A 121896-nucleotide genomic window follows, 5' to 3' on the forward strand; every position below is an offset into this window, starting at 1 on the left:
GGTTCTGCCTTGGTTGTTATTGTTGTTCTGTCTGCCACTGCTGCCTGCGAATCGTGATGGTTCTGCCTTGGTTGTTATTGTTGTTCTGCCTGCCACTGCTGCCTGAGAAGCGTTATGGTTCCACCTTGGTTGTTGTTGTTGTGCCTGCCGCCTCTGCCTGCGCATGGTGATTTTCCCCGGATGTTGTTGTTGTTGTTGTTGTGCCTGCTGCCCCTGCCTGCGAATCGTGATGGTTTGGCCTTGGTATTTATTGTTGTTCTGCCTGCCACTGCTGCCTGCGAAGCGTTATGGTTCCACCTTGGTTGTTGTTGTTGTTGTGCCTACCGCCACTTCCTGCGAATCGTGATATTTCTGCCTTGGTTGTTGTTGTTGATGATGTGCCTGCCGCCCCTGCCTGCAAATCGTGATGATTCTGCCTTGGATGTTGTTCTGCCTGCTGCCCCTGCCTGCGAATCGTGATGGTTCCGCCTTTGTTACTGTTGTTTTGCTTGCCGCCCCGTCCTGCGCAGGGGGATGTCCTGCCTTGGTGGGTGTTGTTGTTGTGCATGGCGCCCCTGCCTGTGAAACGTGATGGTTCTGCTTTGGTTGATGTTTATTTTGTGTCTGCCGCCACTGCCTCCGAAGCGTTATGGTTCTGCCTTTGTTGTTGTTGTGCCTGCCGACTCCTGCCTGCGCAGGGTGATGTTCCGCCTTTTTTATTTTAGTTGTTGTGCCTGCCGCCTCTGCCTGCGAATCGTGATGGTTCTGCCTTGGTTGTTGTTCTTGTTGTGCCTGCCGCCCCTGCCTGCGCAGGGTGATGTTCTGCCTTTATTGTTGTTGTTGTTGTGACTGCCGCCCCTGCCTGCGAATCGTGATGGTTTTGCCTTGGTTTTTATTGTTCTTCTGCCTGCCACTGCTGCCTGAGAAGCGTTATGGTTCCACCTTGGTTGTTGTTGATGTTGTTGTTGTGCCTACCGCCACTTCCTGCGAATCGTGATGGTTCTGCCTTGGTTGTTGTTGTTGTTGATGTGCCTGCCGCCCCTGCCTGCAAATCGTGATGATTCTGCCTTGGATGTTGTTCTGCCTGCTGTCCCTGCCTGCGAATCATGATGGTTCTGCCTTGGTTGTTGTTGTTGTTGATGTGCCTGCCGCCCCTGCCTGCAAATCGTGATGATTCTGCCTTGGATGTTGTTCTGCCTGCTGTCCCTGCCTGCGTATCGTGATGTTCCTGCCTTGGTTGATGTTGTAGTTGTGCCTGCCGCACCTGCCTGCGAATCGTGATGGTTCTGCCTTCGTTGTTATTGTTGTTCTGCCTGCCGCTGCTGCCTGCGAAGCGTTATGGTTCCACCTTGGTTGTTGTTGTTGTTGTTGTTGTTGTTGTTGTTGTTGTTGTTGTTGTGCCTGCTGCCCCTGCCTGCGAATCGTGATGGTTCTGCCTTGGTTGTTATTGTTGGTCTGCCTGCCGCTGCTGCCTGCAAAGCGTTATGGTTCCACCTTGGTTGTTGTTGTTGTTCTTGTGCCTACCGCCTCTTCCTGCGAATCGTGATGGTTCTGCCTTGGTTGTTGTTGTTGTTGATGTGCCTGCCGCCCCTGACTGCGCAGGGTGATGTTCCGCCTTGGTTGTTGTTGTGCCCGCCGCCCCTGCCTGCGAATGGCGATGGTTCTCCCTTGGTTGTTATTGTTGTTCTGCCTGCTGCCGCTGCCTGCGAAGCGTTATAGTTCCGCCTTGGTTGTTGTTGTTGTGCCTGCCGACCCCTGCAAGCGCATGGTGATTTTCCCCGGAAGTTGTTGTTGTTGTTGTTGTTGTTGTGCCTGCTGTCCCTGCCTGCGAATCGTGATGGTTCTTCCTTGGTTGTTATTGTTGTTCTGTCTGCCACTGCTGCCTGCGAATCGTGATGGTTCTGCCTTGGTTGTTATTGTTGTTCTGCCTGCCACTGCTGCCTGAGAAGCGTTATGGTTCTGCCTTGGTTGTTGTTGTTGTGCCTGCCGCCTCTGCCTGCGCATGGTGATTTTCCCCGGATGTTGTTGTTGTTGTTGTTGTGCCTGCCGCCCCTGCCTGCAAATCGTGATGATTCTGCCTTGGATGTTGTTCTGCCTGCTGCCCCTGCCTGCGAATTACGATGGTTCTGCCTTGGTTGTTAATGTTGTTCTGCCTGCTGCCGCTGCCTGCGAAGCGTTATAGTTCCGCCTTGGTTGTTGTTGTTGTGCCTGCCGACCCCTGCCTGCACATAGTGATTTTCCCCAGATGTTGTTGTTGTTGTTGTTGTTGTTGTTGTTCCTGCTGCCCCTGCCTGCGAATCGTGATGGTTTTGCCTTGGTTTTTATTGTTGTTCTGCCTGCCACTGCTGCCTGAGAAGCGTTATGGTTCCACCTTGGTTGTTGTTGTTGTTGTGCCTACCGCCACTTCCTGCGAATCGTGATGGTTCTGCCTCGGTTGTTTTTGTTGTTGATGTGCCTGCCGCCCCTGCCTGCAAATCATGATGATTCTGCCTTGGATGGTGTTCTGCCTGCTGTCCCTGCCTGCGAATCGTGATGGTTCCGCCGTGGTTGTTGTTGTGCCTGCCCACCCCTGCCTGCGTATCGTGATGTTCCTGCCTTGGTTGATGTTGTAGTTGTGCCTGGCGCACTTGCCTGCAAATCGTGATGGTTCTGCCTTGGTTGTTATTGTTGCTCTGCCTGCCGCTGCTGCCTGCGAAGCGTTATGGTTCCACCTTGGTTGTTCTTGTTGTGCCTGCCGCCCCTGCCTGCGAATGGCGATGGTTCTCCCTTGGTTGTTATTGTTGTTCTGCCTGCTGCCGCTGCCTGCGAAGCGTTATAGTTCCGCCTTGGTTGTTGTTGTTGTTGTTGTGTCTGCCGCCCCTGGCTGCGCAGGGTGATGTTCCGCCTTGGTTGTTGTTGTTTTTGTGCCTCCCGCCCCTGCCTGCGAATTACGATGGTTCTGCCTTGGTTGTTATTGTTGTTCTGCCTGCTGCCGCTGCCTGCGAAGCGTTATAGTTCCGCCTTGGTTGTTGTTGTTGTGCCTGCCGACCCCTGCCTGTGCATGGTGATTTTCCCCGGATGTTGTTGTTGTTGTTGTTGCTGTTGTTATTGTGCCTGCTGCCCCTGCCTGCGAATCGTGATGGTTCTGCCTTGGTTGTTATTGTTGTTCTGCCTGCCACTGCTGCCTGAGAAGCGTTATGGTTCCAGCTTGGTTGTTGTTGTTGTGCCTACCGCCATGTCCTGCGAATCGTGATGGTTCCGCCGTGGTTGTTGTTGTGCCTGCCCACCCCTACCTGTGTATCGTGATGTTCCTGCCTTGGTTGATGTTGTTGTTGATGTGCCTGCCGCCCCTGCCTGCAAATCGTGATGATTCTGCCTTGGATGTTGTTCTGCCTGCTGCCCCTGCCTGCGAATTACGATGGTTCTGCCTTGGTTGTTAATGTTGTTCTGCCTGCTGCCGCTGCCTGCGAAGCGTTATAGTTCCGCCTTGGTTGTTGTTGTTGTGCCTGCCGACCCCTGCCTGCACATAGTGATTTTCCCCAGATGTTGTTGTTGTTGTTGTTGTTGTTGTTGTTCCTGCTGCCCCTGCCTGCGAATCGTGATGGTTTTGCCTTGGTTTTTATTGTTGTTCTGCCTGCCACTGCTGCCTGAGAAGCGTTATGGTTCCACCTTGGTTGTTGTTGTTGTTGTGCCTACCGCCACTTCCTGCGAATCGTGATGGTTCTGCCTCGGTTGTTTTTGTTGTTGATGTGCCTGCCGCCCCTGCCTGCAAATCATGATGATTCTGCCTTGGATGGTGTTCTGCCTGCTGTCCCTGCCTGCGAATCGTGATGGTTCCGCCGTGGTTGTTGTTGTGCCTGCCCACCCCTGCCTGCGTATCGTGATGTTCCTGCCTTGGTTGATGTTGTAGTTGTGCCTGGCGCACTTGCCTGCAAATCGTGATGGTTCTGCCTTGGTTGTTATTGTTGCTCTGCCTGCCGCTGCTGCCTGCGAAGCGTTATGGTTCCACCTTGGTTGTTCTTGTTGTGCCTGCCGCCCCTGCCTGCGAATGGCGATGGTTCTCCCTTGGTTGTTATTGTTGTTCTGCCTGCTGCCGCTGCCTGCGAAGCGTTATAGTTCCGCCTTGGTTGTTGTTGTTGTTGTTGTGTCTGCCGCCCCTGGCTGCGCAGGGTGATGTTCCGCCTTGGTTGTTGTTGTTTTTGTGCCTCCCGCCCCTGCCTGCGAATTACGATGGTTCTGCCTTGGTTGTTATTGTTGTTCTGCCTGCTGCCGCTGCCTGCGAAGCGTTATAGTTCCGCCTTGGTTGTTGTTCTTGTGCCTGCCGACCCCTGCCTGTGCATGGTGATTTTCCCCGGATGTTGTTGTTGTTGTTGTTGCTGTTGTTATTGTGCCTGCTGCCCCTGCCTGCGAATCGTGATGGTTCTGCCTTGGTTGTTATTGTTGTTCTGCCTGCCACTGCTGCCTGAGAAGCGTTATGGTTCCAGCTTGGTTGTTGTTGTTGTGCCTACCGCCATGTCCTGCGAATCGTGATGGTTCCGCCGTGGTTGTTGTTGTGCCTGCCCACCCCTACCTGTGTATCGTGATGTTCCTGCCTTGGTTGATGTTGTTGTTGATGTGCCTGCCGCCCCTGCCTGCAAATCGTGATGATTCTGCCTTGGATGTTGTTCTGCCTGCTGCCCCTGCCTGCGAATCGTGATGGTTCCGCCTTTGTTGTTGTTGTTTTGCTTGCCGCCCCTTCCTGCGCAGGGGGAAGTTCTGCCTTGGTTGTTGTTGTTGTTGTGCCTGCCGCCACTGCCTCCGAAGCGTTATGGTTCTGCCTTGGATGTTGTTCTACCTGCTGCCCCTGCCTGCGAATCGTGATGGTTCTGCCTTTGTTGTTGTTGTACCTGCCGACTCCTGCCTGCGCAGGGTGATGTTCCGCCTTTTTTGTTTTTGTTGTTGTGCCTGCCGCCTCTGCCTGCGAATCGTGATGATTCTGCCTTGGTTGTTGTTGTGCCTGCCGACTCCTGCCTGCGTAGGGTGATGTTCCGCCTTTTTTGTTTTTGTTGTTGTGCCTGCCGCCTCTGACTGCGAATCGTGATGGTTCTGCCTTGGTTGTTGTTGTTGTTGTGCCTGCCGCCCCTGCCTGCGCAGGGTGATGTTTTGCCTTTATTGTTGTTGTTGTTGTGACTGCCGCCCCTGCCTGTGAATCGTGATGGTTCTGCCTTGGTTGTTATTGTTGTTTTGCCTGCCGCTGCTGCCTGCGAAGCGTTACGGTTCCACCTTGGTTGTTGTTGTTGTTGTGCATGCCGCCCCTGGCTGCGCAGGGTGATGTTCCGTCTTGGTTGTTGTTGTTTTTGTGCCTGCCGCCCCTGCCTGCGAATTACGATGGTTCTGCCTTGGTTGTTATTGTTGTTCTGCCTGCTGCCGCTGCCTGAGAAGCGTTATGGTTCCACCTTGGTTGTTGTTGTTGTTGTTGTTGTGCCTACCGCCTCTTCCTGCGAATCGTGATGGTTCTGCCTTGGTTGTTGTTGTTGTTGATGTGCCTGCCGCCCCTGCCTGCAAATCGTGATGATTCTGCCTTGGATGTTGTTCTGCCTGCTGCCCCTGCCTGCGAATCGTGATGGTTCCGCCTTTGTTGTTGTTGTTTTGCTTGCCGCCCCTTCCTGCGCAGGGGGATGTTCTGCCTTGGTTGTTGTTGTTGTTGTGCATGGCGCCCCTGCCTGTGAATCGTGATGGTTCTGCCTTGGTTGATGTTTATTTTGTCCCTGCCGCCACTGCCTCCGAAGCGTTATGGTTCTGCCTTGGATGTTGTTCTGCCTGCTGGCCCTGCCTGCGAATCGTGATGGTTCTGCCTTTGTTGTTGTTGTGCCTGCCGACTCCTGCCTGCGCAGGGTGATGTTCCGCCTTTTTTGTTTTTGTTGTTGTGTCTGCCGCCTCTGCCTGCGAATCGTGATGGTTCTGCCTTGGTTGTTGTTGTTGTTGTGCCTGCCGCCCCTGCCTGCGCAGGGTGATGTACTGCCTTTATTGTTGTTGTTATTGTGACTGCCGTCCCTGCCTGCGAATCGTGATGGTTCTGCCTTGGTTGTTATTGTTGTTCTGCCTGCCACTGCTGCCTGCGAAGCATTATGGTTCCACCTTGGTGGTTGTTGTTGTTGTTGTGCCTGCGGCCCCTGGCTGCGCAGGGTGATGTTCCGCCTTGGTTGTTGTTGTTTTTGTGCTTGCCGCCCCTGCCTGCGAATCATGATGGTTCTGCCTTGGTTATTATTGTGCCTGCCCACCCCTGCCTGCGTATCGTGATGTTCCTGCCTTGGTTGATGTTGTAGTGGTGCCTGCCGCACCTGCCTGCGAATCGTGATGGTTCTGCCTTGGTTGTTATTGTTGCTCTGCCTGCCGCTGCTGCCTGCGAAGCGTTATGGTTCCACCTTGGTTGTTCTTGTTGTGCCTGCTGTCCCTGCCTGCGAATGGCGATGGTTCTCCCTTGGTTGTTATTGTTGTTCTGCCTGCTGCCGCTGCCTGCGAAGCGTTATAGTTCCGCCTTGGTTGTTGTTGTTGTTGTTGTGTCTGCCGCCCCTGGCTGCGCAGGGTGATGTTCCGCCTTGGTTGTTGTTGTTTTTGTGCCTCCCGCCCCTGCCTGCGAATTACGATGGTTCTGCCTTGGTTGTTATTGTTGTTCTGCCTGCTGCCGCTGCCTGCGAAGCGTTATAGTTCCGCCTTGGTTGTTGTTGTTGTGCCTGCCGACCCCTGCCTGCGCATGGTGATTTTCCGCGGATGTTGTTGTTGTTGTTTTTGTTGTTGTTGTTGTTATTGTGCCTGCTGCCCCTGCCTGCGAATCGTGATGGTTCTGCCTTGGTTGTTATTGTTGTTCGGCCTGCCACTGCTGCCTGAGAAGCGTTATGGTTCCACCTTGGTTGTTGTTGTTGTGCCTACCGCCACGTCCTGCGAATCGTGATGGTTCTGCCTTGGTTGTTGTTGATGTGCCTGCCGCCCCTGCCTGCAAATCGTGATGATTCTGCCTTGGATGTTGTTCTGCCTGCTATCCCTGCCTGCGAATCGTGATGGTTCCGCCGTGGTTGTTGTTGTGCCTGCCCACCACTACCTGCGTATCGTGATGTTCCTGCCTTGGTTGATGTTGTTGTTGATGTGCCTGCCGCCCCTGCCTGCAAATCGTGATGATTCTGCCTTGGATGTTGTTCTGCCTGCTGCCCCTGCCTGCGAATCGTGATGGTTCCGCCTTTGTTGTTGTTGTTTTGCTTGCCGCCCCTTCCTGCGCAGGGGGAAGTTCTGCCTTGGTTGTTGTTGTTGTTGTGCCTGCCGCCACTGCCTCCGAAGCGTTATGGTTCTGCCTTGGATGTTGTTCTGCCTGCTGCCCCTGCCTGCGAATCGTGATGGTTCTGCCTTTGTTGTTGTTGTACCTGCCGACTCCTGCCTGCGCAGGGTGATGTTCCGCCTTTTTTGTTTTTGTTGTTGTGCCTGCCGCCTCTGCCTGCGAATCGTGATGATTCTGCTTTGGTTGTTGTTGTGCCTGCCGACTCCTGCCTGCGTAGGGTGATGTTCCGCCTTTTTTGTTTTTGTTGTTCTGCCTGCCGCCTCTGCCTGCGAATCGTGATGGTTCTGCCTTGGTTGTTGTTGTTGTTGTGCCTGCCGCCCCTGCCTGCGCAGGGTGATGGTTCTGCCTTGGTTATTATTGTGCCTGCCCACCCCTGCCTGCGTATCGTGATGTTCCTGCCTTGGTTGATGTTGTAGTTGTGCCTGCCGCACCTGCCTGCGAATTGTGATGGTTCTGCCTTGGTTGTTATTGTTGTTCTGCCTGCCACTGCTGCCTGTGAAGCGTTATGGTTCCACCTTGGTTGTTGTTGTTGTGCCTGCCGCCCCTGCCTGCGAATGGCGATGGTTCTCCCTTGGTTATTATTGTTGTTCTGCCTGCTGCCGCTGCCTGCGAAGCGTTATAGTTCCGCCTTGGTTGCTGTTGTTGAGCCTGCCGACCCCTGCCTGCGCATGGTGATTTTCCCCGGATGTTGTTGTTGTTGTTGTTGTTGTTGTGCCTGCTGTCCCTGCCTGCGAATCGTGATGGTTCTGCCTTGGTTGTTATTGTTGTTCTGCCTGCCACTGCTGCCTGAGAAGCGATATGGTTCCACCTTGGTTGTGGTTGTTGTTGTGCCTACCGCCACTTCCTGCGAATCGTGATGGTGCTGCCTTGGTTGTTGTTGTTGTTGATGTGGCTGCCGCCCCTGCCTGCAAATCGTGATGGTTCCGCCTTTGTTGTTGTTGTTTTGCTTGCCGCCCCTTCCTGCGCAGGGGGATGTTCTGCCTTGGTTGTTGTTGTTGTTGTGCATGGCGCCCCTGCCTGTGAATCGTGATGGTTCTGCCTTGGTTGATGTTTATTTTGTGCCTGCCGCCACTGCCTCCGAAGCGTTATGGTTCTGCCTTGGATGTTGTTCTGCCTGCTGCCCCTGCCTGCGAATCGTGATGGTTCTGCCTTTGTTGTTGTTGTGCCTGCCGACTCCTGCCTGCGCAGGGTGATGTTCTGCCTTTTTTGTTTTTGTTGTTGTGTCTGCCGCCTCTGCCTGCGAATCGTGATGGTTCTGCCTTGGTTGTTATTGTTGTTCTGCCTGCCCCTGCTGCCTGAGAAGCGTTATGGTTCCACCTTGGTTGTTGTTGTTGTTGTTGTGCCTGCCGCCCCTGGCTGCTCAGGGTGATGTTCCGCCTTGGTTGTTGTTGTTTTTGTGCCTGCCGCCCTTGCTTGCGAATCGTGATGGTTCCGCCTTGGTTGTTGTTGTTGTGCCTGCAGACCCCTGCCTGCGCATAGTGATTTTCCCCAGATGTTGTTGTTGTTGTTCTTGTTGTTGTTGTTGTTGTGCCTGCTGCCCCTGCCTGCGAATCATGATGGTTCTGCCTTGGTTGTTATTGTTGGTCTGCCTGCCGCTGCTGCCTGCAAAGCGTTATGGTTCCACCTTTGTTGTTGTTGTTGTTCTTGTGCCTACCGCCTCTTCCTGCGAATCGTGATGGTTCTGCCTTGGTTGTTGTTGTTGATGATGTGCCTGCCACCCCTGACTGCGCAGGGTGATGTTCCGCCTTGGTTGTTGTTGTTGTTGTGCCTGCCGCCCCTGCCTGCGAATGGCGATTGTTCTGCCTTGGTTGTTATTGTTGTTCTGCCTGCTGCCGCTGCCTGCGAAGCGTTATAGTTCCGCCTTGGTTGTTGTTGTTGTGCCTGCCGACCCCTGCCTGCGCATGGTGATATTCCCCGGATGCTGTTGTTGTTGTTGTTGTTGTTGTTGTTGTTGTTGTTGTTGTTCCTGCTGCCCCTGCCTGCGAATAGTGATGGTTTTGCCTTGGTTTTTATTGTTCTTCTGCCTGCCACTGCTGCCTGAGAAGCGTTATGGTTCCACCTTGGTTGTTGCTGTTGTTGTGCCTACCGCCACTTCCTGTGAATCGTGATGGTGCTGCCTTGGTTGTTGTTGTTGTTGATGTGCCTGCCGCCCCTGCCTGCAAATCGTGATGATTCTGCCTTGGATGTTGTTCTGCCTGCTGTCCCTGCCTGCGAATCGTGATGGTTCCGCCGTGGTGGTTGTTCTGCCTGCCCACCCCTGCCTGCGTATCGTGATGTTCCTGCCTTGGTTGATGTTGTAGTTGTGCCTGCCGCACCTGCCTGCGAATCGTGATGGTTCTGCCTTCGTTGTTATTGTTGTTCTGCCTGCCGCTGCTGCCTGCGAAGCGTTATGGTTCCACCTTGGTTGTTGTTGTTGTTGTTGTGCCTGCCGCCCCTGGCTGCCCAGGGTGATGTTTCGCCCTGGTTGTTGTTGTTTTTGTGCCTGCCGCCCCTCCCTGCGAATTACGATGGTTCTGCCTTGGTTGTTATTGTTGTTCTGCCTGCTGCCGCTGCCTGCGAAGCGTTATAGTTCCGCCTTGGTTGTTGTTGTTGTGCCTGCCGACCCCTGCCTGCGCATAGTGATTTTCCCCAGATGTTGTTGTTGTTGTTGTTGTTGTTGTTGTTGTTGTGCCTGCTGCCCCTGCCTGCGAATCATGATGGTTCTGCCTTGGTTGTTATTGTTGGTCTGCCTGCCGCTGCTGCCTGCAAAGCGTTATGGTTCCACCTTTGTTTTTGTTGTTGTTCTTGTGCCTACCGCCTCTTCCTGCGAATCGTGATGGTGCTGCCTTGGTTGTTGTTGTTGTTGATGTGCCTGCCGCCCCTGACTGCGCAGGGTGATGTTCCGCCTTGGTTGTTGTTGTTGTTGTGCCTGCCGCCCCTGCCTGCGAATGGCGATGGTTCTGTCTTGGTTGTTATTGTTGTTCTGCCTGCTGCCGCTGCCTGCGAAGCGTTATAGTTCCGCCTTGGTTGTTGTTGTTGTGCCTGCCGACCCCTGCCTGCGCATGGTGATATTCCCCGGATGTTGTTGTTGTTGTTGTTGTTGTTGTTCCTGCTGCCCCTGCCTGCGAATCGTGATGGTTTTGCCTTGGTTTTTATTGTTGTTCTGCCTGCCACTGCTGCCTGAGAAGCGTTATGGTTCCACCTTGGTTGTTGTTGTTGTTGTGCCTACCGCCACTTCCTGCGAATCGTGATGGTGCTGCCTTGGTTATTGTTGTTGTTGATGTGCCTGCCGCCCCTGCCTGCAAATCGTGATGATTCGGCCTTGGATGTTGTTCTGCCTGCTGTCCCTGCCTGCGAATCCTGATGGTTCCGCCATGGTTGTTGTTCTGCCTGCCCACCCCTGCCTGCGTTTCGTGATGTTCCTGCCTTGGTTGATGTTGTAGTTGTGCCTGCCGCACCTGCCTGCGAATCGTGATGGTTCTGCCTTGGTTGTTATTGTTGTTCTGCCTGCCGCTGCTGCCTGCGAAGCGTTATGGTTCCACCTTGGTTGTTCTTGTTGTGCCTGCCACCCCTGCCTGCGAATGGCGATGGTTCTCCCTTGGTTGTTATTGTTGTTCTGCCTGCTGCCGCTGCCTGCGAAGCGTTATAGTTCCGCCTTGGTTGTTGTTGCTGTTGTTGTTGTGCCTGCTGGCCCCTGCCTGCGCATGGTGATTTTCCCCGGATGTTGTTGTTGTTGTTGTTGTGCCTGCCGCCCCTGCCTGCAAATCGTGATGATTCTGCCTTGGATGTTGTTCTGCCTGCTGTCCCTGCCTGCGAATCGTAATGGTTCCGCCGTGGTTGTTGTTCTGCCTGCCCACCCCTGCCTGCGTATCGTGATGTTCCTGCCTTGGTTGATGTTGTAGTTGTGCCTGGCGCACCTGCCTGCGAATCGTGATGGTTCTGCCTTGGTTGTTATTGTTGCTTTGCCTGCCGCTGCTGCCTGCGAAGCGTTATGGTTCCACCTTGGTTGTTCTTGTTGTGCCTGCTGTCCCTGCCTGCGAATGGCGATGGTTCTCCCTTGGTTGTTATTGTTGTTCTGCCTGCTGCCGCTGCCTGCGAAGCGTTATAGTTCCGCCTTGGTTGTTGTTGTTGTTGTTGTGTCTGCCGCCCCTGGCTGCGCAGGGTGATGTTCCGCCTTGGTTGTTGTTGTTTTTGTGCCTCCCGCCCCTGCCTGCGAATTACGATGGTTCTGCCTTGGTTGTTATTGTTGTTCTGCCTGCTGCCGCTGCCTGCGAAGCGTTATAGTTCCGCCTTGGTTGTTGTTGTTGTGCCTGCCGACCCCTGCCTGCGCATGGTGATTTTCCCCGGATGTTGTTGTTGTTGTTTTTGTTGTTGTTGTTGTTATTGTGCCTGCTGCCCCTGCCTGCGAATCGTGATGGTTCTGCCTTGGTTTTTATTGTTGTTCTGCCTGCCACTGCTGCCTGAGAAGCGTTATGGTTCCACCTTGGTTGTTGTTGTTGTGCCTACCGCCACGTCCTGCGAATCGTGATGGTTCTGCCTTGGTTGTTGTTGATGTGCCTGCCGCCCCTGCCTGCAAATCGTGATGATTCTGCCTTGGATGTTGTTCTGCCTGCTATCCCTGCCTGCGAATCGTGATGGTTCCGCCGTGGTTGTTGTTGTGCCTGCCCACCACTACCTGCGTATCGTGATGTTCCTGCCTTGGTTGATGTTGTTGTTGATGTGCCTGCCGCCCCTGCCTGCAAATCGTCATGATTCTGCCTTGGATGTTGTTCTGCCTGCTGTCCCGGCCTGCGAATCGTGATGGTTCCGCCGTGGTTGTTGTTGTGCCTGCCCACCCCTGCCTGCGTATCGTGATGTTCCTGCCTTGGTTGATGTTGTTGTTGATGTGCTTGCCGCCCCTGCCTGCAAATCGTGATGATTCTGCCTTGGATGTTGTTCTGCCTGCTGCCCCTGCCTGCGAATCGTGATGGTTCCGCCTTTGTTGTTGTTGTTTTGCTTGCCGCCCCTTCCTGCGCAGGGGGATGTTCTGCCTTGGTTGTTGTTGTTGTTGTGCCTGCCGCCACTGCCTCCGAAGCGTTATGGTTCTGCCTTGGATGTTGTTCTGCCTGCTGCCCCTGCCTGCGAATCGTGATGGTTCTGCCTTTGTTGTTGTTGTACCTGCCGACTCATGCCTGCGCAGGGTGAAGTTCCGTCTTTTTTGTTTTTGTTGTTGTGCCTGCCGCCTCTGCCTGCGAATCGTGATGGTTCTGCCTTGGTTGTTGTTGTTGTTGTGCCTGCCGCCCCTGCCTGCGCAGGGTGATGTTCTGCCTTTATTGTTGTTGTTGTTGTGACTGCCGCCCCTGCCTGCGAATCGTGATGGTTCTGCCTTGGTTGTTATTTTTGTTCTGCCTGCCGCTGCTGCCTGCGAAGCGTTACGGTTCCACCTTGGTTGTTGTTGTTGTTGTTGTTGTTATGCCTGCCGCCACTGGCTGCGCAGGGTGATGTTCCGTCTTGGTTGTTGTTGTTTTTGTGCCTGCCGCCCCTGCCTGCGAATTACGATGGTTCTCCCTTGGTTGTTATTGTTGTTCTGCCTGCTGCCGCTGCCTGAGAAGCGTTATGGTTCCACCTTGGTTGTTGTTGTTGTTGTTGTGCCTACCGCCTCTTCCTGCAAATCGTGATGGTTCTGCCTTGGTTGTTGTTGTTGATGATGTGCCTGCCGCCCCTGCCTGCAAATCGTGATGATTCTGCCTTGGATGTTGTTCTGCCTGCTGTCCCTGCCTACGAATCGTGATGGTTCCGCCGTGGTTGTTGTTGTGCCTGCCCACCCCTGCCTGCGTAACTTGATGCTCCTGCCTTGGTTGATGTTGTAGTTGTGCCTGCCGCACCTGCCTGCGAATCGTGATGATTCTGCCTTGGTTGTTATTCTTGTTCTGCCTGCCGCTGCTGCCTGCGAAGTGTTATGGTTCCACCTTGGTGGTTGTTGTTGTGCCTGCCGCCCCTGGCTGCGCAGGGTGATGTTCCGCCTTGGTTGTTGTTGTTGTTGTGCCTGCCGCCCCTGCCTGCGAATGGCGATGGTTCTGCCTTGGTTGTTGTTGTTGTTGTGCCTACCGCCCCTGCCTGCGAATCGTGATGGTTCTGCCTTGGTTGTTGTTGTAGTTGTGGCTGCCGCTCCTGCCTGCGAATCGTGATGGTTCTGCCTTGGTTGTTATTGTTGTTCTGCCTGCTGCCGCTGCCTGCGAAGCGTTATAGTTCCGCCTTGGTTGTTGTTGTTGTTGTTGTGCCTTCCGACCCCTGCCTGCGCATGGTGATTTTCCCCGGATGTTGTTGTTTTTGTTGTTGTTGTGCCTGCTGCCCCTGCCTGAGAATCGTGATGGTTTTGCCTTGGTTTTTATTGTTCTTCTGCCTGCCACTGCTGCCTGAGAAGCGTTATGGTTCCACATTGGTTGTTGTTGTTGTTAAGCCTACCGCCACTTCCTGTGAATCGTGATGGTGTTGCTTTGGTTGTTGTTGTTGATGATGTGCCTGCTGCCCCTGCCTGCAAATCGTGATGATTCTGCCTTGGATGTTGTTCTGCCTGCTGCCCCTGCCTGCGCATCGTGATGGTTCCGCCTTTGTTGTTGTTGTTTTGCTTACCGCCCCTTCCTGCGCAGGGGGATGTTCTGCCTTGGTTGTTGTTGTTGTTGTGCATGGCGCCCCTGCCTGTGAATCGTGATGGTTCTGCCTTCGTTGATGTTTATTTTTTGCCTGCCGCCACTGCCTCCGAAGCGTTATGGTTCTGCCTTGGATGTTGTTCTGCCTGCTGCCACTGCCTGCGAATCGTGATGGTTCTGCCTTTGTTGTTGTTGTACCTGCCGACTCCTGCCTGCGCAGGGTGATGTTCCGCCTTTTTTGTTTTTGTTGTTGTGTCTGCCGCCTCTGCCTGCGAATCGTGATGGTTCTGCCTTGGTTGTTGTTGTTGTTGTGCCTGCCGCCCCTGCCTGCGCAGGGTGATGTTCTGCCTTTATTGTTGTTGTTGTTGTGACTGCCGTCCCTGCCTGCGAATCGTGATGGTTCTGCCTTGGTTGTTATTGTTGTTCTGCCTGCCACTGCTGCCTGAGAAGCGTTATGGTTCCACCTTGGATGTTGTTGTTGTGCCTGCCACCCCTGGCTGCTCAGGGTGATGTTCCGCCTTGGTTGTTGTTGTTTTTGTGCCTGCCGCCCTTGCCTGCGAATCGTGATGGTTCTGCCTTGGTTGTTATTTTGCCTGCCGCACCTGCCTGCGAATTGTGATGGTTCTCCCTTGGTTGTTATTGTTGTTCTGCCTGCCACTGCTGCCTGAGAAGCGTTATGGTTCCACCTTGGTTGTTGTTGTTGTGCCTACCGCCACTTTCTGCGAATCGTGATGGTTCTGCCTTGGTTGTTGTTGTTGATGATGTGCCTGCCGCCCCTGCCTGCAAATCGTGATGATTCTGCCTTGGATGTTGTTCTGCCTGCTGCCCCTGCCTGCGAATCGTGATGGTTCCGCCTTTGTTGTTGTTGTTTTGCTTGCCGCCCCTTCCTGCGCAGGGGGATGTTCTGCCTTGGTTGTTGTTGTTGTTGTGCATGGCGCCCCTGCCTGTGAATCGTGATGGTTCTGCCTTGGTTGATGTTTATTTTGTGCCTGCCGCCACTGCCTCCGAAGCGTTATAGTTCTGCCTTGGATGTTGTTCTGCCTGCTGCCCCTGCCTGCGAATCGTGATGGTTCTGCCTTGGTTGTTGTTGTGCCTGCCGACTCCTGCCTGCGCAGGGTGATGTTCCGCCTTTGTTGTTGTTGTTGTTGTTGTTGTGCCTGCCGCCTCTGCCTGCGAATCGTGATGGTTCTGCCTTGGTTGTTGTTGTTGTTGTGACTGCCCCCCCCGCCTGCGCAGGGTGATGTTCTGCCTTTATTGTTGTTGTTGTTGTGACTGCCGCCCCTGCCTGAGAATCGTGATGGTTCTGCCTTGGTTGTTATTGTTGTTCTGCCTGCCGCTGTTGCCTGCGAAGCGTTATGGTTCCACCTTGGTTGTTGTTGTTGTTGTTGTGCCTGCCGCCCCTGGCTGCGCAGGGTGATGTTCCGCCTTGGTTGTTGTTGTTTTTGTGCCTGCCGCCCCTGCCTGCGAATTACGATGGTTCTGCCTTGGTTGTTATTGTTGTTCTGCCTGCTGCCGCTGCCTGCAAAGCATTATAGTTCCGCATTGGTTGTTGTTGTTGTGCCTACCGACCCCTGCCTGCGCATGGTGATTTCCCCCGGATGTTGTTGTTGTTCTTGCTGTTGTCGTGCCTGCTGCCCCTGCCTGTGAATCGTGATGGTTCTGCCTTGGTTGTTATTGTTGTTCTGCCTGCCACTGCTGCCTGAGAAGCGTTATGGTTCCACCTTGGTTGTTGTTGTTGTGCCTACCACCACTTCCTGCGAATCGTGATGGTTCTGCCTTGGTTGTTGTTGTTGTTGATGTGCCTCCCGCCCCTGCCTGCAAATCGTGATGATTCTGCCTTGGATGTTATTCTGCCTGCTGTCCCTGCCTGCGAATCGTGATGGTTCCGCCGTGGTTGTTGTTGTGCCTGCCCACCCCTGCCTGCGTATCGTGATGTTCCTGCCTTGGTTGATGTTGTAGTTGTGCCTGCCGCACCTGCCTGCGAATCGTGATGGTTCTGCCTTGGTTGTTATTGTTGTTCTGCCTGCCACTGCTGCCTGCGAAGCGTTATGGTTCCACCTTGGTTGTTGTTGTTGTTGTTGTGCCTGCCGCCCCTAGCTGCGCAGGGTGATGTTCCGCCTTGGTTGTTGTTGTTTTTGTGCCTGCCGCCCCTGCCTGCAAATTACAATGGTTTTGCCTTCGTTGTTATTGTTGTTCTGCCTGCTGCCGCTGCCTGCGAAGCGTTATAGTTCCGCCTTGGTTGTTGTTGTTGTGCCTGCCGACCCCTTCCTGCGCATAGTGATTTTCCCCGGATGTTGTTGTTGTTGTTGTTGTTGTTGTTGTGCCTGCTGCCCCTGCCTGCGAATCGTGATGGTTCTGCCTTGGTTGTTATTGTTGTTCTGCCTGCCGCTGCTGCCTGAGAAGCGTTATGGTTCCACCTTGGTTGTTGTTGTTGTTGTTGTGCCTACCGCCTCTTCCTGCGAATCGTGATGGTTATGCCTTGGTTGTTTTTGTTGTTGATGATGTGCCTGCCGCTCCTGCCTGCAAATCGTCATGATTCTGCCTTGGATGTTGTTCTGCCTGCTGTCCCTGCCTGCGAATCGTGATGGTTCCGCCGTGGTGGTTGTTGTGCCTGCCCACCCCTGCCTGCGTATCGTGATGTTCCTGCCTTGGTTGATGTTGTAGTTGTGCCTGCCGCACCTGCCTGCGAATCGTGATGGTTCTGCCTTGGTTCTTATTCTTGTTCTGCCTGCCGCTGCTACCTGCGAAGCGTTATGGTTCCACCTTGGTTGTTGTTGTTGTGCCTGCTGCCCCTGGCTGCGCAGGGTGATGTTCCTCCTTGGTTGTTGTTGTTGTTGTGCCTGCCGCCCCTGCCTGCGAATGGCGATGGTTCTGCCTTGGTTGTTATTGTTGTTCTGCCTGCTGCCGCTGCCTGCGAAGCGTTATAATTCCGCCTTGGTTGTTGTTGTTGTTGTTGTTGTGCCTGCCGACCCCTGCCTGCGCATGGTGATTTTCCCCGGATGTTGTTGTTGTTGTTGTTGTTGTGCCTGCTGCCCCTGCCTGCGAATCGTGATGGTTTTGCCTTGGTTTTTATTGTTGTTCTCCCTGCCACTGCTGCCTGCGAAGCGTTATGGTTCCACCTTGGTTGTTGTTGTTGTTGTGCCTACCGCCTCTTCCTGCGAATCGTGATGGTTCTGCCTGGGTTGTTGTTGTTGTTGATGTGCCTGCCGCCCCTGCCTGCAAATCGTGATGATTCTGCTTTGGATGTTGTTCTGCCTGCTGTCCCTGCCTGCGAATCGTGATGGTTCCGCCGTGGTTGTTGTTGTGCCTGCCCACCCCTGCATGCGTATCTTGATGCTCCTGCCTTGGTTGATGTTGTAGTTGTGCGTGCCGCACCTGCCTGCGAATCGTGATGGTTCTGCCTTGCTTGTTATTCTTGTTCTGCCTGCCGCTGCTGCCTGCGAAGTGTTATGGTTCCACCTTGGTTGTTGTTGTTGTGCCTGCCGCCCCTGGCTGCGCAGGGTGATGTTCCGCCTTGGTTGTTGTTGTTTTTGTGCCTGCCGCCCCTGCCTGCGAATTACGATGGTTCTGCCTTGGTTGTTATTGTTGTTCTGCCTGCTGCCGCTGCCTGCGAAGCATTATAGTTCCGCCTTGGTTATTGTTGTTGTTGTGCCTGCCGACCCCTGCCTGCGCATGGTGATTTTCCCCGGATGTTGTTGTTGTTGTTGTTGTGCCTGCTGCCCCTGCCTGCGAATCGTGATGGTTTTGCCTTGGTTTTTATTGTTGTTCTGCCTGCCACTGCTGCCTGCGAAGCGTTATGGTTCCACCTTGGTTGTTGTTGTTGTTGTGCCTACCGCCTCTTCCTGCGAATCGTGATGGTTCTGCCTTGGTTGTTGTTGTTGTTGATGTGCCTGCCGCCCCTGCCTGCAAATTGTGATGATTCTGCTTTGGATGTTGTTCTGCCTGCTGTCCCTGCCTGCGAATCGTGATGGTTCCGCCGTGGTTGCTGTTGTGCCTGCCCACCCCTGCCTGCGTATCTTGATGCTCCTGCCTTGGTTGATGTTGTAGTTGTGCCTGCCGCACCTGCCTGCGAATCGTGATGGTTCTGCCTTGGTTGTTATTCTCCTTCTGCCTGCCGCTGCTGCCTGCGAAGTGTTATGGTTCCACCTTGGTTGTTGTTGTTGTGCCTGCCGCCCCTGGCTGCGCAGGGTGATGTTCCGCCTTGGTTGTTGTTGTTTTTGTGCCTGCCGCCCCTGCCTGCGAATTACGATGTTTCTGCCTTGGTTGTTATTGTTGTTCTGCCTGCTGCCGCTGCCTGCGAAGCGTTATAGTTCCGCCTTGGTTGTTGTTGTTGTTGTTGTGCCTGCCGACCCCTGCCTGCGCATGGTGATTTTCCCCGGATGTTGTTGTTGTTGTGCCTGCTGCCCCTGCCTGCGAATCGTGATGGTTTTGCCTTGGTTTTTATTGTTGTTTTGCCTGCCACTGCTGCCTGAGAAGCGTTATGGTTCCACCTTGGATGTTGTTGTTGTTGTGCCTACCGCCTCTTCCTGCGAATCGTGATGGTTCTGCCTTGGTTGTTGTTGTTGTTGATGTGCCTGCCGCTCCTGCCTGCAAATCGTGATGATTCTGCCTTGGATGTTGTTCTGCCTGCTGTCCCTGCCTGCGAATCGTGATGGTTCCGCCGTGGTTGTTGTTGTGCCTGCCCACCCCTGCCTGCGTATCGTGATGTTCCTGCCTTGGTTGATGTTGTAGTTGTGCCTGCCGCACCTGCCTGCGAATCGTGATGGTTCTGCCTTGGTTCTTATTCTTGTTCTGCCTGCCGCTGCTACCTGCGAAGCGTTATAGTTCCACCTTGGTTGTTGTTGTTGTGCCTGCCGCCCCTGGCTGCGCAGGGTGATGTTCCGCCTTGGTTGTTGTTGTTTTTGTGCCTGCCGCCCCTGCCTGCGAATTGCGATGGTTCTGCCTTGGTTGTTATTGTTGTTCTGCCTGCTGCCGCTGCCTGCGAAGCGTTATAATTACGCCTTGGTTGTTGTTGTTGTTGTTGTTGTGCCTGCCGACCCCTGCCTGCGCATGGTGATTTTCCCCGGATGTTGTTGTTGTTGTTGTTGTGCCTGCTGCCCCTGCCTGCGAATCGTGATGGTTTTGCCTTGGTTTTTATTGTTGTTCTGCCTGCCACTGCTGCCTGCGAAGCGTTATGGTTCCACCTTGGTTGTTGTTGTTGTTGTGCCTACCGCCTCTTCCTGCGAATCGTGATGGTTCTGCCTTGGTTGTTGTTGTTGATGATGTGCCTGCCGCTCCTGCCTGCAAATCGTGATGATTCTGCCTTGGATGTTGTTCTGCCTGCTGTCCCTGCCTGCGAATCGTGATGGTTCCGCCGTGGTTGCTGTTGTGCCTGCCCACCCCTGCCTGCGTATCTTGATGCTCCTTCCTTGGTTGATGTTGTAGTTGTGCGTGCCGCACCTGCCTGCGAATCGTGATGGTTCTGTCTTGGTTGTTATTCTTGTTCTGCCTGCCGCTGCTGCCTGCGAAGTGTTATGGTTCCACCTTGGTTGTTGTTGTTGTGCCTGCTGCCCCTGGCTGTGCAGGGTGATGTTCCGCCTTGGTTGTTGTTGTTTTTGTGCCTGCCGCCCCTGCCTGCGAATTACGATGTTTCTGCCTTGGTTTTTATTGTTGTTCTGCCTGCTGCCGCTGCCTGCGAAGCGTTATAGTTCCGCCTTGGTTGTTGTTGTTGTTATTGTGCCTGCCGACCCCTGCCTGCGCATGGTGATTTTCCCCGGATGTTGTTGTTGTTGTTGTTGTGCCTGCTGCCCCTGCCTGCGAATCGTGATGGTTTTGCCTTGGTTTTTATTGTTGTTCTGCCTGCCACTGCTGCCTTCGAAGCGTTATGGTTCCACCTTGGTTGTTGTTGTTGTTGTGCCTACCGCCTCTTCCTGCGAATCGTGATGGTTCTGCCTTGGTTGTTGTTGTTGTTGATGTGCCTGCCGCCCCTGCCTGCAAATCGTGATGATTCTGCTTTGGATGTTGTTCTGCCTGCTGCCCCTGCCTGCGAATCGTGATGGTTCCGCCTTTGTTGTTGTTGTTTTGCTTGCCGCCCCTTCCTGCGCAGGGGGATGTTCTCCCTTGGTTGTTCTTGTTGTTGTGCCTGCCCACCCCTGCCTGCGTATCGTGATGTTCCTGCCTTGGTTGATGTTGTAGTTGTGCCTGCCGCACCTGCCTGCGAATTGTGATGGTTCTCCCTTGGTTGTTATTGTTGTTCTGCCTGCAACTGCTGCCTGCGAAGCGTTATGGTTTCACCTTGGTTGTTGTTGTTGTGCTTGCCGCCCCTGGCTGCGCATGGTGATTTTCCCCGGATGTTGTTGTTGTTGTTGTGCCTGCTGCCCCTGCCTGAGAATCGTGATGGTTTTGCCTTGGTTGTTATTGTTGTTCTGCCTGCCACTGCTGCCTGAGAAGCGTTATGGTTTCACCTTGGTTGTTGTTGTTGTTGTTGTTGTTGTGCCTACCGCCTCTTCCTGCGGATCGTGATGGTTCTGCCTTGGTTGTTGTTATTGATGATGTGCCTGCCGCCCCTGCCTGCAAATCGTGATGATTCTGCCTTGGATGTTGTTCTGCCTGCTGCCCCTGCCTGCGAATCATGATGGTTCCGCCTTGGATGTTGTTCTGCCTGCTGTCCCTGCCTGCGAATCGTGATGGTTCCGCCGTGGTTGTTGTTGTGCCTGCCCACCCCTGCCTGCGTATTGTGATGTTCCTGCCTTGGTTGATGTTGTCGTTGTGCCTACCGCACTTGCCTGCGAATCATGATGGTTCTGCCTTGGTTGTTATTGTTGTTCTGCCTGCCACTGCTGCCTGCGAATCGTGATGGTTCTGCCTTGGTTGTTATTGTTGTTCTGCCTGCCACTGCTGCCTGAGAAGCGTTATGGTTCCACCTTCGTTGTTGTTGTTGTGCCTGCCGCCTCTGCCTGCGCATGGTGATTTTCCCTGGATGTTGTTGTTGTTGTTGTTGTGCCTGCTGCCCCTGCCTGTGAATCGTGATGGTTTTGCCTTGGTTTTTATTGTTGTTCTGCCTGCCACTGCTGCCTGCGAAGCGTTATGGTTCCACCTTGGTTGTTGTTGTTGTTGTGCCTACCTCCACTTCCTGCGAATCGTGATATTTCTGCCTTGGTTGTTGTTGTTGATGATGTGCCTGCCGCCCCTGCCTGCAAATCGTGATGATTCTGCCTTGGATGTTGTTCTGCCTGCTGCCCCTGCCTGCGAATCGTGATGGTTCCGCCTTTGTTGCTGTTGTTTTGCTTGCCGCCCCTTCCTGCGCAGGGGGATGTTCTGCCTTGGTTGTTGTTGTTGTTGTGCATGGCGCCCCTGCCTGCGAATCGTGATGATTCTGCCTTGGATGTTGTTCTGCCTGCTGTCCCTGCCTGCGTATCATGATGTTCCTGCCTTGGTTGATGTTGTAGTTGTGCCTGCCGCACTTGCCTGCGAATCATGATGGTTCTGCCTTGGTTGTTATTGTTGTTCTGCCTGCTGCCGCTGCCTGCGAAGCGTTATAGTTCCGCCTGGGTTGTTGTTGTTGTTGTTGTGCCTGCCGACCCCTGCCTGCGCATGGTGATTTTCCCCGGATGTTGTTGTTGTTGTTGTTTTGCCTGCTGCCCCTGCCTGCGAATCGTGATGGTTCTGCCTTGGTTGTTGTTGTTGTTGATGTGCCTTCCGCCCCTGCCTGCAAATCGTGATGATTCTGCCTTGGATGTTGTTCTGCCTGCTGCCCCTGCCTGCGAATCGTGATGGTTCCGCCTTTGTTGTTGTTGTTTTGCTTGCCACCCCTTCCTGCACAGGGGGATGTTCTGCCTTGGTTGTTGTTGTTGTTGTGCATGGCGCCCCTGCCTGTGAATCGTGATGGTTCTGCCTTGGTTGATGTTTATTTTGTGCCTGCCGCCACTGCCTCCAAAGCGTTATGGTTCTGCCTTGAATGTTGTTCTGCCTGCTGTCCCTGCCTGCGAATCGTGATGGTTCTGCCTTTGTTGTTGTTGTGCCTGCCGACTCCTGCCTGCGCAGGGTGATGTTCCGCCTTTTTTGTTTTTGTTGTTGTGCCTGCCGCCTCTGCCTGCGAATCGTGATGGTTCTGCCTTGGTTGTTGTTGTTGTTGTGCCTGCCGCCCCTGCTTGCGCAGGGTGATGTTCTACCTTTATTGTTGTTGTTGTTGTGACTGCCGCCCCTGCCTGCGAATCGTGATGTGTCTGCCTTGGTTGTTATTGTTGTTCTGCCTGCCGCTGCTGCCTGTGAAGCGTTATGGCTCCGCCTTTGTTGTTGTTGTGCCTGCGAATCATGATGGTTCCACCTTGGTGGTGGTTGTTGTTGTTGTGCCTGCCGACCCCTGCCTGCGAATCGTGATGGTTCTGCCTTGGTTGATGTTGTAGTTGTGCCTACCGCCCCTGCCTGCAAATCGTGATTGTTCTGCCTTCGTTGTTGTTGTTGTTGTGCCTACCGCCCCTGCCTGCGAATCGTGATGGTTCTGCCTTGGTTGTAGTTGTAGTTGTGGCTGCCGCCCCTGCCTGCGAATCGTGATGGTTCTGCCTTGGTTGTTATTGTTGTTCTGCCTGCCACTGCTGCCTGCGAAGCGTTATGGTTCCACCTTGGTTGTTGTTGTTGTGCCTGCCGTGCCTGCCTGCGAATGGCGATGGTTCTCCCTTGGTTGTTATTGTTGTTCTGCCTGCTGCCGCTGCCTGCGAAGCGTTATAGTTCCGCCTTGTTTGTTGTTGTTGTTGTTGTGCCTGCCGACCCCTGCCTGCGCATGGTGATTTTCCCCGGATGTTGTTGTTGTTGTTGTTTTGCCTGCTGCCCCTGCCTGCGAATCGTGATGGTTTTGCCTTGGTTTTTATTGTTGTTCTGCCTGCCAATGCTGCCTGAGAAGCGTTATGGTTCCACCTTGGTGGTTGTTGTTGTTGTGCCTACCTCCACTTCCTGCGAATCGTGATGGTTCTCCCTTGGTTGTTGTTGTTGTTGATGTGCCTGCCGCCCCTGCCTGCAAATCGTGATGATTCTGCCTTGGATGTTGTTCTGCCTGCTGCCCCTGCCTGCGAATCGTGATGGTTCCGCCTTTGTTGCTGTTGTTTTGCTTGCCGCCCCTTCCTGCGCAGGGGGATGTTCTGCCTTGGTTGTTGTTGTTGTTGTGCATGGCGCCCCTGCCTGCGAATCGTGATGATTCTGCCTTGGATGTTGTTCTGCCTGCTGTCCCTGCCTGCGTATCATGATGTTCCTGCCTTGGTTGATGTTGTAGTTGTGCCTGCCGCACTTGCCTGCGAATCGTGATGGTTCTGCCTTGGTTGTTATTGTTGTTCTGCCTGCTGCCGCTGCCTGCGAAGCGTTATAGTTCCGCCTGGGTTGTTGTTGTTGTTGTTGTGCCTGCCGACCCCTGCCTGCGCATGGTGATTTTCCCCGGATGTTGTTGTTGTTGTTGTTTTGCCTGCTGCCCCTGCCTGCGAATCGTGATGGTTCTGCCTTGGTTGTTGTTGTTGTTGATGTGCCTTCCGCCCCTGCCTGCAAATCGTGATGATTCTGCCTTGGATGTTGTTCTGCCTGCTGCCCCTGCCTGCGAATCGTGATGGTTCCGCCTTTGTTGTTGTTGTTTTGCTTGCCACCCCTTCCTGCACAGGGGGATGTTCTGCCTTGGTTGTTGTTGTTGTTGTGCATGGCGCCCCTGCCTGTGAATCGTGATGGTTCTGCCTTGGTTGATGTTTATTTTGTGCCTGCCGCCACTGCCTCCAAAGCGTTATGGTTCTGCCTTGAATGTTGTTCTGCCTGCTGTCCCTGCCTGCGAATCGTGATGGTTCTGCCTTTGTTGTTGTTGTGCCTGCCGACTCCTGCCTGCGCAGGGTGATGTTCCGCCTTTTTTGTTTTTGTTGTTGTGCCTGCCGCCTCTGCCTGCGAATCGTGATGGTTCTGCCTTGGTTGTTGTTGTTGTTGTGCCTGCCGCCCCTGCTTGCGCAGGGTGATGTTCTACCTTTATTGTTGTTGTTGTTGTGACTGCCGCCCCTGCCTGCGAATCGTGATGTGTCTGCCTTGGTTGTTATTGTTGTTTTGCCTGCCGCTGCTGCCTGTGAAGCGTTATGGCTCCGCCTTTGTTGTTGTTGTGCCTGCGAATCATGATGGTTCCACCTTGGTGGTGGTTGTTGTTGTTGTGCCTGCCGACCCCTGCCTGCGAATCGTGATGGTTCTGCCTTGGTTGATGTTGTAGTTGTGCCTACCGCCCCTGCCTGCAAATCGTGATTGTTCTGCCTTCGTTGTTGTTGTTGTTGTGCCTACCGCCCCTGCCTGCGAATCGTGATGGTTCTGCCTTGGTTGTAGTTGTAGTTGTGGCTGCCGCACCTGCCTGCGAATCGTGATGGTTCTGCCTTGGTTGTTATTGTTGTTCTGCCTGCCACTGCTGCCTGCGAAGCGTTATGGTTCCACCTTGGTTGTTGTTGTTGTGCCTGCCGTGCCTGCCTGCGAATGGCGATGGTTCTCCCTTGGTTGTTATTGTTGTTCTGCCTGCTGCCGCTGCCTGCGAAGCGTTATAGTTCCGCCTTGTTTGTTGTTGTTGTTGTTGTGCCTGCCGACCCCTGCCTGCGCATGGTGATTTTCCCCGGATGTTGTTGTTGTTGTTGTTTTGCCTGCTGCCCCTGCCTGCGAATCGTGATGGTTTTGCCTTGGTTTTTATTGTTGTTCTGCCTGCCAATGCTGCCTGAGAAGCGTTATGGTTCCACCTTGGTGGTTGTTGTTGTTGTGCCTACCGCCCCTGCCTGCAAATCGTGATGGTTCTCCCTTGGTTGTTGTTGTTGTTGATGTGACTGCCGCCCCTGCCTGCAAATCGTGATGATTCTGCCTTGGATGTTGTTCTGCCTGCTGCCCCTGCCTGCGAATCGTGATGGTTCCGCCTTTGTTGTTGTTGTTTTGCTTGCCGCCCCTTCCTGCGCAGGGGGATGTTCTCCCTTGGTTGTTATTTTTGTTCTGCCTGCCACTGCTGCCTGCGAAGCGTTATGGTTTCACCTAGATTGTTGTTTTTGTGCTTGCCGCCCCTGGCTGCGCAGGGTGATGTTCCGCCTTGGTTGTTGTTGTTGTTGTGCCCGCCGCCCCTGCCTGCGAATGGCGATGGTTCTCCCTTGGTTGTTATTGTTGTTCTGCCTTCTGCCGCTGCCTACGAAGCGTTATAGTTCCGCCTTGGTTGTTGTTGTTGTGCCTGCCGACCCCTGCCTGCGCATGGTGATTTCCCCCGGATGTTGTTGTTGTTGTTGTTGTTGTTGTGCCTGCTGCCCCTGCCTGAGAATCGTGATGGTTTTGCCTTGGTTGTTATTGTTGTTCTGCCTGCCACTGCTGCCTGAGAAGCGTTATGGTTTCACCTTGGTTGTTGTTGTTGTTGTTGTGCCTACCGCCTCTTCCTGCGGATCGTGATGGTTCTGCCTTGGTTGTTTTTATTGATGATGTGCCTGCCGCCCCTGCCTGCAAATCGTGATGATTCTGCCTTGGATGTTGTTCTGCCTGCTGCCCCTGCCTGCGAATCGTGATTGTTCCGCCTTGGATGTTGTTCTGCCTGCTGTCCCTGCCTGAGAATCGTGATGGTTCCGCCGTGGTTGATGTTGTGCCTGCCCACCCCTGCCTGCGTATTGTGATGTTCCTGCCTTGGTTGTTGTTGTTTTTGTGCCTGCCGCCCCTGCCTGCGAATTGCGATGGTTCTGCCTTGGTTGTTATTGTTGTTCTGCCTGCTGCCGCTGCCTGCGAAGCGTTATAATTACGCCTTGGTTGTTGTTGTTGTTGTTGTTGTGCCTGCCGACCCCTGCCTGCGCATGGTGATTTTCCCCGGATGTTGTTGTTGTTGTTGTTGTGCCTGCTGCCCCTGCCTGCGAATCGTGATGGTTTTGCCTTGGTTTTTATTGTTGTTCTGCCTGCCACTGCTGCCTGCGAAGCGTTATGGTTCCACCTTGGTTGTTGTTGTTGTTGTGCCTACCGCCTCTTCCTGCGAATCGTGATGGTTCTGCCTTGGTTGTTGTTGTTGATGATGTGCCTGCCGCTCCTGCCTGCAAATCGTGATGATTCTGCCTTGGATGTTGTTCTGCCTGCTGTCCCTGCCTGCGAATCGTGATGGTTCCGCCGTGGTTGCTGTTGTGCCTGCCCACCCCTGCCTGCGTATCTTGATGCTCCTTCCTTGGTTGATGTTGTAGTTGTGCGTGCCGCACCTGCCTGCGAATCGTGATGGTTCTGTCTTGGTTGTTATTCTTGTTCTGCCTGCCGCTGCTGCCTGCGAAGTGTTATGGTTCCACCTTGGTTGTTGTTGTTGTGCCTGCTGCCCCTGGCTGTGCAGGGTGATGTTCCGCCTTGGTTGTTGTTGTTTTTGTGCCTGCCGCCCCTGCCTGCGAATTACGATGTTTCTGCCTTGGTTTTTATTGTTGTTCTGCCTGCTGCCGCTGCCTGCGAAGCGTTATAGTTCCGCCTTGGTTGTTGTTGTTGTTATTGTGCCTGCCGACCCCTGCCTGCGCATGGTGATTTTCCCCGGATGTTGTTGTTGTTGTTGTTGTGCCTGCTGCCCCTGCCTGCGAATCGTGATGGTTTTGCCTTGGTTTTTATTGTTGTTCTGCCTGCCACTGCTGCCTTCGAAGCATTATGGTTCCACCTTGGTTGTTGTTGTTGTTGTGCCTACCGCCTCTTCCTGCGAATCGTGATATTTCTGCCTTGGTTGTTGTTGTTGTTGATGTGCCTGCCGCCCCTGCCTGCAAATCGTGATGATTCTGCTTTGGATGTTGTTCTGCCTGCTGCCCCTGCCTGCGAATCGTGATGGTTCCGCCTTTGTTGTTGTTGTTTTGCTTGCCGCCCCTTCCTGCGCAGGGGGATGTTCTCCCTTGGTTGTTCTTGTTGTTGTGCCTGCCCACCCCTGCCTGCGTATCGTGATGTTCCTGCCTTGGTTGATGTTTTAGTTGTGCCTGCCGCACCTGCCTGCGAATTGTGATGGTTCTCCCTTGGTTGTTATTGTTGTTCTGCCTGCAACTGCTGCCTGCGAAGCGTTATGGTTTCACCTTGGTTGTTGTTGTTGTGCTTGCCGCCCCTGGCTGCGCATGGTGATTTTCCCCGGATGTTGTTGTTGTTGTTGTTGTTGTGCCTGCTGCCCCTGCCTGAGAATCGTGATGGTTTTGCCTTGGTTGTTATTGTTGTTCTGCCTGCCACTGCTGCCTGAGAAGCGTTATGGTTTCACCTTGGTTGTTGTTGTTGTTGTTGTGCCTACCGCCTCGTCCTGCGGATCGTGATGGTTCTGCCTTGGTTGTTGTTATTGATGATGTGCCTGCCGCCCCTGCCTGCAAATCGTGATGATTCTGCCTTGGATGTTGTTCTGCCTGCTGCCCCTGCCTGCGAATCGTGATGGTTCCGCCTTGGATGTTGTTCTGCCTGCTGTCCCTGCCTGCGAATCGTGATGGTTCCGCCGTGGTTGTTGTTGTGCCTGCCCACCCCTGCCTGCGTATTGTGATGTTCCTGCCTTGGTTGATGTTGTCGTTGTGCCTGCCGCACTTGCCTGCGAATCATGATGGTTCTGCCTTGGTTGTTATTGTTGTTCTGCCTGCCACTGCTGCCTGCGAATCGTGATGGTTCTGCCTTGGTTGTTATTGTTGTTCTGCCTGCCACTGCTGCCTGAGAAGCGTTATGGTTCCACCTTCGTTGTTGTTGTTGTGCCTGCCGCCTCTGCCTGCGCATGGTGATTTTCCCTGGATGTTGTTGTTGTTGTTGTTGTTGTGCCTGCTGCCCCTGCCTGTGAATCGTGATGGTTTTGCCTTGGTTTTTATTGTTGTTCTGCCTGCCACTGCTGCCTGCGAAGCGTTATGGTTCCACCTTGGTTGTTGTTGTTGTTGTGGCTACCTCCACTTCCTGCAAATCGTGATATTTCTGCCTTGGTTGTTGTTGTTGATGATGTGCCTGCCGCCCCTGCCTGCAAATCGTGATGATTCTGCCTTGGATGTTGTTCTGCCTGCTGCCCCTGCCTGCGAATCGTGATGGTTCCGCCTTTGTTGCTGTTGTTTTGCTTGCCGCCCCTTCCTGCGCAGGGGGATGTTCTGCCTTGGTTGTTGTTGTTGTTGTGCATGGCGCCCCTGCCTGCGAATCGTGATGATTCTGCCTTGGATGTTGTTCTGCCTGCTGTCCCTGCCTGCGTATCATGATGTTCCTGCCTTGGTTGATGTTGTAGTTGTGCCTGCCGCACTTGCCTGCGAATCGTGATGGTTCTGCCTTGGTTGTTATTGTTGTTCTGCCTGCTGCCGCTGCCTGCGAAGCGTTATAGTTCCGCCTGGGTTGTTGTTGTTGTTGTTGTGCCTGCCGACCCCTGCCTGCGCATGGTGATTTTCCCCGGATGTTGTTGTTGTTGTTGTTTTGCCTGCTGCCCCTGCCTGCGAATCGTGATGGTTCTGCCTTGGTTGTTGTTGTTGTTGATGTGCCTTCCGCCCCTGCCTGCAAATCGTGATGATTCTGCCTTGGATGTTGTTCTGCCTGCTGCCCCTGCCTGCGAATCGTGATGGTTCCGCCTTTGTTGTTGTTGTTTTGCTTGCCACCCCTTCCTGCACAGGGGGATGTTCTGCCTTGGTTGTTGTTGTTGTTGTGCATGGCGCCCCTGCCTGTGAATCGTGATGGTTCTGCCTTGGTTGATGTTTATTTTGTGCCTGCCGCCACTGCCTCCAAAGCGTTATGGTTCTGCCTTGAATGTTGTTCTGCCTGCTGTCCCTGCCTGCGAATCGTGATGGTTCTGCCTTTGTTGTTGTTGTGCCTGCCGACTCCTGCCTGCGCAGGGTGATGTTCCGCCTTTTTTGTTTTTGTTGTTGTGCCTGCCGCCTCTGCCTGCGAATCGTGATGGTTCTGCCTTGGTTGTTGTTGTTGTTGTGCCTGCCGCCCCTGCTTGCGCAGGGTGATGTTCTACCTTTATTGTTGTTGTTGTTGTGACTGCCGCCCCTGCCTGCGAATCGTGATGTGTCTGCCTTGGTTGTTATTGTTGTTCTGCCTGCCGCTGCTGCCTGTGAAGCGTTATGGCTCCGCCTTTGTTGTTGTTGTGCCTGCGAATCATGATGGTTCCACCTTGGTGGTGGTTGTTGTTGTTGTGCCTGCCGACCCCTGCCTGCGAATCGTGATGGTTCTGCCTTGGTTGATGTTGTAGTTGTGCCTACCGCCCCTGCCTGCAAATCGTGATTGTTCTGCCTTCGTTGTTGTTGTTGTTGTGCCTACCGCCCCTGCCTGCGAATCGTGATGGTTCTGCCTTGGTTGTAGTTGTAGTTGTGGCTGCCGCACCTGCCTGCGAATCGTGATGGTTCTGCCTTGGTTGTTATTGTTGTTCTGCCTGCCACTGCTGCCTGCGAAGCGTTATGGTTCCACCTTGGTTGTTGTTGTTGTGCCTGCCGTGCCTGCCTGCGAATGGCGATGGTTCTCCCTTGGTTGTTATTGTTGTTCTGCCTGCTGCCGCTGCCTGCGAAGCGTTATAGTTCCGCCTTGTTTGTTGTTGTTGTTGTTGTGCCTGCCGACCCCTGCCTGCGCATGGTGATTTTCCCCGGATGTTGTTGTTGTTGTTGTTTTGCCTGCTGCCCCTGCCTGCGAATCGTGATGGTTTTGCCTTGGTTTTTATTGTTGTTCTGCCTGCCAATGCTGCCTGAGAAGCGTTATGGTTCCACCTTGGTGGTTGTTGTTGTTGTGCCTACCGCCACTTCCTGCGAATCGTGATGGTTCTCCCTTGGTTGTTGTTGTTGTTGATGTGACTGCCGCCCCTGCCTGCAAATCGTGATGATTCTGCCTTGGATGTTGTTCTGCCTGCTGCCCCTGCCTGCGAATCGTGATGGTTCCGCCTTTGTTGTTGTTGTTTTGCTTGCCGCCCCTTCCTGCGCAGGGGGATGTTCTCCCTTGGTTGTTATTTTTGTTCTGCCTGCCACTGCTGCCTGCGAAGCGTTATGGTTTCACCTAGGTTGTTGTTTTTGTGCTTGCCGCCCCTGGCTGCGCAGGGTGATGTTCCGCCTTGGTTGTTGTTGTTGTTGTGCCCGCCGCCCCTGCCTGCGAATGGCGATGGTTCTCCCTTGGTTGTTATTGTTGTTCTGCCTTCTGCCACTGCCTACGAAGCGTTATAGTTCCGCCTTGGTTGTTGTTGTTGTGCCTGCCGACCCCTGCCTGCGCATGGTGATTTCCCCCGGATGTTGTTGTTGTTGTTGTTGTTGTTGTGCCTGCTGCCCCTGCCTGAGAATCGTGATGGTTTTGCCTTGGTTGTTATTGTTGTTCTGCCTGCCACTGCTGCCTGAGAAGCGTTATGGTTTCACCTTGGTTGTTGTTGTTGTTGTTGTGCCTACCGCCTCTTCCTGCGGATCGTGATGGTTCTGCCTTGCTTGTTGTTATTGATGATGTGCCTGCCGCCCCTGCCTGCAAATCGTGATGATTCTGCCTTGGATGTTGTTCTGCCTGCTGCCCCTGCCTGCGAATCGTGATGGTTCCGCCTTGGATGTTGTTCTGCCTGCTGTCCCTGCCTGCGAATCGTGATGGTTCCGCCGTGGTTGATGTTGTGCCTGCCCACCCCTGCCTGCGTATTGTGATGTTCCTGCCTTGGTTGATGTTGTAGTTGTGCCTGCCGCACTTGCCTGCGAATCGTGATGGTTCTGCCTTGGTTGTTATTGTTGTTCTGCCTGCCACTGCTGCCTGCGAATCGTGATGGTTCTGCCTTGGTTGTTATTGTTGTTCTGCCTGCCACTGCTGCCTGAGAAGCGTTATGCTTCCACCTTCGTTGTTGTTGTTGTGCCTGCCGCCTCTGCCTGCGCATGGTGATTTTCCCCGGATGTTGTTGTTGTTGTTGTTGTGCCTGCTGCCCCTGCCTGTGAATCGTGATGGTTTTGCCTTGGTTGTTATTGTTGTTCTGCCTGCCACTGCTGCCTGAGAAGCGTTATGCTTCCACCTTCGTTGTTGTTGTTGTGCCTGCCGCCTCTGCCTGCGCATGGTGATTTTCCCCGGATGTTGTTGTTGTTGTTGTTGTGCCTGCTGCCCCTGCCTGTGAATCGTGATGGTTTTGCCTTGGTTTTTATTGTTGTTCTGCCTGCCAATGCTGCCTGCGAAGCGTCATGGTTCCACCTTGGTTGTTGTTGTTGTTGTGCCTACCTCCACTTCCTGCTAATCGTGATATTTCTGCCTTGGTTGTTGTTGTTGATGATGTGCCTGCCGCCCCTGCCTGCAAATCGTGATGATTCTGCCTTGGATGTTGTTCTGCCTGCTGTCCCTGCCTGCGTATCATGATGTTCCTGCCTTGGTTGATGTTGTAGTTGTGCCTGCCGCACCTGCCTGCGAATCGTGATGGTTCTGCCTTGGTTGTTATTGTTGTTCTGCCTGCTGCCGCTGCCTGCGAAGCGTTATAGTTCCGCCTGGGTTGTTGTTGTTGTTGTTGTGCCTGCCGACCCCTGCCTGCGCATGGTGATTTTCCCCGGATGTTGTTGTTGTTGTTGTTGTTGTTTTGCCTGCTGCCCCTGCCTGCGAATCGTGATGGTTCTGCCTTGGTTGTTGTTGTTGTTGATGTGCCTTCCGCCCCTGCCTGCAAATCGTGATGATTCTGCCTTGGATGTTGTTCTGCCTGCTGCCCCTGCCTGCGAATCGTGATGGTTCCGCCTTTGTTGTTGTTATTTTGCTTGCCACCCCTTCCTGCACAGGGGGATGTTCTGCCTTGGTTGTTGTTGTTGTTGTGCATGGCGCCCCTGCCTGTGAATCGTGATGGTTCTGCCTTGGTTGATGTTTATTTTGTGCCTGCCGCCACTGCCTCCAAAGCGTTATGGTTCTGCCTTGAATGTTGTTCTGCCTGCTGTCCCTGCCTGCGAATCGTGATGGTTCTGCCTTTGTTGTTGTTGTGCCTGCCGACTCCTGCCTGCGCAGGGTGATGTTCCGCCTTTTTTGTTTTTGTTGTTGTGCCTGCCGCCTCTGCCTGCGAATCGTGATGGTTCTGCCTTGGTTGTTGTTGTTGTTGTGCCTGCCGCCCCTGCTTGCGCAGGGTGATGTTCTACCTTTATTGTTGTTGTTGTTGTGACTGCCGCCCCTGCCTGCGAATCGTGATGTGTCTGCCTTGGTTGTTATTGTTGTTCTGCCTGCCGCTGCTGCCTGTGAAGCGTTATGGCTCCGCCTTTGTTGTTGTTGTGCCTGCGAATCATGATGGTTCCACCTTGGTGGTGGTTGTTGTTGTTGTGCCTGCCGACCCCTGCCTGCGAATCGTGATGGTTCTGCCTTGGTTGATGTTGTAGTTGTGCCTACCGCCCCTGCCTGCAAATCGTGATTGTTCTGCCTTCGTTGTTGTTGTTGTTGTGCCTACCGCCCCTGCCTGCGAATCGTGATGGTTCTGCCTTGGTTGTAGTTGTAGTTGTGGCTGCCGCACCTGCCTGCGAATCGTGATGGTTCTGCCTTGGTTGTTATTGTTGTTCTGCCTGCCACTGCTGCCTGCGAAGCGTTATGGTTCCACCTTGGTTGTTGTTGTTGTGCCTGCCGTGCCTGCCTGCGAATGGCGATGGTTCTCCCTTGGTTGTTATTGTTGTTCTGCCTGCTGCCGCTGCCTGCGAAGCGTTATAGTTCCGCCTTGGTTGTTGTTGTTGTGCCTGCCGACCCCTGCCTGCGCATGGTGATTTTCCCCGGATGTTGTTGTTGTTGTTGTTTTGCCTGCTGCCCCTGCCTGCGAATCGTGATGGTTTTGCCTTGGTTTTTATTGTTGTTCTGCCTGCCACTGCTGCCTGAGAAGCGTTATGGTTCCACCTTGGTGGTTGTTGTTGTTGTGCCTACCGCCACTTCCTGCGAATCGTGATGGTGCTGCCTTGGTGGTTGTTGTTGTTGTTGATGTGCCTGCCGCCCCTGCCTGCAAATCATGATGATTCTGCCTTGGATGTTGTTCTGCCTGCTGTCCCTGCCTGCGTATCATGATGTTCCTGCCTTGGTTGATTTTGTAGTTGTGCCTGCCGCACCTGCCTGCGAAGCGTTATGGTTCCACCTTGGTTGTTGTTGTTGTGCCTGCCGCCCTTGCCTGCGAATGGCGATTGTTCTCCCTTGGTTGTTATTGTTGTTCTGCCTGCTGCCGCTGCCTGCGAAGCGTTATAGTTCCGCCTTGGTTGTTGTTGTTGTTGTTGTTGTGCCTGCCGACCCCTGCCTGCGCATGGCCATTTTCCCCGGATGTTGTTGTTTTTGTTGTTGTGCCTGCTGCCCCTGCCTGCGAATCGTGATGGTTCCGCCTTTGTTGTTGTTGTTTTGCTTGCCACCCCTTCCTGCACAGGGGGATGTTCTGCCTTGGTTGTTGTTGTTGTTGTGCATGGCGCCCCTGCCTTTGAATCGTGATGGTTCTGCCTTGGTTGATGTTTATTTTGTGCCTGCCGCCACTGCCTCCGAAGCGTTATGGTTCTGCCTTGGATGTTGTTCTGCCTGCTGTCCCTGCCTGCCTATCGTGATGTTCCTGCCTTGGTTGATGTTGTAGTTGTGTCTGCCGCACCTGCCTGCGAATTGTGATGGTTCTGCCTTGGTTGTTATTGTTGTTCTGCCTGCCACTGCTGCCTGCGAAGCGTTATGGTTCCACCTTGGTTGTTGTTGTTGTGCCTGCCGCCCCTGCCTGCGAATGGCGATGGTTCTGCCTTGGTTGTTATTGTTGTTCTGCCTGCTGCCACTGCAAGCGAAGCGTTATAGTTCCGCCTTGGTTGTTGTTGTTGTTGTTGTGCCTGCCGACCCCTGCCTGCACATGGAGTTTTTCCCCGGATGTTGTTGTTGTTGTGCCTGCTGCCCCTGCCTGCGAATCGTGATGGTGCCTCCTTGGTTTTTATTGTTGTTCTGCCTGCCAGTGCTGCCTGCGAAGCGTTATGGTTCCACCTTGGTTGTTGTTGTTGTTGTGCCTACCGCCACTTCCTGCGAATCGTGATGGTGCTGCCTTGGTTGTTGTTGTTGATGATGTGCCTGCCGCCCCTGCCTGCAAATCGTTATGATTCTGCCTTGGATGTTGTTCTGTCTGCTGTCCCTGCCTGCGAATCGTGATGGTTCCGCCGTGGTTGTTGTTGTGCCTGCCCACCCCTGCCTGCGTATCGTGATGTTCCTGCCTTGGTTGATGTTGTAGTTGTGCCTGCTGCACCTGCCTGCGAATCGTGATGGTTCTGCCTTGGTTGTTATTGTTGTTCTGCCTGCCACTGCTGTCTGCGAAGCGTTATGGTTTCACCTTGGTTGTTGTAGTTGTGCCTGTCGCCCCTGCCTGCGAATGGCGATGGTTCTCCCTTGTTTGTTATTGTTGTTCTGCCTGCTGCCGCTGCCTGCGAAGCGTTATAGTTCCGCCTTGGTTGTTGTTGTTGTTGTTGTTGTGCCTGCCGACCCCTGCCTGCGCCCCTGGCTGCGCACGGTGATGTTCCCCCTTTGTTGTTATTGTTGTTGTGCCTACCGCCCCTGCCTGCGAATCGTGATGGTTCTGCCTTGGTTGTTGTTGTTACTGTTGTGCTGCCGCCCCTGCCTGCAAATCGTGGTGGTTCTGCCTTGGTTGTTGTTGTTGTGCCTGCCGACCGCTGCCTGCACATGATGATTTTCCGCCTTGGTTGTTGTTGTTGTTCTACCTGCTGCTGCTGCCTGCAAATAGTGATGGTGCTGCCACAAATAATTTTTATAGTCGTATCGACAGTAAATGGATTACTAAGCATATGACAATTAAAGCAGAGAATGCCATAATATTACCAAAAACACTCACACATCACAATCCAGTATCATTACCTCTTAAGGGAAAACAGAAGAAGGTGGAGAATGAATGTTTTCCTATTAAAAAACCAAAAAGTAATACAAGGATCCATAAAGGTGATGAAGGAATATTTTGAAAACAATTGGAGGAAAGGGACAGATGTAAAAACAGTGTGGGATGCTGGGAAGGCAGTTGTTAGGACATATTTCATACAACAAAACTCAATAGCATATAAGAATAAATAAAAAAAGAAAAGGGAGCTTTTAGAAGAAATTAAAAGGAAGGAAAAATTTGCCTATGCAAGGAAAAATAAAGGGAGATTAAATCAAGAAATTAAATTATTGAGAGTAGAATACAATAAAATTATAGAACAGTTGGCAGAACAACAAATCAAATTTTGGAAATATAAAAATTTTGAATGGGCAAATAAACCGGGAAGATCCTTGCCAGGCAATTAAAGAAACAAAGAAATGAAAAATTAATAAATAAGATAAAAGTAGAAGAGAGGACAATAGGGGATATTACAGAAATTCAAAAAGAATTTGAAAAATATTATTAAAATTATATCAAAAGATGAAGTGTCAATAGAAGAAATAGAGGAATATATAAAGAAAAATAAATTAATAGAGATAGCAGAAGAAGACCATAAATTATTAAATGAACCAATATCAACCGTAGAAATTAAGGAATCAATTCAAAAATTAAAAATAGGGAAATCCCCAGGTCCAGACGGCATACCAGCAGAATACTATAAAGAAATGTTAAATGAATTAATTGACCCACTAAAAGAAGTAATAGAGGAAGTGGTAGAGAAGGGGAATATTCTAGACTCTTGGACTCAAGCGTATATAACGCTCCTGCCAAAACAAGGTACGGACTTGGAATCTGTCTCAAATTATAGACCCATTTTGTTGTTAAATTCGGATTATAAAATTTATGCAGGATTATTGGCTAACAGGTTGAAAAAAATAATAGGAAAAATAATACATAAAAATCAGGCTGGATTTGTGGAAGGAAGACAAAGGATAATATTAGAAGTATAATAGACATAATGGAATATCTACAAGTAAGAAGAGATAAACAAGCAGCCCTGATTTCAACTGATGAGGAGAAGGCTTTCGATAAAATCTCATGGGAATTTATGAAAAAAACTATTAAAAGAATTGTGTCTAGGTGAAAAATTCCAAAAAGGTATAAATGCAATATATAACCAACAGAAAGCAAAAATTATTATTAATGGAGAGTTTGGAGAAGAAATCAATATCTTTAAAGGTACAAGACAAGGATGCCCCCTATCCCCAATGTTGTTTATAATAGTATTAGAGGTTCTATTAAAGAAAATAAGGCAGGACAACCAAATAAGAGGAATAGTAGTTGGTGAAAAAAGATATAAGTTAAGAGCCTTTGCAGATGATGTTATGATCACAACAGAAAATCCCCTACAATGCACACCTAGAATATTGGAATGTATAAACGAATATGGCAGATTAGCAGGATTCAAATTAAACTGTGGGAAAACCAAAATACTAGTGAAAAATATGGAAGAAAAAGATAAAGTGAAATTACAAGAAATTACAGGATTGGAAATTAAAAAGAAAATAAAGTATCTTGGAATAAATTTAACAACAAATACTATAGATTTAAGTAATGAGAACTATGGGAAAACATGGAATGAAATAAAAAAGGATTTGCTAGTATGGGGAAAATTAAACCTTTCCTTACTAGGGAAAATATCGGGGATAAAGATGAACATATTACCAAGGATGATGTTTTTATTTCAAAGTATCCCAATACTAGGAGGAGATAAATGTTTTAATAATTGGAAAAGACATTTGGCCAAATTCGTGTGGTCAGGAAAGAAACCAAGAATAAAACACAAAATAATGATAGACAAGAGGGAGAGAGGAGGATTTGGCCTCCCTGACATGGAGTTATATCATGATGCGGTGGGTCTGACCTGGCTAAAAGAATGGATCAAATTAGATGACTCAGATGTATTGGACTTAGAGGGAGACGAGACGAGATTTGGATGGCACACCTATCTAATAGATGAAAAAGTCAAAGTACATAAAGGCTTCCTAGGACATATAGTCAGAAAGTCTATATATAAAATATGGGAGAAATATAAAAGACTCCTAGAACCGAAAACACCTTGGTTGGCATCGCCGGCAGAAATTGTCGCAGTGAAAAAATTAAATACCTGTATGAAAGAAAATTGGGCTACCTATAAAATTGTATTGAAGGAAGAAAATGGAGACTTGGAATTAAAGGATTCTACAGAAATTAAAGCTCATATTAGTGACTGGTTCCAATATATTCAAATTAAGTATAGATTAGCGAAAGACAAAAAGTTAGGATTTGAAAAATAAATATCAAAATTCGATAAATAATACAAGAAAAATCAAAAGATATATCTAAGAGTGGGAAACAAAGGATGAATTGGTTAAAGCATCCAAGATTAAATGGGCGCAAGATATTGGGGAAAATACTATGTTTGAACAATGGGAAAAATTGTGGAAAGAAGATATGAAATTCACTATGTGTTATATATTGAAAGAAAATTACCTTAAAATACAACATAGATGGTATTTAACACTGGAAAGAATAGCAAAAATGAATTAAAATTGTAGCAATGTCTGCTCGCGATGCAACACTGGAAATGGTACTATGATACATATATGGTGGAATTGTTTAAACATCAAACAATTTTTGGAAACAATATATAATTAAATGAAAAAAATGTTTAGATATTCATTTAGGAAAACACCAGAAGGTTTTCTATTGGGAATAGTACTAGGAAGTCTAAAGAAAGAAGACAAGACATTATATTTGTACGCAACAGTAGCCGCTAGGCTATTGATTGCGAAAAATTGGAAAAGTGGCATTATACCGACAAAAATAGAGTGGCTTGCCAAATTATTGGAGTACTACAATACATCCAAAACAATGGGAGAAATTGGATCTCAAAAGAGAAGATAGACAGGGATTGGAAGGTGTTTAAAGGATACTTGCAAAACCATATTGAAAAATCAGAACTCCTATTAGAATAAACAAGTTCTGTTTTAAATACTGAAATACTAAATAAGATGGATAACAATGTGTAATGGAAAAAGAAGCATGAAATTAGGTTAAAGGTGTGTGAAAGAAAGTAATAGAAGTGGAAAGAAATTGCAATTGAGTGGATTGGAAGTCTAACACAAAGGTGTGGTGAGGAGTGGTGGATGGTGATGGGAAAAGGAATTATCTGTGGGACTGAATGTAGGTATGTTTGAATATAGTTAAGGATTGTATGAAATGTATGTTTGTATGCTTTTGTGTATTAATGCTGAATTATTTTAACAATAAAAACTTTTCAATTTTTTTTTATTTTTTTTTTAAGGGATGGTTCTGCCTGGCTTTTTGTTGTTGTTGTTGTTGTGCCTGCCGCCCCTGCCTGCGAATCGTGATGGTTCTGCCTTGGTTGTTGTAGCCTATCCATTACCAAAGATAGGAGATTTATTGGTGAAGGTTAGGACTGGGAAAATCTTCACTAAGTTGGCCTTGAGGGGGGCGTATAATCCGATCAGAATCTGAGAGGGAGATGAGTGGAAAACCACCTTTTCCACCCTTCTTGGGTCATATGAGTTCTTAGTCATACCCTATGGCTTACAGGCGGGCACACCCACGTTTCAATCCTTTATACAGCACGTATTGGGGTCACTGCTGTACAAAAACTGTGTGTGTTAGTTGGATGATGTGCTAATTTTCTCAGAAACGGAGGAGGAACATGTGAAGCATGTGAAAGAGGTATTGGAGAGGTTAAAAAGGCGTAAGTTGTATGCCAAGTTAGAGAAATGCCAGATCCATGTGCCAGAAGTGGAATTGTTGGGCTACCGCCTCTCAGCAAGAGGTGTGCACATGGAAAAAGGAAAGGTGAAAAGTGTGCTGGAATGGAAGCCGCCCAAAAGTCAGGAGAGCATGAGGCTCTTAATCTCAGAGTTGTGGGTTCGAGCCCCATATTGGGCAAAAGATTCCTGCCTTGCAGGGGGCTGGACTAGATGACCCTTTTAAAATACGTAAATAATAAACAAATTGATCTTCCTTTCGCAATCTAATTAACCTAATTTCATTGGCTATTGTATTTACTAGTTGTTGCCTAGGAATTCTTACCTATAGTTTGCCTATAAGCAGTGTAAACGGTGCTGAACTAGGCTTGCGGTCTTTAACGTGCGCACCTGGTCTTAACTTAGTTTCATTGGCCATTGGGGATTACTGGTTTTTGAATCTGGTTTCTTTCCAAGTGTGGTCAGTTTAATCAATATTGAACTAGGCTGGCTGGGCTAAAGTGTCCTCTTGTAATAAAGGCTTAATTTTAAAAGGGAAAGACTCAGGCTTGCAGGTCTAAACAGTGCCCGGCCTGCTTGACCAATTTGCACAATTAAAGTTTGGAGTACAAGAGTTACTGTTGCGGCCGATATAATGACTTCCAAGAGAACCCAACAGACGCAATCTTCTGTTCCTCCCCAAGAACTCCCCAATATAAGTGGGTCCTGTGTTCAGGACGGGTCAGGGTAGCCTCCTGCGCCCTGCAACCCACAGGCTTTGTCGCAGTTTTTCTCTGCTTTGAAACCTTTTGCCAACAATTCAGGCCCATGGTCACTGCGTCCTCTTCCCAAATAGTGGGTACTCCTGATTGCATACCCCTTACCTGCGCTCTGGAGGCTTCGCGTTGCTTTCGGTGAAGCCAGGAGAGTCTGGTCTTTGAGGCTGGTGGTGGGGAAAAGCAGCGCTTTCCCCCACCGCCAGCCCCACAAGCTCGGGGGGGGGGGCAGTGGGAAGGCGACACAGCCTTTAAAGAGCGTGCCGCTCTTGGGGGCTTTTCCCCAAGGAGGGAGAAGGGACTGAGTGGCCGAGTCAGTCCCTTCTCCCTCCTGTGGGCTTTTGCAGGAGATGGGGGAATTCCCCAACCTCCCGCAAAAGCCGCATGCTCTTTAAAGGGTGCGCGGCTTTTGCTGGCTTTTCTATGAGGTGGGGGAATTCCTCCACCTCGTAGAAAAGCCCGCAGGAGCCGCGCAGCCTTTAAAGAGCACGCCACTCTTGGGGGCTTTCCCCCAAGGAGGAACAAGGGACTGACTGGCCATTTCAGTCCCTTCTCCCTCCTGGTCGAAAAGCCTGCTGGAGCCGCGTGCAGCTCCGGTGGGCTTTTGCGGGACGTGGGGGAATTCCCCCACCTCCAGCAAAAGCAGGGAGAAGGTCTGGGGGGGGGGTCATATTTTTTCCCCTTGATTTCCCCCTCTTTGAAAACTAGGTGTGCCCTATGGTCAGGTGCGCCCTATAGAGCGAAAAATACAGTATAACCTTTCTGCCACTCAGTATACCCCAGACTTTCCCAGTATTCTACAGGATTCACAACCTCAGCCTTTACTGCGGAAAGGGGCTCCGAAACATCATCGGAGGAAGAGATGCAGGGGCAACAGGAAGTATCAGCGGATGCAGAACAGCACCGGTCACCAAGGATGGGCAAGGGAGAAAGAAGTCTAAGAAGAAGCTTTCGGCCAAGAAGAGCAAGAGAAGTAAGCCTTCTGATTCCGAGGAGAATTCAGAAATGCTTCCCTGCTGCCCACCACCTGCTGGGACCTGAGCAACCAGAATTACTGGATGGAGCACGTGGGTCCCTGTGTGGAAAAGAAGCAGCCAGATCCCTCTAAGTTTGGAAATTTGAAGCTAAGCGAGTCCCTCACCGTGAGGTTTGCTGGGAGTACAACAGGGGTGTGTGCCAGGGGCCACATTGTAAGTATGCGCATGAATGTGAAAAGTGCCTAGGTAACCACTCAGCGACCTCATGTTTTAAAGGTAAACAGCCCTTTCAGGGTGGTAGGGGGCATTTCCACCAAGGGTCTTGAAATGCTCACAGACCCGCCCAAAGAGCAGCCACAAACCGGTATTACTGTGTTTTTCGCTCCACAACAAGCACTTTTTTCCTCCTAGAAAGTAAGGGGAAATGTCTGTGCGTTATGGAGCGAATGCCTACGGATGGCGGGGGGATCTGCTGCAGTCGCGAGCAGAGGATCCATGGTTCCCCTTCCTTCCCTCCTCCGTGGCTTGCTTTGAAACAGCAAAGCGGTAGAGGAGCTGCTTACACAGGTGTAAGCGGCTCCTGTCTGGTTGGCTGCTTTAAAGCGAGTGTTCTCTCTGTCCCTCCCTCCTCCCCGCTCAGCTCGCTAAATAGCAGCAAAGCTTTTCAGCTCGCTAAGCCGGGGAGGAGGGAGAGAAGCAGAGCCTGCTTGTTTTAAAGGAGCAAAGCGGGAGAGGAGGGGAGCCTTCTCCCCTTATCTTCTGCATTATTAGCAGCATCCTTCTCCACCCACCCCATGCTTGTTCCTTCTCCCCTGAAACCCCTCTCCTGCATTATTAGCAGCATCCTTCTCCACACACCCCACGCGTGCTCCTTGTCCCTTGAGTGCTTTTCCTTCCCTCCCCACTTAAAATGTGGTTACAAAGCATGGATCCACATGGATCCTCAGGATTTTTGCACTTGGTCACCCCAAATTCACCATCAGATCACATAGCATGTCCATGGCTACAGCTTGCACCAAAAAAATCACGCACCCACTGTTGCCTGGGGCCGCAGTGGTGCAAAAACGTGGTTACAAAGCACGGATCCACATGGATACTCAGGATTTTTGCATTGGGTCACCCCAAATTCACCATCAGATCACATAGCATGTCCATGGCTACAGCCTGCACCAAAAAAATCACGCACCCACTGTTTCATGGGGCCACAATGGCGAAAAAATGTGGTTTCTAAGCATGAATCCACATGGATCCTCAGGATTTTTGCATTGGGCTACCCCAAACTCACCGTCAGATCACATGTCTGTGGCCAAGCATGAACCACAAAAATCATACATCCACTGTTTCGTTTCGAATATTTTTTTTCTTGTTTTCCTCCTCTAAAAACGATGTGCGTGTTATGGTCAGGTGCGTGTTATAGAGCAAAAAAATCCGGTAATTCAGCCGCAAACCGGTATTAATTTGGCCCATGGTTTTGGCGTTCTCTTCTGTTAAGCTCTCACCTCTTAGATCCCTCCTAACTCAGGGGACCCCCTAAACAAACAAACAAACAAAAACCGGTTAGAGAAATGCTAGCTATTGCAAAAAGAAAATAAACAAAGGAATTCTGGCTGGGAGGGTGGCCGGCCCCTTCAGGGAGCCACCTATAGTGGGTTTACACATTTCACCTTTAGGCATCGTCCCTAAAAGGTAAAGGTAAAGTCCAGGTCCAGTCGTGGCCGACTCTGGGGTTGCAGCGCTCATCTCGCTTTATTGGCCGAGGGAGCCGGATTACAGCTTCCGGGTCATGTAGCCAGCATGACTAAGCCGCTTCTGGCGAACCAGAGCAGCGCACGGAAACGCTGTTTACCTTCCCGCCGGAGCGGTACCTATTTATTTACTTGCACTTTGACGTGCTTTCAAACTGCTAGGTTGGCAGGAGCAGGGACCGAGCAACAGGAGCTCACCCTATTGTGGGGATTCGAACCGCTGACCTTCTGATCGGCAAGTCCTAGGCTCTGTGGTTTAACCCACAGCGCCACCCGCGTTGAATACTTGGTACATTTGAGGGAGCTGGGTCGCGCAGCAAAGACTCTTAAACATCCAGTCAGCTGCAATCTCCTCCTTCTGTAAGGCTATTTACTCCATAGACCCTCGTGCGGATTTCTTAGTGTGAAGGGCACTGGGGGGGCTGGCGCAGGCTGCAGCCTCCCAGCAGTGTTGGTAGAAGGCCCATAACTTATGACATTCTATGCCAAATCCAAATAATCCAAATAATAATAATAATAAAATCGAATAACAAATCCAAATCCTAATAATAACATAAATAATAATAAATATATATATAAATAATAAATAAAAATAAAAATTAAATTAAATTAAAAAATTAAGAAGTATCTGTTCGTCCAAGTACAAGGCCCAGTTATTTTTCCGGCTGCATACTCCATCACCTCCTTTGGCGCTCTACGCGTTGGCGAAGTGGTTTGTGAGGGCCAACAAGATTCCACTGCCCAGGGAAGTTTATTGAGAGACCTGACCTTGTCCAGATCCAATTTAGTCCTGCATGTCCGATGTTCCAAAACTGATCAGCAGGGAAAGGCGGCCCTTACTCGGCTCCAAGCAATTAGTCACAGTGGGCCATGCCCAGTAAAGGACACTAGACATTTCATGTACGTGAGACCGACCGTCTCAGGCCCATTCCTCATAAATTTGGATGGCTCCCGTCTTACACAGCATCAGTTCATGCGTGCTATGCAAAGGGCGACTGCTGCCTGTGGTTTACCCCCAGCTGAATTCGCGGCCAACTCCTTTTGGATTAGGGCCGCCACCACAGCAATGCATTTGGGACTCTCGGCTGAATGGATGAAGGACTTGGGGCGGTGGAAGTCTGATACTTTTAAGGGATACCGTATTTTTCGCTCTATAGGATGCACTTTTCCCCCTCCAAAAATGAAGGGGAAATGTGTGTGCATCCTATGGAGCAAATGCAGGCTTCAGGCAGCTATCCGCAAGCATTCGGAGCCTGGCGGGAACTCCCGCTGCGCTCGGAAGGCTTGCGGATAGCTGCCTGTTCTGGGGGCTGGGGTCGGGGGAAGCCCGAGCTTCCCCCGTCCCCAGCCCCGCAAGCTCCAGGAGCGGCGGCGAGGTTGTGCGCAATCTTGCCGCCGCTCCTGGACCTGTTTTGGGGGCTGGGGTCGGAGGAAGCTCAGGCTTCCCCCTCCCCAGTCCCATGGCTAAAAACGAAGCTGCGCGCAGCCTCTCCCGGCTGGAGAGGTTGCATGCGGCTAAAGAGGAAGCCAAGACAGCCAGTGGGATGGATCCCGCTCGCTGTCTTGGCTTCTTTGCTCTTTGGGGCTGGGGGGGAAATAAAAATGTGTTTCTTTATTCCCCCCCCTAAAAACTAGGTGCGCCCTATGGTCCGGTGCGCCCTTTGGAGCGAAAAATACGGTATATTCATAAGACCTTATGATTGTTCACGCTATACCTGACCTGGCTTTGTTACCTTCTTTTGCTTTCAGGAAACGTAGTGGTGCACAGTTGGATTACAGGCCACAGCATTGTCCAGTGGGCTAGTAACCGTGCCGTCAGCTGTGGCCTGGGGTGCAGGCTGGATCTTCCACTAAAAAAAAGATTCAGTTTCCTGAATCTCATGGAAGGTGGTGCGCTGGGTGGAATTTATGCCTGCAGTGAAAGCCAGAGCCACTTTGGAAGGTCCCCTCATGCTCTGGTAATTCAGCCGGGGGGAAATGACTTGGCCTATCGGAAAGGCGTAGACTTGATGTGGCACAATTAGAATGACTTCAATGAACTGATTGCCTCATTGCCAGATTCAACCCTAATTTGGTCACCACTGCTGGCGAGGCATGTATGGAGGGACTGCCGGTGCCCTATTGCGATAAACAAAGCCAGGAAGCTTTTGGTACATTTGGCGGTGCTTAGAGTGGCAGCCCTGGGGGATTGGGTCATTGACCACCCCAACATCCAGTTCAGCTAAGTGGCCCTCTATCAAGGGGGTGGCGTACATCTTTCCGATGTGGGAAACGATGTGTGGTTGGCTGATATGATGGCTGGGATTAGGGATTGGTTGCAGGTTTGAGGGTATTGGCGGCGAGCTTTTGATCGAGTGGCGGTTAGGCATTGGTAAGGGTATTGTTATGTAGATGGAAGGGGGGAGGAAGCGCCATCACCTCCCCCGCATATTGAAGGGTAGTCCAGTAAAGGATTCCGGAGGGCGTGGCCCTGTCCGAAGCCTATGGAGGTGTGGGCCTAAGGCACGCCCCCAAGCGGTGACCCCGGGGGAGTTCCTAGTTGATGTGCATCAGCAGGACTCCCCCTACTGGTGGTTAACCCTTGCCGGTCTTCAAGCAATCAGGCTGAAGCTGGTTAGACGATAGGACCAATGCCTAAGCCAATACAGCTCAATTCCTGTAATCAATAAAGTTGTGGCCTATTTTTGCCCATTAACCTAAAATACTGGTGTCCTGTGTCTTTATTTCTGAGGGGGAGGCGGGAACTCGCCACGCAACTGCCAACCTTCCCTGGGGTCTGGCTCATTTATGACACGGGGCAATTGTTGAGCTTGTGTGACCTCATGACTCCTCTACTTCATTGTGACATCATGATGATGATGTATCAGTGATGTATCAATGATGGTTTTGGACATGTATTCTGGTCAGGAGGGAAGGTCTTCAAAGAACTTGCAACCCATGTTCAGGGTTCTTACTCTGTGTGGGGACTTGTTGCGCAACAATAAAGATTGTGGTCTACTCACCACTGTTCTATCGCCATCTTGGAAGCGCCCCTCTCGGCTAGGCATTTCTTCTTGTGCCCTGGCAAAGCATTTCTTCCTGTGCCCTGCACTTAGGAAGGCCCCAGCCCTGCAAAGTCCTACTGGCCACAGGGCCTGGCTCCTGCACGCACTCCTGACACCCAGGATTCTTCACCCTAGCCGGGCCTTCTGCGCCCTGGCCAGATCCTCTCTCTTCCTGGCTGCTTCCTTCACTGCTAGTTGGCTGCAAACCTTCTCTGGAGTCTGGCTCATTTATGACACGGGGCAATTGTTGAGCTGAGCTTCTGTAACCTCACGACTCCCCTACCTCATTGTGACATGATGATGATGTATCAGTGATGTATCAATGATGGTTCTGGACATGTTTTCTGGTAGGGAGGGAAGGTCTTCAAAGAACTTGCAACCCATGTTCTGGGTTCTTACTCTCTGTGGGGACTTGTTGCGCATCAATAAAGATTGTGGTCTACTCACCACTGTTCTATCGCCATCTTGGAAGCGCCCCTCTCGGCTAGGCATTTCTTCTTGTGCCCTGGCAAAGCATTTCTTCCTGTGCCCTGCACTTAGGAAGGCCCCAGCCCTGCAAAGTCCTACTGGCCACAGGGCCTGGCTCCTGCACGCACTCCTGACACCCAGGATTCTTCACCCTGGCCGGGCCTTCTGCGCCCTGGCCAGATCCTCTCTCTTCCTGGCTGCTTCCTTCACTGCTAGTTGGCTGCAAACCTTCTCTGGAGTCTGGCTCATTTATGACACGGGGCAATTGTTGAGCTGAGCTTCTGTAACCTCACGACTCCCCTACCTCATTGTGACATGATGATGATGTATCAGTGATGTATCAATGATGGTTCTGGACATGTTTTCTGGTAGGGAGGGAAGGTCTTCAAAGAGCTTGCAACCCATGTTTGGGGTTCTTACTCTGTGTGGGGGCCTGTTGTGCAACAATAAAGATTGTGGTTGTTGTAAACAAAATCTGCCCTTTTTCCCTTATGGGGTATCCAAGAGCCCATATAGAGTCCTTACATAGGTTCCCTATTGGTAGGAGAAAATAACAGAGGCCAACCAGAGAATATTGAGAAGCAAAGCAGCTAGTAAGCTTGATCTTTATTAATCTGTTGCAACAGGGTGCTCCCCTCACACGCAGGAAAGGAGGAGGACCCAGAAAAATAGTGTGCAAGGCCTTATAAAGACTTTTGAAATTGCCACCCTGTAGATCAAGACCACCCCCAGAAACATCATACATACATCACAGAAGGGGTGTAACCTAAGACCACCCCCAGATACATCAAACCTACATCACAGAAAAGTCGGTCTAAAACAGAAATTTGAATGTTGTTTTTCCTGTTTGCCAGGTTATCTGACTGCCTTTCCTGATAGTCTTGTCACCCATTAAAATGCTGATTACTCAATTCGTGAGACAATAGGAAGGCTCCCTGACTCGCCCACCCCCCTCCCTCCTTGCAGGGAGAACATTTGCTCAGTTTGGGAATCAAAATGGTTTCAGGTTGGTCTTCCTGTGCTGATCTATGTAAGTGCTTGGTTGGTACACCTATGAACATTACCATATATCAAGACCTAAAATTCCTATCACAATACCATATACAGTGGTACCTCGGGTTAAGTACTTAATTCGTTCCGGAGGTCCGTACATAACCTGAAACTGTTCTTAACCCTAAGCACCACTTTAGCTAATGGGGCCTCCTGCTGCCGCTGCGCCGCCGGAGTATGATTTCTGTTCTCATCCTGAAGCAAAGTTCTTAACCTGAAGCACTATTTCTGGGTTAGCGGAGTCTGTAACCTGAAGTGTCTATAATCCGGGGTACCACTGTACTTTCTATGGGAAAGCGCACCTTGGTTTTGGAAGAGACTTCTGGAATGGATTAAGTTTGAGAACCAAAGTACCACTGTACTTTAAAAGGTGGGGAGGGGTCATGGTTTGGTGGCAAAGCACACAATTTGCACACAGAATGTCCCCAAGTTTGATATCTGGCATTCAGATAGATGGGACCCTGGGCCAAGCACTTTCTCATAGGCCCCTCCTCTGACACTGGACCCTAGCAGTACCAGATTTCTGCAACGAGCTGCCCTTTTTGTTTCCCGCAATGCCCCCGATGTAGCCTCACTCCTGGGGCATTGTGGGAATTTAAAATGGCGGGTCGCTACGGCTGCCCAGTGCTGTTTGCTGTTTGGTCACTTGTAACCCTACCTGGAGATGCATTGGCTCAAAACAAAGGGCTGAATTAAATAGAAACAGGAGAGGTTGTTTTATATGGAGTCAGATATTGGCCCATTCAGCTCAGGATTGACAACACTGGCTGGCAGCTGCTGCTCTCCAGGATTTCAGACAGGGTGTCTTCCCAGCCCTACACCTGGAGGTGTCAGGGGTTGAACCTGGGCCTTCCGAATCCAAACCAGGTGCTCTAAGCCGCACCCTTACTTTATGCTTTCAAAGATCAAACATGTCTTGGGGATCATTTATTTTATTAATGTTTGGTTACAGTGGGTTGAGCACATTATATTCCGGCCCCCCCTTGAAAATATACCATCTCTTCTTTCTCCTCTTAATAAATTGTGAGGATTCCTCCCCGTTTCGCATCGCCGTTCCGTTTCTCCTCACTTTCTTCCGTCGAGATGCTCAGAAGCCAGTGGGACCTTCAGCACTTGTCAAATCCAGCCTTCACTCCCAGTCATCAGCAGTTTCCCTCAGAAGACTTCTTGGCACCTTGAAGGACAAGCGCCGAAGCCGAAGCTCTCTTTTGATGCCGCCACTTGGCTCGCCGATTCTTAAACCAAACCTGTGCATTTCGTAAAAAGTGCCCCCGCAACAAAGAGAGGAAAAATTGGTCCACAATCCGACACGTGATTTTCCTCTTTAAAAGATGCTGTGGGTTTTATCCAGTGTTAGAGTGAACGGGCACAACTAACCTAGGTTCATTAATTTCAGTGGGCCATAGCAAATGTTAGCACTGCTCAGAGTAGACTCACTGATAATAATAATAATAATAATAATAATAATAATAATAATAATAATTTATTATTTATACCCTGCCCATCTGGCTGAGTTTCCCCAGCCACTCTGGGCGGCTCCCAATCAAGTATTAAAAACAATACAGCGTTAAATATTAAAAACTTCCCTGAACGGGGCTGCCTTTAGATGTCTTTTAAAGATAGGATACCTACTTATTTCCTTCACATCTGAAGGGAGGGTGTTCCACAGGGTGGGCGCCACTACCGAGAAGGCCCTCTGTCTGGTTCCCTGTAACCTTACTTCTCGCAATGAGGGAACCGCCAGAAGGCCCTCGGTGCTGGATCTCAGTGTCCGGGCTGAACACTGGGGGTGGAGACGCTCCTTCAGGCATACAGGACCGAGGCCATTTAGGGCTTTAAAGGTCAGCACCAACACTTTGAATTGTGCTCGGAAACGTACTGGGAGCCAATGCAGATCTCTCAGAACTGGTGTTATGTGGTCCCGGCGGCCACTCCCAGTCACCAGTCTAGCTGCCGCATTCTGGATTAATTGCAGTTTCTGGGTCACCTTCAAAGGTAGCCCCACGTAGAGCGCGTTGCAGTAGTCCAAGCGGGAGATAACTAGAGCATGCACCACTCTGGTGAGACAGTCTGAGGGCAGGTAGGGTCTCAGCCTGCGTACCAGATGGAGCTGGTAGACAGCTGCCCTGGACACAGAATTAACCTGCGCCTCCATGGACAGCTGTGAGTCCAAAATGACTCCCAGGCTGCGCACCTGGTCCTCCAGGGGCACAGTTACCCCATTCAGGACCAGGGAATCCCCCACACCCACCTGCCCGCCCCCTGTCCCCCAAAAACAGTACTTCTGTCTTGTCAGGATTCAACCTCAATCTGTTAGCCGCCATCCACTGAAATTGATGAACCTGGGTTGTATTATAATAATAATAATTTCCACAGCCACTCTGGGCGGCTTCCAACAAAAGATTAAAAATACATTAGTTGTGCCCATTAATTTCAAAGGGCCGTATGCAATGTTAGCCCTGCTCAGAGTAAACCCATTGAAATTAAAAGACATGACTGGCTTAGGTTCATTCATTTCAATGGGCTGTCTCTGGGGCTAGCCTTACCCCGAGTAGACACATTGAAATTAATGGATGTGAGGTCTACTCTGGGCAGGCCTTGCATCGGATGCAACACAATATTACTCAGAGTAGCTGGATACAACCCTATTTGACCCCAAAATGCAAGTTGAAAATGCCCTCCCACCAGATGTCAAGGAAATAAACAACCATCTGACTTTTAGAAGACATCTAAAGGCAGCCCTGTTTAGGGAAGTTTTTAATGTCTGCTGTTTTATCATGTTTTTAATATTCTGTTTGTGGTGGCTGGGGAAACCCAGCCAGATGGGCAGGGTATAAATATGATGATGATGATGATGATGATGATGACATGAGAATATACCAAATAATATGAAATATGTACAAAACGAAGCCAGTAATGGCTATCAGTCATGAAGGCTATATATCAGTGGCTCCCAATTGGTGGTCCGCAAACCCCAGGGGGTCCGCGAAACCCACCCAGGGGATCCGCGGCACCATTCACATAACAAAAACTACCAAAGAGGTATCAAAATTTTCAAAAGTTTGGCTTGGCTTTTGAAAAACAGGGGGTCAGCATTACTTAGCCTATTGGGGACCTCTGCTATAAATTATGATGGATGCAGCAGAATGAGAGGCACAATGAATTTCCAGTCACTGGGGTCAACAGCTGGGCAGATTTATTGCTTTCATGCCCAGCATTTGGGCTTCGCAAAGCCATCTCGTTGTCCACCGTGGGAACAGAATGCTAAACTGGACGGACCTTTCCTTTCTGATGCAGCAAGGTTCTTGCGTTCTTAAAAATGTATCCCCAATTTAAACCAAGTTACCACTTTAGTTACCTCCACTCTCTCTTCCTTCAGGTGAATTCGGTTAGCCAGGTGCTCTCTGGTAATGACATCTGGGTACTGGTTCTGGTGGAAGAGGGCTTCCAGGGCCTGCAGCTGGTCGTCCGTGAAGATGGTGCGGTGGCGGCGGGTCCGGCGCTGAATCTGGTGGAAAGCTTGCAGCTCGCTCTGGCTCCCACGAGGGTTCTTGCACGGCCTGCCAACGGGATGGAAAACCCGCATGGGCCAGGGAAACCTTGCGTCTGCTGAAAGGAAAGTTTGGGATTCAGCAGGTTTGCCTTTTATCAGAGGCGTAGCAAGGGCAGGTGGTACCTGGTGCGAATTTTTTTTTGTCACCCCCCCCCCCCCAGTTAAACCACAGAGCCTAGGACTTGCCGATCAGAAGGTCGGCGGTTCGAATCCCCGCGATGGGGTGAGCTCCCGTTGCTCGGTCCCTGCTCCTGCCAACCTAGCAGTTTGAAAGCATGTCAAAGTGCAAGTAAATAAATAGGTACCACTCCGGCGGGTAGGTAAACGGCGTTTCCGTGTGCTGCTCTGGTTCGCCAGAAGTGGCTTAGTCATGCTGGCTACATGACCCGGAAGCTGTACGCCGGCTCCCTCGGCCAATAAAGCGAGATGAGCGCTGCAACCCCAGAGTCGGCCACGACTGGACCTGGACTTTACCTTTACGTTTACCCTCCATTGAAATTATTAAAAGAAGGAAAAACATGATACTTACAGCTGCAGGTGCTATTTTCTGGTTTATTTACTTAACATTGTGAGCATAAACACTTAACCCCCCCCCCAACTTTGTTCTCACACCCCACCTCTCCTTCTATGTGTTCCAGGGTTTGGGTCCTGACTGAGGGAGCTTTTCCTTCTCTCCTTTTCTCCCCCTTCCTGCCTCCTTCCCTTCCTCCCTCTGCCTGCCTGCCAGCCTCCTCCAGCAGCCCGGGAATGCGGGGCAACGGCGCACCGCCTGCCCACGACTCCCAAGCCTCCCCCGAGCTGTCAAAACGAAGGGGGAAGGGGGGAAGGCCGCCAGCAAAGTGGAGCAGCTCCCCCCTTCTCCCCACAGCTCAGGGTAGGCTTGGGAGTCGCAGGCGGCCAGCGCGCCAAATGTCACCTCCCTCAGCGATGACACCCGGAGCAGTCCGCCTCCAACGCAGCCCCCTTCCTATGCTTCTGCCTTTTTTGGAAAAAGCAAAATGTGTATATATTAATGACCTGGTCCATCGCGTTATGCCAGACAGGGCAGAGGCCCTGTGCTTACCTGGCCTTAATTCCCTCTGGAAGGGGGTGGTTTATTGGCATTTTGCAACACTTGCAAATGGGCAAGTCGAGCAAAGGTAGAGATGCACGGCTTCAAAACTCCCCAAGAGAGAGGTGGAGCCCACCACCCACATTTCAGATCTCTAGGCTGGCGCTTGGGAACCTTTGACTTTCCAAATGTTTTTGGACCGCATCTCCCATCATCCCTGGCTACTGGCCATGCTGGCTGGGGCAGATGTGAACTGGAGTTCATCAATATCTGGAGGACAACCAGTTCCCCATCCCTGCTGGAGTTAGCCAGCACCCTAAAACGTTTACAGAACCCAAATTCTGTTTGATGTATCTTCCCGTACAGCTTAACTGCAGTTTCTCAGTAATACTTTCATCTTCATGGTTCATATTCACCAGTACCATGATGTATGTAATGATCCCAGTTCCTTTTCCACTTCTATATATAGATTTTGACAATCAGTCCTTATTATTTCATCTAAGTGATTCACAACCCATATTCCTAAATATTTTCCATTTTGCTTATGTATCCATGTGGTTTTCCTTGCTTCCATAAGATCTTTTTTTAAAAAAAATATTGTTTGTGATATTTACCCTGAGCCATTCTGATTTATCATCAATTATTTTATAGCCTGATACCTTGCTACACACCCTCGTAACTTCTCTATGAGATTTTTCAGGGGAAGATATTGTCAGTACTACGATATCTGTGTACAGCAATATTTTTGTGTCTATGGGACCACATTGCACCCCTTTTATATCTATATTCTACTTGGTAGCTATTGCCTCAAAAATGAACTGCAGTTTCTCTTCATTAACAGATACTGGGTGCCTCCAGGCTGTTGCTGTTTTCAGGTGGGAGATTTAATCTCATACCAGAAAATGTAGCTTGCTTATTTATAGTTGATTGGGAGGTCTTGCACAACAAACCTACTTTCCCCAAGAGATCAGAGTATATGTGATACGGAAAGTGAGGGAGAAATGCACTGGAAAGTGTGGGATAACAACACAACATCTAACCTCTCTGTAAACAAAGCAGAATGAATGCTTATTAAACAGGCAACATCATCTAGTCTCCCTGCTAACAAATTGGGACGAATGCTCAACAAACAAGTCAAAGGCAGTCTGTACCGAGAGAGCATTTTCCACCCAACTTTCCCCTCTCCCAGTGAATTCTACACATTTTGGACTGATTTTTGCCCATTCTAAAAAAAAAACCAGCTTCTCCCTGGTGGGTTATAAAGTATTGTCGGTTTCACAACCAGCCTTCCTCTGCCCTCCAGTGTGGCTGACAAATCGGTTATTTGTGAGAGGTTTCCAAACTTGTCAGTTTTACCGGAGAGAAGAGGGAAAGGTTAGAATGATTTTATCGGGTTGCAATATCCCCTGGATGTCAGCCTGCAGTGGATCCATGATAACATTTAAAGTAGGGGAAAAGAAAAGTTGTGAATTGCAGGAAAGAGCATTAACTGAAGTAGAGGAGGGGTCTCGACTGACAAAGAGCTCTAAAATGCACAGGCCATTTACACCCCATATGTGTGATGGATAAGCCAGTTTACATTTGTCTCTCCCTTTACCCATGACTCAAAGTTCCCACCTGCACTGTACATATGAAGCACCCTTGCGTGATGACTCCCCCCAAAGAATCCTGGGAGCTGTCGTTTGTGAAGGGTGCTGGGAGTCATCAGCAGGCCCCGATTCCCCTTTACAGAGCTCCAATTCCCAGTGTGGCTTAATGATCAATCCCCTTTCCCAGGGACTCCGGGAGCTGTTATATAAACAAACACACTTCTATCCATTTTACAATGCAGTTCTCCTGAATTTTGAAGGGTTGCTGCGTTCCTGTTTGGGTATAGTTTCGGAAGCTGCACATTGGAGAGGTGAGAATTCAAATGCAAACTGAATGGAATTCCTCCCACACCCTTAGCTGACCCTGTGACCCTCTCCCAAACTTCTCTCCCCCTCCCCTTTATACTACACAGAGTAGGGCAAATGCGTCCCAACAAAGACCAAAGTTCGGCTGACAGCTCCCAGCAGCAGCCAGCCTCAGGCTTTGATCACAAGGAAACAGGGATACTCACTGAGCCAGTTTGCAGCCTCCTGCCAGGAGTAGGGACCGCTGTGAACACAGCAGCAGCAGCCGCAAGGCGCAGCCTCCACCTCTGCCTCTTCCACCTCGTCGTCCTCCTGCTGCAGGGGGCCAGCAGCCATGCCCCCCAGGGAACGCAGCCCCTTGGGTTCACAGTCCAAGATCCCTCGGAAGCAGAACGGGAGGAGGACAGGGGGTCTTCGCTCGGCCGAGCCGGAGAGGATGTTCTCGATGGTGAAGGAGCAGGGTTTCTTGAGGGTCCTCTTCCCAAGGTCTACTATGCCTGAAGGAGCTTCGGCAGCCATCCTGCTCAAGGGACCTCAGCCACGCCGTCCTGCAAGAGAGAGACTTGACTTTTCGGGAATGGAACTGGGAAACTGGTTTTCAAAACAACGACAAAGGGGAAATATGGAGCAGAACTAACGTTTTGGCTTCTTGGAGGGTGTGTGTGTGTGTGTGTGTGTGTGTGTGTGTGTGTCTGGGGGGAGCTCAGCTTCTTATCCAACCTCCTGGACCATTTTTTATTATATATGCTTGCAGACAAACAAGATCACATGCATATATATCCCAGAACCAGCCCCCTGTCTGCTCACCTAAGCGAGCTTGCTTGATAACCAACGGCACCCTAAATATATACGTATATATCTATATAATCCTTCTTGGAAAGGAAACCATAAACCCCCTGCTGGAATAAAATAAATTCTAACTAATCTTGACAGCTTTGTGAAGGGTTAGTGTGGATCTAAGATTTAGCTAATCCTACAGAAATGACTCTGGAAGGAAATCTGATTTCTCTATCTCAAGTGTAGATTTGAGGTGGTTATGAGGTCCATTGTGTCGGAATCCTCCCGTTCAAGTCAGGGGGAGAGAAAAGCTGTTTCTCAGGCCCAGAAATGGCCCAGAAGGATTAAGTCCTTTTTTAAAAAGAGAGAGAGAAAAGCAAATTATCCTTTTCTTTGGCCAAATGAAAGCTTTCCCATCAAAAGGGAACTGTCATATCGCACAATATGGAGCGGGATTGGAAGCGAATGGCAGGACAGAGGGAGAGTTTAGCTTGACGATAGAAAATCGGCACCAGCAGCCAAAACACTTTGCAAGCCAAGGTCTTTTCCCGAAAGCCAGTTTATTTCCCCATCCCGAGAACTAGAAAAGTTGTCAAGTTGTGGGATGTTTTCCCAAAATGATACAGGTTGTCTTTTTAATACATAAATACCCAGGCAGTCCCGGACAGATTTGGACAGTCCTTACATCTAGCCGGGACCGTCTGTGGTTTAGGGGACCATATTAAAACATCACAACTTTTCCTGACTTCCTTGGGATACCTGGGACTTTTAAAATACTTTGCATCCTTCATAATCTGACGGTTCCCTCCATGCAAGAAGTGAGGTTACAGGAAACCAGGCAGAGGGCCTTCTCGGTAGTGGCACCCTCCCATCAGATGTCAAGGAAATGAACCACGATCTGACTTTTAGAAGACATCTGAAGGCAGCCCTGTTTAGGGAAGTCTTTCATGTTTGATGTTTTATTGTGCTTTTAATATTCTATTGGGAGCCGCTCAGAGTGGCTGGGGAAACCCAGCCAGATGGGCAGGGTATAAATAATATATTATTATTATTATTATTATTATTATTATTATTATTATCATCATCATCATCATCATCATCATCACCATCTTAACATCATGCGAAATGTAGAGCTATGCTTATTCCCAGAATCGCTTTTAAGACGTTTAAAAAAAAAATTCCATTTGTGGGTTTGTCACACTGGGCTCCCACTGGGAGGAAGGGTGGGATATATATTGGAAAAACTGAAATAATCAACAAATGGTGGCATGTTGGCTGCCATGTGCATACATCTTCATGTCTTTTTTAGTGTTTGCCGAGCTCTTTTTATCACGCCTTACCCAGAGATGTCTGTTGCAGGGGGAATAAATACAAAAGTGGGGGAGTAAACAATTCAACCATGGCAATTGTTGGAAACTACGGCCCCAGACAACAAACATTCCCTTTGAACAATCATTGATAATCATGAGGGTCGTGTAGGGCTCTGAGCTGACAGATGGAGATCAGCAGACCACTGAGGCATAGCTGTCAACCTTCTTTAAAGGGAAATTCCCTTATTCCGAATAGGATTCGTCAAAAGAAAAGGGAAACGTTGACAGCTATGCACCAAGGCTGTTGGGTATGAGGACCAGGAGAACCTTCTGAGCCTGGTCACCTTCCCTTGAGGAACCAAGCACCTCCCATGAAGTGAGGTAAGGTAGTCACCTCAGGCGGCAAATCTGGCCTCCACCATGCCCACTGGCCCCCTCCTCTACATCTGCCCACTGCTGCCAGGCCCATTCCTGCGTCTGGCTAGTGACGGGTAGCAATGGGTGTGTGTGAAGGAAGTGGCCTGTGACAGGTGAGGTGGAGGAGGTTGTGATGGAGCCAGACATAGAGGAGAGAGGTGGCAGCAGCCACCACACAAGGAGGAGAGAGTTGGTGGCAGGGAAGAGCGGCAAAGCTGCAAAACATCTTGGCCTGGCCCCGGGTTATGGCATGGAGAAGTGCCCGTCTGCAGGCCAGAAAGCTGGCCTTTTAAGGCTTTGAAGTCCTAGAAGAGGTAGTTGGAAGACAGAGGCTTAAAACATGGGTAGGCAAACTAAGGACCAGGGGCCGGATCCGGCCCAATCGCCTTCTAAATCTAGCCCACGGATGGTCCAGGAATCAGCATGTTTTTACATGAGTAGAATTTTATTTAAAATGCATCCCTGGGTTATTTGTGGGGCATAGGAATTCATTCATTCCCCCCCCTCCAAAATATATATATATATAGTCCGGCCCCCCACAAGGTCTGAGGGAGAGTGGACCGGCCCCCAGCTGAAAAAGTTTGCTGACCCCTGGATTAAAAGGTCTCAGTCTTGCACCTCACCTCTGCCAGAGCAACTTGTTTTTTTGGAGCTGTCCATGGTCCTGAAACGTCTATCCAGTCTTGCCTGCCCATCCTTGCTGCTTTCTCTGTGGGACCAGAACAGGACAGTGGGGATAAGGGGCAACAGATGAGATAGGGTTGCCTAAAGGCTACCAGAAAAGCTGGATATTCAACAATAAACCAGTGTGGAGGGACTACAGCTCTCCAGGTATTGCTGGACTACAACTCCCATAATCCCTGGCCATTGATCATCAAGGTCAGGTTGACAGGAGTTGGAGTCCAACTGGTTTGCCACTTATCTCCTTGACATCTGATGGGAGGGCCTTAAAAGAGGATGGGGAAAATTCATGGAGGTGAAGGCTATGGATGGTTATTAGCTACCATGGCTATGCTCTGCCTCCATGGTCGAACACAGTAATGCTTCCAGAGGGGGGCAGTTCCTGGGAGCTACAAAAGGGAAGAGTGCTCTTGTGCTTGGGTCCTGCTTGTGGGTTTCCCACAGGTATCCGGCTGGCCACCGTGAAAACATTGGCCTGATCCAGCAGGCTCTTCTTAAGTTTTTCGTTGGGCCTCGGAATATGCCTGCAAGAAACACCATTCTGGAGAGGCCGTGATGAATTGAATAAATAGGGATGGAGAGGGAGAAAGGACACTTTGTTGAAAAGCAGCCTTATCATATACAGTGGTACCTCGGGTTAAGTACTTAATTCGTTCTGGAGGTCCGTACTTAACCTGAAACTGTTCTTAACCTGAAGCACCACTTTAGCTAATGGGGCTTCCCGCTGCTGCTGCACCGCCGGAGCACGATTTCTGTTCTCATCCTGAAGCAAAGTTCTTAACCTGAAGCACTATTTCTGGGTTAGCGGAGTCTGTAACCTGAAGGGTATGTAACCTGAAGTGTATGTAACCCGAGGTACCACTGTATGGTGGAATTGTTTAAACATCAAACAATTTTGGGAAACAATATATAATGAAATGAAAAAAATGTTCAGATATTCATTTAGGAAAACATCAGAAGGTTTTCTATTGGGAATAGTACCAGGAAGTCTAAAGGGAGAAGACAAGACATTATATTTAATATATTGGAAAAGTGGTATTATACGGACAAAAACAGAGTGGCTTGCCAAATTATTGGAGTATTACAAGATATCCAAAACAATGGGAGAAATTGGAAGGATCTCAAAAGAGAAGATAGACAAGGACTGGAAGGTCTTTAAAGGATACTTGCAAAATCATATTGAAAAATCAGAACTCCTATTAGAATAAACAAGTTCCGTTATAAATACTAAATAAGATGGATAACAATGTGTAACAGAAAAAGAAGTAGAAAATTGGTTTAAGTGTGTGTGAAAGAAAGTAACAGAAGTGGAAAGAAATTGCAATTGAGTAGATTGGAAGTTTAACACAAGGGTGGGGTGAGGGGTGAGGGATGGTGGTGGGAAAAGGGAGTATCTGTGGGATTGAGTGTGGCGCTATGGGTTAAACCACAGAGCCTAGGACTTGACGATCAGAAGGTTGGCGGTTCGAATCCCTGCGACGGGGTGAGCTCCCGTTGCTTGGTCCCTGCTCCTGCCAACCTAGCAGTTCGAAAGCACGTCAAAGTGCAAGGTAAACGGTGGGAAGGTAAACGGCGTTTCTGTGTGCTGCTCTGGTTCGCCAGAAGAGGCTTAGTCATGCTGGCCACATGACCCAGAAGCTGTACGCCGGCTCCCTCGGCCAATAAAGCGAGATGAGTGCCGCAACCCCAGAGTCGGTCACAACTGGACCTAATGGTCCGGGGTCCCTTTACCTTTACGTATGAATATTTTAAAGGATTGTATGAAATGTATGTTTGTATATTCGTAATATGTATGTATTAAAGTTGAATTATTTTAATAATAAAATATTTGTGTTAAAAAATTATTAAAAGAAAAGAAAAGCAGCCTTATCACCCTACAAGTATGAAGCACGGGTTTTTTTTGGGGGGGGGAGCCGGCCCGGTTGGCAGGGGTTGTAGCAGCCGCAGTCATACAACCTGAAGCAGATTGATTCCCCGCTCTGCATGCCTGCGCATACGCACATCACCTGCAACAAAGATTTTCTCCCACACGCACGCCCCCAATCACTAGTTTGCCCTCCCCACCTCCCTAACCATACAGGGTCCTATACACTTAGCCTATTAGTCCTTCTGCTGATTGCTTTCTTTCATTCTCCCCATACCTTTCACTTTGGGCAAAATAGACTGGTAATGCTTCTTTTATCAAAGAATTATGGGATTTAAGACCCAGATTTCACAAAGAGGACTTTTGATAGCAGCCGGTAATCAAAACCCAATCGCCAGGCGCGTCTATGCAACCCCTGGTCCCTGGAAAAGGGCAAATAAGTAAGAGGGGATTTATATTGATGTTGTGTTTACCAAGATAAGATCTCCCGGGTTATTCCATATTAGAAAAAAGAGAGAAAGAGAGGGGGAAATAAAACAAGGGGGGGGGAGAGAGAGAAGGAGAAATGCAGACAAGCTGGAGACAATGTAGAGATATGGATAAAGAGAATAGAAAAGAGGGGCCTTTTATCGTTTTCGTATTGGGGAAAAGAGATTCTAAAACCATTATAAGGATTAGCAAACATAAAAAAAAAGTTAATCTGCTTTAGCTGTTCGTTTGTCAAAAGTGAATTCACAGGGTTGGAAAATCCTTCCTGTGATGAAGCTCAAGTTGCCTCTCCCCCCCCCCCCAAAAAAATTCCATTCTTCAGCAACAGGGTCCTCTGAGCCAGAGGAAAAGAAAAAGACCTGTGTATGTGTGTTTTCACCAGAGGAGTCAATTCAGAATAAAGCAGAGCCTTGACCCTTAAAGAATAATTTGAAGAGCATTCACCTAACCCAGGTTTGGGGGACATTTTCCAGCCTGAGGGCCACACTCCCTTTTAGATAACTTTCCAGGGGCCACACAGAGTGGCTGTGGAAAGCCACTTAGATGGACAGGGAATTATTATTATTATTGAATAGGATGTCCCTATTTCACTCAGAGAAATGTTGGAGGGTATGGCATCCATGCATAGGAGAGGTGCATGAAGGAATCCTGACTTTTAGAAGACATCTGAAGGCACCCCTATTTAGGGAAATATTAATTTTTGATGTTTTATCGTGTTTTTAATACAGTGGTACCTTGGGTTACAAACGCTTCAGGTTACATACACTTCAGGTTACAGACTCCGCTAACCCAGAAATAGTACCTCGGTTTAAGAACTTTGCTTCAGGATGAGAACAGAAATCGTGCAGCAGCGGGAGGCCCCATTAGCTAAAGTGGTGCTTCAGGTTAAGAACAGTTTCAGGTTAAGAACGGACCTCCGGAACGAATTAAGTACTTAACCCGAGGTACCACTGTATTCTGTTGGGAGCCACCCAGAGCGGCTGGGGAAACCCAGCCAGATGTACGGGGTATAAATAATAAAGCATTATTATTATTATTATTATTATTATTATTATTATCCTCCTCCTCCTCTTTGCAGAAGTATGACTACTGGGCGAGGCAAAAGGTGTTCCTGTTAGTGTATAAAGCCCTCACATGTTCACCTTAAATGTTCACTTGCTTGCTTCGATCTGCTGAACTGGCACTATTGCAGGTGCTACATGATGCTCAACCCATGCTTGAAAAAAAGAAATATTTCAGTATGTCACCCTTGACATTGGGCAGGCACCTTTGCCATACGGTAACTCTTTTTCAGCACTTGCTTTAAGAAATGGTCATGTAACCATCAACCCCCTTTTCCCAGGGAACTCTGGGAATTGTAGCTCAGTGAGAGGAAGAGGGGCCTCTTAAGAACTCTCAGCACCCTGAACAAACTACAGTTCCCAGTATTCTTCGGGGGAAGTCATGGCTGTTTAAAGTGGTAGCATCCTGTTTTTAATGAATGGTACTGATGAAAGCCTGTATTAATAGCAGCCAGGTTACTGCCAACCTAGCAGTTCGAAAGCCTGTCAAAGTGCAAGTAGATAAATAGGTACCGCTCCAGCAGGAAGGTAAATGGCGTTTCTGTGCGCTGCTCTGGTTCGCCACAACCCCAGAGTCGGCCACGACTGGACCTAATGGTCAGGGGTCCCTTTACCTTTTATAACAATAGCCAAATGATGGGGGAAACTTAAGAGGACAATCTAATGAATGAATGGTATCAGCAAATATGGTCCATTACTTTAACGGAAAAATTATCTCTGCAAATGAAAGACGGGAAAGGTTTAACAACAACTAAAATTCCATTCCCTGACAGAATGATTCAATTTTATCATTTATGTTGCACAGAAGGAACGTGATCCTCCATCTGCACATGGACTGCTGTGGCAGGATATTATAGGATAACTCCTATTAATAAGAAAGCCTGCGAGGTGCAGTGGTTACACTGTCAGACAAGGACCCCACTTGTTCAAATCCCCACTTGGCCATAAAACTCACTGACTGGCTTTAGGCAAGTCACTGCCTCTCAGACTAAACGAGGATTAAACGAGCAGGGGGAGAACCATGGTGCGCTATCTCCTTGGAGAAAGCACAATGAATAAAATAATAAGACTTGACTAATTAAGCCAAAATATAATATTTTCACGCAATATATTGCACACTTTGGGCTTTCTATGTACGCTCAAAAGAAATGACAGCACTTACAAACCAACAACAACAACAATAATGGAAAGGTAAAAAGGTAAAGGTAAAGGACCCCTGGACAGTTAAGTCCCATCAAAGGCGACTATGGGGTGCGGCGCTCATCTTGCTTTCAGGCCGAGGGAGCCGGCATTTGTCCACATGTGACTAAACCGCATCTGGTGCAACAGAACACCGTGATGGAAACCAGAGCACACGGAAATGCCCTTTACCTTCCCACCGCAGTGGTACCTATTTATCTACTTGCACTGGTGTGTTCCCGAACTGCTAGGTTGGCAGGAGCTGAGATGGAGCAATGGGAGTTCACTCCATCGCGGGGATTCGAACCGCCGACTTTCTGATCGGCAAGCCCAAGAGGCTCAGACCACAGTGCCACCCGCGCCCCAGAATTCATGTATACAATCCCAGCCAGGCAAAACTCTGCCAGGGAACCAGGCAGAGGGCCTTCTCGGTAGTGGCTCCCGCCCTGTGGAACGCCCTCCCATCAGATGTCAAAGAGATAAACAACTACCTGATATTCAGAAGACATCTGAAGGCAGCCCAGTTCAGGGAAGTTTTTAATATGTGACACCTTAGTGTATTTTTGGTTTTTGTGGAATCTGCCCAGAGTGGCTGGGGAAACCCAGCCAGATGGGCAAGGTACAAATAAATTATTATTATTATTATTATTATTATTAGGTGGAAAGCAGAGCTGGAGAGAGATGTGGCCTGCGGAGGGCAGATGTGTCTGGGGAAACTTCCAAGGGCCAGATATAAATACTTGGAGGGCCACATGTGGCCCTCAGGCTGAGCTTCCCTGCCCACAGTGCCACCTGCGTCCATAAGAAAGGAAAGGATTACTTTGAAAATTGAGAAGGGTGGAAATTCTGCTTTGCATGCAGAAGGATCCCGGATCCGGCCCCCGGCCTCCCCAATATATTATTCTCCGCCTGAAACCCTGGGGAGTGGCTGCAGCTTCTGCTGCTGCCAGCCCGTGCAGGCAACACTGAGATAGGTGGACCGTTCGTCTGACGGCAAGGCATCTTTCAACGGTAGGAAGAGCGGCCAGGAGCAGAGCTGCCGTGCGAGCGCTAGATGGCGCTGGGGAGCCCCCGAAGTGGCTCCGCTCTGTGCTGCGCGCTCTATGGCAGAAGCCTCTTCCTGCTTGCTCCATGCTGGAGTTTTTGCAGATGTGCCGAGGGGATTCGTGAGATCAGCCTTGGCTTTTCCCGGTCCCGCGTGGACCATGAGCGCAGAGCAGGAGCTGGAGAGCTGCTTGAGGCATTATAAGGCTCTGGGGCAGGAGGAAGGCGCCAGGAGCACCTGCCAGGCTTTGCTCTTGGTCCTAGAGAAACTCAAGCAGTTTGCAGGGTAAGTAAGGCTGAGGATGCACGTGGCTTTTTGCAGAATATTTGTGTGTCTGTGTCACGTATAAGCTTTTGTTGCTGGAGAACGACCAGTAATAATGATGATTATTGTTGATTTGAACTTTTTAGTTGCTTGTTAAACGAAAAGGTCCCCAACTGACTTGCAACATATTTAAAAGCATAAAAACATGCCATTTATAAAGCTTGCGCGCGCACGCACACACACACACACAGCTGCTAATCATGCTGGTCTTTGATATTTTTCAGAGGTTCTGTGAAGAGATGTAGAGAGAAAAACCTGGAGGAGGCTTTTCAGCAGTTGGTGCAAGTGAGCAAAGGACTGGGGGAACTGAGCCGTGAGGATTTTCTGCCTCTGCTCCGCTGCGTGCTCGCTTGTCAAATGGAGACGGCGGGCTCCAGCGCTTTCCATCGACTTGAGAAGGTGTGCTCATGCGGAAATCGAATTCATTGGCAGCACAACGCATGGATGAATTGCGGAACTCCCTGTCGTGAGAAGTTGCGATGGACTCCACGTTGAACAGCTTTAAAACAAACAGCAGAAGAGTTTGGCCTATCTAATCCTGTTCTCAACAGTAGCCAAGCAGATGCCTGTGGGATCTGAGCATAAGAGCCCTCTCCCCTCCCGTGGTTTCCAGCAACTCGGATTATGATTATTATGATTATTTTAGTCTCTTTATCTTGCCCAGAGCCTAGTAGCCACTGAGAGCCCTCTCCTCCAGGAATTTCCCCAGTCCTTTTTAAAGCCATCCTTCTTGATGTCTGTCGCTGCTTCCAGTGGGAGAGAGTTCCACAGTTTAACTATACGCTGTGTGAAAAAGTCCTTTGTTTTATCTGTCCTGAAACTTCCAGCATTCAGGTGCATTGGATGTCTCCCGAGTTCCTAGTTTAAGAGAAGTAGAAATACTTTTCTTCTGTATACTTTCTCCATGCCGGGCATAATTTTATAAAGTTCTTTTTTTTCATTCAAATAATATTTATTATTTTCAGTAGATAAACATAATAAAGAGAAAAAAAAGATTAACAATAATAAAAACAAACAAAGAAAAAAAGAAAAAAGATACATACAGCATATTACCACTTAATTAATTTAAATTAAGTACCGTCCATCTTCATAAACATAGTATTTGACGTCCTCGAATCTCTTCCATCCGAATTTCTTAGTAATTATATGTAGCAGTTTCCAAGATCAGTGTTTCAAAAGACCATATCACAGTCCTGATCATATTACATAACTTTCCTTATTGTACATTTTCTTATTTATAAATTTAATTCCATTTTAATCCTAGGCCTAATTGTTTCTTTCAAGTGGTTACATATCTTTAATATTACAATATTTATTCAAATAGTCTTTAAATTTCTTCCAGTCTTCTTGATGTTCCTCTTCTTTCTGGTCGCGGATTCTACCGGTGAGATCAGCCAGCTCCATAAACTCTATCATCTTCATCTGCCATAATTTTATAAAGTTCTATCATGTCACCTCTTACTTGCATTTTCTCGAAACTAAAAAGTTCCCCCCAAAACTGAAAAGCCCACTTAATGAAAAGGAATTGTGGCGGGGAAGCTATGGAGGAAATGGCCAAGAAGGGCTAATAGTCGCAGTGGCTATATGCTGTATGCTCCGGGAATAGTGGCAATAAGCCTCTGGATACCAGATATTGTTGTGAAATAGTAGGAGATCCCTGTGGCACTGGTGTCCCACTTCTGGGCTTCCCATAGGCATTGGTTTGGCCACTTTGGAAAACGGGATCCTGGAATAGTTCGACCAAGGGTAGCCAGTAGGGAGCTTGCCAAATGCTGGGCTCCCAACTCCTATCAGCCTCAGCCAGCACTATCAAGGATGATGGGCGTTGTAGTCTGTTGCATTGACTACAATTGAGATAGGCCTTTGATTTGATCTATCGGTACTCTTATGCTCTTAGGTGGTTTGTTGTTGTTTAGTCATTTAGTCGTGTCCGACTCTTCGTGACCACATGGACCAGAGCACGCCAGGCACTTCTGTCTTCCACTGCCTCCCACAGTTTGGTCAAACTCATGCTGCTAAATTCGAGAACACTGTCCAACCATCTCGTCCTCTGCCGTCCCCTTCTCCTTGTGCCCTCCATCTTTCCCAACATCAGGGTCTTTTCCAGGGAGTCTTCTCTTCTCATGAGATGGCCAAAGTATTGGAGCCTCAGCTTCAGGATCTGTCCTTCCAGTGAGCACTCAGGGCTGATTTCCTTCAGAATGGATAGGTTTGATCTTCTTGCGGTCCATGGGACTCTCAAGAGTCTCCTCCAGCACCATAATTCAAAAGCATCAATTCTTCGGTGATCAGCCTTCTTTAATGTACAATCATACCTCGGATTATAGACGTTTCAGGTTGAGTGTTTTTGGGTTGCACACCGCACCGAACCCAGAAGTACCGTAACAGGTTACTTCCGGGTTTCGGTGCTCGCGCATGCGCAGAATTACTAAGTCACATGCGCAGAATCTCAACCCGTGCGTGCGCAGAAGCGACGCTGCGGGTTGCGAACGTGCCTCCCGCACGGATCACATTCGCAACCCGAGCGTCCACTGTATAGGTCGTTTTCTTGCTTTCATCCAGCCATTGGACAGCGGACCCAGCTGTGCCTCTTGCCCTGCTCTCTTAAAATGGCCAACAAAGCGTCTAGGAACCTGGCAACCCTAGTTGATGAAGGGGGAGAGAGGAAGAGATAATGACCCTTGACTTCAAAGAAGCAGAAATGTTCCAAGACATTCCCCTCCCAGAGCTACAATTCCTCTTCCCAGGGAACTCTGGGAATTGTAGTTCTGTGAAGGGAACAGGGTTTTTTTATAGCAACTCCATGCACTCGGAATAAACTACAGCTCCCCTAATTCTTCTCATGGCTGTTTAAAGTGGTATTGTAGTGGGTGTGAATGTGGCTATAGTATGTCCAGCATTGATTCCGTCTTCTCCCTTAGATTGTTGGAAAACTTTCAGAAGGGAACAACAGATCCTTGGTCACAGAGCAGCTGAATAGGTGCATGGCCAGCCTGGCTGAAGATGGGGAGGTGAGAGAAAGTTTTGTTTCACCCTCTTGAAAATATCGCCTTCTTCTGGCATTGTCTACTTCATCATCATCACCATAATTTATTATTTTTACCCCACCCATCTGGCTGGGTTTCCCCAGCCAATGTGGGCAGCTTCCAACAGGATATTAAAAACACATTAAAGCATGAAACATTAAAAACTTCCCTAAACAGGGCTGCCTTCAGATGTCTTCTGAAAGTCAGATAGTTGTTTGTCTCCTTGACAACTGATGGGAGGGCGTTCCACAGGGTGGGTACCACTACCGAGAAGGCCCTCTGCCTGGTGCCCTGTAACCTCGCTTCTTGCAAGGAGGGAACTGCCAGAAGACCCTCAGAGCTGGACCTCAGTGTCCAGGCTGAATGATGGGGGTGGAGACGCTCCTTCAGGTATACTGGACCGAGGCCATTTAGGGCTTTAAAGATCAGTACCAACACTTTGAATTGTGCTTGGAAACGTACTGGGAGCCAATGTAGTTCTTTCAGGACTGGTGTTATATGGTCCTGGCGGCCACTCCCAGTCACCAGTCTAGCTGCCGCATTCTTGATTAGTTGTAGTTTCTGTGTCACCTTCAAAGGTAGCCCCACGTTGAGCGCATTGCAGTAGTCCAAGCGGGAGATAACTAGAGTATGGACAGACTTCACTTGATTAAGGTCACATGGAGAAAAAACAGGTCTGTGACTCTCTGGTCAGCCAAAGAGACTTGAGCCACCACATGCCAGCCAAACAGGAATGCCAGCAAGGGAAGATCAGCCTGGCTTCAACTACAGGCTTCCCCAGCCTGGTGCCCTCAAGATGTTGCAAGACTGCAGCACCCATCAGGCCCAGCTAGCATGACCAATGGTCCAGGATGATGTTCTTCCATCACTTGTTTGGGCGGGGCCATGTTTCCCTAGCAGGATGTCTGCTTTGCATGCAGCTGGTCCAAGTTTGATCCCTGGCATCTCCAGGTAAAGGCTGGGTGAGAATCCTGGAGAGCTTCTTCCCATCAGCGTAGACAATATCTTCTTCTTCTTTGGCGATCACTTGTAGTCAAGTAAGATTGTCTTCCATGAACACGGTCTTAACAGTGAGTCCGTAAGTGACTGTGGAGGCCAATTCTGGATCCACATGTCCTTCTACTGTGAGGACGTAGATTTCCAGGCGGGAGTTGATCATGATGAGGGTTTGCCAAGCATGCCTTCCTCTTAGCACGTTTCTCCCTTGCGTCCTGAGTTCAAGTGTCTTCAAAGCCCATGACTCCCTTGGTAAATGCTGTTCTCCAACTGGAGCGCCCAGGCCAGTGTTTCCCAGTTGTCGGTGTTTATACTACTTTTTTTTTTAGATTTGCCTTAGAAAGTCTTGAAGCCTCTTTTATTGACCTCCAGCATTACGCTTTCCATTGTTAAGTTCGGAATACAGTACTGTAGTTGCTTTGGAAGACGATAATTGGGCATCTGTACAACATGACCATAAGGGACGCGGGTGGCGCTGTGGGTTAAACCACAGAGCCTAGGACTTGCCGGTTAGAAGGTTGGCTGTTCAAATCCCCGTGACGGGGTGAGCTCCCGTTGCTCGGTCCCTGCTCCTGCCCACTTAGCAGTTCAAAAGCACGTCACAGTGCAAGTAGATAAATAGGTACCGCTCCGGTGGGAAGGTAAACGGCGTTTCCGTGCGCTGCTCTGGTTTGCTTAGTCATGCTGGCCACATGACCCGGAAGCTGTACGCTGGCTCCCTCAGCCAATAAAGCAAGATGAGTGGCGCAACCCCAGAGTCGGCCATGACTGGACCTAATGGTCAGGGGTCCCTTTACCTTTACCTTTACCTTACAACATGACCAGTCCTACGAAGCTGATGTTGAAGAACCATTGCTTCAACACTGGTGATCTTTGCTTCTTCCAAGTACGTTGGCATTAGTTCGCCTGTCTTCCCAAGTGACGTGTAAAACTTTTAGACAATATAAAGCTAGGTGAACCAGTGTTCTGACTTGGTGTAAGGCAGCTTCCTATGTTTTTGTGTAACATGCTTGTTTCCTTCTTTCAGGCAATGCCTCCTGGATCGCTTCAGACAGGTTAGTTTCCAAACTCCACCTACCCTGTGCCCACTGCTCTGTTTTTTTGTACCAGAGGGACACAGCCAGCTAGGGCATTTTGTCCCTGAAGTGCTCGATTTGCATGTGCCAGAAGCAATTCAGCAGTCATGCTGGGATGTGGTACAGTCCCCCACTCAGACTCGAGGACTGTACCACATTGTCTTATGTACAGTTTAAATTGGATGAATGAACAGACTAATATAATTCAATGCACATTTATACTTCTCAGTACCAAGCTTCCACAGCATATCTGGTCGGTGTCAGGTTTCGGAGGCTTGGCTTCCTCCCCACTTGGCCGTAAATAAGTAGTACAACGAGAAAGCAGTCTCTTACCAGTAATAGAAGTGTTTAATGAACGCAGCAAAAGAACAAGCGACCCTTCTGAGAGTGCAGGTGCTCCCAATTAAGGTTCCACCCACTTCCCTCTAGTCACTTCCGCCCTCTCGTCTCCTAACCCCCTGATCTCTCAACCATTGAGCCTTTTGAGAATTCACCTTATCTTATCTCCTAGCCTTGGGACTGAGAGGCTGCACATCTTCCGGTGAGAGAGAGTCAGCTAGCTCACTCTCTTCCTGTTATTCTTCTTGCTGTTCACCTCCCAGTTCTGCCCAACTATTGCCTTCTGAACTGTGCCCCTCGGCGAACCATTGTTCCAAATCAACACTACTCCCCTGCTCCTGTGGAGTTTCAGAATCCTGGCCATGATCAGGTGGAGCGAGAGGCTCCCACCGTTCCTCATCAGAGTTGTACTCCTCAGCCTGGTCTCTGACAGTTGGCCACCGTGAGAACAGGATGCCGGACTAGATGGGCCATTGGCCTGCCCCCTCAGGACTCTTGTTACGGTCTTAAAATCAGACGACTAGTTAAAACAATTAGAAAAAGATACACATAAAAGTATAGGTTGTTTTTTTTTACAAAGCCAACAAAAAAAAATTCTCCTGATCTACATTAGCTCAGATTTTCCTCCTCCCCAAATCCTCTCTGTAATATGGGGAGAAATATCCCTTAAACTAAACAATACCAAATTTCCAGAAGATCCTCCCGGGAGATTTCTTAATAAGGGGAGAATCAACCTCTTTCCATTCCCTACACAAGTTATAACGCAGACAAACACAAGCAACAGACTCATTTTGCTCCTGCTGCACACAGACCTAGGTCCTGTTCAATCATCCATTTATCAATGTGGGAGGCAGCACACTGAAATGAGCAAGCATAAATGCTCTCCAATACAGCGGTACCTTAGTTCTCAAACGCCTTGGTACTCAAACGCCTTGGTTCTCAAATGCCGGAAACCCAGAAGTAAGTGTTCCGGTTTTTGAACAGTTTTTGGAAGTCAAACGTCTGATGATGCTGTTGGCTATTGTTTCCGGGGCTCCTGCACCAATCAGAAGCTGCGCCTTGGTTTTCAAACATTTTGGAAGTCAAACGGACTTCCGGAATGGATTAATTTTTGGCACTTTTGTTTTTGCTATTTATTTATTTATTTTTGTTTTTGAGGCTTTTTTGGTTAATTTGTTTTTGTGACTGTGTGGAACCCAGTTCAGCTACTGATTGATTGTGTGACTGTGGAAATGGATAAGAGCCCCCCATCCAAACAATGACTATCATCAGTACAGGTAAGAAAAAAAAATAGTTTTAATTTTTATCATCTACAATACTGTCTTATTTATAGTACAGTACATTGATTATTGCTTTCATTTCATGGATCAATGGTCTTGTTAGAGAGTAAAATTCATTAAAAAAAAAAAAAAATTCTTCCAGTAGCACCTTTAAGACCAACTAAGTTAGTAGAGAAAGTGTTGCATAGTTTTCTTGCATATTCAGTGGGATACGTGGATTGTAGAGGGTTCTTAATTCTAAGACCCTTGGGTATAATGTCCAGGTTCTTGCATTTAGTAAGAAAGAAGATATCAGTCTGTACCTGTGCAAGTTTCTTGGTGAGGTTGATGGACTTCCATTTCATGCGGCTCAATGTGGTGCCTTCCATGGTTCCAGTTACAGATAGGTAGCCGTGTTGGTCTGCCATAGTCAAAATAAAAAAAATTCTTCCAGTAGCACCTTTAAGACCAACTAAGTTAGATAGTCAAAATAAAAAAAATTCTTCCAGTAGCACCTTTAAGACTTAGTTGGTCTTAAAGGTGCTACTGGAAGAATTTTTTTTATTTTGACTAACTAACTTAGTTGGTCTTAAAGGTGCTACTGGAAGAATTTTTTTATTTTGACTATGGCAGACCAACACGGCTACCTATCTGTAAGTAAAATTCATGTTAAATTGCTGTTTGAAGGGTTGTTCTTAAAAGTCTGGAACGGATCAATCCGTTTTGCATTGCTTTCTGTGGGAAAGCGTGCCTTGGTTTTGGAACGCTTGGGTTTTGGAACGGATTAAGTTTGAGAACCAAGGTACCACTTTATCTGGAGACTCCTAGAGCAATCATAACCACAGGAAGCGGCATAATTTTGGCCAATATTTCTTAGGCAGTTGTTAAGTCTTTGCCCCCAGTGCACTCCTTTTTGTAGACTTCCTCTGGGTTAATTTCGCCGGGTTTAATTTCCACCCCATTAACTTCTGCTGGTTGAGCCCCGGCTGAACCGGGGCAAGGGACTTGCACATGCGTATCCCCAGCTGAGCCCCAGCTCAGCTGAGAAGGCTCAAGATCCACCAGACCCAGACTCTTTCATCCCAGCATATCTTGGGCATGCTTGCGCCATTAACGTCTGCAAGTATGAAATTTCTTTAATTCAGGGGGGCACATTTAAATGGATTCTTCTAAACATCCAACCAAGCCATAGCAGTGGTTCCTTATTCTGCAGTGTGCATGTTTGTCGAGGGGAGTGTGCTGGGACGATGCTACTGGAGGATCAACCTGGTGCCTCTCCTGAGATGCGTTGCTGCCACGTTTGATGTGATCATGCAGGACCAGGTAGCCTGGAATGAGGAGTGGCATTACATCACCGTGAAGGTAAGGAATGGGGCTTCTCCCCAGCGCTTTAAGCTGTCATCCTATATGTCAGGGTTCCCCAACCCCAGGGTTTCTCCAGCTTTTGTCGGACTACAAATCCCATCATCCTTGACTGCTGGTCCTGCTAGACAGGGATGATGGGAGTTGTAGTCTGACAACAGCTGGAGAACCAAGTTTGCATTTCTTAGTGCAGAAAGTATTGATCTGATGTGTAGAGATCTTTCCTATTCTAATGAATTCAAGAGGGTTCTGGAAGCTTTCCTGTGTGAAAGAAACAAGTAGAAAGTCTGTGATGTTTGGGTTATTCCTTCAGAGAAGCTGAGTACAGCTGATTTAAACTGGTTCCGTTATCTCTTCTGTCGAGCTCATGCTGTATAATTACAGTGGTACCTCGGGTTAAGTACTTAATTCGTTCCGGAGGTCCGTTCTTAACCTGAAACTGTTCTTAACCTGAAGCACCACTTTAGCTAATAGGGCCTCCTGCTGCCACCGCGCCGCCGGAGCACGATTTCTGTTCTCATCCTGAAGCAAAGTTCTTAACCCGAGGTAATTTTTCTGGGTTAGCGGAGTCTGTAGCCTGAAGTGTATGTAACCTGAAGCATATGTAACCTGAAGCGTATGTAACCCGAGGTACCAGTGTATAGGCCGGAAGGAGCCTCGGTTTCTTTTTCTCTCGCTCTCCCTTCTGGTGTGGTGTTCTGTACATAGTATGCTATAGTGTTAAGGTTTAGACTTATTATAAGTTATTGTAAGTTTAAGTGAAGTCTGCTGCAACTGGATTTCTTATGGACAGTGCCAATCCTGAATGTATTGGATTTGTGACCAGTTATGCTCATTTGCCTTCAGTAGCAATAAAGCTCGGCTGGATGAAATACAATTGCCTCTGGTCTATTGTTTGGGAATCCTGCAACGTTTTAAGTTGTTACTCTGCTAACTATACATTGGAATCTACTCTGGATCAATATTGAGTAGAATTCCACGACAGGTAAACACTGCTATATGCGCTTAATACAGGAACTCAATGGGACTTCCTTCTGGGCAGATGAGTCTAGGATAGAATAGAATAGAATTTTATTATTACGGTCACAGATCATTTCCGGCTCACTTATAATATCAGAGTCTAGGATTTGCCAGTTAATTGACCTCCGGTGCAATCTGGCACACATTTGCTCAAAAGGAAGCAGGAATGAGGTCCATACGTTTACTCAAAAGGAAGTAGCTGTGGGTTCAGTGGAATATGGGGCTAGGAACGTAGGGAACTGGACTTGGTGTAATCTGCACCAAGACTGATGTAGCTGTCTATACCTTGGGCCCCCAGACATTGTTGGACGACAACTCCCATCATCCCCACCCAATGGACAGGGTAGCCCAACAATATCTGGGGACCCCAGGTTGAAAAAATGCCAGTCTACACTCTCTGCCAGCTGCTCTCCAGCTTTTCATACCCTCCCAGCCCAAGTTGGAGATTCTGGGGATTGAACCTGGGACCTTCTGCATGCAAAACAGGTGCTCTGCCACTGAACCACAGCCACAGATCGGTTAGAGAATTATAGCCTTGATCAGCAGAGGTTTAGCAATCAGCCCCTCTTCCCAGGGAACTCTGGGAATTTCCACTCTCTGCGGGGTAATAGGGGCTTTCTAACAAACTTGACCATAAAGAAGGCTGATCGCCGAAGAATGGATGCTTTTGAATTATGGTGCTGGAGGCACCTCTTGAGAGTCCCGTGGACTGCAAGAAGATCAAACCTCTCTATTCTGAAGAAAATCAGCCCTGAGTGCTCATTGGAAGGACAGATCCTGAAGCTGAGGCTCCAATACTTTGGCCACCTCATGAGAAGAGAAGACTCCCTGGAAAAGACCCTGATGTTGGGAAAGATGGAGGGCACAAGGAGAAGGGGACAACAGAGGACGAGATGGTTGGATAGTGTTTTTGAAGCTGCCAGCATGAGTTTGACCAAACTGCGGGAGGCAGTGGAAGACAGAAGTGCCTGGCGTGCTCTGGTCCATGAGGTCACGAAGAGTCGGACATGACTAAACGACTAAACAGCAACAACAAACTCAGCACCCTGAACAAACTCCAGTTGCCAGGATCCTTTGGGGGAAGCAATGGCTGTTGAAAGTGGCATGACACTGCTTTAAACGCATAGTGCATACGAGGACTAATTCTGCTCGCTGTGGCATCTCCTGCTAATTCAGTGTGTTGACATGATGGGGAAAGGTACAGTGAGGGGAAAGGGTATTTGATCCCCTGATAAATTTGCCCGTTTGCCCTCTGACGAAGAAATGACCAGTCCATAATTTTAATGGTAGGTTTATTATAGCTGTGAGATACAGAATAACAAACAGGAAAACCCCCATAAACCCAGAAGTCAGAGATTGATGTGCATTATAATGAGTGAAATAAGTATTTGATCCCCTATCAACCAGCCAGATGTCAGGCTACCTGGTATCTTCACTGTATGTAACGAGCTGAGATTAGAAGCACCTACTGTATGGGAGAGGTCTTACCTGTAATCCCAGCTCGTTACAGTACCTGTACAAAAGACACCTGTCGACAGAAGCAATCAATCCAGCAGATTCCAAAGTAGCCACTATGACCAAGACCAAAGAGCTGTCCAAGGATGTCAGGGACATGACTGTAGACCTGCACAAGGCTGGTCTGGGCTACAAAACTATTGCCAAGCAGCTTGGTGAGAAGGTGACAACAGTTGGTGCAATAATTCGCAATTTTAGCAGGGGATCAAATACTTTCCCCCCTCACTGTATCATGGTTGGAATTCTTACAGCCATGAGCACTCACCCAGGGCCTTGAAGCACCTGACCTCCCACCCTCCTCCATTGACACAATACAGAGTACATCCCTGTCAAAGCATAAAGCGTTCATATGACAGATGACAGCTGTAGCGGACTTGGGCAAGCGAACCAAATGACACATGACAGGGGCAGAAAAACAAAAAAATTATCATAACTGTGATAATCTGTGTTGGAAATGCAAAGAAAAGGAAGCAACTTTTTACCACATGCGGTGGACCTGCCCCAAGGTGAAAGACTTCTGGGAAAAGATTTATAATGAATTGAAAAAAATGTTGAAATATACATTTATAAAGAAACCAGAGGCCTTTCTTCTTGGAATAACAGGTTTGGAATTGCCCAAGAAAGATGTTAAATTATTTTTGTATGCCACAACTGCTGCCCGAATTTTACTAGCTAAAAAGTGGAAAATGCAAGAATTACCAACTGTGGAAGAATGGCAGATGAAGATGATGAATTTTCGGAGCTAGCCGACCTGACTGGAAGAGTCCGTGACCAGAAGGAGGAGGAGTATCAGGAAGAATGGACAAAATTTAATGATTATTTAGTTACATTTGTTAAGTTAAACTAATTGGAAATAGCTTGCAGGTATCAGATTGGCTTAGGAATTTATACAAGTTAAGTGATGTATTAATATGTTTAATCTTGAATTGAAAAGATATAAGGATGTTAAATGATTAGGTTAAGTTTATAAGAACTCTGATTTGGAAAACCATTAAAAAGGATATGCATTGAAATTCAACCGAGGGGAAACGAGGAAGTCACTTATCAATGTTAATAAGTGTACTTTTAATAAGGTTATGATGTTTGTTTGTTTGTTTGTTTATAATTTTGTGAAAATCAATAAAAAAAATTGGGGGGAAAAGAAAGAAAAACAAAAAAATTAAAACTCGGAGAATCTGATTCATTGGGCACCGGGAACTTTTTCCAGCCAGGTTCCCCTGCAAACCTGTGCAGCCACATTGTGAAGGAAGATCCAAGTTGATCCAAGCAGGGCTTGCTGTCGCTTTCAGCAGTGACAGCAAGCCCTGCTCGCCAATGAATATTTAGGAGCACGCTTTCAAGGCTCCTGATTCTGTCTTGGCAGTCACTTATGACATTGCGTGTTGGGTAGGTGGTGGAGGATTTGGTGGGGAAACAGTCTCCCATGCCAAATTAGTGCCTGGGCCAACCCCTTCTAATAAGAAACCTAGCCTGTGATCTTATGCATCCTGTTACCTGGGTTTCAAGCCAAATTGAGTGCAGCAGGGCTGACTTCAGAGTCCAATATGGATTGGATTGAGCAGAAGCAAACGAGCCATCCTGATACGCTTTGTGCTCTCTGTTCCCTCTCTAGGTGTGCCTGCAGCTTTTCAAGTGGATGCCGGAAGAGATTTTGCCCCTTGTGTGGGAAGGAACCCAGAACAGCAAAACCCTTCAAAGGATTTTGAGCTCTCTGCTGCAAAGCATTGTGGGAAAGGTGCCTGTTTATGAACCGGTCTGGCTTTTAGTCCTGTGCGGTCTCCTTTTTAAAAAACCGAAACCAAAATAAAACGTCGTTGTTACCTGCCTTTCACACGCAGGTCGCAGGGTGGGTTAAAGGTAAAGATAAAGGGACCCCTGACCATTAGGTCCAGTCGTGGCAGACTCTGGGGTTGCAGTGTTCATCTCGCTTTATTGGCTGAGGGAGCCGGCGTACAGCTTCCGGGTCATGTGGCCAGCACGACCAAGCCGCTTCTTTCCATGGTTCATTTTGCATAACATAAATCCCTGCATATTTTACATAAAATAAATCATTCAGTATTCCATTATTGCATCCATCAAAACTTATTTACATTGTTGAATTTATCTTACTGCTGCCAACATTTTCAATGGTTATTCTGTGAACCATCCTGAGACCCCTGGGTATAGGGCGGTATATAAATTCAATAAATAAATAAACTAAAATCCCCCTCCCGTATAGTCAGTAAACATTTTCCAATCTTCTTTAAATGTATGTTCTTCTTGTTCTCTTATTCTATATGTTAGGTCCACAAACTGCACATATTCCATCAGTTTAAGTTGCCATTCTTTTTTGGTTGGGCCTCCCTCGTTTTCCATTTTTGGGTTAACAAAACACGGGCCTCAGTAGTAGTGTATATATATAACCTTTTTTGACACCTGGGAATTTCAGTCTGAATTATCCCCAATAAAAAGGACTCTGTTGGTTTTTTTTTTTAGGAAAGTACCTTTAAACATTTTTTTCAGTTCATTATAAATTATTCCCCAATAATTTGCCCTTTTGCAGGTCTACCACATATGAAAGAACCTCATTGCATCTCCAGCACTTATCTGATTCAGTCTTATACATCTTAGCAAGCCTACTTGGAGTTAAATACCATCTACAAAGCATTTTCAAGTAGTTCTCCTTCAAGGAATAACATGCTGTAAACTTCAGATCGCTCTTCCAAAGTTTTCCCCAGAGATTACCATCTATATTATGCCCTATATCTATTGCCAATGTGTCATAGAGGCTTTGACAAGCTCGTCTTTTGTTTCCCAGTCTAATAACATATTGTACATTTTGGATATTGGGACGTGGGTGGTGCTGTAGGTTAAACCACAGAGCCTAGGACTTGCCGATCAGAAGGTCGGCGGTTCGAATCCCCATGACGGGGTGAGCTCCCGTTGCTCGGTCCCTGCTCCTGCCAACCTAGCAGTTTGGAAGCACATCAAAGTGCAAGTAGATCAATAGGTACCACTCCGGCGGGAAGGTAAACGGCGTTTCCATGCGCTGCTCTAGTTTGCCAGAAGTGGCTTAGTCATGCTAGCCACATGACCCAGAAGCTGTACCTTTACCTTTACATTTTAGATAAAAAAGTTTTTCTTTATTTTGTATAAGATCTTTTTCAAATTGTGAGCTTTGGTCCGAGAAACCATTCTTGCTCACGGGGTTTACCTTCGCCATAGGAAACCTGCAAGGACACTTGGCTTCTGGCTGCTACCGCTGTGAGCATGCTGGTCAACACAGCGCCAGAGCCCCAGAGAGGAGCCATGGCCGTCCTGGGTCTCTATCAACTTCTGGACCTCAGTGGTTGCTCCGTTGCGAAGAGACAAGATGCTAAAGCAGCTGGCCACCAAGGTGCGTTCAGACGTCGCTTTCCTTGCTGCACAGATCGCTCTGTGTTTCGACTTATGTCCCTGTGAGCTTGTCTCGATCTGTTTGAATGCAAATGAATCTCCCAAGTGTCCTGTGTCTGCAAATAAAATGTGTTTAGCGCTCATTTCTACATTTGCTTCCAGAAAAGAAGAAATGTTTGCAATGAATGCAGAAAGGAGAAGTAAACGTGCGTCATATTCCACTAAGTGTCAGGGACCGGGAAGAGGAGGAGGAATGGTGGAGACCGCCTCCCCATCCTGACCCTTCCTGGGAGGGGGAAGAGGACGATGGTACAGTGGTACCTCGGGTTACAGATGCTTCAGGTTACAGATGCTTCAGGTTACAGAATCCACTAACCCAGAAATAGTATCTCGGGTTAAGAACTTTGCTTCAGGATGAGAACAGAAATTGTGCAGCGGGAGGCCCCATTAGCTAAAGTGGTACCTCAGGTTAAGAACAGTTTCAGGTTAAGAACGGACCTCCAGAACGAATTAAGTTCTTAACCCGAGGTACCACTGTATAGATCTACAACGGGTTCGAGGGAAGTCACAGCTCAGAGGCAGATGAGGGGAAAAGCTGGGAAATCATGGGAGAGTCAGAACAACACCCGGCTGACACGTCACTAGAAAGCATTCCAGACTCTTCATCTCCCAGAACCCGGCGAGCCTTAAAAGTAGGAGAGCAAAGAGCTCAAAGACAGAGGGCTCATAGCAGCACCTGTAGAGGAGATGAATGAGGCAGTGGGAGAGACGGGGGTGGAGATTCACTCAGGACAATGCCATTATCCAAGAGGTTGGGTTCTATATCCTCTCTGTAATATTGAAATATAAAAGGATGGTAAGAAACTTCCCCTTGTCTTAATACTTTCCCTGGGCAACCAGCCGGAAGCTGCTGACAGCATCCTGACACTCTGTTTCCGGAAGTGCCTTTCACATTGGTTAGTTAGGGGGATGTCAGGGGAACAGAACAGCCTGCCTTGTGAATGTAGCTTTGGTCAAATCACCTTGTTAATGGCACAGGAACCCAGTACAGATAATGCTGGGGGGAGAGACTTTGTGCTGGACACCAGGCAATGGCTTTTTCCACCTTCCTTGCCCCAGCCCTAGAAGCCTTTGCCAGACCATGACTCTAGAAACAGCAGAAGCAGCTGGGAAAAGAGGAGTTAAGGGATATTTTGTGTGTGTGTGTGTGTGTGCCGTATTTTTCACTCTATAAGACACACCAGACCACAAGACGCAACTAGTTTTTGGAAGAGGAAAACAAGAAAAAAAATATTCTGAATCTCAGAAGCCAGAACAGCAAGAGGGATCGCTCCACAGTGAAAGCAGCAATCCCTCTTGCTGTTCTGGCTTTTGTGACAGCTGTGCAGCCTGCATTTGCTCCATAAGATGCACACACATTTCCCCTTACTTTTTAGGAGGAAAAAAGTGAGTCTTATAGAGCAAAAAATATGGTGGGTGGGTGAGTGTATGTGTGTGTGTATGTGTATATATATATATATATATATATATATATATATATATATATATATACACCCACACCCACACACAATATATATATATATATATATATATAGACATATATATACATATAAAATTTTGCTTCTCAGTTTGTATTGTGTTATTTCATGTGCTACGACTTGCTTTTATTTTTATTGATTATAGTTTAGAAAGTAGCGTAATTGTTAAGAGTGCGTTTCTGTTTAATTTGCTGATATTTGATTTTATTGTGTACTATTATATTCTGGTGGATTATTGAATATTACTTTATTTGGTATAAGTCGTTTATTTTAAAGTTATGCTTTTTATTACAACGTTTTTGTCGTGGGTCAGATCGTTCTGAGGTGCGTGACCTTTCTCGGTTCCTTCAGCTTGTAAAACGCCTTGTGTATACAGAAGGGTGGTGTGCAAATTAAAAGTGAAACGAGCTCTGTGAATCTGAGCTAACCTGAGGACAGATTCCTTTGACTGACTCTGGAGAAATTTCTTTCTGTGACCAGGAGAATGCTGGTTTGGCACGCTCCGTGTGCCCCGACCTCCTTGGAGCCCGGATGGACTGGAGAGGGTGGTACTCACCCGGGGCTTGTTAGCCTGTTGCAAGAAGGAGATCCTGAGCTGCCGACTGGATGATACCACGCAAGAGGTAGGCTTGAGGAAAGAACTTCTGCGCTTCCATAAACCCAGAGGCAAAATTTGGTAAGCGTCAGGTGTTCAGGGCAAGGGTGGTCCATCTTGGAAGAGTTAAGGCCAGCAACCTGCACAGTGGCAAGGAAGAGTCTAGGGCAAGGAGGCCAGCGTTTGAATCCCCACTCAGCCATGAAGCTCACAGAGTTGTGGATTAGTCACTGCCTCTTTCTTCTTTTCTATACAGTCATGCCTCTTGTTATGTTAGGTTCAGGTTACGTCTTTTCAGGTTGCGTCCCATGGTGACCCGGAAGTACCGGAAAGGGTTACTTCCGGGTTTTGCCACTTGCGCATGCGCAGACGCTCAAAATGATGTCATGCGCAGAAGCAGCGAATTGTGGCCCGCAGACGTGGGTTGCATTCTGCTCATGTTGCGAACGGGGCTCCCAAACGGATCCTGTTCGCAACCAGAGGTACCACTGTATAATAATTTTAATTAATTTTCAATTACCATCCAATAATAGCCTCATTATAACAATACCAAATTATAATAAAATTAATACCACCAATCATTCAAATACCGAATTGTATAATTTAGGTGGCCTCCTGCGTGCTAGAATTGATGGTTTGATTTTTTTCCTTTTATTTCTGCGTTCTGAAATCTTACTAATTTCAATTACCGTATTTTTTGCTCTATAAGACTCACTTTTTCCCTCCTAAAAAGTAAGGGGAAATGTGTGTGCGTCTTATGGAACGAATGCAGGCTGCGCAGCTATCCCAGAAGCCAGATCCCTCTTGCTGTTCTGGCTTCTGGGATTCAGAATATTCTTTTTCTTGCTTTCCTCCTCCAAAAACTAGGTGCGTCTTATGGTCTGGTGCGTCTTATAGAGCGAAAAATACAGTACGTTCCGTGTAAAATAATGATCCCTTATACAACAACTGGAATGTTAATAACTTCTATTTGTGTTGACACATTAAATGATTTCTAAAGCTACAAGTGAGGCACTCAAACTATATCCTTGTTCTTCCTGTGTGTGGCAATTATTCTGTCCATGATGTTTCTTTCTGTCCTTGTAAAATATTATGTCTATCTTTTCCCAGTTGTTTCTGTTCTCCTTCATGCCTTGGGCGGAGCTGATATCCCATTGCTGTTTCAGAAATTTCTCCATCGCTCCGTCCCGTGCTTCGTTGTTTTGCAACTTTAACAACGGCTGCAAAAATCACTCTGTCCATAAAGAACCTGTTTTCACCATTTTTCCTCTCAGCCTGGGAAGAAGAGTGCTCTGTCACAACCTCTTAGCCTAGCCTACCTCTCAAGGTTGTTGTGAGGATCAAATACCAGAGAGGGAGAACTGTGTGGATGCCACTTTGCAGGAACGGTGTGGGGTGTAAATGTAACAATACAGTGGTACTTCGGGTTACATACGCTTCAGGTTACAGACTCCGCTAACCCAGAAATAGTGCTTCAGGTTAAGAACTTTGCTTCAGGATGAGAACAGAAATCATGCTCCAGCAGTGTGGCGGCAGCACCAGGCCCCATTAGCTAAAGTGGTGCTTCAGGTTAAGAACAGTTTCAGGTTAAGAACGGACCTCCGGAACGAATTAAGTACTTAACCCAAGGTACCACTGTAATTAAGATTTTTTTTAAAAAAAACACAACTGTCTTGTTCTTAAAATGCCCTGTGTTTTTTCTCATTTTGAGGCTTTTTTCGTCCTCCTTCCCTGAGAGAGATGCATGATTTTTGTTGGCTTTTCTTAATCCTGAGCCTGAAAAAATATACAGTGGTACCTCGGGTTACATACGCTTCAGGTTACATATGCTTCAGGTTACAGACCCAGAAATATTACCTCGGTTTAAGAACTTTGCTTCAGGATGAGAACAGAAATTGTGCAGCGGCGGCAGCGGGAGGCCCCATTAGCTAAAGTGGTGCTTCAGGTTAAGAACAGTTTCAGGTTAAGAACGGACCTCCAGAACGAATTAAGTACTTAACCCAAGGTACCACTGTACTGTGATTGCTTCCTCCCGCCCCACACCATTTCCCCCCTATAGAATCGTAGGAGTGTAGAGTTGAGAAGGGACCCATCTCATCCAACCGCCTGCAGTGCAGGAAGTGCAGCTAAATCACAGTCCTAATACCCTCTTCTGCAGGCTTGTCTGTTGCTGGATGTCCTGTTCCCAGCTCTTTTGGTCCTGATGGAGGAGCCAGATTACTACTGCTTCCAAGGTAGGTGGTTTGCCCTGAAGTCCTCCATCCAATTCAGATGGTCTTAGCCAAAGGAGACCCAGTTCTCAACCAGGAAAGAAGCATCTGAGTCTAATAATTATTATTTATTTATTTATACACTGCCCATCTGGCTGGATTTCCCCAGCCACTCTGGGCGGCTCCCAACAGAATATTAAAAACATGCTAAAACGTCAAAACATTAAAAACTTCCCTAAACAGGGCTGTCTTCAGATGTCTTCTAAAAGTCAGATACGTAGTTGTTTATTTCCTTGACATCTGATGGGAGGGCGCCACCACTGAGAAGGCCCTCTGCCTGGTTCCTTGTAACCTCACTTCTCGCAGCGAGGGAACCGCCAGAAGGCCCTTGGAGCTGGATCTCAGTGTCCGGGCTGAGCGATGGGGGCGGAGACGCTCCTTCAGGTATACCGGGCCAAGGCCATTGGAGAACCTGTGACATTGGAGAACCTCTGGACTACAACTCCCATCCTCCACTGGCTATGCCAACTGTGGCTGATGGGAACTGGAGTCGCAGCAACATCCAGAGAGCCACATGTTCCCCAATTCTGCTTTTAAAGCATTGTGTATGCAGAACGATGGAGTGGTAGTCATGAGTGTGATTAGCCTGGACCTCTGTTTACAGTGTTTTCTCTATGGCTTCGACGCGTCCGAGAAAGTCTGGAGGAGATCTGGGAAGGGAAGAGGAGCCGGGTGCTGGCAGACCAGTCTAGACTTCTCGAGAGACTGACCCAGTTCCTCTGGAACAATGCAGAGAGCCCGGTAATGGTACCTTTTTCATTTCACCTGGGCCTTCTTGTATCCTGTCAAAGCTGCACTCGCAGAGGAGGCTTAACGTTAGTTTTTAAGAAACCCAAACACCTATATTCAACAAAAACAACCTTGTGCAACAGCAAGAGCTAAGCAGACCAAAAGTCAAGGGTACCACTTAGATCAGAGGGTATTCAATGAGGGGCCCTCCAGATGTTGTTGGACTGTAGCAGGGTGGATTTGATTTAAATCAAATAGATTTATTTGATTTATTTAAATCATGATTTAAATCACGAGTCAGTAAGACTTGATTTAGATCATTTTTTTCCAGAAAGTCTCATTCTTGCTGGTATAATTTAATATTTAGAACCAGATAAAGGTTTCATTTTTGGAATAATAAATTTTCAGAGTAGTTTTTACAGTTATATCAAAACTACTGATTTGGTTATACTATTAGAAATACATAGACAGATAATTACAAAATTATTGTGAGGTTTAGTAAGTTAACTGTTTATATTTGGACAACTTTTCTGCTGTACTTTATTCGAAGGAGAGAAATAATCATGTCCTTAATAGAATTTTAACATAAAAAAAATCCTTCCAGTAGCACCTTTAAGACCAACTAAGTTAGTTCTTGGTATGAGCAAGTCTTAAAGGTGCTACTGGAAGGATTTTTTTTATTTTGACTATGGCAGACCAACACGGCTACCTATCTGTAACTAGAATTTTAACAGTTAATGTAACTAGAACAATAACATTACAGCATATGTATCCATGTTTGTTAACTGATGTGGTTAAACAATTATTATTTTTTAAAAAAACCTCAGACTGAGTTTTAGCACACATGAAAAACTTAAAACAAATCCTTATTTCCTGATGAATAGCCTTTGGACTATAATGTAACTTAACTAGAAAACTATAGAAAGATTTTTCCTCCAAAAGCATTTTATTTTAAAAATCCAATTTAAATTTTTAAAAATCTGATTTAAAAAACTTATTTAAATTTTAAAAATCTGATTTAAATTTTTAAAAATCTAAGTAAAAAAAAATCCAATTTTTAATTTTTTAAATAAAAAAAAAATCATTGATTTTTATCCACCCTGGACTGCAGCAGGGGATAGCTCAGTCAATAGAGCACAAGACTCTTAATCTCAGACTGTTAGAAAGTTGTGGGTTTGTGCCCCACGTTGGGCAGAAAGATTCCTGCATTGCAGGGGGTTGGACTAGATGACCCTCGTGGTCCCTTCCAACCCTATGATTCTATAATTCGTACATAATAATGTTACTTTCCCACCCCTCCTCTGCCCACACTGTTCAGGTGGAAGGGGTGTCTGATTTCATCCACAGCTCCTTCCAGCTCCTCCTGGAGATCTACAGCTTAGAGTGTGATCGCTTTGAGGACCTGGAGAGACCCCTCTATGGGCACTTCCTCCAGAGAGTCATCCTCATGCCCTGGCAGGCCAGAGCCCGGTATTTTCCTCTCATTTCGGTTCTGCCCTACCTGGGTCCTGAAAAGGTAAGGGGGGGACGACGTTGGTGTGGGCTCAGCCCATAATACTCTGAAAACCGAAAGGGTCAGGTAGCTGGAGATGGAAATTACCCTCTTTGTTAATTTCTTAAAAAAAAAACCCACCAAAACCTTTCTCTTCTTTTTACTGCTTTCGTACGTGCCATAATACGAACCGATTTCACCTGTGTGTTTCTATGCACCAGTGCTGTAACAGATTGTACGGTCATATCTTGGTTTTCAAATGCCTTGGGAGTCTAACATTTCGGCTCCCGAACGATCAAAAACCAGAAGTGATTGTTCCAGGAGCTTCCTGCAGCCAATCAGAAGCTGCCCCTTGGTTTCCAAATGTTTTGGAAGTCGAACGGACTTCTGGAACAGATTCCTTTTGACTTCCGAGGTACCACTGTATTGTTACAACTGTGTTTGCCAAACTTGGGTCCTCCAGCTCTTTTTCGACCACAACTCCCATCACCCCTAGCTGGCAGGACCCGTGATCAGGAACGATGAGAATTGTAGTTCAGAAACAGCTGGAGACCCAAGTTTGGGAAATATTTGAGTTACCGGTAAATCAGTTACCACTTTCAGTGTTTACAGATCCCATTGACTTTAGCAGTGGGGCGTAGCTCCGTGGTAGAACACCTGCTTTGCATGCAGAAGGCCCCAGCATCTCCAGGTAGACCTGGGAGAGACTCCTTGCCTGAAACCCTGGAAAGCTGCTGTCGGTCAGTGCAGTCAATACTAAGCCAGATTGAAGGAATGGGTTTCCCAAACCGAAAAACTGACTGTGCAGGCAGTTTGAAACTGCACCAACATCCCAATTTTTCCTTAGCTAAAATGCTTTAACTCGAGCTCTTGAGCCAAAAACCCAGCTGTATAAACAAGTGCTCAGAGCCCTCTCCTTTATCAGTTTGTGACGGCAAAGATGGCCTTGATTGTACCAGTAGAACAGGGAAGAAACATCTGTGCGTTATCTTATATCCTGACCACAAAGACGCACAGACCTAGTCTGGGAACAGCGCCAGAGGCTGTTCTTGGAGATGGTGACCTCTTGCTCCAAGATAAGAGTAGGAACAGGAAGATCCTTTTTATGGTCAGAAGTACAGGAAGGAATATCCTTTTATGGTCAGAAGTATAGGAAGGAATACCCTTTTATGGTTAAGAGTGCCAGAGCAGGAACATCTGTGATGTCAACCTGCGTGTACAAGCTGACGTGGCTGGATTCCTGGGGAAGGGGGAGAGGGTGCCTGGAGGATATATATACTGCATGAAATTTCTCATTTCTTTGGACTTGCTGTGGACACACCACGCAGGTGCCTTTCTGCTGTTCTGGAGAGCAGAAATAAAGAACTCTTTCTCTGAACCAACCCTCGGTGTCATTTGACTTCCTTCCTCCTGTCTGGGAGCAACGCAGACCCAATTGGTGAACTCCAATAAGGCTACAAGATGGAACAGGGATCTGACAGGATAAGGCAGCTTCTCCTGTTTCTCCTTATTCCAGCCCTTTCTTGTGACTCATGAGGACTAGAATCTTACTTTCTTTTGAGGCGTTCCCAGAGTAAAGGAAGGGTTGAACTCTGATTAATAAGAATACACACAGAGGCTTGAACCAGCAAGACTCTGGGAAGGGTGCGTCTAATAATCTCTGCCTCTACCCCTCGGCCCAGGTCATTTTATTCACAAAAGAACTTTTTACAGAGTGTTCATAAGAACCAATCAGATTTCTTCTGAGCATTTCAGCAGACTCCACGTGGGGACAAAGTTAAACTACCAAAACTAATTAAGCACACATATTTCTGGGGTAAACAAAACAGAACTACAAAGGAGTACATTTGGCAACCCCTGAGGTCATAAACAAGCAATATACATGATAAGAAGGATGGCCAGGAAGACAGCAATCATTATCACCTTCAGGTGAGATCTGTTTCCTGGCCCTAAGATTAACATCCTAAGATTAACATATCAGAAAAGCTACATCAAAGAAACTGCCCACTGTCTTTGATGACCCAGGATGCCTGCCTGGCGAAGACTGGCAGTGTACGTGACTGGTCAAGAAAGAGAAATGGAACAGGGATGCAGAGGTGTGGATTGATCAGGAGTCATATCAAAATAGTTTAAACCCAGTCAACGCAATGCTTTCATTGCTGACACAGATGGCTTACTCTATATTTGTTATAATTCCTCATAGCAATCCCACCTGATCACTACATCTTTTTTTGCCAGCACTGAGCAAGGGCCCGGCTCAGTACAAGGCAACTTCCTGCGTTTCGTGCCGTTTGGTGACCTTCTCTTGTGTTTGTGTAAAGACCCCTGACATCCTGCCGTCTCCTGAATCTTCCTTTTCCGTTCTGCTCAGGTTCTGGATGCATACAAAGATCTCCCGCAGCACCTCTTGAACTGCCTGTCGACCAACCACTTGTGCCCTGCCGCCTCCGATTTGTACAAAACGATCCTCCAGCTGCAGCGCAAAGTTTGGGCCGAGAGGCAGGAGCAGGTCCCAGAGGAAGAGCTGGCTCAGGAGTGGGGCCGCTGCTGGCTTGTGGTCCTCTCCAGCGCCTTGACCTCTCCCTCCCCTTCCCTCCAGAGCAACGCCTCCAACTACCTTCTGGGCTGGACCTTGCGAGTTTTCCCTGCCTCTTACTCTTTGTTGGACGAGAATTTTAGGAGCAGGGAGCCCTCTAAGCTGCGGGCCTGGGTCGCCTTGCTGAATGCCCAGAGGACCATCTCAGGGGCCTTCCCCTCCAATGTGGAGATCCTGGAAAGGCTCCCCTTCTGCCTCTTCTCCAAAGAGGAGAACGTCCGCTTGGCGGCGCTGAGCCTCCTCTGCTCCGCCCCCAGGACCAACCAGGCCTTGTCCGAGATGGAGGCCCGGCTCCTGAAGGAAGCTTTGCCGCTGAGCTTGAACTGCGATTCCTCATCCTTCCGGCAGCTCCTCCAAACCATGGTTAAGAAGGCCCTGGTCAGGCTGAGGGACAGCTCTCTTGCCCTGCTACGGAAGCAGGAATCGGACAAGAAGGGACGCTGTGGCAGGAAGGATCCGGAAACAACTTTGGGGCAAGCCGTGGGTGAGTTGACCCATTCTCCACACAACTATTGTGAGAACAGGATGCCAGACCAAATGGGCCCCCTGCTCATCTCACGTTTTTAAATACAGTGGTACCTCGGGTTACATACGCTTCAGGTTACATATGCTTCAGGTTACAGACTCCGCTAACCCAGAAATAGTGCTTCAGGTTAAGAACTTTGCTTCAGGATGAGAACAGAAATCGTGCTCCAGCGGCGCGGTGGCAGCAGGAGGCCCCATTAGCTAAAGTGGTGCTTCAGGTTAAGAACAGTTTCAGATTAAGAACAGACCTCTGGAACGAATTAAGTACTTAACCCGAGGTACCACTGTACAGGCAACTCCCAACTCGCATGTGGTTGGTGCCGCGAAATCAGTAAACAATTCAGTTCCATCCCAGAAGTGGCGGGATAAAGCTGGAAAGTCCCTGTAGCATGTGAGGAGACCCTCCCTAGAGCCCAAAGAGTCCAGTAATAAAGGCTTAAATGGCTTTTAAAAAAACCACTAACACCCTATGGGCTCCAAAATGGCACATGGGAGCTCTTGCTGCTGTTGCTGCTGCGCTACTCCGCTCCACAGCTGTTGGGCAGGAGGCTGGATTGCAGCTGGCTTGAATGCACTGTTTGTTGCTCTTTCTGGCAATCTGGAGGCAAAGGTACCGTAGAAAAGAAAAAAGAGTATGGAGCATGTTACAAAGGTGGTCTTTGGCTAAGGGGCCGGGCAATTTCTAAAGCAGGCATAGGCAAACCCGGCCTTCCAGATGTTTGGGGACTATAACTCCCATCATCCCTGACCACTGGTCCTGTTAGCTAGGGATGATGGGAGTTGTAGCCCAAAACATCTGGAGGACCAAGTTTGCCTATGCCTGTTCTAAAGTTTTATAAAGTTCTTGGAACGCCTTTGTTCTGAATCCTCAGCTCCTTGCGAAGTGGGGGAGAACTCTGTTGAAACAGGAAAATAAAGCTCTTCCTTGCTTGCCTTCTACTGGTTCCTGCTTCTATCCATTCTTCTCTGACTGATCATGGACTTAGGGGACGCAAGTGTCTCTTGGGGAGTTGGGCTGCAAAAGCAAACCCCAATTTTTTCTACAACAAGAGCAGGTTAAAAAGCAGGCGTTTAGAGGGTTCTCCTCACTTGAAGCTCATTTCGCTCATGTGGAGGGTGGGGCTGGAATGTAACCCCCATGTAAGTGAGGAGTTGTCTGTAAAATAATTGCCACACTCTCCTCTTTTCTTTTCTTTTTTTGCACTTAATTTATTTATTATTAATGTTGCAATACATATATGAAATATTTACATGTTGATACATATACATTATATTCATAAATTCACATTTTCACATTTCATTATGTACCCACACTTATCCATTTCTTATTTCTTGCCCTGTGTCTTCCCTCCACCCATGCATAACTTTCTTGTTATTATTTTGTAACTTTATTATTGAGATTGTAATTTTATATCTTAATAATTAAACATTCAATCTTATATATCTGCTTAGCTTAGCTTAGCTTAGTGAAATCAGTCTATACATATCAATAAATTCTTGTTGGAGCATCTTTTGGTCATGTATTCTTCTACACGTTTCCATTCCTGTTTGGGATTTTGATTAGATTGCATTCTAATTGTTGCCGTCATTTTTGCTAATTCAATCATTTCAAAAATTTTATTTTGCCAATCTTTCAATGTTGGTACAGTGCTACCTCGGGTTAAGTACTTAATTCATTCCGGAGGTCCGTTCTTAACCTGAAACTGTTCATAACCTGAAGCACCACTTTAGCTAATGGGGCCTCCTGCTGCCGCCGCGCCGGAGAACGATTTCTGTTCTCAACCTGAAGCAAAGTTCTTAACCTGAAGCACTATTTCTGGGTTAGCGGAATGTGTAACCTGAAGTGTATGTAACCTGAAGCGTATGTAACCCGAGGTACCACTGTACTTCTTCTGATTTCCAATTTTTTAATTTCCAATTGGAAATTGGATTGCAACCCTCTTTTCTTAGGCTGACCTCTGCCAGAGAAAGGACACCAGTGTTTGTGATGTGGTGCTTTTCTCCTTCGCTTCCTTCTCCTGATGACTTCCAAGCCCTCCTGCATCCCTGCCTGTCAGGGACGGGGCAGAGGAGGAATGTTGGAGACCATCTCCCCATCCTGACCCTTCCAGAGAGGAGGAAGAGGAAGACAGTATAGATTTACAACAGTGGTTTGTGTGAGGTCGCAGCTCAGAGGCAGATGAGGAGGAAAGTTGGGAAATCATGGGAGAGCCGGAACAACACCCGGCTGACACCTTGTCATTAGAAAGCATTCCAGACCCACCATCTCCCAGAACCTGGCGAGCCTTAAAATAGGAGAGCAAAGAGCTCAAAGGCAGAGGGCTCATAGCAGCCCCCGTAGAGGAGATGAATGAGGAAGTGGGAGAGACGGGGATGGAGATTCATTCGGGACAATGCCATTATCCAAGAGGCTGGGTTCTATAGACTCTGTCTGTAAAGTTTGAAATAAAAAAGGACTGTAAGAAACTTTTCCTTGTCTTTATGCTTTCCCTGCAACCAGCCGGGAGCTGCTGACAGCATCCTGACACCCCCTCATTAAAAATCTCTTTCCCACCGTAGATTTCGTTGAGTGGCTGCTGCAGCTGTGCATCTCCTCCTTGACGTCGGGCTCCAACTTCCAGAGGAGGAAAACCGCCCTTCTTCTCCTGGCGGCCATCATGGAGACCTGCACAGACACCTGGAGCCCGGAGAGAAAGAAGGGGCAGCCTCCTCGTATGTTGATGGGGAGCCTATGGGCTTGTGGACGTTTCTTGGTCTCCAGTTCCTATCAGACCCAACCAGCAGGGCCAAATGGTCCGGGATGATGTGAGCTGGAGTCCAATAGCATTTGGAGGACCTCAGGTTCTTCCTTTCTATTTTATGCTCTCCTACCTGTCCTGGCAGGGACGCAGGTGGTGCTGTGGGTTAAACCACAGAGCCTAGGACTTGCCGATCAGAAGGTAGGCGGTTCGAATCCCCATGACGGGGTGAGCTCCCGTTGCTCGGTCCCTGCTCCTGCCCACCTAGCAGTTCGAAAGCATGTCAAAGTGCAAGTAGATAAATAGGTGCCGCTCTGGTGGGAAGGTAAACGGTGTTTCCGTGCGCTGCTCTGGTTCGCCCTACCCTGCCCTGTTCTGGCATTCCATGTGGCAGGGCACTAATGCCTGGCGGAAGTTTCAGGACCACGGAGAGCTCCAAGCGAGCTGGAAACCAAACTGAGCCATTTCAATCATTTGTTCCCACTCCTCTGCCCCCTTTCTGGAAAACGTAGTTTCTTAAAGGTTTCTTTAGCCTGGTTATTTAATTTGATTTCATAAAAAATTATTCCGTGCAGATAAAGAAGAAGTACTTCCTCATGCAGTACAGTTAAAACTGTGGCATCCCCTCCCAAAGGAGTCAGTGGTGGCCGCAAACTTGGATGCCTTGAAAAAAAGAATTGGGCAAATTCCTGGGATAGCTCAGTCGGTAGGACATGAGACTCCAAATCTGAGGATTGTGGGTTGGAGCCTCACGTTTGGCAAAAGATTCCTGCATTTCAGGGGGCTGGACTAGATGACCCTTGTGGTCCCTTTCCAACTATGATTCTATTTTTTTTTTCTTTTTTCTTTTTTTTCTTTTTAAATGATATTTATTGAAAATTTTTAAAATTACAAAAGTGAACAAAGCAGAAAAAAGAAAGAAAAAACAAAGGGAAAAAAACCACATCAAACAATACAAATTCAAAAAACAAAAATACACCACAAACACTCAAAAACAAATCCATCATTCTCAAATCCTCAACTGTCATTTCCTTCTTTCTTTGACCTCCTCCTCCTCCCTTTTTTTTGTATCCTAGTTGTTAATTGTCGCAGCAAATCCTTTCCATATTTCATAATATTCTGTCATTACATTACCTTAATCTATTTTAATCTTATCTTACTATAAAGAACCTTAAAGCTTAAAACTTAAATCTTATTTTTACCAACTTCTCATAACCATAATATTCTTACATAATTCTTTAAACATTTTTGCTAAAGCCAAGTAATTTCGTTCCAACATTTTTCTAACATTCATCAATTTTATAAAACAATCCTAGTAGTAAAAAAAAAGAAATAAAAACAATCCAGTCTTCATCCAGCGTCCCTTCCTCCTGGTCCCGGGTTTTGTCAGTCCTTATTATCCCATCGATCTAGCGCATTAACCTGGTAACCTTGTATCCGAGGCCCTTAAGTCTCTTCCATGTCCCTTCCGCAGCTCTTCTTCATATTTATAACTGTATTTTCCTTTGTCTCCTGCTCCTTTCACTCGTGGGAACTCCAGCTTAACAATGTTTTTGACCCTTCTCGACAAATCAGCCCCTTTTCCATAGTCCACACTAAACTCCATGTGGTATTTAAGAACATGTTTCAAAATCCCTCCAAAATTAAGAGCCCCCACAACCCCAAATATCTCATGGCCTGTTGCCAGACTTGAAAGGTCCAAACATCCCTGCATGGGGGGTCTATCCAACCCCCCATTTCCAAACCAAACCAAACTTTATCTTTCCAAATCTGGCTTTTTCCAAGTTCATTTGTCAAGTCCAAAAGCTCATGTTCCTGCTGGGCCACAGCTCCCTTCATCTCTGGCGCCCAAGATTCAGCAACATCCTCTTCCCTCATCTGTTCTGTCAGGGCACACTCCTGATTTAATTCCTGGGTGGGCTCCGTATAATTTCCCACTGCCTGTTCAAAATTACTGATCGCATCAGTCATCAAGTCCATCTTCTCATGTAGCTGTTCCAGTAGGGCATTTGTTTTACAGAAAGCACGCAACAGAGCTTCTGAATACATTGTCCTGCAAGGTCAGAAGTCTATTCCCACGATTGTAATCTGTAACAGCTGCAAGCTCCCCGGAGTTGGTTACAGTTTCACAGTCTCCCTCTAGGGGGAAAACTTCTATTTGTTCTTTCTTTTAAAGACAAGTCTAACAACAAAGTTTCCTTTTTCAGATATTTTGTCAATATTTGTTCCTTTAAAATGCGAAGGGGAACAATGGAATCAATGTTTCTCTTCTTATAGCTATCTGTCAAAAACGTTTGTCTCTGGTCAATGAGCTTCAAAAAACGTCAGTCCTGACACCCCGCTCCAGGATCAGGACGGTGGAAAGTTACTTTACTTTACACTCACTTCTGCAGGTTTAAACAGTCCGAAAAAATCCCCCCTCTTCTCCTGCTTCCGAAGGGGGGTTCAACAATTTTAAATGATGAAAGTTAATCTTTTACAAGCGATTTTCTGAGCTCTAGTTTGCCATGTCTTTGCTTTAATCTATCTACAAAGAAACGGAAGGCTGACTTCCTGTTTAGACCTTTCCGTTTCAGTGCCAAATTGAGGTAAACTTTTAAGTCCAATTTTCCTTTCTGCTCGCAAGTCCTTATTTAAAGTCCAATTGTCCGAAATTTAAGTACTCACGGGTGATTATTTTAGAAGCCAAATTGTCCCAGGAAAAAGGCAGCGCTCTCCGGCAACGGCTGTGCGGCTTCGTTCCACGGAAGAAGCAGTTGACTCTCAGCACCGCGCCACTTCCCCCTCTTCGCTCCGGAGCCCGTTAGTGGGTTCTTTTGCGGGTTGGGGGGGCGCTAAAGGTGCCCGCCGAGTCCCATGGTCACAGGCTTCATCCGCCTGTGATTTCTGAAAGGGTCCCCGCTTCGCCGTAGCGGAAAAGACCCGTTTCGTGTGGAGCTAGTCCCTCCAGATCAGAGGGAGTCCGCCATTGCCGATGGCGCCACCCCGGAAGTCTTCTAACTATGATTCTATGATAATTTGTGGAGGAGAAGGCTATCAGTGATCATGATGGCTGTGTTTTACCTCCACTACCAGAGGCAGTAATGCTTTTGAACCCCAAGAAAGCAACCCCAAACAGTCTAGTCTTCCACCAGTTCTTTAGAGCATGCATTTGGGGGAAATACTTTGTTCCTGTTATAGTCCTTGAGGTTTCTCCTTGCTTTCTACCCCCACCCCCTGTACTGTGCAGGCAATATGGCTGCGCTACTGAGCTGGGCAAGAAGCAAAGGCTGCTGGGACTTTTTCTCGAGAAGCAATACACTGGCACTGCTGAGCTGCTTGCAGGACAGTACGAACGAGGTGCGTCGTCCACCCATCCTCCCGTGACTCCTGGGCATGTCTGTCTGTGAATGGCAAGAATTTACAAGTGGGGGTGGGGGGAGTCACCAGAGTAGCACTTAGAAGCACACTGGCACCACCAAGGTCGTGCCCCGAACACCCATACCCGCTCACTGGCCCCTTAATCATGAGGCAGTGAGAGTGGTACCGTCTCTTGCACAAAAAACACACAGAGCTGAAGGAGGAAGTTGGGAAAGTGATGCTCTGTCCTGCTTCCTCTTCCAACTCTATGTGTTTTTCAAGGCTCAGATTAGTTCTACCGGATCTGACTTTACTGATTAATGGCCAGGGGGGGTGGTCTGTGACACTTGCTCAAAAATCCAAATGTGCCCCCCATCCTAAAAAAAAAAGATATACGCTCAGCTTCAGAGTCTGGTGATTTTCCTTCGGCACAGTAGGAATTTTGGACCTAGCATCTTTCTTTGCGCATAGGCCAAGCCAGTGTGGTGTAGTGGTTAAGAGCGGTAGTCTCGTAATCTGGTGAACCAGGTTCGATTCCCCGCTCCTCCACATGCAGCTGCTGGGTGACCTTGGGCTAGTCACACTTCTTTGAAGTCTCTCAGCCCCACTCACCTCACAGAGTGTTTGTTGTGGGGGAGGAGAGGAAGGGAAAGGAGAATGTTAGCCGCTTTGAGACTCCTTAGGGTAGTGATAAAGCGGGATATCAAATCCAAACTCCTCTTCTTCTTCTGTTCTGAACATTGCCCATTGTCCTCGTTTGACTCTCTCTCCCCTCTTCCATGGCAGATCCGTGATCTGGCATCCGAGCTGCTTGTCCACTACTTCCCACCTGCTTTCCCAGAATGCATTGCTGTGGCTCTCTTCGAACGGGCACAGGAAGCCATCTGCAACCCCAGAGTCCCAGAGGCAGAAGCAGGAGCGGTGCTGATGAAAACCATCCTCCAGAAGTAGAATATTTGTTCTCTGAACCTTTTTTTTTTACGACCATTTGAGCCTTTTACAGAATTTAACCCTGTTTGGGGTTGGAAGTTTGGGAGGGCTATGAAGGAGTTTGGCTCAGGAGGGTGTGTTGGACTAGGGTTGGGCGATGTATCAATAATATCGTCCCAAACTGAAATCCATATCGTGATAATGGTTTCGTAATTTTTGACCTGGCAATATATCTTGAATCATGATATGTTTGTGCATGCCCACGCTATGCAAAAATCACAATGTGGGGGAAACCATGGAGCTAGCTGATTCCTGAGAGCCAGTGTGGTGTAGTGGTTAAGAGCGGTAGACTTGTATTCTGGGGAACCGGGTTCGCGACTCCGCTCCTCCACATGCAGCTGCTGGGTGACCTTGGGCCAGTCACACTTCTCTGAAGTCTCTCAGCCTCACTCACCTCACAGAGTGTTTGTTGTGGGGGAGGAAGGGAAAGGAGATTGTTAGCTGCTTTGAGACTCCTTCGGGTAGTGATAAAGCGGGATATCAAATCCAAACTCTCTTCTTCTCTTCTGTTAACTCTGCCGACTCTGCTCTCCCCTGCCTCATGCAGGGGGGCAACGAATCACAAGAGCAGGCGCTGGCAAAAATCACAACGCAGGAAAAACCATTGAGACAGCCAGTGCATCGCCCCATAGCTCCATCCCTATTTCAGACATTGTGATATATTGGTATATCACAATGTTTAGCATGCAGTGTTCAAAACCAAATACCGCCCAGCCCTAGTGAAGGCTAGAGAGGCCTGGAAGTTTGTTTCCCAGTCTATGGCTGCCCCATCCCGGTTTGGAGTTATGCTTTTGTTTGTTACTCAGCCTCTCCTTGTCCAGAATACAGACATACCTTGGAAGTCAAACGAAATCCGTTCCGGAAATCCGTTCGACTTCCGAAACATTAGGGAACCAAGGCGCAGCTTCCGATTGGCTGTAGGAATATCCTGCAGCCAATCAGAAGCTGCGGAAGCCCTGCTGGACGTTCGGCTTCCAAAAGAACATTCGATAACCGGAACAATCACTTCCAGTTTTCGATCGTTCAGGAGCCAAAATGTTCAGCTCCCAAGGCGGTTGAAAACCAAGGTACAACTGTACAGTGGTACCTCAGGTTAAGTACTTAATTCGTTCCGGAGGTCCGTACTTAACCTGAAACTGTTCTTAACCTGAAGCACCACTTTAGCTAATGGGGCCTCCTGCTGCTGCCGCGCCGCCGGAGCACCATTTCTGTTCTTATCCTGAAGCAAAGTTCTTAACCTGAAGCACTATTTCTGGGTTAGCAGAGTCTGTAACCTGAAGCGTATGTAACCTGAAGCGTATGTAACCTGAGGTACATACTTTAGATTTTGAAGGAACAGCTACTCCTTTCCCTCTTCTAACTACCTTCACTGTTTTTCCTCCACCAGAACAGACAGTCTTGCGTTGAAACGAATGTTGCCGGGGGCAAAGGAAGATCCGCCTGCGACATGTCTCTACCAGGCCTTCCTCAAGCATCTCCTTGGCGAGCTGAGGACACATTTCGCCAGGGCTGCCCACGACTTGTTACTGGCAGCGCACACCTCACCGATACATGGTCAGCGCCTTGGGGCTTGGGGGTTTGCTTGAAGCAAGGCAGGATTGCTTGGGAACTGAGAGAGAGAGGGAGGGAGGGGTTGCAGCAGGGCCTTCTCTGTGGTGGTTCCCTGTTTATGGAATGATCTCACCTGCGAACTGCGCTTGATCCCTCTCGTTATTATCCTTTAGAAGGGATTTCTTAAAACATCCCTTTTCACCCAGGCATTGGGTGGCTGAAACATACTCGGTTGCAGCCATGTAAATTTTACTCAGAGTAAAAAATGGACCTAAGTTATCCACGTTCATTTCAGTGAGTCTACTTTGAGTAAGGCTTGTGTTGGGTGCAACCCATTGTTTATGGCAATGTTGGAATGAGAAGTTGTCGTAATATTTGGCTTGCTTTTAAAATTAAAAAAACACCATTATTTTCATTGCTTTTTATGCGTTACTGTTACTACCAGTAATAACAATTTCCCCACTGGGCCACAAAGATCACTGAATAACCTTGGGCTAGTCATCTCTCATAGGCTACTCCTACCTCACAAGGCTGATGTGAAAATACTGTGGGAAAACTTTTGTGTACAAAATTTAAAACTTAAGGGGAAAGACCCCTATGGAGAGCAGACCCCCTCCTGGAACTCATGAGGGGCATGGAATATTAACTGATGGTTGTGGGGGGGACTCCTAGACCCCATTTGCACTAGACATTCAAAGCAGTGTTGCACCACGTTCACCAGTCATGGCTTCTTGCAAAGGATCCTGGGAAGTGTGGCTTGTTCAGAGTGCTGAGAGTTCTTTGGAGACCCCTCCTCCCCTCACAGAACTACATTTCCCAGAGTCCCCTGGGGAAGGAGGCAGATCTGTTAAGCCACTCTTCCCAGGATTCTCTGGGGCGAAGAAGCCATGACTGTTGAAAGTGGTATCATACTGCTTCAAATGTATGTTCGGACGTCGCCTTAACCAGCATGCTTTGTCCCAGCAGGGGTGATTTCTGCTCTGAGGCAGTGTCTGCTGGAGGTCCCAGAGGTGGCAACCTCAATGTTGAAACCAGAGCAGGCAGAGAGCTGGCAGCTTTTCCTTAGCAGTTTGGTGAACGCCGTGAGAGACGTCAGCAATTTGCTTTTGGGAGTGTTGCAGAGCAAGCGGCCCTCGAGCTTAGACCAGCAAGGTGAGACCAGGCCGGGATAGAAAGATGTGAAACAGCCGCCAACGCATTCAAATGTAAGCCTTTCTACGCAGGTCTTCAAAACAGTGTGCAGAGATCTTTATGTTCTCCATCCATCTGGATGGCCCACCCCTTTTTAAATCACCTGTTCCATTCCCTTCCTTCCTTGGTGCCAGTGTGGTGTAGTGGTTAGAGCAGGGGTTGGCAAGGTTTACAGGCCATGGGCCGGATCACTCCCACGGAGATCGTCCGTGGGCCAGACTGGCGCAGCGCGACGTCGGAAATCACATCTGCGCATGTCCGTGATGCTGGGAATTGCTTCTGTGCATGCCCAGATGCCCAAAATTGTGCCTGGCAGAAGTGATTGGAAGTGTCTGGACATGTGCAGACGTGATTTCCAGTATCTGTGCATGCGCAGACGCAATTTCCAGCACTCCTCAGCGAGTCCCCGCGCTGTGCCGCGCCGGTTTAGCGCAGCGTGCCAGGGACTAACCAAGTGGGTGGCTCAGTTCAGGAGCGGGTCATGGGCCGGTAAAACGGTCTTCGTGGGCCGCATCCAGCCCGTGGGCTGCACGTTGCCAACCCCTGGGTTAGAGTGTCAGACTAGGACCTAAATAAAAAAGAAGGAGAACCGTGTGTTCTCAGTCGGAACTCTTTAGGGAGAGGCGAGATACAAAGATAATTGATGAATCAATTTAAAAGACATTACCAGATGGTGGCATAACCATGGCTAGTAAGAACGTTGCCAGGGGAGTTGATTTGATGAGATAAGCATCTCAGTTAAACCCCCTTCACACACCCACACCCAGAACCACAGTCCTTATCTGGTTCAGCTCTCCTGCGCCAATGGATGCGTTAAATTTTTAAAAGGAGGACTTGCTCACAAATTTATTGACAGCTGCACAAATTATTATTATTATAGCCAGGAAATGGAAGGGGCAGGTAGAATATAAAATGGAAGAATGGTATAAAGAGGGGTGAGATATATCTGTTAATGATAAATTAACATGTGCCATTAAGGTAAGACAGGGAATATGCAGTAGAAATGATTCTGAGGAGATATGGAAGGTGTTGTGGAATTTGTACTGTTAAAACGGAAAGGGGGTCAAACCTGTTAGGATATTTCCGTTCCACCTTAAAAGGGAGCAGGCTGTGAGTCACAGAGTCTGCGTATTTCCTGTTCACAGGATGTTTATGTTTTCTGTTGCTTTCGTTTTCTCTCTGTGTCGTAGACACTAAAGCAGGCAGTCATGTTTTTCTGTGTTCTGATCAACGCTGAATAAACTTGTAAATAATGCTCTCCTGAGTGCGACTTTGGCTGTGCATTATCTGCTGATAGAGTGTGCATGAGCTCTGGAATGTGGCAAGATATTTTCTAGAAACTCATGTCGCTAATTGCTGATACTGCGTGCCTACGGGAGGTCGATGGATCGTCCGGCAGACGGCTTGGGGGCCATGATGGACTTTATCTCCCTGGCAGTATCCCAACAAAACCATCGCCAGAGGTGTTGATATTTTGGGATGTTGGATAGTTACAATGGAATGGTCTCGGTGGTGGGGTGCACATTTTTATTCTTATTTATTTACGATTATTACTTTGTCATAAATAAATCGGGTTTCTACTGTGTTTTAAATGTATAACTTGGCTGCTGTTTCTCCATATTCTTAGCACAACTTCCTAACCCCTTCTTGGTTTTATTGCAGCTGCAGCGCCTTCATTTGCAGACATGGGGAATGCGATCAGTTTCCTTATCCATGTGGGGAAGGATCCTGGGCTCCCTAATGAGGACGATTCAGTTCTACTCTCGGAGGAGCACAGTCTGATCCTGACCTGTTGCTGGGTCTCTGTGAAAGTGAGCAGTTTTGAGAGTGTTTCAGGTTTTTAAACATGGCAGGGGCTGGGGGGTGGGGAGTTGGGTTAAATTCGTAGCTGATGGTAGGCACCTCCAACATCAGTTGACTGAGCTGGCTCGACAGCTGGAAATGTTCTGTTTCTCAGGGAACTAAACCGTTTGCAGGCCGGTTTCTGTGAGGGAAAGGGACATGGTCAGTTTGGCTGGGGTCGAAACCACAGAGAGAAACGAGCCAGGGAGAGGTCCCAGTATGTTGTGAAGTTAAGCAACAAGGAGCCAAGAGGCTGGAGAGCCGATAGCACCATGGAGAGTAACAAACTGACTCAAAAAAGAAATCTAAAGAAAGGGGGAGGCGAATAAGGCTTAAGGAATAGGACAGAGAGGAGCGAAACTGTAGCATAGTGAAGCTAATGGAAACTAGGCTTTGAAGGAACTTCACAGCACTTTAAATGAGGAGGGGGTGTTTCCTACAGGGGTGGGAGACAGGTGAGGGGAGAGACTCCATCAGGCAAGGCCTCTTTCCACCTGCCTTGCCCCACCCTCTGGTTTCTGCTTCTCAATTTGTAGTGTATTATTTTATGTACTGTGGCTTGCCGTTGTTTTATTGATTATACAGTGGTACCTCGGGTTGTGAACGGTATCCGTTCCGGAGGCCCGTTCGCAACATGAAAAGAGCACAACTCGCAGCGGCGCGTCTGCGCACGCACGGGTTGTGATTCGCCACTTCGGTGCACGCGTGGGTTGTGATTCGCCACTTCTGCACATGCGCGTGACGTCATTTTGCACTTCTGTGCATGCGCGAGCGGCAAAACCCGGAAGTAACCCTTTCCGGTACTTCCGGGTTGCCACGGGACATAACCTGAAAGAATGTAACATGAAGCAAACGTAACATGAGGTATGACTGTAGTTTAGAAATTATTTATTGTAACTGCTGAGTGGATTTCCGTTTAACTTTTATATGTTATTATTATTATTTAATACTATTCTAATTATTGTTGAATGTTACTTTATTGATATGTTACCTATTTTAAAGTTACGTTTTATTATCACATTTTTGTATTGCATTAGATTGTTATAAGATGTACATTTTTTGTTTCTTCAACTTGTAAACTGCCTTGAGTATTGTAAGATAGAAAGACGGTATACAAATTGAAAATGAGGAGGAGGAGTATTAGGGAGGTTGATCAGGGGGCTGAAAAAAGTAGGACGAAGCAGAGGACCAGCTGAAAAGGACCATACAGTGGTACTTCGGGTTACATACGCTCAGATTACATACGCTTCAGGTTACAGACTTCACTAACCCAGAAATAGTGCTTCAGGTTAAAAACTTTGCTTCAGGATGAGAACAGAAATCGTGCTCTGGCGGCACGGCAGCAGCAGGAGGCCCCATTAGCTAAAATGGTTCTTCAGGTTAAGAACAGTTTCAGGTTAAGTACGGACCTCTGGAACGAATTAAGTACTTAACCTGAGGTACCGCTGTATAGGACCATAAAGCTTAACACCGCCACCCAAATTGTGAAGGTACAGTGGTGCCTCGCAAGACGAAATTAATCCGTTCCGCGAGTCTCTTCGTCTTGCGGTTTTTTCGTCTTGCGAAGCACGGCTATTAGCGGCTTAGTGGCTTTAAGAAAAAGGAAACAAACTTGCAAGAACTCGCAAGACATTTCGTCTTGCGAAGCAAGCCCATAGGGAAATTTGTCTTGCGGAACGACTCAAAAAACGGAAAACTCTTTCGTCTTGCGCGTTTTTCGTCTTGCGAGGCATTCGTCTTGCGAGGTACCACTGTATCATGGCACTCTCTGGGGAATTAGATGCACTGGACTCATCCACAACACAAGAGAAGAGAGGGCTCCCTTATTCATCAGACTTCTCCCCTCCCAATCTCACAAATTCTATTCTTTTTAACTACCAAGGAAATCGGGCTGCTTTTGGGAGGCCTAGCAGAGAAGATTCTGCCCCTGGCGCCCCTGGCAGGCTGTCTCCTGCCGCTCCAGGTTGTAAAGATGGCTGCTGAGGCGTTTCAGGAAATCTTGCTGACGTGCCGCCATTGGGTAAGGCTGTCTTCCTGCTGGTACAGCTGAAGTCTAAACGGGCTCTTCAAAGCCTTGCTTAGATTCGTGTTTTGTACTTTTACAAGTGTCTTATAGCAGCAGCAGAGCACACAGCAGCAGTTGCTGGTAGCTGCCATTTTGTTTCACCCCAGAATGCCTCAATTCGGTGTAATTCGGGGGGGGGGTGTGGAGAGGTGGATACAGCCAAAAATAGGGGCTGCCGTGCTTATTGTGCTGTCTGCCATTGTGCCCCTCAATATACTCCCTGGTCACATCCTTTATGAATACAAATGGCTTCCCCCAAAGAATTCTGGGAACTTTGTTAAGGGTTCGGGGGGGGGACCATAGCTCTGTGATGGGCGAGCGACACATTTCCCACGAGTCTTTGGAGGAAGCCAGTTACGTTAAATGTATGATGTATACTGTGACCCTTAATTAACAAGGCTGGTTTGGGGCATTGGGGGGAAAGCAAAATGGTGGTCGCTAACAACGGCTGTTCATGTCAGCTCTGGCTTCTGCTGGAGGCAGCTGGCATTTCAGGAGGCCTGTTAGATCCTTGCACCAAAAAAGATAAATCAGTTGTAGCATACTCATTGCTGTACACCACCCTGATGTTCCTGGGAGTTGTAGTTTGTTAAGGGTGCTGAGCGTTGTTAGGAGATCCCTAACAGAGTCGCAATTCCCAGAGTTCCCTGTGATGAAGCATGGATTGTTAAACCACTCTGGGCAGTATAGTTCTGATAGGGGAATAGGACCCTCTTAACAACTCTCAGCACCCTTAACAAACTATAACTCCCAGGATTCTTTGGAGGAAGCCGTGACTGTTTAAAGTGGTATCATATTGCTTTAATATATGATGTAGATGTGGCCTTATTTTGTCCCCTCTCCTTCCCATCTTTTTATCCTCTCACTTTCCACGTGTCTCGGTATTGCCTGGATTTTTAAGGTTGTCCGTTGGCAGCCTTCTACTGACCAGTAAGGTAGCTGACTCGTTCGTTTTGTTTTCTCTAGGGAGCAGTGGAAGGCTGCAGCCTGGGATTCACGAAATTCTGTGCCACTTTGCTAAACAGCCCAGACCCAGAGCTCCAAGGTATACCAAGGAAAGCGCTGGAGCAGGTACCTTGGCAGTTAAACATCCCATCTAGGTTAAAAACATAGGAAGTTGCTTTATACTGAGTCAGACCACTGGTCCACCCTGTGCAGTATTGTATGCACTGACTGGCAGTACAGTGGTGCCTCGCAAGACGAAAAGAATTCGTTCCGCGAGTCTTTTCGTCTTGCGATGTTTTTCGTCTTGCGAAGCACGGTCCGTCGCAACTGCGCCTCTTCAAGCGGCTTTAAAAAAAAAGCGCAAGACATTTCCGTCTTGCGAAGCAAGCCCATAGGGAAATTCGTCTAGCGAAGCAACTCAAAAAACGAAAAACTCTTTCGTCTAGCGAGTTTTTCGTCTTGCGGGGCATTCGTCTTGCGGGGCACCACTGTAGCTCCATAATAATATTAATAGTAATAAAAATTTATTACTTTTACCCCGCCCATCTGGCCAGGCCTCCCCAGCCACTCTGGGTGGCTCCCAGCAGAATATTAAAAACACAAGAAAACATCAAACATTAAAAATTTCCCTAAACAGGGCTGCCTTCAGATATCTTCTAAAAGTCAGATAGTTGTTTATTTCCTTAACATCTGATGGGAGGGCGTTCCACAGGGAGGGAGCCACCACTGAGAAGGTCCTCTGCCAGGTTCCCTCTAACTTCACTTCTAGGGAACTGCCAGAAGGCCATCGGAGCTGGACCTCAGTGTCCGGCCTGAACGATAAGGTGAAGACGCTCCTTCAGGAATAGTGGGCCAAGGCCGTTTAGGGCTTGAAAGGTCAGCACCAACACTTTGAATTGTGCTCGGAAACGTACTGGGAGCCAATGAAGATCTTTCAGGACCAGTGTTATATGGTCTCGGCGGCTGCTCCCAGTCACCAGTCTAGGTGCTGCATTCTGGATTAATTGTAGTTTCCAGGTCGCCTTCAAAGGTAGCCCCACGTAGAGCGCATTGCAGTAGTCCAAGCGGGAGATAACCAGAGCATGCACCACTCTGGCAAGACATTCTGCTTGCAGGTAGGGTCTCAGCCTGCATACCAGGTGGAGCTGGTAAACAGCAGCCCTGGACACAGAATTACGATAAGAGTAGTTCCAACAGTGGAATGGTCTCCCTCAGGAGGTGGTGGACTCTCCTTCCTTGGAGGCTTCTAAGTAGAGGTTGGATGGCCGTCTGTCATGGATGCTTAGCCTGATATGACCTGCATTGCAGGGGGTTGGACTAGATGACCCATGGGGTCCCTTCCAACTCTACAATTCTGTGATTCTATCCCTGAACTACCTCCACATTCAGAGGCAGCAGTGCTGCTGAGTACCAGTTTGCTGGGAATCACAGGAGAGGACAGTGCTGTGGTGCTCAGGTCTTCTGGGCTTCCCTGACAACATCAGGCACATCACGGCCTGGTTTTGGGTCATTTAACCACTTGTCAACTGGGTTGGGGGGGCTTCTGTTTCTTTCCAGGGTTTGGCTTTGTTAAGCAGCCCCAGGAACTGCTCCATCACCCGCAGGGCAGCTGGCTTCCCCATGCTCTTCCTGTGCATCGTGGTTGGGGAAGACCCCTCCAAGACGCGTCCTCTCCTGGCGAACTGCGTTCAGAGGCTGCTGGCTTTAGCTGGCGAGCCTCTCCCCGGAGATTGGGACCAGACGGTGGACTTGCCTCAGGTAAAAGAGAACAAGTAATGGAAGGTCAAAGAATGGCGGGCAGGTTTTTGGCAGGGCAGAATCTGTTCATTGATTTCATCACTAGCCAGGAACCTGGAAGGGTCAGTTCCAAGTAAACAGAAAATGGTTTGGCCTTTTTACAGCATCAGTCAAAGAGGGGTTAGATGGAGTAATAAAAATTGAAATGTGGATCCCAGTAGTGGAGTAATTTGTTTTGATTTATAGGTCACAAAGAACACCATAAAAGAAAAATTAGTAGATTGAAAACAGTGGTACCTCGGTTGTTGAATGTAATCCGTTCCGGAAGACCGTTCGACTTCCGAAATGTTTGACAAATGAGGCACAGTGGGCAGTCGGCAAAATCCATTGAGAAAATGGAGAAACGCACCTCAGAAGCCGCTTGACCTTCCAAGGCGTGTTCAAAAACAGAAGCATTCACTTCCGATTTCTGGCGTTCGAAAACTGAAACTTTCGGCTTCTGAAGCATTTGACAACCGAGGTACCACTGTACTATGTTGAACAGAAGATTTGTAAAATATATTGTGTTTTAAATATCCTGAGTCCTGAGGTGCTGTTCACGGATGGGAGGAAAGTAATTTGTGTCTGAATATAAAAGGTCCAGTCGTGACCGACTCTGTGGTTGCGGTGCTCATCTCGCTTTATTGGCCGAGGGAGCCGGCGTACAGCTTCCGGGTCATGTGGCCAGCATGACTAAGCCGCTTATGGCGAACCAGAGCAGCGCACGGAAACGCCGTTTACCTTCCCGCCGGAGCAGTACCTATTTATCTACTTGCACTTTGAGGTGCTTTTGAACTGCTAGGTTGGCAGGAGCAGGGGCCGAATCACCCCGTCATGGGATTCGAACCGCTGACCTTCTGATCGGCAAGTCCTAGGCTCTGTGGTTTAACCCACAGCGCCACCTGCATCCCGTCTGTATATATATTTATACCCTAATTGACATTGCTTTCGGTCTTGAACATTAAAAAACAAAATGAAGCGCAGGAGATTATATGCATAGATGCTGAGCGAATAATAAAACCCGCGCCAGTTTTCTTTTTAAGGTGAGGGAGCCGAACGCCCAACACCCAGAAAAGTAATTTTAAAAATATGTTTCTTTTGTAGCCCCAGAAGGGGTCCTGGGCCCGATTCACTTAGGAAGGATATTTGTAGCTGCTGGTGTGGTGGAACAGAGCAGCACTCCTAACATGGCACCACTGCAGCTTCCCTGGATGTTAAGCTGCAAAACAACCTCTCTTCCTTTTTCCTGCACAGGTTTCGGCTCTCCACGTTCTGCAGACCCTGGTCCGTGGCTCCGGTCTTGGCACAGCCCTGAACCAGTACGTTACGTCCATGGTGGTGTTATTTCTCGAGGCGCTCCGCTCCCCCAGCTGGGCCATGAGAAACGCAGCCATCCAGCTCTTTGGTAGGCAGTTCTCTTCCCATTACCCCAGGGGTGAGAGCTCCGTAGGACCCTCGTACCTACGGGACCGCCTCTCCTGGTATGTTCCACAGAGGAACTTACGGTCTTCAAACAAAAACATCCTGAAGGTCCCAGGCCACAGAGAGGTTAGGCTGGCCTCAACCAGAGCCAGGGCTTTTTCGGCTGTGGCTCCAATCTGGTGGAACGCCCTGTCACAAGAGATTAGGGCCCTGAGGGACTTGACATCTTTCCGCAGGGCCTGCAAGACAGAGCTGTTCCACCGGGCCTTTGGTCAGGGCACAGCCTAACTCCCTCCTTTGGCAATCTTCACAGAACTTTAGCCCAATGGTTGCCATTAATTTGAGTTGAACTAATTTTATAATGAAATGATTTTAGAATGTTGTACTATTTTATTGTTGTTAGCCGCCCTGAGCCCGGCTTCGGCTGGGGAGGGCGGGATATAAATAAAAAAAAAATTTATTATTATTATTAGTGGCTGCGCTGTCAGCCTCCCAAGGCCCACAGCCCCACTCAGCTGTGAAGCTTCCTCGTTGATGACCTTGGGCCAGCCCATTGCCTCCCAGCCTGCTCTACCTTGCAAGGTTGTTGTTTGAATTAAATACGGAGGGGTGAGTGGGGAACCACATACACCACCTCAAGCTCCTTGAAGGAAAGAGGGAGTGCAAATGCAATTTAAAAAATAAATGAAATACGTCAGGACCACATTTCTTCTGCACATACTCATAGCCAAAGATAGGATAGGTAGACAGGCTGCAGGCCTTTCCATCAGGTCAAATGGGGCACTGCCCCACTGACCTGCCTTTTTTAAAAAAATATTACTGTTATTGATACTTATTCAATGATATGCAAAAATACATACCCATTGCAAATATATATAATATACTGAGATAAAACAGCTACTTAGTCTAAAAGAGAAAAAGTCAGAAGACAAGGCAAGGAGAGGAGAAATCTAAAGGAAGTGAGAGAAAAGGAAAAGAAAGAGAAACTAAAGACGGATAAAGGAGAAGAAAATAAAAGGACCTTTAGCTCTCTGTCCTATGATATTCATTCCTTAAGATATAACCATTCCATCTTCTGTAAACCATTATTTTTTTCCATCTCCAAATCTGAATATTACAAGTTCGCTTTCTCCTTCACGCAAAAAGTCGGTAAGGACTTTCCAAGCCTTAACAAATGATCAGTAATGATTTGCCTCTGATTAAACATGTTCACTTTGCCACCTCAGCCAAGCACAATAGTTTTATCAGCCTCTATAGTGGGTACAGCTCTGTCTTTCCATCTTCGTGCATATAGCAATCTCGCCTCTGTAATCATATATTGAAGTAATCTTCCATAATCCTTTTCCAGTTGTCTGCCCTAAAAAAAAAAAGAGTTCTGGCTTCAGCTGAACATTAACCTTTAAAATCTGCTGTATCAATGTACATATTTGCATCCATTTTTTTTTAGTCGTTTTACATGTTACCTGTCCTGAGTCTTCGAATCACACCTATCTTCTTACTTCCAACCGGTCCAGAGGGGTTGTCCTTCCTGGCTCCTTTGTCCTCTTTAGTCTCCATAGAATTCATGATGGAGGAGGGTGAGAAGAAAAAACTAGAATTTGTTGGCTTCATTCTTTTATTGGCCACTGACTGTTTGGGCTCCCTGCTTCCTGCCTTACCAGTTCCAATCCCCTGGAGATATATCTATTTAGGTAAAGGGACCCCTGACCATTAGGTCCAGTCGTGACCGACTCCGGGGTTGCGGCGTTGATCTCGCTTTATTGGCCAAGGGAGCCGGCGTACAGCTTCCGGGTCATGTGGCCAGCATGACTAAGCCGCTTCTGGCGAACCAGAGCATCACATGGAAACGCCGTTTACCTTCCTGCCAGAGCGGTACCTATTTATCTACTTGCACTTTGACGTGCTTTTGAACTGCTAGGTTGGCAGGAGCAGGGACCGAGCAACGGGAGCTCACCCCGTCACGGGGATTCGAACCGCTGACCTTCTGATCGGCAAGTCCTAGGCTCTGTGGTTTAACCCACAGCGCCACCCGCTTCCCATATATCTATTTAGGTACAGATAAAAGACAAGGTTCCTGGTGCCATCACTGGATATAACATGGCTCTGTGTTCTTTTCATCCTGCTGTTATTTTCCCCCCAGGTGCCCTGACTGTCCGTCTGCTCGGTCGGACGCGGAGCTGGGACGATGGCTGCGATCAGGATGGGGTGAGCCCTGAGGCCCTTTTCACCCGCTACCCTCAGCTGAGGAGCATCCTGCTCAAGGAGTTAGTCATGGCTGCTGAAGAGTCCACAGGGCCCCAGAGAGGGAGGTTTCGACTCTGTCCATCCCTCTACGCCATCCTCACCTTTCTGGCAAAACTCCAGCCTGGTGGCACAGATACGTGGAATAGGTAGGCAACTCAGGCAGAATCTTGCCCATGGCGGGAAGGAGGCACTAAAGGCAGTGCTGGATTTACGTATAAGCTAAGCAAGCTTTAGCTTAGGGCCCCAGTCTCTTGGGGGGGGGGCGCAAAAAATGTAAAGGGGGGAAAACTGGATGTACATTTCCAAAATATAAGATAAAAAACAAATAACACAAAACCTACACAGCAACAGTGTTTTGCGTTGTGTAGGCTCCTATGATGTAAGTAATGGGCCCCACCTGCTAGCCTGCTCCCTAAAATATCACTGGTTTGCTCCTTTCTATATGGCTTTAGATACCTATTAGGTCCATAAATTACCACATAGCATATATTCCACACAAAAAACAGCAATAATTTGTTGTTGACAAAGGACAGCTGGACATATAAAGGATCCCATTACCTTCAGTAGCTTAGGGCCTCATCAAACCTAAATCCGGCCCTGACCAAAGGTGATTGGACAGTCGCAGTCGGGTTTTGTGCAGGTATTTTTGCTTGCACACCAAGGCACATGGATGGAGCTCAGCTCAGGGTTGTGGGTCAAGCCCCAAGTTAGGCAAAAAATAATAATATTCCTGCATTGCAGAGGGTTTTATTCAATGACCATCGTGGTCCCTTCCAACTCATCGATTCTGTGATTCTGTGGTATCGGATCGAATATTTATTGTTATGACTGGTGACCTGCGTTAAAGAAACAAAATAAGAAATACGTTATCCAGAGGTGTGAGTAGCCTAGAGTGAAATAAGATTGGCATGAACACTTGAAAAGTAAGGGTCACGTCACAAACTCTAGACCTGGTGAGTTTTGCTTGCTGCAGCAAAGTACTTGGAACATACCGAGAGTGATAGATGCATTTTGGTCTCAAAGGCATAGTGGGACTCGCACACTGAAAGCTAGATACGTACACTTCAGGGGCAAAAAGCCTGAGGCCTGTAGTTTGTTAAGGGTGCTGAGAATTGTAGCTTTGCAAGGGGTAAACTATAATACTCAGTATTCTTTTTTGGGGGGTAGGAAATGTGCTTTCAGTTTATGGCCTGTACATTAGAGATATAAAATGTGTGACTTCCTCCCAAAAAATCCTGGGAGCTGTAGTTTGTTAAGGGCACTGGCATTCTGAAAACACTGTCTTTCGTCTGTTCCTTGTTCTGCAGCGATACCAACGCCTGCTTCCTGGAGCCCCTCGTCCGGCTTTCCGGAAACCCCATACATGCCGTGAGGGTGATGGCAGCCAAGGCCTTGGTCCCGTTAGTTCCTGCGACGGAATATGGAGGTGTCCTCTTCCGACTGGCCTCGGGTTTGGCGCTGCCGGGGGATGTGCTTTGCCACAACGCCCTGCATGGCAAACTGCTGCAGATCCACTCCATGTTGGCTCAGGCCCTGAATGCAAACTGGTAAGAGTGGCTCTCTGGTAGTGCCACCCCTAATACTTAGCTCTTTTCTTTTCAAAAATTTTATTGGTTTTCACAAAATTATAAACAAACAAACAAACATAAATCATGACCTTATTAAAATTACACTTATTAACTTTGTTAAGTGACTTCCTCGCTTCCCCTTGGTTGAATTTCAATGCATGTCCTTTTAACGGTTTTCCAATTCAGAGTTCTTGTACACTTAACATCATTCTATCTTTCCAATTCAAAATTAAACATATTAATTCATCACTTAACTTATATAAAATCCTAAGCCGATCTAATACTTGCAAGCTATTTCCAATTAATTTAACTTAACGAATACTTACCTCTTTTCAGAGGTAAGTCACGCCGGGTTCAAGGGAAGCTTCCTCCTGGGTAAGCGTCTGTGGAATAGCAGTCTAATTCTGCGTACATAACCAGACCTTTTGAAGGACAGGGTTTCCCCCAAGGAATCATAGGAAGTGTGGTTTATTGCTCACAGAGCTACAATTCCCGGCACCCTTAACAAACTACAGTTCCCAGGATTATTTGAATGGGTGGTAGTCATGTGCTTTAAATGTATGGTGTATACGTGCATTTTTGTTTCATTCGAACGCCTTCTGTCTGTAGCTGGGTTTAAATTCTGGGAGGTTGGATAGTTAGAATGGAATGGTCTCGGTGGTGGGGTGCAGATTTTCATTCTTGTTTATTTATGATTATTACTTTGCCAAAGTAAAATAGATAAATAATGGAGTCTCCTTTGCTAGATACCTCCCCTGTGATCAACGTTAGCCAGTCACGCGAGAACTACTAGGGAACTCTCTGAGATTTCTGTAACCAGCCAGTCCAACCTAAACACATCACAACACATGCAAGCGTTTACAATTTCAGTGAATTAAATGACTGCGCTTAACACTAATATGGTGGTCTTAACTTCCTTTCAGTCTTCCCCCCGACGTGCTGTTCTCCATCGCTGGCCAGTTGGAAGACCGTCTCTGGTTGCTCACCCCCACGCAGCCATGTCCCCTCGTTCGCACGGCCTACCTCCAAGCTGTTTCCCTCCTGATTGGAAGCTGTTCTCGAGATTTTGAGCAGCGAGTTCGAGAGGTGGTGAGCAGCGAACTGGCCAACTCTGAGCCCTTAGTGAAGCCTGGTGCATCTCAGGTTCAGGTATATTTTTAAAAAAATATATATTTAATCATTTTTTCAATACAAACAACAACCACAAAAAACACGTACAACAAAAACCACAATAACACTAATAACACAATTTAACAATTCGGATTTGAGTACGGATTTCCCCAACTCTCCTCCCCCTACTTCCCACCACTGCCCGCCTTATCGCTTAAATATTCCTTCCAGATTTCTTCATATTTATGCATTCTTAATTTGCGTCGACATGCAATTTGTTCGTATGTAGCTAGTCTGTCCATATTATCAATCCATGTGCTCAATGGAATCTTTTTGTGGCTCTTCCAATTCATCAAAACAAGTTTTTTTGCTTCTAATATGGCACGGTACATCCATTTTTTTTTACCCCTTGTAATCTCCCACGTTTCCAGTATATAATTTAGAATTAAAACTCAATTCCCCTAAATAACAATTTCTTTTTATTATTCTTGCTATATATATCTTCACCTCGCACCAAAATGATCTTATCATCGGGCAGTTAATCATCATATGTACTAAGTTCGCATTTTTACTCCCACATCTCCAGCAGTTGTCTGAATTTGTTATTAGGTTCAGGTATATTTTACATCTGCCAAGGCCGGCAGAACTGACAAATAGCAGCGGGTGGAAGCCAGGAGTCCAGCTGGAAACGCTCCATAAAATTTTGCAGGATATAAGATGGTGGTTGACAACTTTTGGGGATCAGTGTGGGCACATTTTGGGGGTTTTTTGTTCCGCGGGGATGGGCTGCGGGCGCTGGTCACAAAATGGCTGCCATGGGACCTAACATAAAATGGCTGCCCTGGGGTGTGTGGCACAACACACGGCCGTATCCAAAAGTGCAGGAAAAAGAGACCGGGATGCATAATGGTGCATTGTGCGGATTTTAGAGGGGGATAGTTACCGTATTTTTCGCTCTATAAGACGCACCAGACCATAAGACGCACCTAGTTTTTGGAAGAGGAAAACAAGAAGAAGAAAAATCTGAATCCCATAAGCCAGGACAGCCAGCAGGATCGCTGCGCAGCGATCCCGCTGGCTGTCCTGGCTTATGGGATAGCTGCGCGCAGCCTCTCCCAGGCAGCAGGTTAAAGGCTCCCCTTTCTCGAGAGAGTCTGCACAGCTAAGGCTCCCCCAAGAGCCGCGCTCCCTTTAAAGAGCGTGCGGAGTGTGTGTGGCTCCTGGGGGCTTTCCCCCGAAAAAGGGCTGCCCTTCTCCCTCCTCAGGGAAAAGCCCCCAAGAGCCGCACACACGCTCTATGCGGCTCTTTAAAGGGAGCGCTGAGCAGAGCCTCCCGCCTGCATTCGCTCCATCAGACACACACACATTTCCCCTTACTTTTTAGGAGGGGGAAAGTGCGTCTTACAGAGCGAAAAATACGGTAATAGGATCTTCTGCAAGCATGCTTTTGCAGGGACATGCTTGTAGATGCTGGACTGGCATTCCCTATGCGAGGAATAAGGATGAAATCGGTTTTGAAGGCCCCTGCAGAGATGTTTCATTGCAGCAGATGGTGGCAAATAAGACCAAAACAATCCGTAAGAAATTTAGGGTTGCCCTGTTGTTTCCTATACTATTTGTTTGAATGCTGACGCCTACACAGTTTTGATCCTCTATCCGTGCCTCCTGCTGTTATTTTTTTACAGAATTATTTCTTCATAATTTCACCGTCCTTCCAAGGAGCTTTGGGGCAATGTGCATGGCATTCTTACCCTCAATTTCACAACATTCCTGTGAGGTAGACCTAGGGCCAGTGCAGGGAGCTTCGTGTCTGAGTGGAGATTTGAACCTAGGTCCCTGCAGTCCTAGTCCAGCACCCTAACTGTTACACCAAACAGGGCTGTCTGAATACACCCAAACCCTGCTGTTCTTGGTTCTCTCCCAGATTGGTTCTGCCACATTCTGCCAGCATGCGGCCTGCTTCCTTTGTCACGAGGCCGCGAGATCAGGAGCTCCTGAGAGAATTGGCGAAGTTTGCTTGCTCCTGCAAAGGGGGAACGTCGATGTGCAAGTAGCCATTCTGACCTGGGTGACTGAAAAGGAGGAGGAAAACTGTCTGAATTCTAGCAAGGAGTTGCAAATAGTGTTACTGGTGAGCCTTGGCTTATTTTTTATTTATTGACTTTACGGTATATACTGCCCTTCATCGCAAGATCTCAGGGCGGTTCACCGAATAAAATACAGGATAAAGGTAAAGGTAAAAGGACCCCTGACCATTAGATCCAGTCGTGACCAACTCTGGGGTTGCAGCGCTCATCTTGTTTTATTGGCCGAGGGAGCCAGCATACAGCTTCCAGGTCATGTGACCAGCATGACTAAGCTGCTTCTGGCGAACCAGAGCAGCGCACAGAAATGCTGTTTACCTTCCCGCCAGAGCGGTACTGTCAGTGAACTGACATCGGAGCCAGAGGCGGAGGCTAGGCTCTCAAGCAGTGCTGGAGAAGGGACCAGTAGGGGGAGAGGCGGCTCACCAGCTGGGGAAGGAAATCAGCGTAACACCAGGAATAAAGGGGGGCAGATGGGGGAATCGGCGAGGGGGCTCCAGGACTCCTCGCCGGAGTTCAGCGAGGAGAGCACGGGTCCTCCACTACCCACGCCCTCCCTGCGCAGAAGACTTCCGCGCAGGGAGAGAAGAAGGAGACTTGGAGTCAAACAACTTTTATGCTGGAAAAGATTTAAGAAACGCCCACTGACGGATTCTGCTAGCGACTGAACAGCCACGAAGTGTAGGGCTGTCCAGACAGAAAAGGTTTAACAAGGCAACCTAGCCAGGAGTGGCACCAACTTGCGCACGAGCAACCCCTACGTTTATGACAGGTACCTTTTTATCTACTTGCACTTTGACATGCTTTCGAACTGCTAGGTTGGCAGGAGCAGGGACCGAGCAACCGGAGCTCACCCTGTCTCGGGGATTCGAACCGCCAACCTTCTGATCAGCAAGTCCTAGGCTCTGTGGTTTAACCCACAGCGCCACCCGCATCCCAAAATACAGAATAAAAACAAGTAAATAAGTAAAACCAAACAGCGAAACAATAACCCCCCGCCCTTCCCACAGACACATTTAAAGGATGTAGGATATTAATCAGCCAAAGGCCTGGTTGAAGTTTTTGCCTGATGCTGAAAAATATATAGTGAAGGTGCCAGGCGAACTTCCCTGGGGAGAGCATTCCACTGACGGGGAGCCACTGCAGAAAAGGCCCCGTTTTTGTGTTACCACCCTCCGGACCTCACGTGGAGGATGTACACGAAGAAGGGATTCAGTTAATGAACGCAGAGTCTGGGATGGTTTATATGGAAAGAGGCGGTCCTTCAGGTATTGCGATCCTGAGCCGTTAAAGGCTTAATGGTACTATTAACAGTACTATTTATTAAATTTACAGATCACTTTTTTTTTTTTACAGGTCTCATGCTTGACCAACTGAGCTGTTATTGAACAAATTTGTTTCTTAATTTTGGGGCTGCAGAGGCATGTAGGTTGGTTCTCTGTATTGGGAGGCTAACCTGTGGTCCTCCAGAGTTTGCCATGCGACAATTCCCATTGCCCAAAATGTTGGCCATGCTGGTCTTTGGGGCTGATGGGAGTTGTAGTTCAACAACATCTGGAAGGGCACAGGTTTCTCCCCATCATGTCCTAGGTTATAAACCTTATTAGGTAAAGGTAAAGGAACCCTGGACGGTTAAGTCCAGTCAAATGTGACTATGGGGTTGCAGCGTTCATCTCGCTTTCAGGCCGAGGGAGCTGGCGTTTGTCTACAGACAGTTTTCCAGGTCATGTGGTCAGCAGGACTAAACCGCTTCTGATGCAACAGGACACCATGACAGAAACCAGAGTGCACGGAAACGCCGTTTACCTTCCTGCCACAGTGGTACCTATTTATATACTTGCACTGGTGTGCTTTCACAACAAGGTTGGCAGAAGCAGGGACAGAGCAATGGGAGCTCACTCCATCACGGGGATTTGAACCACCGACCTTCCGATTGGCAAGCCCAAGAGGCTCAGTGGTTTAGACCACAGCGCCACCCGTTCCCAATGTGAAATATGTTTCCCTTCTGTTGAATTAGGAGAAACTAGGTCAGATGATGAAAGGAGGAGCCAACAACGTGCTTCTGAAGTTATACCTAGAAGCTTGTGTGCACCTCTGTAGCAAGCTGAGCTTTCGGAGCCCAGCTTCTTCTCACGAGCTGCGGGGAGCTGTGCTCGCAGAGACCAAGAGAGACCTGCTCTCCATGGTGGGGAACGATGATCTCAGCCCAGAGCTTCTGGGACATGCGCTGTGTCTTACTCCTTTGCTCCTGACTCCAAGGTAAGTAGATTAATTGCCAGAGGAGCCAGTGTAGTGTAGTGGTTAAGAGCAGTGGACTCGTAATCTGGTGAACTGGGTTTGCTTCCCCGCTCCTCCACATGCAGCTGCTGGGTGACCATGGGCCAGTCACACTTCTTTGAAGTCTCTCAGCCCCACTCACCTCACAGAGTGTTTGTTGTGGGGGAGGAGAGGAAAGGAGAATGTTAGCCGCTTTGAGACTCCTGAAGGGGAGTGATAAAGTGGGATATCAAATCCAAACTTTTCTTCTTCCGAATACCTGCGGATCGCAGGTGGGCAGACTGCTGTTGTGCTCATGTCCAGTATACAGGCTTTCCACAAACGTTCAGCCACTGTGAGAACAGGATGCTGGACTAGATGGGCCATTGGCCTGAGTTAGCAGGGCTCGTTCTTAATATCTTTTGTGTCTGGGGTGGGGAACTTCGGCCTCCCAGGTGATGCTACACTGCAGGAATGGCAGGTGAAATGGATGGAAAATGCAGAAATGGCTAAATTAACTGACAGAATCAGCAAGAAAGAGTATTTAAGGAAGATTTGTAGACTATCTAGAAAACTATTGTAAACAAAGACGTTGGCAGGTTTAGAATAAATTCAGCAGTATATAGTTAACTGAGATAAGATTGAAAAAGAAAAGCACACAGATTGATTAGAATGTGCAGCAAAAAAAGGGTGACCAAAACAAACCATGGAAGGGGTGGAAGGGAAGTCAATATTAAATGTGTGATATGTGTTTTGGTGACCATAAAAGTTGTTTTTTAAAGAAAAGATATTTTATTTTATTTTATTTTTAAAAAATTATTAGTTTTCCAAATTTATAACAAACATATCCACAAACATAAAAAGAAAACATCAGAAAACAAACAAACAAACATTTATCCTAATTCGACTTCCTCGAATCCCCCTGGCTGAGTTTCCATATAAATCATTGTAGTAGTTTTCCAAAACTATTTTCACATAAAATTTACTTGGTCCATTAACATCTTTCTTTCTTTTCATTTTGACTTTTGTCCATAATATCCTACAACATCACATATTTAGATCCTAGGCCAATCTGGTACTCGCAAGTAATTCTATTTAAGTTATAACCAAATAATCTTTGAATTTCTTCCATTCTTTATTTTTTATTTTTTAAAGATGTCGCTACACTACAGCTTTTATCATCCCTAGCCATCCGTCATGCTGACTGAGGCTGATGTGAGATTGAGTCCAGCAACGCCTGGAGTGTCACGGTTTCTTGGCACAAAAATATAAAGGTTCTCCCTGTTCCCAGCACAAAAAAGCCCAAAGGCAAGGGTGGCATGGAACGAACTTGAGGGATGGTTTGCTTTCAGTTTTCCGCAAATAACATACAGCCGTACCTTGGAAGTCGAATGGAATCCGTCCGACTTCCAAAATGTTCAGAAACCAAAGTGCGGCTTCCAATTGGCTGCAGGAAGCTCCTGCAGCCAATCAGAAGCCGCGGAAGCCCCATCGGACGTTCGGCTTTCAAAAACAGTTCGCAAACCGGAACACTCACTTCCGGGTTTCAAACATTCGGGAGGCGATTTGTTCGAGGCCAAGGCGTTTGAGATCCAAGGCACGATTGTACTAGAAAAACGACCTCCTGGCATCATTAAGGGCCACGTGCTAGAGACGGACGCTTGGAAGTTAGTGTTGGCCTTCACTCTCGTTTATTACAAATGTTCTTTCCTCTTGTGACAGTACTGAGGATTATCCTTTACTGGAACAGTGGTGTGCAGTTATCGACCAGTGCAGCAACCCCCTGTCTTCAGAGGTGCTCAGAATGGCTGTGGCAAAGTCGCTGAGAATATCTGGAGCCGATGTGCTCTGGAGAGCCCAAGCATCCTCCAGCTCGTCCCTTCGTGCCCTGGCATTACGGTACGTAGCTATGGGGCCAAGGGGCCAGCATCCTTGGGAAGCTGCCACAGCCATAGCTGTCAACTTTCAGATTTGAAAATAAGGGATCAGCAGCCTCGAAAATAAGGGATCAGCAGGCTCACCTCTCCCGGGGACAGTCTACGGGATATCTAACAATCCGGGATAGCAGCGGGAAACAGCGCTGGAATAAGGGAATTTCCCACAAAAAAAGGGAAGGTTGACAGCTATGGCCAGAGCATGGCCGACAGCTCTTTGCCCTGCCTCTCCCAGCACCCACGTTTATTCCCCAAGCAGCACCAGGGGGCTTGATCTACCTACCCATTTAGTTTGCGTGGCAATTCCCGCCCCCTCCCACAGATGGAGTAAATAAAGACACCGGACACCAGAATTTAGGTTAATGGGCAAAAAATGGCCACAACTTTATTGCTTACAGGTAAGAGTGGTATTGGCTTTAGGCATTGGCCCTAACAGACTACCCGGTCTAACCGGGAAGGGTTAAGCACCAACAGGGGGAGCCCCTGAGATGCACATCCCTACGCGCTCCCCAAGGGGTTACCGCTCGGGAGCGCGCTTTAGGCCCTAGCCTCCGTAGGTTTCGGACGAGGCGACGCCCCCCCGGAGTCCTTTAATGAGCTACCCTTCAAGATTTGGGGGAGGTGATGGCGTTCCTCCCCCCCCCCTGACTTCATTTGCATAACAATACCCCTGCCAATGCCTACCGCCAAAACCGAGGAGTTGTGACGTTTTGCTACGAGGGAGGCGAAGAAACCAAGTGGCTTCAAAATACAGCCAATTAGCCAAATGGAAAAACTCCTACCAGGCCCCTTGCGGCGACCAACCGAAGCCCATAGCAAAGTCCGAATGCAAACCTAGAGGACGGGTGGGTGGGAAACCGCAGCTGCTGTAAGGAGAGAAAAGGGGCGAGCCAGGGCTGCCCCGACCTTAAATGCCCTTTAGTAAGCCCGCCCCTACCGCCAACCAATCGTGACGACGACGACCCAATCGTGGGTGACGACTATTAATGACAATGGGAATCCCTGAGTCCTGCGGGGCTGACGCCAGCCCCGCGAGAATGTAGACGGGGGCATGAGCCCGCAACCCACCCCCCCTTAGGTCGGGAGTGGCTTTCCCCCACAATGAAAACTCTGACCCAGTGTCACTGTGGGAAATCAGGTCAGCTTTCTGTTCATTGCACAGGGCTGAGTTCTTTTGAGACCTCGCCTTCCTGCCGCCCGCCAAATCGATTTTGCTTTGATTTGAATTTCACTGCCTGATTTCACAGCCTGATTGGTGTGGCCGTTTGCCTGCTTCAGGACGAAGACCACGAAGTGAGGCACGAGGCCTCCATCTTTGCCAGCCTTGTGGCGCAACGACGGCAAGCAGCCTCGGGGGTTCCGCCTCAAAGCGGCTGCATCTTGCTTCAGAGCAACAAGGGCCTGGTTCTCCTATTGCAGTTCCTGCTGGAGAAGTTTGGGGATTGCCCAGAAGCCTTTCCATCTCTGGTGTGTCACCTTCCCTCCATGGACCTCGGAGACGCCTTGACAGAGTTAGAAGCCAAAGGGTGAGGAACAGAAGGAGCCATGGAACTGGAAGGGGGGATAGAGAAATTTGTTGCAAACAAGGAAGAAGGTGCTTTATACTCTGGTTACCAATTTTTTTCCAATGAATCCGGGGACCCTTTTTTTTCTCCTTTTTTTCCCTTTTTTTTTTTTTTTTTAGCTGAAGAGCAACAGGGAGTCAGTAGTGGGGATGGTGAGGCAAAAGACCCTGGGCCCAAGCACACATAAGGTAAAGGTAAAGGGACCCCTGACCATTAGGTCCAGTCGTGGCCGACTCTGGGGTTCCGGTGCTCATCTCGCGTACAGCTTCCGGGTCATGTGGCCAGCATGACCAAGCTGCTTCTGGAGAACCAGAGCAGCGCACGGAAACGCTGTTTACCTTCCCGCCGGAGTGGTACCTATTTATCTACTTGCACTTTGACGTGCTTTCGAACTGCTATGTTGGCAGGAGCAGGGACCGAGCAACGGAAGCTCATCCCGTCGTCGTGGGGATTCGAATCGCTGACCTTCTGATCAACAAGTCCTAGGCTCTGTGGTTTAACCCACAGCACCACCCATTTTTTACTGATCGGGCAGGCTCGGGAGTCACGGGCGGGCAGGCGGCTGTTGCCCAGGTTTTTTTTAAAAAAACCTGCACATTTATGTTTCACAAGGTGCAAAAGAAGGGCTTTGCACCTTGCCTGGCAGAGAAACCACGTGCCTTGCACCCCTCCTGGGCAATGCCCACCCGTGACTCCCAAGCCTCTCCTGATCTCTCAAAACAAAGGGGGCAGGGGGAAGGAGATCTGTACCGCCAGACGTCCCTGGTTCCCCTTCAGCAGTGGCAGCGGCAGTGAGCAGCTCCTGAAGCCTGCCAGAGCCAACTGCGCTACCAGGCTGGCTCCGGGCTGCTGAGGCTGCCACTGCCACGTTTCCCGGGGACAAATTTGCAAATCTGGGGACATTCCGGGGACGGAATTTGTCCAGGAACAGATTTGCAAATCTGGGGACGTCTGGTAACCCTGCTTTATATTAAATTAGACCAGTTGGTCCATTCAGCACAATTTTGTCTACCCTGGTGGGCAGCAGCTCTACAGGGTTTGGGGCAATTGCTGGGACCACCACAACCCTTCTAGTGAAGGGCAGTTAATAATCTAACCACCACCACAAGGACTTCCATATGTTATTGGACTACGGTTTTCATCACCCCGATCATTGGCCGTACTGTTGAGACTGATGGGAGTTGGAGTCCAACGACATCTGGAGGGCACTGAGTTAGGGAAGGCTGCTCTGGAGTATGACCCAATGAATTTATTTGTTATCTTGCTTGGGATTTGCTAAGGAAGGCCATATAGCTCAGTTTTAGAGGGTGGCGCTGTGGGTTAAACCACAGAGCCTAGGACTTGCTGATCAGAAGGTTGGCGGTTTGAATCCCCGCGACGGGGTGAGCTCCCGTTGCTCGGTCCCAGCTCCTGCCAACCTAGCAGTTCGAAAGCATGCCAGTGCAAGTAGATAAATAGATACCGCTCCGGCGGGAAGGTAAACGGCATTTCCGTGTGCTGCTCTGGTTCGCCAGAAGTGGCTTAGTCATGCTGGCCACATGACCCGGAAGCTGGACGCCGGCTCCCTCGGCCAATAAAGCAAGATGAGCACCGCAACCCCAGAGTTGTCCGCGACTGGACCTAACAGTCAGGGGTCCCTTTACCTTTAGAGGATCTGCTTTGCATGCCAAAGGTTTCAGGTTCGATTTCCCGGACTCTCTAGGAAGAGCAGAAGACCTTAAATGAGAACTTTATTTAGGTTCTCATTTAAGAAAAGACCTGAAACCTTCCTCCTAGGCATAATACCACCAGAAATCAAAAAAAGAAATTAGACCCCTTTCTATGTACACGACAGTAGCAGCCAGGATCTTAATTGCAAGAAACTGGAAAAGTAATAAAACACCTATGATAAATGAGTGGCAGGTCCAAATGATAGAATATCTGCAGCTGGCCATGATGACAGGCAGTGTCAGGGGTTATCCAAAACAGAAAGTACAGAAAGAATGGGAAACCTTTAAAGAATACCTGGAAAACTATTGTAATAATAAACATATCCTGGCAGAACTAGAATGATTTTTGCAAAATAAGAAATCTAATATTTTTGGTATCTGATGAAAACAAAGAAAGTAATACAGTAATCTGGAACTGTGTGTGAAAAAATAATAGAAATAATAATGCAATGAGTCTAATCGGAAGTCAAATGTGTTTATTTCCCCCCCTTTTAATTATTTATTTATTTATTGAATTTTTATTGGAATTTTATTTACAACATAACACAACCCCCCCCCATACACATTAGACGTGAACATAACACACAGTGAACATAACATACAACAATACAAACAACCAAATAAAATCCTTCCTTTATCGTGTATCTGGCCTCCTTATTTACTTCTTATAAACTGTGTCCTTTATGAATAATTATTAAGAATTTTCTGATTATAACTTAAATAGCCACAAAGTCTTTTCATTCTTTCTTTAAATCTTCTTCTTCTTCTTCTTTTTCTCTCTACCTTCTTTTTTTTTTTTTTTTTTTTTTGGCGCTTTTCTTTTTGATCTGCTAAGAAAGAGATAAAAATTGAATATGAAAATTTGAGTAAGTTAAAGTTCAACTTACTCTTTAATTTTTCAACTATTGTTAAAGATGGTCAATTGTAATGAGCTGGTGTAGTAATTATTGTGGATTTTTTTGTTATTGTTGAATCTTAAATAAAGTATTCAAAGAACAACAACAACAAAATAGGAAGAGGAGAAGAAAAATGTTATTTAGCTTGCTAAATCAAATACAGTGGCTTTTAAGCACATCTCTCTCTCTCTCTCTCTTTCAGGGTCGTCAGTCTTTACAAAGAGGACGAGCCCAACGTTTACGCAGAACCAGTTATCTTTTCTCAAACGCTGCTGCCTTTTCTCCTCCAGCTGCTTGGCAGAGCATCCACCTCCCTGAAGCTTTGGGTACCAATGCAGGACTGGCTAAAAGCCACTGGGCCCGGAGTCTTCTCAAGCCTCCATCACTGCAGGCTGTGGTGGAGCCAAGGTGAGTTTGAAACCAGCAGAGCAGTTATTATTACTGTTTATTCAATTTATGTACCGCCCTTCATCGCAAGATTTCGGGACGGTTCACAGAATAAAATACAAGATGAAACACAAGTAAGTAAATAATTAAAACAAAGACTACAAAACAGTAAACCCTCCCTTTCCCACAGTTGCGTTTAAAAAGCCGTAGGATATTAATCAGCTGGGAACATTTTTGCCTGGCATCTAAAATATATATACCTGAAGGAGCGTCTCCACCCCCGTCGTTCAGCCCGGACACCAGGGTCCACCTCAGAGGGCCTACGGTGGTTCCCTCACTGCGAGAAGTGAGGTTACAGGGAACCAGGCAGAGGGCCTTCTCGGTAGTGGCGCCCGCCCTGTGGAACGCCCTCCCATCAGATGTCAAGGAAATAAACCACTATCTGACTTTTAGAAGACAGCTGAAGGCAGCCCTGTTTAGGGAAGCTTTTTATGATTGATGTTTTGTTTGACGCTTTATTAATATTACTATTATTATTAATTAATCACATTCTGCTGGGAGCCACCCAGAGTGGCTGGGGAAACCCAGCCAGATGAGCGGGGTATAAAATAATAATAATAATAATAATAATAATAATAATAATAATAATAATTGTTGTTGTTGTTGTTGTTATCATCCTCATCAATGGGAATTGCCACCCCAAATGTCTTGAGGGCACTCAGTTGGGGAAGGGCTGCCATCAGCGCTCAAAATTGTCTTCTGCATCTTTCAGCTGACAGCGCTTCTCTGCACCTGAAGGCTCTGGGTTGTCCAAAAGTCCATGTTGCCATCGCAGCACTGCTGGTCAAGGCTGTCCTTGTGGCAAACATGCTGGAGGTCCTGGAAAAGACGAGTCAACCCAACGTCGAAGGGATTGACTTCACTGCCCAGAAGCTGAGATGCGTGGCTTTGTCTACTCAGAAGCTGCTGACTCAACATGGAATGACTCTTGCAATCAACTTAGAGACAGGGCAAGACTCGTTCTGATTTATTTCTTTACTGACTCACCAAGGGCTTTTTTTAAACAAAAACCATAAAGGAGAAAGAGGCTTCTACTTGGGAGATCACTATTGCATCCTCTTACACAGAATAGAGGGATTTGCTGGCCCAAAATCTAAATCTCCGTTGATGCAGGTTGCTTTCAAATGGCCAGGACCAAATAGAATATCTTTCCTTCCACCTAAAGATGTTTTGGCGGTTTCTCAGTGTTAAGTTGTGGGTGAACATATCAGACGACACAACGATTCTTCAAACAGCTCTTGTTTATTCACAGGCCAGAACAGAACTGAGCTGAAGGGTTCAGCCAGCCTGCTTATATAGAGCTCCACTACAATGCAACTGTAACACTTTCTGTAACTACCCAATCACTGAATGTCACTTTCAATCCCTTCTTTGCATATGTGGACCTGAGTGAAAACTATCTACAGTATCCCCCTGCTGGCCCAGGGTGAGAACTTCAGTACATAACACTCAAGATGAAAGGCTTGCATGTCAGAGCTCAGCTATAAGAAGCTATTGGGCAGGAGGTGGGAAGTCAAGCCAGGAAAGAGCACGCAACAGACAGGAAGTCTCTATGGCTCTTCCTGTTGAGGCCAGTCAGTAGCCTTGGTTGAGTGGAATCATGCCAGTGCCTTGCGATCCTCTGCTACAGGCAACGAGAACTGTTGGTGCTCCAGATGTATTGATAAACTACAACTCCAGCCCCAGCAAGCATGACCAATGGCCAGGCATGATGGGAGTTGTAGTTCAGCAACATCTGGGGGTGGGCAAAAGTTTCTTCTTTCCTGCCCTAAACAGTGTTGACTTCCCCCTTCTCCACCCCCCACCCCCCCGGTAAACCTTGTGCTTTCAGGGTAAGGAGGACAGTCTGCAACTTAACAGTCTGCCCTACTGTGGGGTAGATTTTTACTGTGATTGCAGCTCAGTTTTTTTCTCAGCTGGCTGCATTTTACTGCATCCGTTTTCAAGGCTCGCTTCTTTGCTCTTGTTCTAAAGAGCTCAAGATCCCGCTAGAGGGCTGAGGAAAATAAACTTGTCAAGCGGAATATGAACAAAATGAGTTTGTACCAGATTTTCTCATTTTAATAGAGTGGGATTCTTTAAAAGGAAGGAAGGAAAGAACTAACATGAATGTTGTTAATTCCTATGAATTGATTTGTTTGTGTGTGTGGTTTTCAGTCAGTTAAGAATGGAGACATTGACATAGTCATCATGACTTACTGGCTCCCAGTATGTTTCCAAGGACAATTCGAAGTGTTGGTGCTGACCTTTAAAGACCTAAACGGCCTCGGCCCAGTATACCTGAAGGAGCGTCTCCATCCCCATTGCTCACTGAAGTCCAGCTCCCAGGGCCTTCTGGCGGTTCCCTCCCTGTGAGAAGTGAGGTTACAGGGCCTTTTTGGTAATGGCACCCTCCCTGTGGAACGCCCTCCCATCAGATGTCAAGGAAATAAACAACTACCTGACTTTTAGAAGACATCTGAAGGCAGCCC

At 48.2% G+C, this 121896-nt stretch overlaps 2 protein-coding genes across 6 annotated transcripts; one reads left to right on the plus strand and one right to left on the minus strand.

Moving 5' to 3' along the window:
• Positions 1–47310: 47310 nt before the first annotated feature.
• Positions 47311–61684, minus strand: GSC2 (goosecoid homeobox 2). Of its 3 annotated transcripts, none has more exons than XM_080985369.1 (5): positions 61492–61684; positions 56021–56106; positions 53100–53441; positions 49753–50000; positions 47311–47641 (listed from the first exon to the last, which is right to left on the minus strand). In XM_080985369.1, exons 3-5 carry the CDS (start codon positions 53410–53412, stop codon positions 47537–47539), a joined length of 666 nt encoding a protein of 221 aa, XP_080841495.1. In that variant the 5' UTR covers positions 53413–53441; positions 56021–56106; positions 61492–61684; the 3' UTR covers positions 47311–47536. The 3 variants fall into 3 exon arrangements, with proteins under 3 accessions (XP_080841495.1, XP_080841493.1, XP_080841494.1); XM_080985367.1 differs by having other exon boundaries at positions 49753–50003; XM_080985368.1 differs by lacking the exon at positions 56021–56106 and having other exon boundaries at positions 49753–50003.
• Positions 61685–61759: 75 nt separating this feature from the next.
• On the plus strand, positions 61760–121460 carry LOC308465262 (tRNA (32-2'-O)-methyltransferase regulator THADA-like). Of its 3 annotated transcripts, XM_080985018.1 has the most exons (31): positions 61760–62001; positions 62265–62439; positions 64962–65051; positions 67090–67117; positions 69950–70098; positions 74246–74368; positions 75838–76009; positions 78027–78169; positions 80300–80375; positions 81016–81152; positions 82459–82656; positions 85004–85712; positions 88313–88465; positions 91721–91830; positions 92617–92777; positions 94208–94374; positions 95338–95523; positions 97225–97373; positions 99287–99424; positions 100436–100540; positions 101972–102172; positions 103445–103595; positions 105753–106002; positions 107164–107403; positions 108348–108573; positions 110459–110665; positions 112636–112877; positions 114597–114773; positions 116056–116334; positions 119181–119386; positions 120138–121460. In XM_080985018.1, exons 1-31 carry the CDS (start codon positions 61775–61777, stop codon positions 120389–120391), a joined length of 5829 nt encoding a protein of 1942 aa, XP_080841144.1. In that variant the 5' UTR covers positions 61760–61774; the 3' UTR covers positions 120392–121460. The 3 variants fall into 3 exon arrangements, 2 of the variants coding, with proteins under 2 accessions (XP_080841144.1, XP_080841145.1); XM_080985019.1 differs by lacking the exons at positions 119181–119386; positions 120138–121460 and having other exon boundaries at positions 61772–62001; positions 116087–116243; XR_013980389.1 differs by lacking the exons at positions 112636–112877; positions 114597–114773; positions 116056–116334; positions 119181–119386; positions 120138–121460 and adding an exon at positions 111391–112629 and having other exon boundaries at positions 61772–62001; positions 110459–110951.
• Positions 121461–121896: the final 436 nt, after the last annotated feature.

This window comes from Podarcis pityusensis (assembly GCF_964106645.2).
Source record: "Podarcis pityusensis genome assembly, chromosome: 16".
In the NCBI taxonomy this organism is placed as follows: Eukaryota; Metazoa; Chordata; class Lepidosauria; order Squamata; family Lacertidae; genus Podarcis; species Podarcis pityusensis.

Bases quoted from the DNA above. Each gene is read 5' to 3' on its own strand.
- GSC2 (XM_080985368.1), bottom strand. From the start codon at position 53,412: ATGGCTGCCGAAGCTCCTTCAGGCATAGTAGACCTTGGGAAGAGGACC. The intron at 50,004-53,099 runs GTGAGTATCCCT...CTTTCCTTTCAG, and splicing joins GGAGGCTGCAAACTGGCTCA to CAGACGCAAGGTTTCCCTGG. The intron at 47,642-49,752 runs GTAACTAAAGTG...CGAAATGCACAG, and splicing joins TGAAGGAAGAGAGAGTGGAG to GTTTGGTTTAAGAATCGGCG.
- LOC308465262 (XM_080985018.1), top strand. From the start codon at position 61,775: ATGGCAGAAGCCTCTTCCTGCTTGCTCCATGCTGGAGTTTTTGCAGAT. The intron at 67,118-69,949 runs GTTAGTTTCCAA...CTTATTCTGCAG, and splicing joins TCCTGGATCGCTTCAGACAG to TGTGCATGTTTGTCGAGGGG. The intron at 88,466-91,720 runs GTATGTTGATGG...TGTACTGTGCAG, and splicing joins AAAGAAGGGGCAGCCTCCTC to GCAATATGGCTGCGCTACTG.